The sequence below is a fragment of the Oryctolagus cuniculus genome, chromosome 7, assembly GCF_964237555.1.
Source record: "Oryctolagus cuniculus chromosome 7, mOryCun1.1, whole genome shotgun sequence".
Taxonomy (NCBI): domain Eukaryota; kingdom Metazoa; phylum Chordata; class Mammalia; order Lagomorpha; family Leporidae; genus Oryctolagus; species Oryctolagus cuniculus.
Genome location: NC_091438.1, coordinates 39,873,805 through 39,981,304, shown reverse-complemented (window position 1 = coordinate 39,981,304; position 107,500 = coordinate 39,873,805). Strand labels below are relative to the sequence as shown.

The 107,500-nt window shown below is 41.9% G+C and overlaps 2 long non-coding RNA genes and 1 other non-coding gene across 6 annotated transcripts; all 3 read right to left on the bottom strand.

The window, feature by feature from the left end:
- Nucleotides 1-39,304: 39,304 nt before the first annotated feature.
- Nucleotides 39,305-51,634, bottom strand: LOC138850392 (uncharacterized). The gene is made up of 3 exons (XR_011390107.1): nucleotides 50,666-51,634; nucleotides 49,928-50,161; nucleotides 39,305-47,764 (listed from the first exon to the last, which is right to left on the bottom strand). It is a non-coding gene; the product is annotated as an uncharacterized lncRNA (long non-coding RNA).
- A 9,113-nt stretch (nucleotides 51,635-60,747) lies between these two features.
- Nucleotides 60,748-100,722, bottom strand: LOC138850391 (uncharacterized). Of its 4 annotated transcripts, none has more exons than XR_011390104.1 (5): nucleotides 100,128-100,722; nucleotides 75,952-76,081; nucleotides 74,748-74,883; nucleotides 63,604-70,253; nucleotides 60,748-62,230 (listed from the first exon to the last, which is right to left on the bottom strand). It is a non-coding gene; the product is annotated as an uncharacterized lncRNA (long non-coding RNA). The 4 variants fall into 4 exon arrangements; XR_011390105.1 differs by having other exon boundaries at nucleotides 60,748-63,744; nucleotides 69,560-70,253; nucleotides 100,128-100,460; XR_011390106.1 differs by having other exon boundaries at nucleotides 60,748-60,873; nucleotides 69,560-70,253; nucleotides 100,128-100,460.
- TRNAR-UCU (transfer RNA arginine (anticodon UCU)) lies at nucleotides 94,995-95,068 on the bottom strand. The gene has a single exon. It is a non-coding gene; the product is annotated as a tRNA-Arg (tRNA).
- Nucleotides 100,723-107,500: the final 6,778 nt, after the last annotated feature.

Here is a 107,500-nt window from a genome sequence, read left to right as displayed (position 1 = left end):
GCACTTACTCCTCATGTAGGAAGTCTGTCCTTAATGTGTTGTACTATACGAATTAATGGTAAAACTAGTCTTCAAATAGTACTTTAAACTTTGTGTGTCTGTAAATTTTTGAAATCTTTACTTAGTATAGAGTTGGTCTTCCATAATAAAGATAAGTAAAAATGAATCTCAATGAAGAAAGGGATGGAAGAGGAAGTAGGAGGTGGGATGAGAGTGGGAGTGGGAGTGTGGGTATAGAGGGAAGAATTGCTATATTCCTAAAGCTGTACAAATGAAATTTGTATACATTAAATAAAAGCTTTCTAAAAAAAAAAAGAATGTATGGAGTTGGCATCATGGCACAGCAGGTAAGTGCTGGTTGGGACACTTGCACTGCATATATTAACCAGTTTAAGTGCTGGCTAATCTGTTTCTGACCCAGGTAATGCATCCTGAGAGGTAACATATGAAGGCTCAAGTACTTGGGTCCCTGCCACCCTGTGGGAGACCCACAGGGAATTCTGGACTCCTGGCCTCTTCCTGCCCCAACCCTGGCTATTGCAGCCATCTGGGGGATGATCCATTGGCTGGAAAATATCTGTCTTCTCACTTTCTTTCTCTGTTGTTCTGCTTTTCAAGTAGAGAAATATTTTTTAACGGAGTATTGTAGAAGGAATACTTCAAGTCCTACATTCTGCCAGAACAGCATAACAAACTCTATGAATCTGAATCTTTGGTTTGCAATCTAAAATGCCAGAAGCCTTCAAAAAACTCATGAAAAATGTGCTTTATAAGAAAACTGTACACAGATTTCAAAATTATTTTGCAACAAGGTAAATTTTAATTACAGTCTTCCATAACGGTTTTTAAGTCCTCTCTTATATGAGGAATGCAAAACTCTGAAACACTTCTGAAGCCCTGGAGTGCCTCTGATCTTGTCTTCTACTGAGTCCACTAGAACATAAGAAATTGCTGTTCCTCCATCCAGTACTGTCCTAAATGTTCAATTTATCCTGGCATAAAAGTGAGGGAGTGGATCGGCACCGCGGCTCAATAGGCTAATCCTCCTCCTGCTGTGCCGGCACACCAGGTTCTAGTCCCGGTCGGGGCGCCAGATTCTGTCCCGGTTGCCCCTCTTCCAGGCCAGCTCTCTGCTGTGGCCTGGGAGTGCAGTGGAGGATGGCCCAAGTGCTTGGGCCCTGCACCCCATGGGAGACCAGGAGAAGCACCTGGCTCCTGCCTTCGGATCTGCGCGGTGCGCCGTCTGCAGCGCCCCAGCTGCAGCGGCTGTTGGAGGGTGAACCAACAGCAAAGGATGACCTTTCTCTCTGTCTCTCTCTCTCACTGTCCACTCTGCCTGTCAAAAAAAAAAAAAAAGTGAAGGAGTTCAGCTACTTGTCCAAGCTTCCTCAAATTCCTAGAAATGGTTCTGTTGATAATGAAAGCACAGATTGAGTTCACTTAAACCAGAGGTGAGGCTTCAGAGATCTGAGATAAGAATTAAATGGGGAATTAAATAGGAGAATCGATTCTACTTTTATGAATGTACCCTTAGAAATGATGAGTTACGCACCAGTGTTTACAAAAGAGAACTATAATCATTGTAATCATAAAAAATTAAAATAATTTAAGTATTCAAACAAGGGATTTGATGAAATAAAATATGGTACAGTCACATATTATAATTACATTGTATATATTGTATATATTATTACAATATAAATTGTAAATATTAAAAATACTTCAGAGGAGGCAGGCTCTGTGGCTCACTAGGTTAATTTTCTGCCTGCAGCGCCAGTACTGCGAGTTCTAGTCCCGGTTGGGGTGCCAATTCTGTCCCGGTTGCTCCTCTTCCAGTCCACCTCTCTGCTGTGGCCCAGGAAGGCAGTGGAGGATGGCCCAAGTGCTTGGGTCCGGCACCCTCATGGGAGACCAGGAGGAAGCTCCTGGCTTCAGATCAATGCAGCGCACCGGCCGTAGCGGCCATTTGGTGGATGAACCAATGGAAGGAAGACCTTTCTCTCTGTCTCTGTCTCTCTCTCACTGTCTAACTCTACCTGTCAAAAAAAAAAATAAATAAATAAAAATAAAAAAATACTTCAGGGGAATAATATACTAAACATTCACAATTGCTTCAATAAAAAGTAAGTTCCTAAGCAGAATGTCTGATATGTTTTTATTGAATAAAGGAACAATGAAATCACGCACAAGACAGATTAGGGAGTTTATGCCAAAGTTGAGTACAGTTTTCCCTAGGTCATAGGATTATAAGTATTTTTATCTATTACTTTGTGTTTTATATTTTTTCCAAATTAACAGAGATAAGAGATATTTTCATCTGTTTCACAAGCAAATGCCACTTTTAAAATGCAACTTTATGTCCAGAGAGAAATAAAAATACTTAAAAGGTAAAACAGAGGCCTACAAGGTCAGGTGTAGGAGTTTGAGTCAGACTGCTGACAGCACCTTGAGTGCAGCTTCATGAGGGGCCCTAGTGGAGATTACAACAAACCTAATTTCAAGAAAATGCCGGTTTCAATGAGATCTACCACAAAAAGTTTTCTCCTTGGTTCTGTGCATGTCCAGTTGGATCTTCCAGACTAAGCAACACATATTTTATTACTGATGACTGAAATCCACCACCTATACCTGTATCTTGTTTCCCAAATGACTCCAAGAAATTCTGAGCCATGCTCAGAAAAAGTGGATGCCTTCTAAAAGAGTTAACGAGTTAGCATCACTCACCCATTGATAAGGTAATTTCATACCTGCTTCAAAGAAAATCAAATTGCATGTTTTTTGGATTCTGTGGCAGGGCTCTCAGAAGTTGTCTACTGGTCCTCAGAGCTGAGTCATCTGCCACGGAGGCTGAGACTCACTCCAAGCATCCCTCTCCTAGTTAGAGACACCTCACCTTGATCAATGCAGGTGTATGCAATGTTTCCCGCCTTCATCCACTCATGACAACCCTGAAAAGTGAGATGGGCTCAACTGCATTGAACTTGAAAGTTTCCCTCTTTGGCCGGCACTGCGGCTCACTAAGCTAATCTTCCGCCTGCGGCACTGGTACCCTGGGTTCTAGTCCCGGTTGGGGCTCCAGTTCTGTCCCGGTTGCTCCTCTTCCAGTCCAGCTCTCTGCTGTGGCCCAGGAAAGCAGTGGAGGATGGCCCAAGTGCTTGGGTCCTGCACCCTCATGGGAGACCAGGAGGAAGCACCTGGCTCCTGGCTTCAGATCAGCGCAGCGTGCCACCTGCAGTGCGCCGGCTGTAGTGGCCATTTTGGGGGTGAACCAACAGAAAAGGAAGACCTTTCCCTCTGTCTCTCTCTCTCTCTGCCTGTCAAAAAAAAAAAAGTTTCCCTCTTAAATTCTTTCATTTTTCCACAATTATTAATACCAAAAGCACACTAAAAGATACTTCCTGAAAACATCTATCTCAGAAGTTTCTTCTTAGGCAACCCAATCTGTACCAATGTGTTAATGTGTCCAGGGGCCAGTGCCGTGGCTCACTTGGTTAATTTCCACTTGTGGTGCCAGCATCCCATATGGGCGCCAGTTCTGGTACCGGTTGCTCCTCTTCCAGTCCAGCTCTCTGCTGTGGCCCAGGAGGACAGTGGAGGATGGCCCAGGTGCTTGGGCCCTGCATCCCATGGGAGACCAGGAAGAAATACCTGGCTCCTGGCTTCGGATTGGCATAGCTCCAGGCATAGCGGCCAATTAGGGGGTGAACCAACGGAAGGAAGACCTCTCTATCTCTCTCCCTCAATGTCTAACTCTATCTGTCAAATAAATAAATAAAAAAAAACAAATATCAAACAGAAAATCTTTAAAAAAAATGTGTCCAGGGCCTGAATGGATGAAAAGCTCAACTGGTATTTAACCTGATGAATCTGAACCAATTGTTCTTGTGTAACCCAGACGTATTTTTCATATGATAGCATTGCATTCTTTACTTACATGCTATGAGATAAATAACTAAGAGCCCCTAGGTGGGAAATGGCAGGTGTAGTGGCCCATGGATATTCTTAGAAGGTCCACTGACATCTGTCTCTCCCAGCCTACCTTAACTGGAAGAGAGACTTCTTGTGCAGCTGCAGAGGCAAAAGGACTCATTTCAGCTTGACTTCAAATTTTTTTACTCACTTTGTTTCTTTTTTCTTTCTAGTTCCCTTGTATTCCTTATCAATTGATGTTTTAAGAGATTCTGTTTATTTATTGAAAGGGGAGAGTGTGAAAGAGAGGGAGAGAAAGAGAGACAGAAATAGAGACAGAGACAGAAAAATCTTCCATTGCTGGCTTATTTCCAAAATGCTCACAATGGCTGGTGCTACTCCAGGCCTATGCCAGAAGCCCAAAACTCCATCTGTGTCTCCCACATGCGGGAAGGGGTCCAAGTACTTGGACTATTATCTACCACTTTTCAGGTGCATTAGCAGGGAGCTGGATCAGAAGCGGAGCAGTCAGGACTGGAACCAACACTCCAATATGGAATGCCAGCATTGCAGGCAGCCACAATGCTGCCCCTCAACTGAATTAAAAAAAAAGACAAATTAACCCAAAAGAAATGGTCAAGGGTGAGTGGAAAGTGTAAATATTATTACCTCTAAAGAAGAAAATATAAGGAGTGAAGTCTAGACCCAGTGCCTCTCACAGAAATCCAACTAGCAGCTATCCACAGACAATAATAAATTTGTGAGTATCACAAAACTCAAGAGTGAGGTTGAGACATTTTTGGGAACACAAGCCTGAGAACAGCCAGATTAAATGCATAAAGGGAACAGTTTTACTTTCACAGTGCTAACCCTCTCCCAAGCTGGCACAGCACCACGCAGAGGGGATTCTCCTGGGGCCACAGTTTCTAGAGTGAGGAAAGAGAGCTGGATGCAGACATTCAGCTGCCCTAGCTTTCTGTGATGTGTTGCAAGAGGCCTACTTCTGCCTTGCCCCATAGTGGGCAGTGGAAGTACCAGTAGGGCTACACAACTCGGGGTCAGTTAGAAGCAAGCAAGGAGGTGGATCTGACAGTGACCAGTGCAAGGACCTTGGCAATGCCTCTGCATTCTGGACAATGGAGGAACCCAACCAGGGAGGTCAGCCAACAGCATTGCTTTGGAAGCATGATCCACAGGTGAGCTAGGCCTCCGCCCCTTGCCAGCTTCCCTGTCTCCTCCTGGTGCTCTGTTTAATGCTTCCCCAAACTGGGAGGCAAGTTCAAGTCTATACATATCTGCAGAGGAAGTATCCATCCTCATCTAGTCCCCATGGCTGAGTGGGGCCTCCCCCCTAAGTTGCAGCTCTGCACAAGGCTTCCCCAGACAAGAGGCAAACCTACTTCCACACATATGTAAGAGAACTTATTACAACCAGAAACCTACTGCAGGAAATAGTAGAGAAAACTTTTCAAGTCGAAAGAAAATAATACCGTATATAGGGCTGGTGTTGTGGTGCAGCATGTTAAGCCACCACCTACAATGCCAGCATCCCATAGGGGCACCAGTTCAAGTCTTGGCTGCTCCATTTCTGATCCAGTTCCCAGCTAATTGCCTGGGAAAGCAATGGAAGACAGTGCAAGTGCTTGGGCCCCTGATATTCATGGGAGACACAGATGGAGTTCCATGCAACTGGTTTTGGCTTGATCCAGACCTGGCTATTGTGACCATTTAAGTAGTTGAACCAGCTGTTGGAAGATATCTCTCTTTCCTTCTATCTCTTTCAAGTCTTTTTGTCTCTCTGCCTGTCTCTCTTTTTATTTCTTTCTTTCTTTCTTTTCTTTTTTTTTTTTTTTTTTTGACAGGCAGAGTTAGAGAGAGAGAGAGAGAGAGAGAGACAAAGAGAAAGGTCTTCCTTTTTCCATTGGTTCACCCCCCAAGTGGCCGCTATGCCACCTATCCAAAGCCAGGAGCCAGGTGCTTCCTCCTGGTCTCCCATGCAGGTGCAGGGCCCAACAACCTGTGCCATCCTCCACTGCCCTCCCGGGCCACAGCAGAGAGCTGGACTGGAAGAGGAGCAACTGGGACAGAATCCGGCGCCCAACCAGGACTAGAACTCGGAGTGCTGGCACTGCAAGCTGAGGATTAGCCAAGTGAGCCACGGCGCCTGCCTCTCTTTTTATTTCTTAATCTCTCTCTCTCTCTCTCTCTCTCTGCAACTCTCCCTTTCAAATAAATATATTTTAAAAAATAATAATGCCATATAGAACCAAGAGCTTCCAAAAAGGATAAAGAATATTTTAAAAGGCAAATATATGGGTTAATACAAAAGAATATTGATACTTTAATACCACAAGGATGACGATCATGATGATATAATCTTATGAATTTTATAATAAATGGAAGTAAAATATATAAAGATGACAGCACAAAAGGCTGGAGTGTACCAGTTAACTCTCGGTTGCATAATAAATTTCCCAAAATCTTACCAACAGAAATCATCTAATATTTATCTGTTGTAATTCTGTGGATCCTGCAGTTCTGGTCACAGCTGGCTCAGGTGAAGATGGGTGATAAGATGGCCTCACACACACAGCTGGGGCTTCAGTATGGACTGCTGGGGTGGTTGTGATGACTGTAAGCTCGCTGTTTGTGACCTCACGTCCTCCAGGAGCCTGGGCCAGGTTTGTTCACATGAAAGCAGAAGGGTGCTCAGAGATAGAAGGCAAGCTCCAGTTCAGGCATTTTTTTCAAGCAGCCCTTAAGATCACATTTATTAGTGTGGATTGGCCAAAGTGACTCATACACCTAAGCCCACATTCACCACATTAACAGAAACTCTGCCTCTTGATGAGCGTCTACACCACTGTTATGCAAGGGAGTGACAGCTGGGACCCCACAACATCTACTCAGCAAAAACCACCACTGGCGTGTGTGAAAGCAAGCCACACAATGACAGAAAATTACATAGATTTCCACTTATTGACTGTGATGGTGGTATACCTTGAGTACATTTTTGGTAGTCTACATTTCTGTGTAAAACAAAGTCCTAATACATAAACTATATATGGGAGAATAATTATCATCTCCTTAGCCAAACTGGACCCTTCAGATTTTTCCCACCTTGAATCCAAAGGGATTGCTTTATATTGCTAAATTGGTATCACTGCTTAAAACATTTGGTCATTTCTGATTTCTCTTCAAACAAAAAATTTTTCCATTTTGAATGTCTTTTATTTCTTTTTCTTTTTTTTTTTGATTTTATTTAAGGTATACAAATTACAAGTATTTCTTATATACAGATTTAGGAACATAGTGATAGTTCCCACCGCTTCTCCTCCTTTTCCCTCTCTTAATTTTAACAATTATCTAACAAACAATTCTAAACACATTCTAGAAGTCTTGCTTGTCTGTCTCTCAGAGGAATCTCATACTGCCCTCTGGTGATTCGCTGTGTGCTGCACCCAGCTTGGCTTTCTTTATGAAGCTCTCAAGTCTAAGCCTGTTGCTACAGGGCCCTTTCACAGTGTTCCTCTCAAAACCATGCATAACTTAGCCCAACGATCACTTTCCTGGGGAAGTCTCTCTGACCAATATCAGCTCCAACTTCTCCTCAATGTCAAAGTCCCTTGACACCTGCTACTTAAGAACCATCTTTCTGCTATGGCCTTGTCTAAACACTGATGAAGTGTGTGGTCACAAAAGGCTTCCACAGCCTTGGAAGCTCATGGCAAGAGCCTTCAGTGATCACTGATGTCATAAATAAAAGTGTCAATTGTTAAATTAACAACAGAAATCATTGTGCATTTACTTTCCATGTAGGACCTCTGTCCTTAATGTGTTGTACTATGAAAATTAACTGCAAAACTTGTTCTCAAACAGTACTTTATATGTTGTGGGTGTGTGTGGGTGCAAACTGTTGAAATCTTTACTTAGTATAGAGTTGGTTTTCTATATATAAAGTTAAACCAGAAACGAACGTTAATGAAGAATGGGATGGGAGAGGGAGTAGGAGGTGGGATAGGAGTAGGGGTAGGAGGGCGGGTATTAGGGAAAGAACCACTATATTCCTAAAGTTGTACCTATGAAATTTGCGTTCATTAAATAAAAGCTTTAAAAAAGCAAACAAAAAAAAACCACTTTCCTTGTCTCAGAGCACTTTTTTCAATACATTACCTGTTATAACTTTTGAGAAAAAATGTCTACTCCCAATATTGGAAAATAAAACAAAGATTTTGGATTGGGATCAACATTGTGATGCAGCAGATTAAGCCACCATCTGTAGTGCTGGCATCCTAAATGGGCACTGGTTTGAGTCTTGGCTGCCCCACTTTTGACCGTGCTCCCTGTTAATACACCTGGGAAAACAGCAAAAGATGGCACAAGAGCTTGGGCCCCTGCACCCATGTTGGAACACCTGGAAGAAGCTCCTGGTTCCTGGCTTTGGCTTGACTATTACGGTCATTTGGGGAGTGAATCAGTGAATGGAAAATATTTCTCTGACTCTTCCTCTTTCTCTGTAACTCTGACTTTCAAATAAATAAATAAATCTTCCTTTAAAAGATTTTGGATTTATTTGTAACTCTGTCTTACCAGTAGAACCCAAAAGAGGCCTTAGTACCTTCTAAAGACCTAGTAGATATCTACTGAATGGGTGAATGGACACATGGGTGATGACTTACTATCTCTCACTAGTGTCTCGATAATGCAGCTGTACAAATAGCCTTGGATCTTCAATATCTATAGTCAATTTATATTTTAATCTGAAAAAACAAATTCTAGTCTATATCTTAAAAAGACCATGTTAACAAGATGGTTGTATACTATTATTTAGGGTACCCTCAAGCAGAAGAGGACATAAGAAACTATTAGATGTTGTTTCCAGTAGAACTTGAGCAGTTCTACACTGAACTTCGTCTTGATTTTATCAGAAAGAAGAATGACGTAATGATTAGAACAAAGAGTAGCTTGTTAGTGAAATGGTGCTGTTTTCTCTGAGGCACCATCTCAAGCCCCAGATGCCATCTTAGGATCTGGCCCTGTAGCCATCTTGTACAATAAACGTCTGTCCTAAGCCCAGCCTGGCTTACTAGAAGTCAGGTGACCAAATGGCCCAACCACAAGCATCAGCTGCACCCTCACCCTAACAGGATTTACTGCTCCCACTTCCCTATCCCTGTAAGGCTATAACAGGACCTGCTTTCCCACACAAGTTCTCTTTTTGTTCTTCTCTCTCTCTCTCTCTCTCTCTTTTTTTTTTTTTTTTTACAGGCAGAGTGGACAGTGAGAGAGAGAGAGACAGAGAGAAAGGTCTTCCTTTGCCGTTGGTTCACCCTCCAATGGCCGCCGCGGCCGGCGCGCTGCAGCCTGTGCACCGCGTTGATCCAAAGGCAGGAGCCAGGTGCTTCTCCTGGTCTCCCATGGGGTGCAGGGCCCAAGTACTTGGGCCATCCTCCACTGCACTCCTGGGCCATAGCAGAGAGCTGGCCTGGAAGAGGGGCATCCGGGACAGAATCCGGCGCCCCGACCGGGACTAGAACCTGGTGTGCCGGCACCGCAAGGCAGAGGATTAGCCTATTGAGCCATAGCGCTGGCCCTCTTCTCTCTTTTTTATTTATTTATTTATTTTTTATTTTTGACAGGCAGAGTGGACAGTGAGAGAGAGAGACAGAGAGAAAGGTCTTCCTTTGCCGTTGGTTCACCCTCAAATGGCCACCGCGGCCAGCGTACCGCGCAGATCCGATGGCAGGAGCCAGGTACTTATCCTGGTCTCCCATGGGGTGCAGGGCCCAAGCACTTGGGCCATCCTCCACTGCACTCCCTGGCCACAGCAGAGAGCTGGCTTGGAAGAGGGGCAACCGGGACAGAATCCGGTGCCCCGACCGGGACTAGAACCCGGTGTGCCGGCGCCGCTAGGCGGAGGATTAGCCTAGTGAGCCGCGGCGCCGGCCTGAAGAGTTTTTTTTTTTAAAGATTGATTTATTTATTTGAGAGTCAGAGTCACACAGAGAGAGAAGGAGAGGCACAGAGAAGAGGTCTTCCATCCGCTGGTTCACTCCCCAGTTGGCCACAATGGCTAGAGCTGCGCCGATCTGAAGCCAGGAGCCAGGAGCTTCCTCTGGGCCTTCCCACATAGGTGCAGGCACCCAAGGACTTGGGCCATCCTCCACTGTACTCCCTGGCCACAGCAGAGAGCTGGCCTGGAAGAGGAGCAACAGGGACAGAATCTGGCACCCCGACCAGGACTAGAACCCGGTGTGCCAGTGCCGCAAGGCTGAGGATTAGCCTAGTGAGCCGCGGCGCCAGCTCTCTCTCTTTTTTTTATTTTTTTATTTTTTATTTTTGCCCTCTTTCTTCAGCCTATTAGGTCCCACACCCCTCCCAGCCCCAACAATAAACTTCGCCTTTAACTCCAGTGTTTGGTATATTTTGTGGTGGCCTTTCATAGTTGACTCTATGTCAGAGATATTACGGGGGAATCTCTGCTCCACGGAGAAGTTAAACTAGCTTTGAAAGTTCCAGGCCGGTGCCGCGGCTCACTAGGCTAATCCTCCGCCCTGCGGCGCCGGCACACCGGGTTCTAGTCCTGGTCGGGGCGCCAGATTCTGTCCCGGTTGCTCCTCTTCCAGGCCAGCTCTCTGCTGTGGCCAGGGAGTGCAGTGGAGGATGGCCCAAGTACTTGGGCCCTGCACCCCAGGGGAGACCAGGAGAAGCACCTGGCTCCTGGCTTCGGATCAGCATGGTTCGCAGGCCACAACGGCCATTTGAGGGTGAACCAACGGCAAAGGAAGACCTTTCTCTCTGTCTCTCTCTCTCTCTCACTGTCCACTCTGCCTGTCCAAAAAATAAATAAATAAATAAATTAAAAAAAAAAAGAAAGAAAGTTAGTTCCATAAAACTGGTGATTTCGGGAGGTTTTACAGAGTAAGTTTCCCTTCTGCATTGACAGCACAGGAGTCAACTTAACATACACCGTCACATAAGCCATTTTTCATCTCATGCATAGTGGGATCAAAGAAATATTTGTGGAAGAGCATATACATCACCATATATCTCTCATTGTCCTTAAAATCAAACGTACATTTTCACTCATCATTTCATTTATCACTTTCAAACTTCCACTTTAATTTTACAGAACTTCTACAGACTGGGATCACAATCTACCTCAGCTGCTTCTTTCCAAGATTACATGTCTTCATATCTTTTCATTCTCTTTCTATCTACTGACCTCTGCCATCTATGGATGATGGGTGCCGACTTCATTGAAAATGGCTCCAGGTCTCCTCCACCTTCCATAACATGAGGTCATGAGTAGAACTGCATGTAGGGGAGCCGGCACCATGGCTAACTTGGTAAATCCTCCACCTGTGGCACTGGCATGCCACATGGGTGCCGGGTTCTAGTCCTCTTTCAGTCTAGCTCTCTGCTGTGGCCCGGGAGTACAGTGGAGGATGGCCCAGGTCCTTGGGCACTGCACCCACATGGGAGACCAGGAGGAAGCACCTGGCTCCTGGCTTCGGATCGGCACAGCACACTGGCCGTAGTGGCCATTTTGGGGGGTAAACCAACGGCAGGAAGACCTTTCTCTCTCTCTCTCTCTCTCTTTCTCTCTCTCTCACTGTCTAACTCTGCCTGTCAAATAAAAAAAAAAAAAAAAGAACTGCATGTAGCACTCTGCCTGAAGACATAAGATAGCTATGGAGAAGGAAAATTCAATGAGTGATAAAGGATGAAACAGAGAAAACAAAGCAAAAACTGTTTCCCACCCTAATAGCTATAGGTAGCACAGGACACAATGAACTTTATTAAAAGCAGGCCTACATCAAAGAAGGAGGTCTGAAGAGAGGAGAGAACTTCCACTTTGACTATTGCCTTGTCTAAATAAGGTCGGAGCTGGTGAACTAAAGAGGCATCCAAAGCCTTGGCAGCTCATGACAAGAGCCCTGGGTGATTACTGATGCATAAATAAGAGCACCAATTGTTAAATCAACAACGCGAGTCACTGTGCACCTATTCCCCATGTAGGATTTCTGTCCTTAATGTGTTGCACTATGCGAATTAATGGTAAAACTACTACTCAAACAGTACTCTATAGTTTGTGTGTCTGTGTGGTGCAGTCTGTTGAAATCTTTACTTAGTATATACTAAGATGATATTCTGTACATAAAGATAATTGAAAATGAATTTTGATGAAGAATGGGATGGGAGAGGGAGTGGGAGATGGTGTGGTTGTGGGTGGGAGGGTGGTTATGGGGGGAAAAGCCACTATAATCCAATAGTTGTGCTTTTGAAATTCATATTTATTAAATAAAAGTTGAAAGAAAAAAAAGTAGGACTAAAGATGATCATGGGTAGAATTTGAGAGCTGTAAAGGAGCTTAACTGACTTCTTTACAGTCATTTCTTGTACTCACGCTTGAGTCTCTAATCTTGTCTCAAACTTGATCACTTTTAGCTAATTTTTGATTTGGGGAAATAAAAGATATTCAAAAATTGCTCCAGGCCGGCGCCGCAGCTCACTAGGCTAATCCTCCGCCTTGCAGCGCCGGCACACCAGGTTCTAGTCCCGGTCGGGGCGCTGGATTCTGTCCTGGTTGCTCCTCTTCCAGGCCAGCTCTCTGCTGTGGCCCGGGAGTGCAGTGGAGGATGGCCCAAGTACTTGGGCCCTGCACCCCATGGGAGACCAGGATAAGCACCTGGCTCCTGCCTTCAGATCAGCGTGATGTGCCCGTCGCAGCGCGCCGGCCACGGCAGCCATTTGAGGGTGAACCAACGGCAAAAGGAAGACCTTTCTCTCTGTTTCTCTCTCTCACTGTCCACTCTGCCTGTCCAAAAAAAAAAAAAAAAAAAAAAAAAAAAAAATTGCTCCAGCGTGTGTGTGCCAACACTCCTAGATACTGTTTCTTGTGCCAGATCAGAAAAATGTAAAACAATTGGTTACTAGGAGCAGTTGTGTGTAGCTACTGTCACCTTGTGGCCATTTCTATGAACTACACTTTTTAACATAATTTGGAAAATGTAAGGCATTACTTGCTAAATAACAGTTTCTATTAAGACATAATATGGAACTATGTCTTAATAATCACTTAGATGGCTGAATTTAGCCTCCATATAAATAAAGTATGGGAATCCATGCCATCCATGCTGTATACATACATATACACACAAATATTGTATAAATACTATTGTATTTTGCTATTAAATGGAGATTGTTTAGAATTTTAAAATTATTGCATTCGGGGTCTCTCATTTGGTAGAGTCCTTCTGTTCAATGCTCTTTCATAATTTCTAATATTTATTTATTATTTGAAACGCAGAGAGATAATGAGACAGAAAGACATACAGGAAGAGAAATCCCAACTGCTGGTTTACTCCTCAAATGTCCACAACATCGGAGGATAAGCTAGACTAAATCCAGAAGCCAAGAAGTCAACTCTGGTCTCCCACGTGGTTGGAAGGTTCTATCTACTGAAGCCATCACTTGCTGTCTTCCAAGAAGCACATAAGCAGAGAGCTGAGGCAAAGCTGTGATCCCAGACTCAGGCATTAAGAGACAGGATGCAGGCATCAAAGGTCTTCATGACTGCACCAAACACTCACCCCAGACATGGTAATTTCACCCAAGATTTTATCTTATTTTATTCAAGAACTATTTACTTACCTGAAGGTCAGAGTTAGAGAGAGGGAAAAACAGAGAGAGAAAGAGAGCTCTTCCACCTGCTGGTTCACTCCCCAAGTTTATGCAATGGCCAGTGCTGGATCAGAGTAAAGCCAAGAGCTTCATCTGGGTCTCCCACAGGGATGCAGGGGCCCAAGCACTTGGACCATTCTCAGATGGCTTCCCAAACCGTTAGTAGAGAACTGGATCATTGGACATGAACTGGTATCCATACAGGATGCCAATGTAGCAGGTGGTAGCTTTATCCACTGTGCCACAATACTGGCCCCCATCCAAGATTTCAGACAGCAGAGGTAGGTGAAAATGTGGGCCACACTTCAAGCCATCTGCTCTTTCATAGACCCATTTTATTGAGCAGAAGGTATGTGAAAATCCAGGCTATCAAGTTAGGATCTCAGAATCAAAGACTTTGCCAAGCAAGTTAAGGATTAACAAATTGGATTCTCAGGAGGATAAAATGCATACCATAGAAATGAACACAAGCATTCAGTTGTACAAACCAAGTAAAATTCATAATGGAGGCCGGCGCCACAGCTCAGTAGGTTAATCCTCCGCCTGCAGCGCAGGCACCCCAGGTTCTAGTCCCAGTCCAGGTGCCGGATTCTGTTCCGGTTGCTCCTCTTCCAGGCCAGCTCTCTGCTGTGGCCCGGGAGTGCAGTGGAGGATGGCCCAGGTCCTTGGGCCTTGCACCCGCATGGGAGACCAGGAGAAGTACCTGGCTCCTAGCTTCGGATCAGCGTGGTGTGCCAGCCACAACGACCATTGGAGGGTGAACCAATGGCAAAGGAAGACCTTTCTCTCTGTCTCTCTCTCTCTCACTGTCCACTCTGCCTGTCCAAAAAAAAAAGTTCATCATGAAGTAGTTTGAAGGGAGAAGAAAATGTCAGTACCAATAGCATGAATACTGCTGGATCTATGGTAGCAAAACAAATGACCTATCAGCTAGCTCATGGTCACTCAGTGCAAGGGCTGCAGCTGGCTTAAAACCTGGTGGGATTCAGCACAAGAAGAAATTATACAGCCCAGGGGAGCCACATTGGCAGGTTCACCAAATTCTTTGTCTTCAGCAATTCAGCTGAAGAATCATTTCTCTGATCTTTGAGACTGGCTTTCCAAACTCTCATTTTTAACTATCTTGGAAGAAAAGAAGTACTTAACAGGTAGTCAGTTTGTAGCAAACACTCTGAGTACTACAGATAAATGAGAAAAAGAGACTCCACAAAAAAAGAGAGAGTATCTGTTGTCATGGAATTTCTTTGCTAGTAAGAAAAACCAACGAACAAATATACAAAGACATATTAAGTAGTGGTCTACGCTATGGATGAACATAAAGCAGGAAGGATCAGAGGAGTTCCAGGAGTGGGCAGTGGACCTCTCAACTTAACTAGACCAGTCAGAAGGGATGCGGACCAGGAAGTACAAGAGCAACATTTAGGCAGATGCCTGAGCAGATGAGGAAGCAAGTAGAGGACCTATCTGGGAAAGTGGGCTTTGAGGAAGAAAGGACAGAAAGTGCAATGAGCCTGCAATATTCAAGGAAGCCAGAATATCAGTGTGATTGGAGAGAGGGACAAGAGGGAAGGGTAGATGGTGACAGAGTCGGGAGGAAGGATTAGACTCTTTCACAAAGGGCCTGGGAAGCAGCTTGACGTAATTTTGGCTGAAATAAGAGGGTTTTGAGCAGGGAAGCATAAGCAATGACTTATATTTTTAATATATAAGTCGGCATGCCCACATGGCCACAGGGAGGAAGCAGAGGGGCAGTTGGCAGCTATCATAATAATGCAGGTGAGAGGAAGGTGCCCTGATCTAGGAGAGGTACAGTGGAGATACAAGGAGTGCCTGATCTCAACATATATCATGAGCACCACATAACTTTCTACTAAGTTGTAGAAAAGGAATTCACCAGTAGACCAAAGGTAGAATGCCAAAGCAGAATAAAGTAATCATCTTAGCCCTTTTTAAAAGATTTATTTATGTATTTATTTATTTATTTGAAAGAGTTACACAGAGAGAGGAGAGGCAGAGAGAGAGAGAGAGAGAGAGAGAGAGAGGTCTTCCATTTGATGGTTCACTCCCCAGTTGGCCGCAATGGCCAGAGCTGTGCCTATCCAAAGCCAGGAGCCAGGAGCTTCCTCCAGGTCTCCCACATGGATGCAGGGCCCCAAGGATTTTGGGCCATCTTCTTCTGCCTTCCCAGCCCATAGAAGAGACCTGGATTGGAGATAGAACAGCTGGATCTCAAACCGGTGCCCATATGGATGCCAGCACTTCAGGCCAGGGTGTTAACCCACTGCACCACAGAGCTGGCCCCCTTAGTCCTTTTTTAATGATTGATTTATTTATTTAAAAGGCAGAATTACACAGTGGGTAGAGACAGAGAGAGGTCTTCCATCTGCTAGTTCACTCCCCAAATGGCCACAATGGTAGGAACTGGGCTGATCTGAGATCAGGAGCCAAGAGCTTTTTCCAAGTCTCTCACATAGATGCAGGGGTACAAGCACTTGGTCCATCCTCCACTGTTTTTCCTGGTGCATTAGCAGGGAGCTGGATCAGAAGTGGAGCAGCCAAGACTTGAACTGGTGCCCATATGGGATGCTGGAGCCACAGACAGTGGCGTTACTGGTGATGCCACAGTGCCGGCCCTACCTTAGACTTTCGTACTAAGCACCTGGAAAAATCAAGTTTTTATTGCTAGTCAGAAGGGGAAGGATGCCACAGGAGCAGATATGGAGTGCCCTCAGGGGAGGTAAGGAATCCGGGGATCAGACAGACAAGGTAAGCTGGAGAGGCTCATTAGAGCTCCAAGTACATATTTCACACTCAGGTGGAGTTCAGAAGAGAATGCTAGACTAAGAAGCGAAGTTTATACAAACACAGTATCAGTAAAAGCCACAAGGATGATGACCTCACCAAAGGAGAAAATGCAGAGAGAAAAACGAAGTCCAAATTAAAGCCAGTATCCACTCCAATGTCTACAGTGTGAGGGGTGAAGTTTGACCAGCCATGGACATCATGAGGAGTGGTTAGTGGTGTCAGGAGGAAACTGAGATAAAGTGGCAATCCAGAAGCTAAGAGAAGATAATTCTTAAGGCAATAAAGGGATCCACTGTATAACATGTTTGTGGTACATGACATAAGATGAGGAATGCAGAAATGACAGATATACCACTGCGGGATCACTTGTGACATTGACAATAGCAGTTTTGATGGAGAATGGTGGTGTTATGGAAAAAAGACCAAAGAAACAAACCAAACAGCACTCAGCACTCAAGGCTTCAGCTTCGGGAGGAAAGGCACAATTTATGTATGAATGCAGGCTTGACCAGACTCGTGTTTCAAGAGTCAAGTCCTGATCCTTTGTCTTTCTCTACTTTTATACCCAAAATTAGCAAGGCAGTAACAAGACAGGTTGGGGGAGGGGACACACTGTCATCCTGGGATTAAAAAATCATAACTGCAAGGTAAGTCAGTTTTACGATACAGGAACTGGTGAAGCATAACTTGAAGGCAATTTCAGGAGGCGAACAATTATCTTAGGTGCATGATTGGCTTCTATGGTGGTGAGGGGAAGGATTACTAAAGTCAGCATTGGCTTGTTTAGACCCATCTGGCCCTTTGATAACAAGCGGGAGTCTGTAGCAGTGGGGGAAAGAGTTTAGTTCAAAGGTATAGAACGACCCAACATGGGAAGCAGGATACACAGCAGAGCATTTCAGGAATGGAAAGCCAAGACACTGTGACAAAAAAATGACCTCAATAAAAGATCTCTGTGAGTGAGTTCCCAGTGGAAAGATGGGCCATCAAAGAAGGAGGTACCTTTCTCTGAAGGGAGGAGAGAACTTCCACTTTGATTATGGCCTTGTCTAAATAAGATCAGAGTTGGCGAATTCAAGAGGCTTCCATAGCCTTGGCAGCTCATGACAAGAGCCTCTGGTTCTTACTGACGTCATAAATAAGAGTGTCAGTTGTTAAATCAACAATGAGAGTCACTGTGCACTTACTCCCCATGTAGGACCTCTGTCTTTAATGAGTTGTACTATGCGAATTAACGGTAAAACTAGTATTCAAACAGTACTCTATACTTTATGTGTCTGTGTGGGTGAAAACTGTTGAAATCTTTACTTAGTACATACTAAGTTGCTCTTCTGTATATAAAGATAATTAAAAATGAATCTTAATGAAAAATGGGATGAGAGAGAGAGAGAGTAGGAGATGGGATGGTTTGCGAGTGGGAGGGTGATTATGGTGGGAAAAATCGCTATAATCCAAAATTGTACTTTTGAAATTTATATTTATTAAATGAAAATTTTCTTAAAAAAAAAAGAAGACATAGGAAGATTAAAAAAAAAAAGGTACAGTGCAAGCAAAACCATTCTTTTGCTGTCAAGGCACCTGAGGGAACTAACAGAAGCTGGAGGGAGGCATGAGAGTGAGAGAAGTTACTATTGTTGCTTTGTTTGCTTTTTTACAGACTGTTTCATAGGAGGAGAGTGATCAAAAAAAGAGGGTAGAGCAGAGTTGTAGAAGAACCAAATAGGGGCCGGCCCTGTGGCACAGTGGGTTAGAGCCCTGGCCTAAGGCGCCGGCATCCCATATGTGCACCGGTTCTAGTCCTGGCTGCTCTACTCCCAATCCAGCTCTCTGCTACGGCCTGGGAAAGCAGTGGAAGAAGGCCCAAGTCCTTGGGCTCCTGCACCCATGTGGGAGACCCAGAAGAAGCTCCTGGCTCCTGACTTCGGTTCGGTGCAGCTCCGGCCGTTGCAGCCAGTTGGGGAGTGAACCAGCGGATGGAAGACCTCTCTCTCTATCTGTCTCTACCTCTCTCTGTAACTCTGTCTTTCAAATAAAAAAGAAAGAACCAAATGAAAATTGCCTACAAAAGCAAAAATCTTAGAATTATTCCTCTTGTGACACAACTTATGAAACACAGAAAGCTCATCCAGCATTTCTTCCTCGGCTGTGAAGGAAGCGCACCTACCTTCCTTGTGTCAGGATCTCCAACTGCGCTAACCAGCTGCCCACAGCTGACAGCTCTATAGCCAGACACGGGCTCACGTCATGACTCTGCTGTCTACAAGCTGTGTGGCATCCAGTAAATCACAGCTTCCAAGGTAAAGAAGGAAAACCTTACCATCTCCCTTAAAGGATTACTGTAGGGATTCTGTGAATCCCTGCAAGTCCATCAAGAATTTGCAACAGAGCCTTTGCCAAGACCACCGTTCAAAGTTAATTGCCCATATACAAGTTGGACATCTTGTGATAAATAACACTTTCACCTAGGAAAGGAGGCTGTGATCTGGATCTGAGACTGAGCTGGTGCTTGGATGTCTTTTTGTAAAAATGCTTCATCAAAGACTGATGAAGAAGAGTACAAAGTGGAGGTGAAAGGGATGGAGAGGCTTTCCTGGTGGAGGGAGGAGCACCAGGGCAATGGATGATGCGAAATGCAACCAGCAGACCCCAGCATCCCTCCAGGCTGAAACAGAGGATGCATGGCAGGCCATGGAGTGAGACAATGAGGCATTGCCTCATGGGACAGAAGCACTCTGTGTTGGTTGATTGCCCAGTGCTATGCAAGAGGCACAAGTCAGACTGACAGGTAATCTGTGGAATCCCACCAGGGGGACTGAGGCATGAAGGTGAGTCTTATAAACTTGCTGGCAGGGAAACCCTCAGGGAGGCTGCAGCTTAAGAGCAGCAACATCAGCTCAGAGTCTGCAGGGGACAGGGCTACAGTGAAGCAAAAGGGCGGTGAGCCCTCCTTTCAGAGCCGGTGACCATTTGCTCAGGTTCAAGCCCTCAGAGCAGTGAACAGCCAGGCTGGGTTTCTCCTTGGCCTCCCTTTCCTATGAGGAAGCCGTCCAGTCTCTTCCATCAAACCCAGCTCTTCCTTGGGACTGAGCTCTGGACAACTGCAGTGATCCACACACGTGTGCTTGATGCCTTCTCTTCAGAGGGATTAAAGAGAAGGAAGCGTGGAGGGGGCAAAGTCAAGTAATTCGGTGACTGGTAAACCTCCAGAGATGCTGGCACATTAAGCCATTCACAGGTACTGCCGATGAGTGAGTCCCTTCACCAGCAAATGCAGCTGGGACTCCCAGGACAGCAGCTGGTCAACCCCAGCTGGAATTGGCTGAGATGGCTTCCTTTCATTTTTAAAGACACACAAGAAAATTACTGTAGCAACTTGCAGATGATTCAAGCCACATAGTTTCACTGATTCAGAGAAGGAAGTGTCAGAGCAGCTGTGAAAAATGACAGCAGGTGACCTATTGATATTAACAGAGAGACTCAGGAGTTTGCCTTTACCTGATATTCAGAGGACAGTTGAAAGCACAAACACAGTCCTCCTTCCTAAACCAGACTCCTAATCCCACACTCAGAGCTGGGGGCCTTGGTTCCAGCCTGCACTTTACTTAAGCATCTCATAACTTATTCACTGAATCAATGCTTTGAATGCCTAATACCATGTGTTTTTTTGTTTGTTTGTTGTGCTTTGTTTTGTTTTTTCTTTTTTTTTTCCCAGAAACCTTTTATTTAAGGAATGCAAACTTCATTTTTTTCATAAATACAACTTTAGGAATATAGTGATTCTTCCCACCCACACTCCCACCCCCTCTTTCTCTTCCCTCTCCTATTCCAATTCTTATTTTTTACTAAGATCTATTTTCAATTAGCTTTATTCACAAACAATTAACTTTATTCTAAGAGTTCAACAAATCCTATGGAAAAAAAAAACTGTTCCTCAACAGTCAATACAAGGGCTGTTCAAAGTCATTGCATTTTGAAGTGTTAATTTCACTTCTATAGATTGCCTTTTAGGTGCTCTATTAAATATCACAGATCAGGGAGAACATATGGTATTTGTCCTTTGGGGACTGGCTTATTTCATACTTAGTGAAATATTTTTTTTTTCAGTTTCACCCATATTGTTGCAAGTGTCAGGACTTCATTTTTTTTTACCACTGTGTAGTATTCCATGGTGTATATAGTCCATACTTCTTTATCCAGTCTTCAGTAGACAGTCATTTGTGTTGATTCCATATCTTAGCTATTATGAATTGAGCTGCAATAAACATGGGGATACAGATAACCCTTTCATATGCTGATTTCTCTTATAACACCACACTTTAGACTCTGGGAATACCGAAGTTAATAAGGCCGGCGCCGTGGCTCAACAGGCTAATCCTCCACTTAGCGGCGCCGGCACACCAGATTCTAGTCCCAGTCGGGGCACCGGATTCTGTCCCAGTTGCCCCTCTACCAGGCCAACTCTCTGCTATGGCCCGGGAGTGCAGTGGAGGATGGCCCAAGTGCTTGGGCCCTGCACCCCATGGCAGACCAGGAGAAGCACCTGGCTCCTGCCTTTGGATCAGCGCGGTGCACAGGCTGCAGCGCACCGGCCGCGGCGGCCATTGGAGGGTGAACCAACGGCAAAGGAAGACCTTTCTCTCTGTCTCTCTCTCTCTCACTGTCCACCTGTCTGTCAAAAAAAAATTTTTTTTAAAAAGTTAATAAGATAAAGTTCCAGATGCTGAATGGCTCTGCCAGATCATGGAAATAGACATGTAATTTAATAACCATAATACTGCATTGTAAGTGTTCAAACCATGTTCAAGATGCCATGGGGGCGGAGAATGAGCACCTCACCATGCTCAGGTAAGCAACCAAGATCCAAGGGGTCTTCTTTGAATCCTGCAAGACTCCTTCTCACACTTGTACCAATTGTCATCTTAGAGAACACCTTCTCTGTGAGGCCTCTCTGACCAACCATTCCCTACCGCTTTCCTACATTTCATGGTCTCACGTGACACTGACTACCATCTGACATACTGTAAATATTACGGACTTCTTTTTCCTAACTCCTACTCCTAAAACATAAGCCAGTTGAAGGTAGAACACTGTCTGCTCACTGGATCCACCTCCCCTGACAGAGTGCCAGGCACAAACAAGGTGCTAAAAAAAAATCTTTTTTTTAAGATTTATTTATTTATTCTCAAGTCAGAGTTACACAGAGAGAGTAGAGACGCAGAAAGAGAGGTCGTCATCCGATGGTTCACTCCCCAGATGGCTGCAATGGCCAGAGCTGTGCAGATCCAAAGCCAGGAGCCAGGAGCTTCCTCCAGGTCTCCCATGCAGGTGCAGAGACCCAAGGACTTGGGCCATCCTCCACTGCTATCCCAGGCCATAGCAGAGAGCTGGATCTGAAGAGGAACAGCTGGGACTCAAACCAGCACCCATATGGGATGCCGGCGCTTCAGGTCAGGGCATTAACCCTCTGCGCCACAGCGCTGGCCCCCAAAATTCTTTTTTTAAGAAGATTTATTTATTTGTTTGAAAGTCGGAATCAGAGGGAGAAAGAGAGAGAGAGAGGCAGAAAAAGAGAGAGATCTTCCATCCTCTGGTTCACTCCTCAAATGGCTGCAACAGCCAGTGCTGGGCCAGACTGAAACTAGGAACCAGGAGTTTCATTTGGGTCTCCCATGTGGGTGCAGGGGCACAAGCACTTGGGCCATCTTCCGCTGCTTTCCCGGGTACATTAGAAGGGAGCTGGATTAGAAGTGGAACAGCAAAGACTCAAACTGGCACTCATATGGGATGCCAGTTCTGCAGATGGCAGCTTAACCCACTACACCACAGTGCCGGCTCCTCAAAAAATATTTTCTGAATAAATGAGTGAGACACACAACACTGAAGAATCCCTCTAGGGGGCTGGAGCTGTGTAGTGGGTAAAGTCACCGCCTGCAGTGCCAGTATCCTTTATGGGTGCTGGTTCAAGTCCTGGCTGCTACACTTCTGATCCAGCTCTCTGCTATGGCCTGGAAAGCCAGTAGAAGATGGCCCAAGCTCTCGGGATCCTTGCACCACCATGGGAAACCCAGAGGAAGCTCTTGGCTCCTGGCTTCTGATCGGCACAGCTCCAGACATTGTGGCTAATTGGGGAGTAAACCATCAGATGGAAGACCTCTCTCTCTCTCTCTGCCTCTCTTCTCTTTCTGTGTAATTCTGACTTTCAAATAAAAAAAAATCTTTAAAAATATTAACAAAAAATTAAAAAAAAGAATCCCGCAGGAACAACAACATACCAGAATCAACAACAATACATTTTTGGAAGATGGAATAAGGATGGATGTGGGATAACTGTCATAGTAAGTGAGAGAAAGCTCCCTGTTGAAGGAGACCTAATAAGAATCACTTATGCCCATCTCACTCAACCCAGAGAGGCTTAGTGAATTGCAGGTTCAGGTTTTAGAAAACATGTGTCAAGGGAAGCCAGGAAGAAACACATTTATTGAAGGCTTCTATGAAGAGCTGGTAAAGCTGAGGATTTACCCTCCCAGCATTAGCTTTTCAGAACCTCAATATGAAAGATACGTAGCTGGGGACACAAGGTACAGATGGGTAGAGTGGAGGCAAAATGGTGGGAAACTGGTTAAGTTAAAGTTTGCACATGAAAAAGTGGATCTGCAAGTTCTCTCATTGATTCCTGAGGTTCTGACAGCTAGGTTTATGGCATAAGCAGAAAACTGGCACAACCCAATATATTGACTTTCCCAAGAAGGGAAAAATACCCACAGTAACTGACATTTTGTGTTTTCCAATACAAATTCTCAGGTCTTTTCATGTTAATTATATAATGAAATAACCCTATAAATAAATCTGGTCCATGCACCAATAGTTCCAGTTTGTGTGTGTGTATTTGTGGTGTTTGTGCATGTGTGCATATTAATTTTAAATATGCGTAAACAGATATAAATCACACTTAAAGAAGTTCCTAATTCTAAATACAGAAAAAAATAGGGAAAGAACATTAAAAACAAGGACAAAGCAGAGGATAGAAGAAAATATATATGTAGTCATCAGAGAGATAAGAAAAGGCATTGCACCAATGAAACAAAAAGATAGTGCTAATAAATGTGAAGAATGAGTGAATTAGCAGAAAAGATATTAGAGACATATTTTCTAAATGTGATAGCAGAAAAATTTTAAAGTTAATAGAGTGGTAAAGGATAAAGCTGCAGAACTCTTTGTAAAAGTATACCTAGAAGACAATGAGATGTAAAAAAATGGGGGGAAAAGATACGCAATAAAGAGGTGTGTGCCAAGATGAATAATGACCAGCTAATAAGTGCTCAAGCAAGAGTGAGCAGAGAAATGGAGGAAAGGAATTATCAAAGAAATAATATGCAGTTTGATGAACGAGGAAAGGCATACACAAAGCACATCATTTGGGGTTTCTATCAGTTTCCTTCAATAAAGACCTTACTTTTTAAAGCAGCTTTAGGTTCCTAGCAAAACTAAGCTGAAGGCACAGAGCTGTCCATAAACTCCCTTCTCCAAATGGATGGAGCTTCTCCATAATCAATATCCCCACTGGAGTGGAGCGTTTGCTGTAACCGATGAGCCACCCATAAAGTGCATTCTTACTGAAGTCCACAGTTTACAGCAGGGTCCCCTCTTGTGCTGTATTTCTACAAGTGTAGACAAAAGTACAGTGGCATGTTTCCACCATAATAGTAGCTTCATTGACTGCCCTTAAGGGCCTCTGTCTCTGCCTAACAAGCCCTCCCTCTTCCCAAGTCCCCACAACCACTGATCCATCTACTTACTGTCTCCATTGTTTCGTCTCTTCTGAAATGTCATAGATTGGAGTCACACCATATGTGTCTTTTCAGGTTGCCTTTGTTCACGTAGTGATAGGCTTTAACTTCCTCCACGTCATTCATGGCTTGACAGCTTATTTCTTTTTAGCACTGAATAAAAACCTCTGTTTGGATAGACCACTCTGTATTTATGTATTCACCTCCTAAAGGACATTTTTGTTGCTTTCAAGTTTTGGCAATTATGAATAAAGCTGCCACAAACATCCATGTGCAGATATTTTTGTGAATGTGAGTCTTCATGAATACCAAGCAGCACAACTGCTGTACTGCATAGTAAATGTATGTTTGGTTTGTGAGAAAACACCAATCTGTCCTCCAAAGTAACTCTAGCTTTTGCATTTCCACTGTAAATGAATGAGAGCTCCCACTGGTACATGTCCTTGCCAGCATTTGGTGGCGTCAATGTTCTGGATTTTGATTCACATATAATAAGTGATGTGGTATTTTTTAATTTGCATTTCTCTGGCATCTTTTCATATGTTTATCTGACATCTTTGGTGAGGTACCTGCTTTTAATAGGATTCATGGTTTTCTTATTGTTGAATTTTAATTTTGTATATTTTGTTTTTTTTTTTAAGATTTATTTTTACTTGAAAGTCAGAGTTACACAGAGAGAGAAGGAGATGCAGAGAGAGAGAGAGAGAGGGCTTCCATCTGCTAGTTCACTCCCCAGTTGGCCACAAAGGCCAGAGCTGAGCTGATCGGAAGCCAGAAGCCGCAGGCACAGGGGCCCAAGGACTTGGGTCATCTTCTACTGCTTTCCTAGGGCATAGCAGAGAGCTGGATCAGAAGTGAGCAGCTGGTTCATGAACCGGCATCCATATGGGAGCTGGCACTGCAGATGGAAGCTTTACCCACTATGCCACAACACCAGCCCCTGTATATTTTGAATACTAGTACTTTATCTGTTATGTCTTTTCAAATATCTTCTCCCAATCCATGGCTTGTCTATTCATTTTTTTGACAGTGTCTTTGACTCAGCAGAAATTTTTCATTTTAATCAAGTCCAGTTTATCTATTTTTCTGTGGATCATGTCTTTGGTTTGTATCTAAGAAGTCATTGCCACATCCAAGGTCATCTAGGTTTTCTCTTAGATTCTAGGAGTTTTAGACTTTTGCATTCTACTTTTAATGCTGTAACCCACTCTGAGTTAATTTCTGTGAATGATGGAACTTCTATACCTAATTTTTTTTTTCTTTTTGTGGATCTCCAGATTTCCAGCATCATTTGTTGAACAGAGTATCTCTCCTCCATTGTATCATTTTTACTCATTTATCAAAGATCTGTTGACTAAATTTATGTGGGTCTACTTCTGGGTCATTGATCGGTTTGACTATTCTTTTGCCAATATTGCACCTACTTGATTATTTTAGATTTGTAGTCAGTCTTGAATTGGGTAGTGTCAGTCCACCAACATTAACTGATTTCCTAAAGTGTTACCTATTTAAATTCTTTGCTTCTCCATATAGAATTTAGAATTCATTTGTGACTATCCATAAAATGACTTGCCAGCATTTTGATTGCACTGAATGTGCAGATGAAGTTAGAAAGAGATATCTTAACAATATTAAGTCTTTCAATCCGTGAACGCAGAATATTTATTTACTTAGTTCATTCTTGATTTCTTTCACAGGAGTTTTGTGGTTTTACTCATATAGACATTGTACACATTTATTAGATTTATACCTAAGTACTTCATTTTACAGTGCTGCTATAAATGATACTGTATTTTTAATTTCAATTTCATCTCTAGTATACAGAAAAATGAATGAATGTATATATTAATTGTCTATCCTACAAGCTTGCTACAATCACTTATTTGTTCAAGGAGTTATTGTCAATTCTTTCAAATTATCTACATAGATTATCATATTGTCTGTGAACCAACAGTTTTATTTCTTCCTTTCCAATATTTATACTTGTTACTTTCCTTTTATTATTTTGCTTCATAGCTAGAACTTCTAGTAAAATGTTAAAAAGAGTGGAGAGATAGGACACCTTTGTCCTGTTATGATTTTTATGAAAAAACTTTGTTTCGGATCATTAAATGTGGTATCAGCTATAGATTTTTTGTAGATATTCTTTATGAAGTTGAAGAAGTTCCCTTTTAAGTTTACTGATGATTATCATCTGTACTGGATTTTGGCAAATGCCTTTTCTGCAACTGTTGATATGATCATAAGTTCTTTCCTCATCAGTCTATTTGGGTAATGGGTTACATTAACTGATTTTCCAATGTTAAATCATCCTTATATACCTAAAATAAATTCCACTTGATCTTGGTATATAATTCTTTTATATATTATTACATCTAATTTGCTAATATTTTTGAGCATTTTTTACCTATATTCATGAGTAATGTCGGCGTGTAGTTTCCTTTTCTTGTAATACATATGTCTACTTTGGGTTCTAGGGTAATGTTGACCTCATAGAATGAGTTAGGGAACTATTCTCTCTACTTTTATCTTCTGAAAGAAATCATAGAAGACTGGTATAATGTCTTTCTTAAATATTTGGTATAATTCAACAGTGGACCTGTATAAGCTTGATGCACTTTTGGAAGGATATTAATTATTCATTCAATTTACTTAACCTATAAGGGGTTATTCTGATTATTGATTTCCTTTCATGTTAATTTTGTATATTTAAGTGAACTGGCCCATTTCATTTAGGTTATCAAACCTGTGAGCACAAACTTGCTCACAATATTCCTTTATTATCCTTTAAATACTATTGGATCTGTAGTTATGTCCTGCCCTTCATTTCTGATGTTAGGAATTCGTGCCCTCTCTCTTTTTTGCTTAGCTATCATCATTAGAGGAATATTGCATTTACTGATGTTTTTAAAGAACCAGTTTTTGATTTAACTGATTTTGTCTATTAATTTCTTGTCTACTATTTCATTTATTTTTTGTACAATTTTAGTTATTCTTCTGCTTACTTTGGATTTAATTTGCTCTTCTCTTTATAGTTTCCTGATATGGAAGCTTAGCTAGCTGATTTTAGGTCCTTCTTCTTTTACAGCCGCATCTTTCTTAAATTACAAAAACACCAGGAAGAGGGAAGATGGAGTAATTTATTTAACCCTTGAAATAAAGCAATTTTCAACCTAATGCTCTATACCTAGCTCATAATTAGTTTCAGTAAATGTTAGGAAGAACCAAAATTATACAGAAATCTCCATGTCTTTTTTTTTGGCTTCTATAACAAAACAAAACAAAACAAAACAACAACAAAAAAAAAACAGACTGAGTGACTTACAAGCAACATAAATTTATTTCCCACAGTTCTAGATGCTGGGAAGTCCATGATGAAGGTGCAAGCAAGTTCAGCCTCTGGGGAGGACCCGTCTCCTGGGAGACAGCTATTTTCTAGCGTTCCCTCACATGGCAGAAGGGAGGCAAGGGTTCTCTGGGCTTGCTATATAAGGACAGCAAACCCAGTCATGAGACATCCACCCTCATGCTCCACTCACAGTCCATCATCACTTTAGGGATTAGGAGTTCAGCATGTGAATTTGACAGGGACAAACTTGTGGTCCGTTGTTCTCCAGGATGACAGTGAAGAGAACCTTACCTCGTGCCAGGCTGGGACGTAATCTGTCAAATTAAAGCAGGAGGACAGAAGACTCATAAAAATAATATTTGCAAAGGAAAAAGTGTGTGGTGTACATGTATGTGTGTTTCAGATCAGGGATAGTTTATTACAATAGTAAATGAATTTATGTTAAGAGAAGTTTTACTATTTGGGTCAGTTTAGAAAGACTTAAGGCCGGCGCCGCGGCTCAATAGGCTAATCCTCCACCTAGCGGCGCCGGCACACCGGGATCTAGTCCCGGTCGGGGCGCCGGATTCTGTCCCAGTTGCCCGTCTTCCAGTCCAGCTCTCTGCTGTGGCCCGGGAAGGCAGTGGAGGATGGCCCAAGTGTTTGGGCCCTGCACCCCATGGGAGACCAGGAAAAGCACCTGGCTCCTGGCTTCAGATCAGCGCAATGTGCCGGCCGCGGTGGACATTGGAGGGTGAACCAACGGCAAAAAGGAAGACCTTTCTCTCTGTCTCTCTCTCTCACTGTCCACTCTGCCTGTCAAAAAGGAAAAAGAAAAAGAAAGAAAGACTTAAAATGCTAAACACCTAAAAACTAAGCAAATATCAGTGACTTTGGAAACAAATATTGAAGACCCATAAGGAAGGAAATGTAAACACATTAAATGGCTTAACTACCATTTTTATTTAAGTAGTCATAATATATAGCAAACATTGACTTAACCAGAAATGGTAAAATGACTATATTGTGGAAATAGGAAGAGGGAATCACAAGTATTTGTGAAATGTGGGACTCTTGTAATTCAATAAAAACCAGGTATAAGAAAACTAAATCTTCGTTTTCTCTTTCACAAAATCAATACGTAATGGATAAAACTGGAAATCTAGGAATATAGCATATTATTAGAAAAAGCTAAAAGAAAAATATTTAAGGATAAATTTAACCAAAAGGTAAAGAATATCTACAATGAAAACTGTAAAACATTGATGAAAGAAGACACAAAGAAATGAAAATACATCCATATTTATGGATTACAAGAATTAATATTGTTTAAATGTCCATACTACCCAAAATAGTCTAAAGATTCAAAGCTGCCAACTTCGGTGTGAACCAGTGGATGGAAGACCTCTCTCTCTCTCTCTCTCTCTCTCTCTCTCTTTCTGCCTCTCCTTCTCTCTGTGTGTAACTCTGATGTTCAAATAAATAAATAAATCTTTAAAACAAATAAATAAATCTCAGAATTAGGGGCCGGTGCTGTGGCATAGGTGGTAAAACCACAGCCTGCAGTACAGACATCCCATATGGGCACAGGTTAGAGTCCCAGCTGCTCCACTTCCAACTCAGATCCCTGGTAATGCGCCTCAGAAAGCAACAGAAAATGGCCTAAGTGCGTGGGTTCCTGCACCCATGTGAGAGACCTGAAAGAAGCTCTAGGCTCCTGGCTTCAGCCTGGCCCAGTCCCAGCTGTGTGAGGCCATTTGGGGAGTGAACCAGTGGATGAAAGATCTCTCTCTCTCTCTCTCTCTCTCTCTCTCTCTCTGTAACTCTACCTTTCAAATAAATAAAATAGATCTTTAAAAAAAGGCATAATAAGGGTGAAATACTGTCATTTGCAAAAACATGGATGGAACCGGAGATCATTATGTTAAATGAAATAAATGAGGCACAGAAAGACAAACACTGTATGATCTTACTAATGTGAAATATAATGAAGTTGATATAATGGAAGTTAAAAGTAGAATGGCCCTTTCTTCCACCGGGATCTCACTCACAGAGATCTTTCATTTAGTTGTGTTGTTTTGTTTTGTTTTGTTTTGTTTGCCACAGTGTCTTGGCTTTCGATGCCTGAGAAACTCTCATGGGCTTTTTAGCCAGATCCAAATGCCTTACGGGCTGATTCTGCTGTTTAGGGCATTTGCCATTCTATGAGTCTGCTGTGTATCCTGCTTCCCATGTTGGATCATTCTCTCCTTTCTAGTCAATACCTGATCCATTCTCTGGAGTCCCTGATGTGTCTTGCACAGCGAGACCTTTGCCACTCAGCTGCTGAGAGTTAGATTCCCTTCCACATTAAATATATTAACTAATGCCTTATAAATGAAAAAAAAAAAACTGAAATTTAAATGTTAAGTCACTGGCTTAAGGATACCTGCTAGTAAGTGGTAAAGTCAGAATTTAAAATTATTTTTTCTGTGAAAATTCCCAATCTCTTTATATCACTGTGCCCTGCCTTTTTGAAATATGTGTTCATCATTTATATGCTTGTTAATACAGAAACCCTTTTATAGGAGTACAATCAGATCAACTAACCCTGGACTGACAGTCCCTGCACTCAGATCAACTAACCCTGGACTGACAGTCCCTGCACTCTCCAACTCTACCCAACTCCAGTTCTTATTCATCACATCCTGCTCTCTCTGCAATTGTCACACAGCTAAAAACAACAAAACACATATACATGCAGTTAAACTTTTTTCCACAGAGGAAGCAATAATCTTTAATTTCTCAGTATTATTACTGAAAACAACAGAATCTACTCTATTTTAAGAAAATAATCACTCCAGGCCAGTGCTGTGGCATAGCAGGTAAAGCTGCTGACTGCAGTGCTGGCATCCCATATGGGTGCTGGTTCAAGTTTCGGCTGCTCCACTTCCAATCCAGCTCTCTGCTATGGCCTGGGAAAGCAGTAGAAGATGGCCCAAGTCCTCAGGTCCCTGCACCTGTGTGGAAGACCTGTAAGAAGTTCCTGGCTCCTGGCTTCAGATTGGCACAGCTCCAGCTGTTGTGGCCAACTAGGGAGTGAACCAGTGGATGGAAGACTTCTCTCTCACCCTGCCTCTCTTCTCTCTCTGTGTAACTGACTTTCAAATAAATAAATACATCTTTAAAAAAAGAAAGTAGTCACTTTATTGAAAACTTTAATCCTTCAGAGATTTTTGCAAGGGTTGAGGAAGAGTCAAGTCTAAGTGAAAAGAAAAACCGTGAACATATTTCCCATGTCTCCTCACTCAAACCATGCACCAAAACTAGTCTGAAAGAGTAATCTCACTGCCTCTGCCACCAAACACGGGTCGTGAAGATCTGGCCACACTGCAGTCGTTAAGTCTGCAGCACAAATGCCACATTTCTGTAAAGAATTTTGCTTAGAAATCTCTGCTTTGCCCAAAACCCACACGCCGCTGAAGCAGGCTGTACAGCAAGATGAAAGCTTCAATCAAGCCTCACTCAGAAGCATCTGACAAAACAAGGCCTGGGCCATCTGGGCTGCAAGAGGAGCTGAGGAGCTGGGAATTCCACTTCTGACTGCCGAGTTGTAAGGTTGGGATTGTTCCATGTGAATTATTTAAGAGGTGCTAGGAAGCCACAGATATGACATATGTCCACTAAAAGCCCATTCCAAGAGATAAGGCTTCAACAATTACCCCAGATTTCTGCATCAGGAAAGTAGGTGAACGGGGACACCAGAGCAGAAGTAGGTCAGGGTAAGTGAGGACAGTGTGGGCTCAGTGCTCCAAGTGTGAGCCCTGCTGCCAAGGAGATATGTAAATGGAGATGTTTAATTGAATGCATGAGCTTGAGCTTAGAAAAAAGGTCAGAACTCCAGATAATAACCTGGGAGGCCTCAGAATCCAGATGACAACTGCTGCTGTAGAAACAAGATGAAACTGTTGAGAGAGGGCAGATCTCAGATCATAGGCGGTTGGGCAGAAGAGGAAGAGGATACCAGGGAGACTTACAAAGAAAGGTCAAAGCAGTAGAGAAGTACATCAAAAGCTGGTGGCGTCCTGGAAGGCAAGGCAGGGAATATTTAAGGAGGTTGGGGCTCAATGATGCAGTGCACACTTGAAAATTGCTAAAAGATCTTAATGCTCTCAACACACACACAGGGATAACTAGGTGGTGATGGGTATGTTAATTAGCTTGATTTGGTTGATCATTTCACAATGCACACATCCATCAATCACTGTATACTGTACCTATATACAACTCTAGTTTGGCAAGTATGTACTAACAAACTTGGAGCAGGAGGATAACGTGTAGCCTTGGATAATCCCATTTCAGAGCTAGGAAGCTTCCAACAGATAATTAAGTTTCCTCCAGATTTTACTTCTCATTCCATAATTTTATTCTGGTTTTCCCTGCTAATATTGGGTCACAGTGTGCCGAAAGAGTAAGTAAAAAGGAAACAAGAGTGAGGTGAAAATAAGAGTCAGAGTACGGCCTAAAATATTTCCAGCTTCTAAATCATACACCCTTGCCTACGACAGCAGTGTCCTTCCCTCTTCCACCTCACAAACACTGGTGCTTCATCTGTGGCGTGAAGTTTTTCCTCTGCTCTCTTGCCAGCTCTGCTATGTACAGTGCTCTGGGGTCAGCCCTTTCTCACACACTAAGCTCCTGGCTGCCCTGAACACACCTTGCCTCATGCATCACCCTCTCCCTTCATTTGGTTAATTCTTATTCACCTCCAGTTATCTTATTTTCTCCAAAATTATATTCAAAGTCTCCCAGCCCAATGCAAAGGTAATTCTCTCTACCGTTTACTCCTCTCGTGTCCACGACTTCCCATAACGTCAACTTAGCCACTAAGTGCATGGGTTCAGAGGCCAGACTGAGGAGTTAAAATCACTCCTTCTGTTTGTGTGACCATGGGCAAATCCCTTCACTTCTTAAGGCTGATGAAAATTAGAAGAGATTAGTTATTACAATAAGTAACTGGAAGACAGAGAGCACTCAACAAATACTGTCTATTAACTATTAAAATGTATGTACGTCTGTATGTATTTGAGAGGCAGAGAAAAGGAGGCTGGGTCATGCCAAATCTAGGAACTATAAACTCATTTCAGGTCTCCCATGTGGGTGTTAAGGACCCAACTACTTGAACCATCACCTACTGCCTCCCAGGGTGCACATTAGCAAGAACTGTAATCAAGAGTGCCTGGGACTTGAATATGGAATACAGGAGTCCCAACCAGCAGCTTACCTGCTAAGTCAAATATCACCCCTCAATGCATGTTTTTAAATATATGATTGTCATGTACAGAATGCATAAAATAATTTCATATCTAAATCAAGGCATGCATTCAGGAAGTATCATTATGGTCTCAAAATTGTATCCATGAAATACATGAACTCTGTTCTCTTTATATTAACAAAAACATTTAAAAAGCTTCAGGCTAAGAATTTCTATCTAGATATAGAAAAATTCAAACTCAACATAAGTTAAATAAATTGGGGATTTTAAATTCTTTTACCCTGACTTCTTCCCTTTCACTGTTAATAGAAGCACAGCTCTCCCAATGACACAGGCACCAAGCTTCCTATTCTTCAGTTCTCCCCTGCTATGATGTCACTCACACTGGCAAGCCTTGTGCCAAGACTACTCCATGGGTCACAGTAGGAATGAGAGCATTAGGTGAGGTTGTGCTAAAAAAAATAAATAAAAACAAATGGTCCTTGTGCTGAATTGCAGAAGTGTACCTAAAACAAGAATGAGGGATCAGAATGATGATTGTGATATTTATATCCCAACATTTATATTAATCATTTATTAATGAATTTTTAATGATAATAATCTATCATGCCATCTGTGTGTTACAAAAAGCAACCCCAGGCATTTCCTTCATCTGGCAAGTCTATTTTTTTAATTTAATGGTGATAAGTTTAATAATTTAGTGGTGATATGTTGCACAGTTGGGGAGATTTCTGCAGTGCCAATGTTGTCCTTTCACCCCTAAGGTGTTTACGCATAATTAGAAAATTTCCAGTGTTCTCTTGCTTCATTCCTGTTTCTCATTTACCAAAGTAGATGAGGGAAAATTACAAAATGATGGATAGAATTAATGCCGCTGGTGATAAACCAGAAAAGGGGCCCTATGTCGGATATCAGGTGGACAGAAAGAGGGGGAAGAGGCATAAAAGAGGCATAGGGTTATTTTGATGTTCTCAGGTTTATCTGAGGTCCAAGGGTGCTGCATTGGCTGTGACCAGTGGATTAACATGTATGGATGTGAACACAACAGTTGTGTCTCTGAACCTGATCCTACATCTTCCTGAACATGTGGCCAAGATGCTTTGTCAATAAAGAAACCTGCCTATATTCAAGAGGAAGGTGTGTTGGGCAATCACAAGTCCATTAGGCCTGATGTTTATTGGTTCATAACGTCAAGGGCATGAGCTACAATTCCAGCCTCCCTTTCCCAATTAAATATCAAAACTTAAGCCTCTGTAGAAGTGAGTGAATGATGCTCCTCCATCAAGCTCAAACTTCAACGAGATGGTGGTGTCCAAATATCACCTTCTGCTTCTTACTATGTATGGGCAGCCAGAAGGAACTGGTTGTATTTTTTTCTCCATTCTCACACTTTATTATTTATTTACTTATTTGCAGAGGGCGTGAGAGAGAAGTTCATTCCCCCAAATGCCCACAAAAGCCAGGTCTTAGGCCAAAATCAGGAGCCTGGAACTTAGTCCAGATATCCCACATGAGTGTCAAGACCCAACTGCTTGACCCATCACCAACTGCCTCTCAGAGTGCACATTGACAAAAAGTGGGAATCAGGAGTGGAGCTGAGACTCAAACTCAGGCACTCCAACATGGACCTCACAAGTGATGTCTTAGCTGTTGCAAATGCCTCCCCCATCCTTTGTCTTCTATTAAAAGAAATTGTGAAATCCTTCTTAGGAAAACCTGGTAAAGTACTAGTATAGGTAGGAGATGGACAAGGTTTTTATAGCCTGAGAGAACAGACCTCTGAGCCATTGACCTGGGTGCCTACAAGCATTGTTTTAATATCCCTAACGACCTTTCTTTTTCTGTTGTTAATGTATCTGTTTATTTAGAGCTTTCAATGTGTAAAATTTGAAATAAAATTATGTATCCAATTGCTATAGCTTTGATATTTAAATCATTTTTCCATTTTCTTCAAGGAAAACCTGTAGCATAAATTAAATATCACTACTCTCTCCACTTTACAGATGAGGGAATAGGGGTTTACAGATGTTAATGTGAATGGCCCAGGATCATACAGTTAATGAATGGTAAAAATAGGGTTTGACTCCATCAGTGAAACCACAACTTGCCCTCTCAAACCTTACACAGCAGCGTCCCCTGGTGGCAAAATGAAGTTCAACTCCAGCCAACAGAATAACCAGCATGGGCCTGCAAAGAGAGGCACTGGGGGTAGATACAGAGCATATGCTGTTCTTAAAGTCCTTTAATTGGAATTTTTTGTCATACTGCACTATATTCAGGATGCTTCCCTGTCTTGCTATATGGCTCATCCTTAAAAAGTGATTCTCCTAATACCATTATTTCACTCAGTATTAGCTGAACACAAAATGAAACAAAACACAGGACCACTTTGCTTGATTCTTTAAATTACGAACCAACCAAACAAAAATGGCCATTCAATGGCATCATCCCTAAGCCCCAGAAAAGATTATAGGAATACACATACATATTATTATGGTTTCCCATTATCAGTTTATTCTTTGAGGCTCCCCATAAAACATTGCTCTCTCCTCTCTGCCCTAACTTTTCTATTGCTTTTGGTTCAGTAACTGTTTACTTACACTAACTAGACTGGAAGCTATCAACACCCAGATCTCCCGATCCCACAACCAAAACTCTCACTCCCCTCATTGCTTAGGAGTATTGGCTGCCAGCAGCTGAGTGTGTCTCCCAGGATTTTTCTCTGCTGAAGGTAGCTGACTTGCCCATGGTTACACAATTCCCTCAAGGCAATCTGAAGTTGGTCTATGAGGAGGTTCAAGGTCACAGCCTTCTCAGAAACAACTGGGGGCATCCAGCTCTGTAATATCCAGGAGGATTGGCTGCAGCCCCCATTAAATCGCCCTGTAAGCCAACTTCGCCTTTGGACCAGCTCAGCTTTCCTCTCCTTCACAGAGGGTCAACATTGTAGTGCAGTGGGTTAAGTTGCAGCTTGTGATGCCAGCATCACATAGTAGAGCATTGGGTTTGAATCCAGCTGCTCCACTTTCTTATTCAGCTTTCTTCCTGTTAATGTGCCTGGGAAAGCAATAGGAGAGAGCCCAAATACTTGGACCCCTGGTCACCCATATAGGAAACCCAGATGAAGTTCTGGGATCCTGACTGAAGCCTGGAGCAGCCCCAGTTATTGCAGCCATTTGAGGAGTGAACTAGTTGATAGAAGAGTGCTCTCTCTGTCTCTCTGTCTGTGTCTCTCTCCTCCCTCCTATCAAATGAATTAAAAACAAATTTTTTTTAAGAAAAAGTTTCCAAGACCATTCTCTAATAAAGCTCCTGCAGGAACTCTGAGTCGGTCTTAGAAACTCAACCGAAGATAATGCTAAACTCTTACCTTCAGTCATACTGAGGGATACTACCACTTAAACTGCAATGCAGGGATACAGAGCGAAGATATATACCACAGATTATTTTTATATAAAGTTCTGAAATAAGCCAGGATATAATAATGACATAGAAACTAAAAGTCTCTAAGGGGCCCACGCTCTGGCATAATGGGTAAAGCTTCCACCTGCGACGCCATCATCCCATATGGGTGCCAGTTCAATTCCTCACTGCTCCAGTTCCTATCCAGCTCCCTGCTAATATGCAAAGGAAAACAGCAGAAGATGGCCCAAGTAGTTGGGCTCCTGCACACACATGGGAGACCCAAAAGAAGCTCCTGGCTACTGGCTCCGAACAAGCCCAGCTCCAGGCTTTGCAGCCATTTGAGAAGTGAACCAGCAGATGGAAGACCTCTCTGTCTCTCTCCCTTTCTCTCTCTCTCTGTAACTCTGCCTTTCAAATAAATAAATAAATATTTAAAAAAAAAAAGGAAAGAAAAATAAAAGTCTCTGAGTAGCTCATTTCTTGTGCCATAGCTATAAGGGTATGGGCCCTTCAGCTTTCAAAACCTCATCATCACAACCATCATCATACCACTTAAATTCCCTGCCCTCCAGTTAGGTGGGGATTTTTATTTCATTATTGCTAAATAAAGAAGTTTAATCAGATGCTTCCAACTGCCACATCAAATTCAGTCCAGAACTTTACCTTAAATCTTTACAGTGGAAACTCTTACTATCTTTCCTACAAGGTTGTGTTTGAAGGTTGTTTGTTTTGTTTTTACCTTGAGCTGTTCATCCAGTCTTCTGATATGGTGAACAGAGACCCAGATCTTTCCGTTGGCGTCAGCTTCAAACGTTCATAAGAATGATTGACTCTGGGAAGCCATAGGGACAGTAACTTTCCTCTTGGGGTACAGCTCTCTTTTAAGTGGTCAAAACTTTCATGAGGAAAAATTCCCTCTAATTAACCATATTAGCATGAAATGTCTCCGTCTCAAAGACTCAAACACAAATCACTCTTGCTTTCAGGACCAACATTTCCTCCTTGGATTCTCCCTCCTGAGTAACTAAAAAGTCTCTTCTAAAAATGGGAACATCAGAATAAAAAGAAAGCCTGTAAGTCAGAGAGATGAATCACTGCTAAATGAGAAGCTCAATCTCAACGTTAAACGTAAAGAACTTGGCCTATGTAGAGGTATATCAAAAAGCTTGTGAGAAAAGTAGAATTCAAAGATAAGTTTATTTCATTGTGAAAGTATTTTGAAATCCATGCATAGCTTTTTCATACTGTGTATTTTCTATTATTTTTTCAAAGATCCTTTAACATGGCTTCACAATTTTTTGATAATAAAATAAAATTAGGTTTTATTTCCATTTTCCATTTTTTGAAGTACTCTCTTAAATATGGTCCTGAAAGATAAAATATAATTAACTAAAATAACTTTAAAAGTTACTGAAGGGGTGGGCATTAGGCCAATAGCTAAGATGTCAGTTAAGGTATCCACATCCCACAGCCCATATCAGAACACTTGGGTTGGATACCTAGGTCTGACTCCTGACTTCAGCTTTTTGCTAATGTATAACCTGTGAAGCAGCAGTGATGGCTCAAGAAATGAGTTCTTGCCATCCAGTGAGAGAACTGAACTGAGTTCAGGGATCCTGGCTTCCTCCTCAGCCAATGCAGGCATTTGGGAAATGACCAGATGAACCAGCACATGAGAGTGCTCGCTCGCTTGCTCTCTCTCTCTCTCTCTCTCTACCTCCCCCCCCCCCAATAATTAGTTTAAACAAATTAAAATTAAATAAGGTAACAATATAGCTAGGAAAGAGAATGATGGAATAAAGGTTAAATTTTCTATATTCAACCATTCTTAGTCTCACAAGTGTGGAAGATGAAAATGTTTTCCTTTAATCAGGTTAATACCTTAACCTCACACATGTCTTCATGACCACTGAGTACTACAGGGTGGAGACAGTCCATAATGACACACTGGTCATGTCTTTTCTTTGTTTATCATTGGTTGGGTCCCTTTCAAGATGAGTCAAGGCAACCATTTTGAGGTCTGCCCTTCTGGATGCACTTTGTTTTGAAGAGCCACTGAAAATGCCGAAATGTAAAGAAAGTGCTAACAAAGGATATGAGTGCGTGTACACACATGTTCATCAAATGCCAATAATCACTAAAGTGAAAGAAGTGCCTTTGTCTCTTCCTGTTGAAAAGGCCCTCTTTAGTAGGTGGACATTTAAATTCATATTATCTATAAAAATATTCTTGCATGAAGGGTGCCTCAAAGACCCACAGGACACAGAATGGAAAGTAAATGGCATCTCCTGGAGTTACACAATGCAGCAGCTCCAGCAGAAGCAAAGGAGGCATTGTCCAAGGATGCACATACCCTAAAAATAGAATTGTTTCTGATGCTCAAGTTAAGAAATGACTAAAATGAAATCCTTAGGTCAGTAATCTTATGGTGAATGAAAGGGCTTGAAAAAAATAGAATAATTATAACCTAGGAATTCTATTTCCTGAAATAAAAATATGAACCTAGATTTAAATAAAGTTATTTATCCTGGCACAATTTTATACTAAAATATAAAATTATCATCTGAACATGCAAAACTAAGAGACTAACCATCAAAATTACACACAAAAAATGGTTCACCATATTGCATTATCTGAAAATAGTTGTTACTACATAATACATCCAAGAATGGGCAAAGTAACCTAAATTTCATGACTATCTATGCAGTAGGAATCTGTGGTGGCAAATAATAATTTTAGTCCTACCTAGGCATGTTAAACCCCCAAAGCACACTCCATAATTATGTATTAGAGATTGGCACTCATTCTCCACCTGGCCTCACATTTTCAGACTGCATCAGGCTATTGTTCTTCACCTCTTGGGAAGGGGAGAACATGATAAACATGAGAAGAGGTGATGAGACATAGCCCTGTGTCCTCACCTGAGGGGAGAGGGGTATTGGTATTCTCAAAGTACTACCACAGCTGTAAGGATAGGAACCATTGTTGTACCCATGTTTAGATGCAGAAACCAAGGTGTAAAGAAGATAGGTGACTTGTCAGTGGATACAAAGATATAAATAGAGGAGTCAGTACTTGATCCCAAGAAACTTGTTTCCAGAGCTGGAAATCTTTTTTTTTTTTTTTTTTTTTTGACAGGCAGAGTGGACAGTGAGAGAGAGAGACAGGTCTTCCTTTGCCGTTGGTTCACCCTCCAATGGCCGCCGCAGCCGGCGCGCTGCAGCCGGCGCACTGCGCTGATCCGATGGCAGGAGCCAGGTACTTATCCTGGTCTCCCACGGGGTGCAGGGCCCAAGCACTTGGGCCATCCTCCACTGCACTCCCTGGCCACAGCAGAGAGCTGGCCTGGAAGAGGGGCAACCGGGACAGAATCCGGCACCCCGACCGGGACTAGAACCCGGAGTGCCGGCGCCACAAGGCAGAGGATTAGCCTAGTGAGCAGCAGCGCCGGCCCAGAGCTGGAAATCTTAACCACATACCATTCTACTTTTGGTTAGCAAAAAAAATACTTCCCCTTTGCAGCCATACAGTATCAGAAGGAATGAGAATTTCCTGAAAGCCAAGGAGCCAACATGGAAAAAAAGTTTTAGGTACTTGGGGAAAAACTGGATGCAATATTTGCTATAGATTAGCAAAGAAAAACCACATTCATCTCTGGTAGTATAAGGGGATACAACTTATTTGATACACAATGTGTATCAATCACCTATTGTTTTGAAGATACACACATCTTATCACACAGTACTCTCCCAGTCACAGAGAAATTTTTAGCCTCTTAACTTTGCTGAGCGTTTCTTTTGTAGTGCAGAAGCTGCTCAGCTTGATGTATCCCATTTGTCAATTTTGACTTTGATTTCCAGAGCTTCTGGGGTCTTTTCCAACAATTCTTTGCCTATCCCAATGTCTCACAGGGTTTTCCAAAAAATCTCTAATAATTTGATGATTTAGGTCTTTAATCCATTTTGAGTGGATTCTTAAGTGTAAGGTAGGGTCCTGATTCATATTTCTGCATGTGGAGATCTTGTTTCCCTAGCACCATTTTTAAAGACACTGTCCTTATAAAAAAAAATAAAAATAAATAAAAAATAAAAAAATAAAGACACTGTCCTTGCTCCAGGATTGATTATAGATCCTTTGTCAAAGATAAATTGGTTGTAGATGCATGGAGAGATTGCTGGAGTTTCTATCCTGTTCCGCTGCTCTACAAGTCTGTTTTTGTGCTAGTACCAAGCTGTTTTGATTATAACTGCCCTGTAGTATGTTTTGAAATCAGGTATCGTGATGCCTCCAGCTTTGTTTTTGTTGTTTAAGATTGCTTTAGCTTTGGGGGTCTCTTGTGTTTCCATTTGAATGTTAGTGTCATTTTTTCTAGATCCATAAAGAATGTCATTGGTATTTTAATTGAGATTGCATTGAATCTGTAAATTGCTTTTGGTAGTATGGACATTTTGATGATGTTGATTCTTCCAATCCTTGAACATGGAAGATTTTTCCATTTTTTTAAAAGGCTTTATTTATTTACTTGAGAGGTAGAGTTACAGACAGTGAGAGGGAGAGACAGAGCGAAAGGTTTTCCAACCGCTAGTTCACTTCCCAAATGGCTGCATCAGCCAGGGCTGGGCTGCTCTGAGGCCAGGAGCCAGGAGTTTTTTCCAGGTCTCCCACATTGGTGCAGGGGCCCAAGTGCTTGGGCCATCATCTACTGCTTTCCCAGGCCATAGTAGAGAGCTAGATTGAAAGTGGAGCAGCCAGGATTATATTGGTGTCCATACAGGATGCTGGCACTGCAGGCAGAGAATTAACATACTGCGCTCAGCACCAGCCCCTATTTTTCCATTTTTTTAATGTCTTCTTCTATTTCTTTACTTAGTGTTTTGTAATTTTCATTGTAAAGAACTCTGATATCCTCAGTTATATTTATTTCAAGGTATGAAATCTTTTTGGAGCTATTGTGAATGGGACTAATCTTAGAAGTTTTTCTCAGTCATGACATTTTCTGTATATACAAAGGCTATTGATTTTTCTGTGTTGATTTTATATCCTGTCACTTTACAAAACTCTTTCATGAGTTTCAATTGTCTCTCAATGAAGTCTTTTGGACTCCTTATATAAAGAAGCATGTCATCTGCAAACAGGAATTGTTTGATTTCCTCCTTTCTAATTTGTTTCCCTTTGATTTCTTTTTCTTGCATAACGGCTCTGGATAAAACTTCCAGGACTATATTAAATAACAATGGTGAGAGTGGGCACACTTACCTGCTTCTGGATCTTAGGGGGAATGCTTCCAGCTTTTCCCCATTCAATAGGATATTGACCATGGTTTTATTGTATATTGCCTTGATTGTGTTGATGTTCTTTCTATACACAATTTCCTCAAGGTTTTCAACATGAAAGGATGTTGTATTTTATCAAATGCTTTCTCTGCATCTATTGAGATAACCATATGGCTTTTCTTCTGCAGTCTTTTAATGTGGTGTATCACATTGATTGATTTGCAAACATTGAACCATCCCTGCATATCAGGGATAAATCCCACTTGGTCTGGGTGGATGATTTTTCTGATGTGTTGTTGGATTTGATTAGTTAATATTTTATTGAGGATTTTTGCATGTATGTTCATCAGGGATATTGGTCTGTAGTTCTCTTTCTCTGTTGTATCTGTTTCTGGCTTAGGAATTAAGGTAATGCAGGCTTCAAATAAGGAAGAGTCCCTCCATTTAAATTGTTTTGAATAGTTTGAGAAGAATTGGAGTTAATTCTTTAAATGTCTGGCAGAATTCAGCAGTGAAGCCATTCAGTCCTGGTCTTTTCTTTGTTGGGATGGTCTTTATTATTTAATCAATTTCCATCTTGGTTATTGGTATGTCTAGTTTTTCTATGTGTTAGTGATTCAATTTGGGTAAATTGTATGTGTCTAGGAATCTGTCCGTTTCTTCTAGGTTTCCCAATTTGTTTCCATACAGCTCTTTGTAGTAATTTTTAATGATTTTTTATTTCTGTGGTGTCAGTTCTTACATTTCTTTTTTCATTTCTGATTTTATTGATTTGGATCTTTGCCCTCTTTTTTATGGTTAGTTGTGCAAATGGTGTATCAATTTTGTTTATTTTTTCAAAAAATGAGCTCTTTGTTCATCTTTTCTAATTTTTGTTTCAATTTTAATTCTTCTCTGATTTTAATTATTTCTTTCATCCTACTAATTTGGGGTTTGGTTTGTTGCTGTTTTTCTAGGACTTTGAGATGCATTGATAGCCATTTAATTGATGCCTTTCCAATTTCTTCATGCAGTCACCAATTGCTATACACTTCCGTCCTAACACTGCTCTTGTTATATCCCATATGTTTTGCTATGTTGTATTATCATCTTCATTTGTTTCCAGAATTTTTTGTATTTCTCTTTTGATTTCTTCTATGACCAGTGTTCATTCAAGAACATGTTGTTCAGTCTCCATGTATTCGCCTATGATCTAGAGAGTCTTGAGTTGTTGATTTCCCGCTTCATTCCATTGTGGTAAGAGAAGATACATGTTATGATTTCAAATTTTTTGAATTCTCTGAAATTTGAATTATGACATAGCATTTGATCTATGCTAGAGAACATTCCATGCACTGATGAGAAGAATGTTTACTCTGCAACTGTGAGGTGAAAAGTTCTGTAGATATCAGTAAGGTCCAATGGATGCATAATGTCAATTAACTCTGCTGTTTGTGATATTCTGTCTAGCTGATCTGTCCATTGATGAAAGCAAGGTGTTGAAATCCTCCATTATTATTGTATTGGAGTCTATGTCTCCTTTAAGATCCATTAACATTTATTTTAGATAGCCAAGTACCCTGTAATTGAATGTAAATACATTTATTATAGTCACATCTTCCTGTTGATGGATCTTTTAATCTTTACATAGTGCCCTTCTTCATCTCTTTTAACAGTTTTTGAGTTAGTCTATTTTATCTGATATTAGGATGGCAACACCTGCCCGTTTTGGTTTCTGTTAGCATGGAATATCTTTTTCCATCCTTTCACTATTGGTCTGCATGTATCTTTGTTGGCAAGATGTGTTTCTTGTAGGTAACAAATAGATGTGTCTATAATACATTCAGCCAGTCTGTATCTTTTAACTGGAGAATTGAAGCCATTTACACCCCAAGGTTACTATTGGTAAGTAATGACTTGGCCCTGCCATTTTTCCATAAATATTCCTATTGTTCACTTTGTATTTCTTTTGTACTTCTCTTGGGGGATTTTCTGCCTTCACATTGTTTCATAGTGATGACCATGTTTCTGTGTTTCTAAGTGTAGCACATCCTTAAGCATCTTTCATAAGGCTGGACAAGTTGAGACAAATTCTTTAAATTTCTTTTTGTTTTGGAAGTTCTTTATTTCACCTTCATTCATAAATGAGAGCTTTGCAGGGTACAGTATTCTGGCTTGACAGTTTTTATTTTAAGAGTTGAACTATATCTCGGCATTCCCTTCTGCAGGATTTCTGATAAGTCAGCTGTGAATCTAATTGGAGAACCTCTGAAAGTAATCTGGCATTTCTCTCATGCACATTTTAAAATCTTTTCTTTATGCTTTACTGTGGAAAGTTTGGCTACAGCATGTCATGAATATCTTTTCCAGTCATTTCTGTTAGGAGTTCTATGTGCTCCGTCTACTTGAACATCCCTTTCTTTCTCCAAATTTTCTGCAATTATTTCACTAAATAGGCCTTGTAGTGCATTCTCTCTTTCCATGCCTTCAAGAACTCATAAGACCTGTGGACCTGCATGTTGAGTTGTTTGATAGTATCCCATAAATCTCCTACACTTTTAAAGTTTTCTATTTTCTATATTTTTTTTGGTCTAACTGTAAGATTTCTAAAATTTTGTCCTCTAGTTTAGATATTCTTTCTTCTGATTTGCCAAGTCTGCAGTTAAGGCTTTCCTCCTTGCTTGCTGAAATAGCTCAGTTGGGAGAGTGTTAGACTGAAGGCTTTCCTCCACAGTTTTTACTTTATCTATTGAATTCTTCATTTCTAATATTTCATTTTTATTTTTTAAAATTTCAATTTTATGGGAAAAAATTTATTCATATCATGCATGGTTTTCTTTTTTTTAGGATTTATTTTTAGAGTTATGGAGAGGCAGAGGTAGAGAGTAAGAGAAAGAGAGAGAGAGAGAGAGAGAGAGAGAGAGAGAGAGGTCTTCCATCCTCTAGTTCACTCCCAAAATGGCCACAATGTCTGGAGCTGGGCTGATCTGAGCCAGGAGCCAGGAGCTTCCTCCAGGTCTCACACATGGGTGCAGGGGCCCAAGGACTTGGGCCATCTTCTACTGCTTTCTCAGTCCATAACTAAGAGCTGGATCAGAAGTGGAGTAACAGAGATTTGAACCAGTGCCCATATGGGATGCCAGCACTGCAGGTGGCAGCTTTGCCTGCTATGCCACAGCACCAGCCCCATGTATGGTTTTCTATAGTTTGTGGATTTGCTTTTGATTGCTTTTGAATAATTCTATGATTAATTTTTTTAATTTTTTTTCTGGAATTTCCTCAATCTCTTTTCTTTGCATTCTAATATTGAAATGTTGCTGTGTTTGTTTGAGGGGGTCATCATGTCTTCTTTATTCTTGTTTCTTGAATTCCTGCGTTTATTTTAAGCATTTGTGGAGTTGATTTTTTTTCCTCTGACATCTTTTATCTTTGAACTATGCATCTATGACTTAGCGGAATATCTGCACTTTCAGTGAATACCAAGAGGGGTGGGGTGGGTGTGGACAGGGAACTCTGGTCAGTGCTCCAAGGTAGGGTAAATATGAAGGTAACACCCAAGTTAGGCATGGTAGATCTCAATGCCTAGGTGTTAGCCCCCAGTGTTCCACGCCACCATATGAACCGCACAAAAGACATGAGCAGTCCTCACTGTTAGTAGAATTCCTTCTGCAATGATCTGCTCTAGGTCACCAAGGAGCTCTGAGTATCTGGAGCCCTTCCCAGTGATTTCCCAGAGACCCAACTACACCCCGCACCTTCTCATGTGACAACCAAGTCCCCACGGTCTCAGCACACAAGGCTTCCACAGTCACTTGGTGCAAATGTTTCTCTCTGCCTTACCATCCTGTCCAGTCAGCAGAGTTGCAGATGTCCCTAAGACAGCTCCATGTAGGCATCTTGATCCTGGGAAGCTGCAGGCACCTCACCATCCTATATGGTTGTCCAGCCACCTCCCAGCCAGGCTCTAAGTCAGTAGGAACTGCACATTGTTCCCTCCACTAGAATCTCTGGATCACACGTCTGCACAAGAGCCATTGCCAAATGTTGCTCTCTCCCCACCACTGCCACCAGTACTGCCAAGAAGACGGTGTCCTATTTCAGCCAGTTGCTATACATGTGCACAAAATCTTCCACCCAAACCCAAAATGGTGGGCACTGTTGTAGGAAAGTTGGGGTGAGATAAACGTACCCCCTCTACATTCACTGGGTCTACAGGCAACTGCTAACGATGGCTAACCCCCAGGGCTCCAGTCCAGACTCAGGCCACTCTCTCCCACTGGCTGTATCACCACGGATTGCTGCAGTCCAGTCTCACCTCCGTTTCCAAGTGGCCACCCACTCTGGCTCTTGACTGCTGCAATAGTGCTTCCCTTTGTGTTCTGGATGTGTAGTCGTATTCTCTGCACAGGTCCACAGTGCTCCTCTTCCTTTTATAGGATTTCCAGCGCGGTTTTCTCTCCAATTATCCCCTGAGCGTCCATTGCCTACACCTTTTTTTGTTTGTTTGTTTGCCTTAAGATTTACTTATTTACTATTTGAAAGGCAGAGTTATAGAGAGCCAGAGGCAGAGAGAGTAAGAGAGGTGTTCCATCTGCTGGTTCACTCCCCAGATGGCCCAATAGCCAGAGCTGCACTGATCCAAAGCCAGGATCCAGGAGCTTCTTCCAGATCTCCCACATGGTTGCAGGGGCCCTAGGGCTTCGGTCCTCTTCCACCAACTACCCAGGTCGTACCAGAGAGCTAGATCAAAGTGGAGTAGCTGGGACTCCAACCTGCGTTCATATGGGATGCCAGCACTGCAGGCAGCGGCCTTACCCACTATGCAACAACATCGGTCCCCACATTTTTTTTTTTACTGTTTATCCCTGGCTTAGTGCAGTATATGCTATTCCCTAATCCACCATCTTGGACTCTCTTCTGATTTTCAAACAAATAACTAATTAAATAAACCGTTAGGGGCTGGCACTGTGGTGCAGCAGGCTAATGCCCTGGCCTGAAGCACTGACATCCCATACGGGTACCAGTTCTAGTCCAGGCTGCTCCTCTTCCAATCCAGCTCTCTGCTATGGCCTGGGAAAGCAGCAGAAGATGGCCCAAGTCCTTGAGCCCCTGCACCCATTTGGGAGACCTGGAAGAAGCTCCTGGCTTCTGGCTTCAGATCTGGGTAGCTCCGGCCATTGCGGCCATCTGGGGAGTGAACCATCAGATGGAAGACCTCTCTCTCTCTGCCTCTCCTCTCTCTATGTAACTCTGACTTTCAAATAAATAAATAAATATTAAAAAAATTAAGAAAAACTTACACAGCTGTGAAAATGAGCTCATTTCATCAGTAACATGAATCTCAGCAATTGCAAAATATGTATAATATGATGAAGTTTATTTAAAATAGAAAAATGTATAAAATTAGATAATGTGTTGTTTGTTGACACAAAACTTTAAAGTAAAGCAAAGGGTTGCCAATAGATAAAATCCAGTAGTAACATCAGAAAAACAAGAAGAGAATGGGACTGGAAGGCACACAAGACCTGCAGAAGTCACAATAACATTCTGGGTGGCTTGCACATGGCTGTTTGTTTTGGTGTTAAACCTTTGCACCTTACATATGTGCTTATAAATATTATTTGTATATTTATGCAGTATTAACAGTTTTAAGAAATCAGATGTTCTCTCTCTCTCTTTTTTTTTAAGGTATTGGTAACCTGGCACACCTTGAAACTCTCTTGCAACTATGTATGATGGTTTACAGTTTTAAAATTGGTTTTCCAAAATTGAGGCTATTATCTTACCCTTTCATTTTGTATGTCTAGCTGATTTTCAGCCACAATTTTTATGCTAGCAAAAACAACTAAATATTAAAGGTATCATAATTCATTTCATTAAGCTTCCTTTGTTTTTGTTTTTGTAAAATATTTAAACCATTACAGAGAAAAAAAATCAGAAAATGTAGCCAAACTAAAGCAGGGATAATTAAAAAAAAAAAAAAAAAAAAAAAAAAAGCAGTCTCCTCATCCAGAGAGACAAGCAGATAATTTTCTTCTCTATGAGCTAATATAATTATATAATTATGGAAAGAGTAGTTATTTTCATTATACATGTTCTATCATATACCACAATTCATTTAGCTAATCTAAATCAAAAGGAAGAACATGGGAAACTCTTGAATCTGCCCCCCTCTCCTAAAGGATTTGTAAAGCAATTCAATAATTTCCCCAGGGCAGAAAAAAAAATCAGCATAGAGAATAGCTTTTGCTGAAGTGTCTGCTCCAATCAGCTGGATTGGTTGCTTGTTTGAGCCACTACGTGGAAATGCATCCGAGCTGTGAATTCTTAGCCTGTCCTGAAAAAAAGAGAGGCAGGGTTAGATGACTCAGGCTCTGCCTATGCCATGCGGGGCTGCAGCACCCCTGGTTACTTGACACCTCTCCTGCCCCCACTAAGTGCTCTAGAATATGCTGTACTATGTTCTGTAAAATTTTTGGTTTTGTTTTTTGTCTTTTGCCTTTGTGGCCTAAGTTGAAAGGCACCTGGTTTATTCCGCCTAATATAGAAAGTTTATGTAATTTGATATCTTAAAGGTACCACATTCACCTTGAAGTGGAAAAAAAGTATCCTTAAAATATAATGGATGCCAGGAAACCTGTAATGGCTGGAACCTTTAAAACTTTAATCACATAATTGGCAATACTGTACACTGTATACTATCAAAAATGCCCCGAGAAGGAGGTAAGAACACTGAAAACAAAAGCATCTAAGTCTCCGTTCGATGCATTATACCAACGGATATAGATGCCCATTTTCAGGTCAGGCCTATTATGGTAAGAGGAGGAGACCAAACTGAAAAGAAACCATAGAGTATGGAACTGGATCTCATATATTAAAACTCAATAAAATTTGAAGCATCCATCACACATGTCTACTTTAATAAAATCATCTGTGTTATTGTAAGTTGTTTTAGTAGATTAGGACTGCGCTCTAGGAGGCCCCTGTTACCAGCTACTTGTTCTAGATACAACCTAAGTTTCCCTTAGAACGTATAGTGCTGAATGCTGTCAACCCACAACACTCTACAAGCTGAAAAGATCCTCCTTAAATTAGTTGATCCAGCCTTCTCATTTATACCTCAAGAGAGGCAAGTTGGCATATTTGAAAGAGTAATAGAGATCTTAGATATGAGTTCTTCCATTTACTTTCCATTTGGCGTTGGGCATATCACTTAGCCTTTCTCTAATTGTCTGTAAAACAAAGATGTGATGATTACCTTGCAGGAATGTTGTGAAGAGAAACAAGATGACCTGTGAACACTGCCTGGGACAATGGCTAGCCCGTTGTCTGAGGTTAATGAATGGCGGTTGCCTCATAGACACCAGAGGAATAATAACTTGGAAACTTGGAATTTAATAATCGAATCTCTACTTGTTTCCACTTCTACATTTTTATGGATTTTGATGCTGTTTTCCACCTTAAGCTTTTCTAGCTTCAAGATGCATAGTAAAGTTATTCCTTCCTAAGGCTGCCCCTGAACATGGCCCTACCAGGTTTTCCTTGGTGTCTGGTCACAGCCAGAACAGCAGAACGTGTTCTCAGGCCAACATGCCGTGTTTACTCAATACAGAGTCAGAGTTGAGCCAGCCAAGAAGAATGAGGGCTAACTGTCCAGTGATCATGAGAGCAGACACATAATCTGGGCTGCTTCAAGGGTTGGGGCTAACATTCATTTCTGTGAGGCAGAAGGCTGGAAGCTTTGCAAAGGCTGAATTATCCTTTGCTTAAAAAACAGAAACATAAAACTCCCTTCATCTTTAAGTCTGACCTGCTAGTAATCTGGGTGATTTCCTAGGCATTTGGGTTGCTCTGGGATTTAAAAAACTCCAGAGTACAAAAAATTTGGGATTGTATGGAAGACAATTCAGTCAAAGGAAACAGGAAGCGCCCACGCTTCTCTTTCTCCTTGAAAGAGGTTAACCTTGAACTGTAAGAGATGGACAACCAGAATTCTCCCCCACTCAGGCACGTCCCCCAGGTGCTGTGCCTGTGTGGTGTCTGACACCTCACATCCCTTAGTGGTCACTGAGCCAATACACTCAATTCCCAGGCAGCCACCCCTGTTCAGGAGGAAGCCCTTTGTATCTCATAAATCTTTCACATGCACATCGTATGTAATTTTAATGACCAAATGAGGTAAGAAATATTTCCTCTTACTTAACAGAAGCTTCCATCCCCTAGGTATGTCCTCTCACTTTCCAGCCTGCACCCCAAAACCTCTGCCTCCAGGAAACACTTCACACAGAAGCAATTTCACAGCCACTGCAAAGCCCCTTAGAGTTACAGAGAAACCGCACCAGGGAAGTGCAACAGACAAGTCGGTGAGAATGCACTGTGGAGGCAGTGTGCCTGGGTTCAAAGACGTGTTTCTCTATGAACTGCGTAACCCGAGGCCTGTCTTTATCCTTTTGTATTTCAGTGTCCTAATCTGTCAAACGGAGATAATGACAGTACCTACCCTGTAAACTTGTGGGAGGATCGCTCAAGTTCATATCTACAAGGCACATGGTTAGTGCTTGTCACGTAGCGCAGGGAATAAGCGTTAGCTCACAGCACTTGACTGGCAAATCAACTCTAACTCCAGAATCACAGGCCCGCAGCCACTCAGCCGCAAAGGCGGAGACACCGCTCCATTCTGCGGAAGGATTTCATTCCCAGGACGGAGCTCCTTCATTTTCTTCACTTTGTAGATCTGCAGACAATTTATGAAAATACACTTGAAATGTCTCCCTGGTACAGTTCAGAGTCGAAGTAGAATAAGCAATTTCTATCAAGAATTCAGTTATCCTAAGCCCATCAGTTCTTGCTAGCTCACCCTGAAGGCGTTTCATACACCCAGTAATAGTCATTTAAATCTCTTAAACTCATCAGCATTGTAACCAAATCCTTTTGAAAACAGAATTTTCACACATTCAACATTCATTGCACCACAGAAAAGATCAACCTCTGAGGGACAATCTATACAAGCTTGACTTTTTAAAAATTTCATTTTTTTAGTAACACCTAATATTAGTAAGATATCCTTGTCACAACTACTGAATCACATTCAGGTTTCCTTTTTTTTTTTTTAATCCAAACTCCCTCCATCCCTCCCACTCCTCCCAGATTCTAGCAATCACCATTCTGTGTTCAGATTGAGTTTTTTGTTTTGTTTTTTATCTCCGACATATGTTTTATATCTCCAACATCCACATACATGTAACATGTGTCTCTGTGTCTGGCTTATTTCACTTAACACGATGTCCTCCAGTTCCACCCATTTTTCTTTCTTTCTTTCCCTTCTCTTCTTTCTTTGTTCTTTCTTGCTTTTCTTTCCTGATTGAGAAGCAGAGAACAGAGACAGATATCAGAAAGGGGCCTCTAATCCACTGGTTTACTCCCCAAATGACTGTAATGGCCCCTGGCTGGTGACTAAACTGGGAACTGAGAACTCAATCTAGGTTTCCCATTTGGGTGACAGGAATGCAATTACTTGAGCCATCACCTGGTGCCCCCCAGGGTGGGCATTAGCAGGATGCTGTAGTCAGGAGCCAGAGCCAAATATCAAACTTCAGTACTCCAATATAGGGTGAAAGCATTTTAACTGGCATTTTAACTACTAGACCAAATGCACACCCCCCGGCTCTCTTTGTATCAGATACCTCTCATATGCCATGCACAGTGCTTGTCCTGAGAAACGGCAGGAAAGTTACCACCCTTACCAGTGTGTGCCCTCCCAAACTCACAATTGCCACTAGCCATATGTGGCTGTTTAAACTTGAAATTTATTATAAAAGTAATAAATTGTTTCCTCAGCCACATTAGCCACACTTAAAATGTTCAATAGCTGGGGGCCGGCATTATGGCATAGTGGGTAAAGCTGCTGCCTGCAACTCTGACATCCCACACGGGCACCCGCTCAAGCCCCAGCTGCTTTATTTCCAATCCAGCTCCCTGCTAATGGCCTGGGAAAGGCAGTGGAAAATGGCCCAAGTCCTTGGGACCCTGCCACCTACATGGGAGACTTAGATGAAGCTCCTGGCTCCTGGTTTCAGCTTGGCCCAGCCCTGGTCATTGTGGCCATCTGGGAGTGAACCAACAGATGGACGATCTCTCTCTCTCTCTGTCTCTGTCTCTCCCTCTCTCAACTTGTATTTAATAAATATAAATTTCCAAAGTACAACTTTTGAATTGTAGCAGCTTTTCCCCCCATAACCTCCTCCCACCCGCAACCATCCCATCTCCCACTCCCTCTCCCACCCCATTCTTCATCATGATTCATTTTCAATTATTTTTATATACAGAAGATCAACTTAGTATATACTAAGTAAATATTTCAACAGACTGCACCCACACAGACACACAAAGTATAGAGCACTGTTTGAGTAGTAGATTTACCATTAATTCTCATAGTACAACACACCAAATAAATCTTTAAAAAAAAAAAAAAAGGAAGAGACATTGGGGTGACAGAACTGAAAGGATAGAGATTCATAGAATACAGAGCAAAATACTCACATTTTATTATTCAGAGAAAAATGATTCCTGGGGCTGGCCATAGGATATAGTCCAGAGTGGACAAGGTGAAGTCCCAGGGAAGGCAAGGTAGGTGAAAGCAGCGGGGCAGTGAGACCCTGACAGGCTCCACTGGTCGTCACAAGCCTGCTTTGTATTCCTCTCTGTGCCTGATGCTGGGAGCCACGCTTCTGTTCTCAAGCCACCTGCTTGACTCAAGAGAAGTAGCATAGCCACACCCACCTGATGGGCTAGTGCCTGCTCAGTCTACTAAGTATGCGGATTTGCTGACTGCATTATGCCACACTGAGTCCTCTGGTTTGGTGGCTTCCTCCAGCTCTGTGATCCTCCCATGTTCCCAAGAAGGCTGAGGACCCCTTAATCTCAGCCTCAGGCTGCCCTTGCCCCTAGTATCAAGACCAGGCTGGTGCAAAGGAGGCTGAGTTTAGGAATCATCAAGGAAATCCCCTGGCCCTGAATAATATCCTCCCCAGTGTTCCCATCACTGGGCTAATAATTGCCTTCTTCGGACATAAAAACATGAGAGCACAACACAGCTCTTACTCCCAGGTTTACCCGCTCATTTCAGCTTCCACCACAGGAATCCCCTGTGTTTCAGCCAGGGCGTCACGGTCTGCACACCTCAACAACAGGTTAAAAAGTCAACTGACAGGGCCAGCGCTGTGGCGCAGTGGGTTAACGGCCTGGCCTGAAGCTCCAGCATCCCATATGGGCGCCGGTTCGAGACCCAGCTGCTCTCAGCCCAGGAAAGCATAAATAGAAGTAGAAAATGGCCCAAGTCCTTGCATCCCTGCACCTGCGTGGGAAACCCAGAAGAAGCTCCTGGTTCCTGGCTTCGGATCAGCATAGCTCTGGCTGGGGCAGCCATCTGGGGAGTGAACCATCAGATGGAAGACCTCTCCCTCTCTCTCTTTCTCTGCCTCTCCTCTCTCTGTGTAACTCTGACTTTCAAATAAATAAATAAATCTTTAAAAAAAAAAAAGTCAACTGACAGAACTGGCAAAAGTCACGATGCTTTACAGAAGCAAATACTGCCCTTCCTCTCCCTTGCACAGTCGGGGCTCCTCCCACTGCCCTGCAGATCCTCCCACGTGACTGCGCCTGTTAATGAAGCTCAGCCAGTCTCTGTGACACTGCTGCTTCTCTCTAGTGGAATCTATTTTAATGGCTCCCCTGTAAAACCATTTGTTCTTTTCTTAAAGAGCAATGTTTTGTTTATCCTTGTTTTCCTGATATTCATTGTCATGCTTAGCACATAATGCTTAAGGTTCTTTGTCATACATTTTACCATAGAAGAAAGCATGAATTAGTGGAGAGGGGCCTGAAATCAAAGACCTGGTTCTTGACACTGTGGCTGCCAGGCTCCAGGACCCTAAATGTGCCCGTAACCCCTGTGAATTTCAATGTCTTCATCTATAACACTACTCAGTGTATCACAGTTCCTCCTGGAAAAGTGCACGTGAGAAAACCGAAGCAAAAACCCATATAGACTCTGAAGGGCCCTGCACGTGGATGGGATCACTGCCATGAGACCCATCTCCAGCTGGCTTCCAGACATGCTCTCCCCAAGACCAAATTGTGTTCAGCTGTCCTGGGCTGTCTCATCTGCACTCAGAAAGAACAAGCCATGTGTCTGGTTTCCATCTCAGAAAAGCCAGACGACACTGAAATCAGAGATGACCCCCTAAAATCTATCCAAAAAATGTGGACCTTTAAAGTTCCCCAGAAGTGCCATCTGGAGTGCCACATATGCTACCAGAATTTGGGGTGCCATACAATATCACCATATGCTTATTAATAAATTCCAAATATTAATAAGCCCAAGAGGGTTCTTGCCTAATATTTAGAGAAGAATTCTAAATACTGGCATAGATAAATGAGGCAGCATGGTACATTTTAAGCTTTTATTCAGTGAGAGAAATCATAGGAGAGCGAGAGCTTTATATAAGAGAGAGGTAAATCTGGGTTCATACCGAGCACCAGGAACCAGCCACATGGAGGAACATCTAGGCCAGGAAGCCTAGGGCAGATAGCCCGAAGGCCACTTACCCTGGAGGTGCAGGGCTACAGCAAGCCCCCTCCTAGCAAGAGGCCAGGGAAGACTAGAAGGGCGGACACACCGTGTCCCAGGTTTTCAACCTACTTCCAAAGGGGAATGGTTAATTAACATGATTGGCTGGTGGGCACCCAGGTGTGGCCAGGTAGGGACATGAGGTCACACAGGAGCATGACAAAGGTTTCAGGTAGGGCGTGAGGTCACACAGGGGAGTGGCGAAGGTGTGGTCTTCCAGCTCACAAACCTAGTCGATTTTAACTTATATGCCTGCCTAATTCAACATCACCATATTCATAGTTTTCATAATTTCCATGTTTATTCCTCAGTCTGCTGTGTTGGCAAGGATTCCCAACAATAAAAAGTTCAGGGCTCATCTCAAGAAGATGGTTAATCATGGCAAACCTACTCTCTGTCAATCTGGAGATGGTCATCGCCTCTCTCACACTTACCAAGGAAGGCCTTAGAGAAAGAGAACATGGAGTAAGATTTCCATAGTCCTCAACTCATTACTTTTGGTTCTGGACCTAGTATATGTAAAAAAGGTACCTAAAGTAATAATTTTCTCTATTTTAAAACAATAATTAGGGGCCAGCGATGTGGTGCAGTGGGTTTAATCCCCAGCCTGCAGCACAGGCATCCCACATGGGTGCCGGTTCTAGTCCCAGCTGCTCCTCTTCCAATCCAGCTCTCTGCTAATGGCCTGGGAAAGCAGTAGGAGATGGCCCAAGTCCTTGGGCCCCTGCACCCATGTGGGAGACCTGGAGGAAACTCCTGGCTCCTGGTTTCAGATAGGCTCAGCTCTGGCCATTATGGTCATTTGGGGAGTGAGCCAGAAGAATGGAAGATCTACCTCTCTCTATAACTCTGCTTTTCAAATAAATAAATAAATAAATAAAAAACAATAATTAATTCATTGAAAAGCAGAGACAGAAAAAGATCTTCCATACAGGTATCCCATGTGAGTGACATGAATCAGGTATTTGAGCCATCATCTGCTGCCTTGGACCCAGACCCTCCAACATAGAATGTGGGCATCTCAAGCAGCATCTTAAGTTTGGGATGGGACGAATATGTGGGACAAATGCTCACCACCACACCATTTTTTGTATTTTTCCTTAAATTCTTACCACTGCAAAGAATTCAAGAAGAGATCAACTCTGTCCTGGGTCTTTCCCTTATTGGCAGCCTTACAGAATTCACTCCTTGCTCCTTTTTCACTTCAATAGTCTCCACAAGAACAAATCTGAAGCAGGAAATTCTAGATGTATTTTTCTCCTTTTGATTTCTTACAAATCATATCCCTCTCCCAAATTCTCCCATCCCAGAAAAGACGAATGTGAGGGAATTGAAAAATAGACACCAACTACTTTGGAATATCAATAAGCAGAAGGGTCTGCCAGTAAGTCTGTTCCACCTTCTCCAAAGCTCCCCACCTCAGGAATCTTTCTACATAGCCCCACTTCATCCCAAATGTATCTACTAAGCAGAGCTACAGGAAAAACATGCATGTTTGTTTTTCTTTTTTTAAGATTGTTATTTATTTGAAAGGCAGAGTTACAGAGAGGCAGAGGAAGAGAAGAGAGAGAGGAGGAGAAAGAAAGAGAGAGGAAGAGAGAGAGGGGGAGAGAGAGAGGGGGAGAGAGAGAGAGAGAGAGAGAGAGAGAGAGAGAGAGAGATCTTCCATCCTCTGGTTCACTCCAAATGGCCACAGCTGGGTCAGTCTGAAGCCTGGAGCCCAGAGCTTCTTCTGGGTCTCCCATGTGGGTTCAAGGGCCCAAGGACTTGGGCCACCTTCTACTGCTTTTCCAGGCCATAGCAGAGAGCTGGATCAGAAGTGGAGCAGCTGGGACTCAAACTCATACCTATATGGGTTGCCAACACAGCAGGCAGTGGCCCCACCCGCTTTGCCACAGGGTAAGGCCCGCTTTTTGTTTTATAATGTTTCCCCTCTCTTCAATGTAAGGGATAGGATCTATGTAAATTGGGGTATCTTAAAGTTCAGACTGAATGTCAGAAGATCTGCATGTCCATTAAGAAAAGATGGAAGGAGAAATGGGCACAGAGCCAGTGACAAGAGGGCTTCTCCCTGCCCTCTGAAGTAATATGGAGTCAGAGTTACAAGCCTGGAATCGAAGCCACACTACCCACAACAGCAGCCTGAGTCACACACGGTTGCTCTCAAGCATTCTAAATGTGCTGCTGAGTGACTGAATTTTATGTGCATTTAATTTTAAAATTTAAAACCCATACTCAGTTCACTTATTGGAAAATAAGTGATTGATACAACTTAAATATGCAAAATTAGTTTTTCAATTGTAAATGTTGTGAAATCTAAACATAAATATTTATGATTAAAATTTATCAGAAATTAGATGTAAAATATACACCTGATTTCAAAGACTTAGTATGGAAAATATAAAATATTTTATTAATATATTTTGGGTGATTACATGTTGAAATGATATTTGGGAAATATTGAATTTCATTAAACACATTATTAAAATGACTCAATTTCTTTTAACATTTTTAGATGTAGCAACTAGAAATTTTAAGATTACCCATGTGGGGCCCACACTGTGGCGTAGCAGGTAAAGCCGCTGGTTGCCATGCCAGCATCCCATATGGACGCTGGTTCGAGGCCCAGCTGCTTCACTTCTGATCCAGCTCTCTGCTATAGCCTGGGAAAGCAGTAGAAGTGGCCCAAGTCCTTGGGCCCCTGCATGCATGTGGGAGACCTGGAAGAAACTCCTGGCTCCTGGCTTCGGATTAGCATAGCTCTGGCCATTGCGGTCAACTGGGGAGTGAACCAGTGGATGGAAGACACCTCTCTCTTTCTCTCTCTCTCTACCTCTCCTCTCTGTAACTCTACCAAATAAATAAATAAACCTTAAAAAAAAAAAAAGGATTACCCATGTGCTCACAGTATGTGTCTATTGACAGTGCTTTTCTGGAGCATGGACCACATGAGTCCAAATTCCATTTCCATCATTTTCCAGTTATGCGGTGTGCTCAGGTGTATGTTTTCTGGGCCTTTTATGAATAATAGGCTAAAATAACTAAAAATATATAAAATATATAAGATAATAAATAGTAATGTATTCCATAATGACAATGTATAATATATAAATATAGTAAGTTACTGAAATTAAATTGATCTGAAAAATAAGTGAATTTCATGACACATGGTATGCACAGTATATGTTAACTATTACTACTATTATTATACTTATAGTTGTCATGGGAACAGTGAGAAAATGGAAGGGGATGGTGAAATGTCAAAAAAAGAATTTTTTTCTTTCTTCTGAAAGCCTTGCATCGAATGTTCATTGGGGCTCGACATAAAATGCTTCACAGTTGTGCTCCCGTAGTGTCCTGCTGTGCATAGGAACCTGTGATATCCCCTCACATGCTGTGGGTCAGAACATTCTCTGTCTCCTCTATAATTCTCCACAAGACCCCAAGGACACAACTAATGAATGGGTGTCCTGATGTAATTTAGAAAGGGGCATGAGTAAAAATGTGGCACTGAGCCAGAGTGTGAAGACATTCTGCCACTTTAATAGCTTTCTACCTTTCAGAAAGTCACTCATTTCTCTGGGTTCTGTTTCCACATCAATTAAATAAGGGTAATGGAAAATGCCGTTGTGAAGAATAAAAAGATAGCAGAACTAAGTGAGCTCTGTAAACTAAAATTATCAACACTTTTTACATTTAGAACTTTTACTGCAAAAATAACTTTCCTCTTAGACAAAATGTACTTTCTTGTGCGGTACCGTATTTCTAAGAATTCCAAATTTACCTAAACTGATCTATGATAACATAATCAAACCCATACTATGCAAAGAACCAATTCTTCTCTGGGAAATGAAACATAAAAGATACTCAGTTTAAGATAAACTAGTAAATTGCCATCATGGCTCCTTATTACTAACCTGGCAAGTCTTTGAGGAAACAAGCCACAGACAAGGCAAGCACATTTCCATTCATTCTTTTATCATTTGGTTAACAAGTATATAAATATAGCAAGTTACTGAAATAGGAAACACTAGGGCAGGATAACAGGGTTCAGGTGTACACAAGAGAGTGGGTGATAGAACCTATTTTTTAAAAAGATTTTTATTATTTGAAAGACAGGAATACAGGGAGAAGTAGAGACACAGAGAGAGAGAGATCTTCCATCTGGTGGTTCACTCCCCATATGGCCAACATGGCCGGAGCTAGCTGATTCAAAACCAGGAGCCAGAAGCTTCTTCTGGGTTTCCACACAGGTGCAGGGGCCCAAGGATTTTGGCCATCTTCTACTGTTTTCCCAGGCTATGGCAGAGAGCCGGATCAGAAGTGGAACAGCCGGGACTTGAACCGGTGCCCATATGGGATGCCAGCACTGCAAATCCAGGCCTTAACCTACTGCGCCACAGAGCCAGACCCGATAGAATGTAAATTAGGTAGTCAGACTATGTCATTTAAGCTAATATCTAAGCAAACATTTGCAGAAGTTGAAGTGCAGATGTTTGGGATAGGATGATTCAGGAGACAATAACTCCTGTGAAAATCTGGGGAAGGAACTCACGCATGAATTTAAGGAACCATGGGAGCCCAGTGTGATTGTAGCAGAGCATGGAATTGAGGAATGTTAGAAGATAATGCCACCAGCACCGTGGCTCACTAGGCTAATCCTCCACCTTGCGGCTCCGGCACACCGGGTTCTAGTCCCGGTCGGGGTGCCGGATTCTGTCCCGGTTGCCCCTCTTCCAGGCCAGCTCTCTGCTGTGGCCAGGGAGTACAGTGGAGGATGACCCAAGTGCTTGGGCCCTGCACCCAATGGGAGACCAGGAGAAGCACCTGGCTCCTGCCATCGGATCAGTGCAGTGCGCCAGCCACAGTGCGCCGGCCGCAGCGGCCATTGAAGGGTGAACCAATGGCAAAGGATGTCTCTCTCTCACTGTCCACTCTGCCTGTCAAAAAAAAAAAAAAAAAAAAAAAAAAGAAGAAGAAGATAATGCCATAGAAGTACATTGACTTGGGGGCAGATACACATTTGGGGATATAGAGGAAGAAAGGTCATCTATTATCAAAATTGGACATACTGTGGAGTAAAGTGAGTATTAGTAATAATTACAGAGCAAATCATTCTAGTGTGAATCTAGTCATAAGCCAGATGAATCAGGGTGTTGGGTGGATCTATTGATAAGACATTGTCTGACCTCTGGATTTTACTCTGAAACAAATGGGAAGTTTCGATCTGTATTCAGAAATTGTGCCAAGTGGTCAGACATAAAAGTCTGGAAAAAAGGGGAATATATAAGAAAGCAGTGTGCCCTCAGGTTGACAGTGAGTAGTTAAGATTTTTTCCTAAAAGTCATTGAAAACTTGATGCTTCAGACACTCTGGACTCCAAAAACTTTTACTTTCCCTGTCAATACAGATTGTGTACCCAGTTTCCTTGATGTCGGGGGAATAGACGGTGGTTGACATGTCTGGTGACCTGGAGAGACATCAACACCAGAGGTGAAAGTCTACATCCTACAGTCAGCATCTAAGGAGAAAATATTCTTCTAAGGAGAGATGACTATGGATTAACACAGAGAATCTTTTTTAATTATCATGAAATATGCATAATCATATTTTTTAGCCATTTTAAGCATACATTTTAATACCGTTAAAATACTCACAGTGCTCTATATCTGTCACCACTGTTTATACCCAAAACATTTTTCATCACCTCCAGCTCCTGCTGCATCTTAATCTCTATTCTAATCTCTGCTTACATCTCACTCAATGCTCCATGGTGATGAGGGCCTTACGGCTGACAGACACTTACAAAAACTCTGGTCTGGGTTCTGTGGAAGGGCAATGTCACTGAACACCACTTGATATTAAATCTTCTTTGTTCCTCACTAAGACATCCCATATGGCCACAATATGTCCAGTTTACAAGCAAGCAAAGAGAAAGATAAAACAAAGCAGCCCCTACGTTCTCCAGTCTCCTTAGGAAAAGAACTCCTGAGACTCACTGCTATCCAAACAGCTGTCATGGGTGGGCCTGCAGCAAGGCTTGGGAAGGGCTGAGGGGGAAGCCCAGGCAAGTCTTGTCCTTTGCTCATGCACTTCTACTGCCTTGACAAAAACTCTGAGATGGAATTGAGGATCATTGAGGGTCATGAGGTGCCAAGCACACCCTGAGTTTCCCCAAGAAGAAAGAAGAATCCTGGGTCCCACAGGGCTCTGCAATGTTGCTGCACCTGCCCTGCCTGGTTTGCAATCAGATATAAGCAAAAAAGAACACCTGATGCAATGTCTGCTTTTGATGCCTTTGTTGTTGCTGTTATTGTTTTGTTGTTTATCAAAGTCTCTGTTATTCTCATTTGACTACAAGTCTTCATGGCAAGGGGCTTCCTCCAGCCTTGCTTCTTGCAAGTATCCATCCTCTTCCTCCCCATGCACACATGCACCAACAGGCGTTACTGCCTTACTTTAAATCTCTGGCACTCCGTTAAGGACCTCCATTTCCTCTAGAAAGCTACCCAGCCATTTTCTCTCTGGAAAATGTTAAATCCTCTAGAACTGCTTAGGAACCTGCAGAGAGGCAGGAAAAGAAAAACCAACTCTAAATTCTCAAGATTCGGATCTGAGTGGTAATCTCACTCAAGCTTCAGCATAAAGAAGAGACAGCACAGAAAAATGACACAATGACACAGGCAAGGAAGTTCTCAGATGTCCATGAACAGCTTTTATTGAATAATCAAACATCTTTAAAACACGTAAGGACTCATAATAACCAGCGTTTCCCAAGAATTAAGGATGTGGAAACGGAAGCAGTGCTGTTCCTCCTCCTGTTGGGTTAAGTGTACATTAAAGGAAGGAGAGAAATGCTATCAGAAAATATTGGCAAAGACATTGAAGCCAACTAAAACATTGTTATCATTATATGCCTATTAAATTAACAAGTTAGAAATATGAAATACATTGCTACCCTATTAACTTGCAGTACATCCTGAAAACAATTTCTAATACATATTAATAGTCATGAAAAATACTTGCAACTTTGACTTAATTGCACCCAAGGGATGTAGTTAGTGAAACAATTCAAGAAAAGATTTTCACATCAGAGTTATGCATAATAAAAACCTGAAGATGTTCACTTTAGAGTTACTTATGACAGCAACAGAGAAAATTAAAAGGAAGCAATTCTGATTAAATAAACTGCAATAGCAATGTGCCAGGCTCCATACTAGAGACACAGTCAAAAAAAAAAAAAAAAAACTCATGCTTGATTAAGACATATTCTAGTGAGAAAAACAAATAATATGTGTCAGGTTGTGATAAGGTCAATAGGAAAATAAATCAGATAAAGTAAAATAATTGAGTTTTTAAGTGATGGAACCAAAAATTAATTTAGATCATGAGTTGATGCTTTCCTCAACACTTCACCAACTTGCCTTGAATTCACTTCCCAAGGCTCAGGAAATTCACTGATATTTGTTTCTCCAAATTCCTCATGGAGAACAATGAAAGCCATGATTTTACAGAAGCTGTGAAGAGAGCACTTTAGGACTCAAGCACTTGTCCTCCTAAGAGGAGACATCCTTTTCCGTGACCAGATGGCATGACATAAGCTAACATAGGGTGAGGCCTCTTCCTTTCAGCCTCTTCTCTGATCTCTGAGCCAATGGCTGAGACCAAGACATGGCCCTACTTTTACACAAAACCTGTCTCAGTGCCAGCTTATTCTGAAAACAAGAATCTGAGCTCTCATCACACTTTTGGATGGGCAGGTATCTAGCCATAGTAAGACTTTCGTTTTACAAGCACCATTTATGTCAAAGGCCCAAATTCTAGGTTCCTTTAGACCATTCACTATGTCCTTGGCACACCAGGGTCTATAAAAGTGCCATTAAAATTTTACAGATTTCTAGGTTAAAATGTAGCCCAGCTACTCATTCCTGGGGCAGCTGACTCCAACTTTGCAGTGGCTCACTGATGACAACAAAGATAAACATAAAAATTTGCAAACAAAACAAACAGGCAAAGGGAGTAAATTGGGTACTTGCAATGTCACATTCCATTTACCATCCAGGGACTGCACATTCTCACACTAATGTACTGAAGGTGGGGACAGCAGAAGGCACCATTCTACCAACAACACAGAGAGGAGATGTTCCTCTTGTAGTCCAGTGTTTAACACCCATGCTAAACAGTAGAAAAAGATTTACGTCAGTTAGACAAACCCACACAGGTTAACACTAGCCCACAAAAATCACAGTGAGATAGGTGGGAATGGGTGTAATAATCTGTTAGTTAACCTCATATTTGATTTTTATTAATATCAAAGTAGACAGGGGGTGTGACCAAGGACAGTCTACATGTCCTTTGGAAGACACTGGGCATATATACAGTTCTCCATTTCCAAGAAGTTAAAACTACCTGGTATAGGACATAATATAATGAATCAAAGACAAAGCCAAGGAGTTCTTGTTATGTTTAGAACTAGGTAGAGGTGGTGGTTGTGCAAAATTGTAGATGTAGTAAATGCCACAAAAATGTTCCCTTTAAAATGACTAATTTTATATTATATGAGCTTGAATGAGTTCATTAGTTTTAATTTTTTTTGTAAAGTCTTCAGTTTTCTGCATGTAAGACCATGATATATGAAAACAGGCAATTTTACTGTCTCCTTGCTAATTTAGATTCATCTCTCTCTCTCTCTATCTATCTCTCTCTCTTTTTCTCTCTCTGACATAATCATTCTGCCTGGGACTTCCAGGACTGTACTGAGAATATGTGGTGAGAGTGGACATCCTTGTCTTGTTCCTGATCTTGGAGGGAAGGCTTTCCGTTTTTCAGCATTGAGTATGATGCAAACTGTGTGCTTGTTATATGTGGCCCATGTTGTGCCAAGGGACATTGCTTCTATACCTGATCTGTTGATGGTTTCTATCGTAAAAATATTCTGAATTTTTTTCAAATGCTTTTCTGAATCTACTTAAATAACAGGAATTTTTTTGTCATTCACTTTATGAATGTAGTATATCATGTTTATTGATTTATGTATGTTGACCCCTTCCCAGAGATTAATTCCTTCCATCACAGAAATAAATACCACTTGATCACAATTAAAAAGCAAAATGAAAGGACTTGCTTCTAGATATTTATTTATTTATTTATTTATTTATTTATTTTTTTGACAGGCAGAGTGGACAGTGAGAGAGAGAGACAGAGAGAGAAAGGTCTTCCTTTGCCGTTGGTTCACCCTCCAATGGCCGCCGCTGCAGCAGGCGCACCGCACTGATCCAATGGCAGGAGCCAGGAGCCAGGAGCCAGGTGCTTTTCCTGGTCTCCCATGGGGTGCAGGGCCCAAGCACCTGGGCCATCCTCCACTGCACTCCCTGGCCATAGCAGAGAGCTGGCCTGGAAAAGGGGCAACCGGGATAGAATCCGGCGCCCCGACCGGGACTAGAACCCGGTGTGCCGGCGCCGCAAGGTGGAGGATTAGCCTATTGAGCCACGGCGCCGGCCTGCTTCTAGATATTTAAACAACAAAACTACATTTGGGAACAATTTACCTGGCTTTTGAGAAGTGACTTGTCTGGGGCCAGTGCTGAGGTACAGTGGGTAAAGTCACTGTTTGCAGTGTGAGTATCCCATATGGGCACCAGTTTGAGTCCCACCTGCTCCACTTCTGATCCAGGTCCCTGCGAATGTACCTGGGAAAGCAGTGAGAGATGGCCCAAGTGCTTGGGCCTTTATACCTATGTGGGAGACCTGGAAGAAACTCCTGGCTCCTGGCTTTGGACTGGCTCAGCTCTGGCCATTGAGGCCATCTAGGGAATGAACCAATGTATGAAAGATATCTCTCTCTCTCTCTCTCCTCTCTCTCTCTATCTCTCTCCCTGCCTCTGCTTCTGCCTCTTTGTAACTCTTTCATATAAATAAATCTTTAAAATAAACAGAGAGAGAAGTGACTTGTTCCCACATAATTCAAAAAAAAAGGAAATACACATAATATTGAAAAGATATTTGTAAAGGAGAAAGCAAACAAAAAGAGAAATAAGGGAGTACGTCAACAACTTCATGGAGATCATTTTGGTGCAAACATTTTTGAAACCCCTGCACATGAGGGGTCATGAAAAAGCTCATGGAAAACATATAATATGAAAAACCAGCATACGGATTTCAAAAAACTTTGCACAAAATCAACTTATCTCTGAATTCAATTTTCCATAAATTTTTGAAGCACCCTCATAAAATTGGCAAATAAATTATATGATAACACTAAATCTAAACATAACACTTATCCCAATGCATACAAAGTAAACTTTCCTTTTTTTTTTTTTTTTTTTTTTTTGACCGGCAGAGTAGACAGTGAGAGAGAGAGAGACAGAGAGAAAAGTCTTCCTTTTTCTGTTGGTTCACCCCCCAGTGGCCACTGCAGCCAGCGCTGCGGCCAGTGCACTGCGCTGATCCGAAGCCAGGAGCCAGGTGCTTCTCCTGGTCTCCCATGCGGGTGCAGGGCCCAAGCACTTGGGCCATCCTCCACTACCTTCCCGGCCCACAGCAGAAAGCTGGACTGGAAGAGGAGCAACTGGGACAGAATCAGCACCTCAAAGGGGACTAGAACCCGGTGTGCCGGCGCCACAGGCAGAGGATTAGCCTATTGAGCCGTGGCACCAGCCAAACTTTCCATTTAAAACTGGATGTCATATTGAATGAAAATACAACCCAGTTATTATGCAATTTAACAAAACACACCTAAAACATGAAAACACTGAACAATTAAAAAGGAAACACTTATCAGAAGACAGTGAGAAAATATATTACTATTAACCAAAGAAGACTTTAACACAGATAGTACTTTAAGGACAGACTTTTTATATAGTGATTAATTGGTAAAATCACCAAGTCAATCTTCCAATTCTGAATACAGATGCAGAGACTGGACAGATACAAACAAAAATGTGTAGACCTCCATGAATTGATAATTCTTCTTTCAATGAATTCTATTAAAGAAGCAAAAATTCTTAACAAAAGCACAGACAAGTTTAACAAAATTAATAACTTTAATAAATAATTGGAAATATTTATTATTATACGTTCAATAGGTCTAAACAAAAACATCAGCAAATTTAAAATAACTTATTATATGAATATTATTTCTGGCTGGCGCCGTAGCTCAATAGGCTAATCCTCTGCCTTGCAGCGCCGGCACACAGGATTCTAGTCCCAGTCAGGGCACCGGATTCTGTCCCGGTTGCCCCTCTTCCAGGCCAGCTCTCTGCTGTGGCCAGGGAGTGCAGTGGAGGATGGCCCAGGTGCTTGGGCCCTGCACCCCATGGGAGACCAGGAGAAGCATCTGGCTCCTGGCTTCAGATCAGTGCGGTGCGCCGGCCGCAGTGCGCAGGTTGTGGCGGCCATTGGAGGGTGAACCAACGGCAAAGGAAGACCTTTCTCTCTGTCTCTCTCTCACTGTCCACTCTGCCTGTCAAAAAAAAAAAAAAAAAGAATATTATTTGTACCTTAAACTTTAAGAATTTTGCCATGGACAAGGGAAAAGTGGGGTCCATTCTTAAATGAACTGAAACTAGTTTTTTGACACCTACTCAATTATAGAAAATAGAAATTAAAAGATAGTACAAAAAATGTAAAAGCCATTTCTCTTGAATTTCTGAGTTTGTGGAGTGAGAATTTATATGCCAGACATTTTTTATCTTCAAGAATACTGTTTGATACAGTTTTACACTATGATATTTTCAGCCCAATATTACATCATAGGCTTTTTTGTCATGCCATTGTTATTTTTTGTCTCTGAACTGCTCCCCAGTGCTGAAGTTTCTCTCTCCTGCATCCAGAAATCAAAAGCTGTCTTCTAAATATAAATTCATGTCAATAAGACACCTGCAGGGCAACACCCCTAGAAAATCTGAATTCCTTTTAGAGTCAGTCTGGGTCAACACACTGAACAGTATATTCTAATTCCTGCCACAGACAAATGCATTTCCTTTTGTTAAGATCACAGCTGTGGCAAAATAAAAGATGACTTCTATTCCCTCAATTAACTGAAGGCTTAGAATCAGATTACCTACAGCTTTTTCTTTTCTGGAATATCATCAATATCTAGCCATTCGTTCCATCACAAAAAGTCATAACTATGAACTGGTTCCCAGAGCTTTTTCTAGGGGACTTCCCAAGGCCTTACTCCAGTGCAATCTTTTTCCACAGCAACCTAGACCTTAAGTCAGAGCTTCAGGAATGACTATTTGTCTGCATAGTGTAGGAACACGTATCAGCTAGAGCTCTTCATTGATTAAAGGTAGGCATGACAAAAAGAGAGTCTGAGGGGCCAGTGCTGTGGCGCAGCAGGTTAAAGCTCTGGCCTGAAGCACCGGCATCCCATATGGGCACTGGTTCTAGTCCCGGCTGCTCCTCTTCCAATCCAGCTCACTGCTAAGGCCTGGGAGGGCAGTGGAGGATGGCCCAAGTCCTTAGGTCCCTGAACCCATGTGGGAGACCCAGGGGAAGCTCCTGGCTTTGGATCGGCGCAGCTCCGGCCTTTGGGACCACGTGGTGAGTGAACTAGCGGAGGACCACTCTCTCTGTCTCTACCTCTCTCTGTGTCTTTCAAATAAGTAAAAGAAATCTTTTTTTTTTTTTTAAAAAGGAGGTTCTGAAAGATAAGGAGTAGGGACAGGCATTTGATGCAGCAGTTGAGCTGCCACCTGGAGCACCCACATCATACATCAGACTGTCTGGGTTTCAGTCTCAGCTTCACTCTCCATACCAGTTCCCTTCTGATGTGCACCCTGGAATGCAGAAGATGATCTCAAGTACTTGAGGTCCTAGCTGCCCATGTAGGAGATCCAGATTTTGTTCAGTCTCCTGAATTTAGTCTACCCAGCCCTGCCCCTGCCTGTTGCAGGCATTTGGGGATTGAAGCAACAGATGGAAAATAATCTCTCTCTCTCTCTCTCTCTCTCTCTCTCCCATTCAAATGAAGAGTAAGAAATTTTTAAAAAGTCATAAGGCAAAAAAGTGTCAGTGGCTAGTTTCAGTTGCAAACTTGACTAGTCCATCATATAACTGGGTGGTAAGCCCTGGGAAAGAGAGGACACAATTATCACAAGACTTTAAGGCTTGGCACATCAAAGTTCTTGTCCCTCCATTTCCTTTTCCAGACAAGCCTGAGCAGTTTTTCTTCTATTAATTTGAGAACTTAGCCAAAGATATTTTAAGGCAGAGAGACATGAAAGAATTCTTCCTTTATTTAATTTTCCATATTTTAAAGGAGTTCACAACTTAGAGTAGTGGGCAAAAGACAGTTTAACAGGAGGAACTCAAGTCAGAGCTAAGAAAACATCTTCAACAGATGGTCAGTAAGAGGACTTTATAGAGAAGAAGCCCAAATGTAAGCCAACAGAATGGAAAGAAGGGGAGAATATATGAGCACAAAGGTTTAAAGTGGAAGGGAGGCAGTAGAGTTCGAGTCAATAGGGTCACTGGGACCTTGAGTTTGGCAGGAAAGGGTCCAAAAAAGATGACCAGTCCTGCTTGGAAAAGGGGTGTGCCTGTCAAGTGTTCCATGGTTACAAGACATGAGGCATTGTTCTGAAATTGTAGTATGGTCTCTGGGTGCTATAGGGAAACTCTAAGAAGGAAGAAGTATTGAATTTCTTCAAGTTGCAGAAAAGGAAAAAAGCTAGATGAGGACAGAAAATAGAAAATTGGATTTGACTATCAGGCTGCTTTTTTTGTGACTCTAGTGAGAGTTGTTATAGAAATGTATGAGAATAATGAGTGAGTGGCCAGAAAATGGCAGTGGCTCACACAAGCTGTAGTTAACAGAAATTTAGCTGTCAAGGGAAGAACAGAGATAGGTCAATACATATTGGGAGGCTGGGTAGGTGGCAGAAAAAGAAGTTATTTTTAAAATGGAGGTGACAGATATATGTGTGTGTGCATGCACACTCAAAAAAGAGAGAGAGAAAGAGAGAGACAGAGACAGAGGATGCCAATCAATAGAAAAAACACAAAGAGTGAAGCTAAGAGGAGATCAGGCCAGCATCCTGGGAGCAAAGGCAAGGTTGTGCTCTAGAATAAATGTGACACTAACCTTAAAGAAGAGAAAGGCCTCCTCCTAGGAGGACTATAGGAAAAATAATACATCAACTTCAAAAAAATATATTTTGTATATCTAATTTTTTCTAAAAACTAGAAAGCATCAGGCTACCTAGTAAGATATGATTTCTCCAGGGCTCTAAGTCAAGTAAAGTGTGATTATTGATTTCCTTCCCTAAATCAATGGATGGTTCTCATTACAAGGGAAAAAATATGAAGGAGGCAGAAGGTCAAGAGCAACCATTAAGGCTCAGAACTTCTGAAATAAAATTGCTCAAAAGAAGGAAAGGAAAACAAATTGAAGCCACATTCATCTTTCTAGACTTCTGGATATGGATAACATATTGAGCACAGGTTTGAATTTCACTTGCACCACTCCCTCCTTCTCCATGCAGTGTATGGCTTTTTTTGTTTCCAGTATTTTTATTATGATAAAAATCAAATTTGAAGTCAAAAAGAATAAGATAATAAACACTTATATATCCATCAGCATAATATGCCCAGATTTAAGACGTTAATATTTTATCTTAATTGCACATATTATATTGTGGGTCTCTGTGTAAATTAATTGTTCAGATTCAGGGGGTGGCACTGTGGCGTAGCGGGTAAAGCCACCGCCTACAGTGCCAGCCTCCCATATGGGCACAGGTTCAGTCCCAGCTGTCCCACTTCCGATCCAGCTCTCTGCCTGGAAAAGCAGTGGAAGATGGTCCAAGTGTTTGGGCCCCTGCACCTATGTGGGAAGACTCAAGAGGAAACTCCTGGCTCCTGGCTCCTGGCTCCTGGCTCCTGGCTCCTGGCTTTGGATCGGCGCAGCTCTTGCTGTTGCAGCAAACTGGGGAGTGAACCAGCAGATGGAAAACCTCTCTCTTTCTGCCTCTCCATCTCTCTCTGTATAACTGCCTTTCAAATAAATAAATAAACCTTTAAAAAATTGTTTAGATTCAAGATGTCAACATTTTGCCTTAATTGCAAATATGCTTTGTGCTACTATGTAAATTTATTGCCAAACCACTTGAAACTGAGTTAGATATAATGATATTTACCCACTAAATACATCAGCAAACATTTCCTAAATTATGAAGTCTCTTACATAGCCTGGATGACTTTTATCCTGTTCAGAAATATTAGCAAAAGTGCTCTGATAGCATAAAAATCCAGGCCATACTGAGGTTTCTCAAACTGAGAAAAAATGCTTTTGTGATGAGTCTTTCCAAACTAGAATCCTACAAAGACTTATGTACTGAAGCTATCTGCTTTTTATCATTGCTCAATTCCGAAGCCAAAATAAAATAAAACATAAATTGCTTTTTTATCCCCATGATATGGGCATTATAGACTCTTGAACAGCAGTCATGAAATCACCATATTCCTGGCTTGCTCTTTCTCATAGCATTGTTTAACACATACCTAAATCTCCTGTATTCCCTTTTTACTGGGAATCCGAATGAAAGTCTTAGTTAAACACAGATGAAACCTTGCAGGTAAGGGCATTTTGAAGGCAGTGCTGTCACATCACATCATGTTACTCAGGAGGCACACAATGTCAAGCTGCCCAGTATCAGCGAGGCAGAGCTCGATAATGACAGGTGTCTATCTCAAATGATACCTCATCCTTTGCAAAGAGCAAATAATCTGTAGGGTGATACTTCTGTCTTGTCCAAATATTCTATTTCTTAACAATCTCTCACATAATGGTTCCAAAATTCATCCATTGATCATTCTTCCCTGAATTGATGATTTAAAGACAGCAAATGGTGGTTTCTACTGGCACCATTCCTTCTACATTTATTAGCTGGCAGTTTACTGCAGTATTTACAACAGTTCTTCCATTAAAAGGCAAAGTGGTAGTCATTTCAAGTATTACTAATATTCTGCTTTGTGTTGTGTTGCCTTGTTTTGTTTTCTTCCTGATGAGAGTATTAATCAATTTTTGCTTCAGTAACAAACAATCCAGATATTTCTTGCTTGCAGGTGTGTGATTTGGCTGGCTCAGTGTGACTCTGCTGGGCTTTGTTTCAGGTAGAGTGTATGCTTTTCAAGCCTCAACTCTGAGCAGAGAAGAAACAGCTCCCAGGGACCTCCTCTTCTTTTACTGGATGCTCTGAGTGCCAAAGAGAGTGAAAAACATGAGACCCCCTCAAATCCTCTGCTTAGGGCCAGCATGCTGTTCTTTCTACCCACTCTGTATCTGCCAAACCAAGTCACAAAATCAGTACAGGGTGGCAGTGTACTTTGACCTTGACAAAGAGCAGAGGAGAAAATTATTATCTAAAGTTAGACGTGGCCCTATAACTCCTGTGGCAGACATGGCATACTTAGCACCTTCCTTCCCACTGCCAGTGCCCAGCACCAATCTAAATTGTTGAGTCTCCATAGAATGGCGGATGTCCTAAACAGCACTCTGGCCTCAGAATCAGCCCTAAAGGCATTCGGATCCAGCTGAAAAGCCCATGAGAGTATTTCAGGCATGGAAAGCCAAGACATTCTGTCAAAAAAAAAAAAAAAAAAAAGACCTAAATTAAAGATCTCCGTGAGTGAGATCCCAGTGTAAAGAACAGGTCATCAAAGAAGGAGGTACCTTTCTCTGAAGGGAGGAGAGAGCTTCCACTTTGACTATGACCTTGTCTAAATAGGATAAGAGTCAGTAACCCAAAAGGCTTCCATAGCCTTGGCAACTCATGACTGGAGCATAGGGAGATTACTGATGCCATAAACAAGAGTGTCAATTTGTAAAGTCAACAACAGGAGTCACTGTGTACTTACTCCTCATGTAGGATCTCTGTCCTTAATGTGCTGTACATTGTGATTTAATGCTATAACTAGTACTCAAACAGTATTTTTCACTTTGTGTTTCTATGTGGGTATAAACTGTTGAAATCTTTACTTAATATATGCTAAACTGATCTTCTGTATATAGAGAATTGAAAATGAATCTTGATGTGAAGGGAAGGGGAGAGGGAGCAGGAAAGGGGAGGGTTGCAGGTGGGAGGGAAGTTATGGGGGGGGGAGCCATTGTAATCCATAAGCTGTACTTTGGAAATTTATATTTATTAAATAAAAGTTAAAAATAAATAAATAAATTGTTGTGTCTCTGTCACTTTGCATCTCTAATGAAAACAAAGTGGATGAGAAATACCTCCCAACTCAGGAGAAACACACAGTGAAAGTAAGAAATGAATGTTCTAGTTTCAAGCTACTAAGACTTTGAGGTTGTTACTACAGCAAAATCTGCAGACCGACATATATTGTCAGGTAAGGATCAATGACTTCCTTTTCGTTACTCATTTTCAAAGAGTTGTTTTGCTAATAGGCTCCATTGTAGCAAATAAGCCTGCATTTCCTCTTTCACTTTTTATTCTTTCCCATTTTTAGTGTCTTTATGAACTCAATTTTACTGTTATCATCAGTAACATTGTTCTTTTCAATGCTCATATTGTCCCAAATTTAGCCAATGGAAGCACCTTGAGGCTGGACTCTTTAGACAAGACTCCAATGTTTCTAGTATTTCTCTGATGCAATTTTCTGATACAATAAGTAATCTTAAGCTCAGCTTAAACTTTCCCTGCCTCAAGCCTAGAAGTAGCCATATCTGCAAGGATACCTGGTTCCGTCTAGTGAGAGTGGTCTTTTAGAAAACAATACTTGAAGGGCTGGCATTGTAACATAGGGGGTGAAGCCACCACCTGCAGCGCCAGCATCCTCTACTGGCAGTGGAGGAAGCTCCTGGCTTTGGTCTGACCCACCCCTGGCTGTTGCAGCCATTTAGAGAGTGAACCAGTGGATGGAAAATCTCTCTCTCTCTCCCTTCCTCTCTCTCTATAACTCTACCTTTCAGGTAAATAAAATAAATCTTAAAAAAAAAAAACACTTGAGTATCAGGTATAATCAATATTACTGGAGCACAATGGTTTCTAAATTCTTTCATTCCCTCTCTGTGTCTGTCTGCTTCTCTCACCACACAAAGGCTTACAGATCACATATACATAGATAAATTAGTACAAATATATAGTTCTATAAGATGTATTTTATGTAGATTATGTGATTATATACCACATATTATCATTTTTCTTTATTTTAGATTATTGTGTAATAATTCTATATATCTCTGTGGATATTTTGGCACTTGTATACAGCATACACTGATCAAATCAAGGCAGTCAGTACTTCTATCTCTTATCATTACTCTACATTTAGAATCCTCAAGATCCTTTCTTGTAGTTTTTCATAAAAAATAAAATGTGTTATATTTATATTGGTATTACCAACTCAGATTTAACTTTACACAATTTCTCTCCTCTTGTTTCTTATGTCTTTTTTCTCATAAACTGAAATCCTTGAATCCTAATATTATGAATTTCTTTATGTATTTATGTTTTTCTACAATGTGCATAAAATAATTGCAAAATTACAAAATCAGCAAAAAAAGCTACTGAAATTTGAAATGTCCTTGTGTTTTTCTTCTTCATGGAAACATGCCAGCCAAAGTTATAAAGTCAGAATCTGTGTGCAAATACACCCGGAACAACTCCTTTTAGTGTACAGTTATATGTTGTCTAACAGTTATGTGATTCAGTGGTTGTTTGACAGCATTTATTGGGAAGGTAAGAGATGCGCAATTTGTCTTGTACAAGGGCACCAAGACAGTGTGCTCTGCTGCTCTTTTGTGAGTCTCTGTGTCACCATCACAGCCATTGTCCTGCCATTTGCTCCTAAACGCTCTCTTCTTATGCCACAGAATTGACTGTGAAAAACACTGGGCATCTACATCCCTCCACCAATTTTACAAAGCCTTTTATCTTCACAGTCCTTGATCTAGAAGACTGGGTTAGCGTATATAAAATCGCCACGGTGGGGAGAGGGGGACACCATTGTAGAGAAGGTAGAAAGATTCAACAGAGAGAAGATAAAGGGAAAGAGCTACAGCCCCTAGGAAAAGTTGGGCCTGGCTGGGACTGTTGGAAGAGACAGTTGGTTAAGGATATCCATGCGAGGTTTTTAAAAGTTCATGGAAATGTACATTATGAAAAAACTGTGCATGGATTTCAAGATGTTTTTAGCACTAAAATAAGCCTACATTTAAATATCATTTCTCCTAAGTAATGTTTGAAGTTCCTTCATGTATGCTCCAATGATGGCTGCAGGAACCTGAATCAGCCTTTAAAAACCCGAGAGCATGACCAGCTTGTGTTCCAGCTTGTGTTTCTGCCCAGTGGAAGCTCAAACAGGAGGGAATTTACTCCACTACTAAATAAATAAATATATATATATATATATATATATAAACAGCTAAGCCTTATCTAGCAGTTACTGTTCTAATGATCGACTTCCATGAAGTCATTTAAGCCCTCTGGAACTCTACAAGGTAGGTCCAATGATTTTCTCATTTTACCGATGAAGAAACTGAAGGGAAGAAACATTTTATGATTTACCCAAAGCCATACAGGCAGTAAGTAGCAAAGTCAGGATTCAAACACAGAGATTCCCAGCCAGAATCCGGCACAACACAGGGTTTCCCTAAGAGTCAGATAATTGGCTGGGGAAAATTAAAGGATTATTCAACAAGTGAGAGTCTCTGTTGCCTATATAAACCAGTTATAGAAACTATTGAGAGAGTCTGCAATTCCAGTTAAACCACTTAATCCCTAAGTGTTTGAGCTGCAATTTCCTTGTTTAAAAACCACTGTCTTACCCAAGACTGCTATTCAAATAACTTATCAAAGCAGCTATTCATTTTTAACTACAAGCTCTATTTGATCATATTGTCAGTGTCCTTGTGAACACAATTTATACAAATGAGAAAATTATGAAACCTCAGAAACCAGTTTGTACTGTTGTAAGCACCTATCTTTAAATTTTGTTTTCTAGGTTTTTATTTGTTTACTTATTTGATGTTACTTTATCCTCCTCCAACACCTGGGCTCTCAGCTTACTCCTACCCAAACATCTAAATCTGGGCTCTAGGCAAACAGCTTGGTTTTAGGTAGAAACAATTTTCTGAGCTTCCTGAACCAATTTAAAAAAACAAAAAGGAGTGACTAAAGGGTCCTCCACACAAATCCTACACTTCAAGGGCACTTGCCAATTGGAAAGTAAGAAATGGAAAAGAAACAAATTTCACCGATGTAAAGTGGTGAGAGAGCACTCTTCTTAGTTCTTGATTTAAAAGCATGTCATTGAAACTTAGGGACTTTAGTGTTTATAACTTTTTCATATCCAGCACAGGAATTTAAGCCAAGTACCTACAAACATCTGTCCTTGACTTCCACCCACCTCCTGGGCTACAACCATGCAGCCAAATCAAAAATAAAAAAGAAAGAAAAAATTATTGCTTCTCTGTTCTCTTTTCTCTTTGTTAATTTCTTCACTCATCTGAATACATGATTGTAGGAAAACTAAGGAGAATCTGGAAAAAAAGTTTCAGGATAAGGGCTAGAGCTCAAGAGAAAAAAAAGCAGCTCACAATTTCCGGAGAACAAAGCATCTCAGGAGAAAATTTATTACTATCTGTAGCAGCATTAATTCACTTCAGCTGCTTTACCAGAAAAACTAAAATTTCCAATTGGCTTAGCACTAGCAAAATGAACATTTTGTTCACTTTGGGAGGAGGCAAGTGTTCCTGGTCTGCAGTCTAGTGGCTCTGCTCCATGTTGTGATTCAGACTCGCAGTTTCCTTCCATTTGTGTGGCCATTCTGCCTCCAAGACTTGGCTGCCAGCATCAATATCCAGTAACCTGACAAGAAAGAAGAAAGTGGAAAGAGTGCATTGCCTTTTAAACCACTTTGGCCATAAAAGACGTGTTACATCTGCTCCCAAGTCACTGGCATCCAGTCCTCGCTAGATATGAGGGAGCCTGGAACAAGTGGGAGCACGGCTTATTGTTGTAAATTTAGCTGTCTGTGCCTCAATAGTTCTAAGAGGATTAGTCAGGTACTGTCCTGAGAGCTTCTTATTTGGAAAACAAATGACACTGGGAAGGAATTCAAACAAAAAAAGATCACAGGATGCCATTTCTCTAAACCTTGGATCTGGGCAGAACAAACCATCAGATCAAACTAGTGAAGTCATTTACAGAAAGTCTTCCCTCTCCTCTTCATACCTGTTCCCTCCAGATGTCCTCACGGGTATTTAGTGCTTTCATGGTAAGCCCATGCTCCCTGTGCCCCTCTACTTAGTGGCAATTCCATTTCATTGTTTCAAGGCATTGCTACAAGACCACCTAGTCAGGAGCTAATATGTCTACAGTTGAGTTGAGTACATCTCAGGTCACATATGCCTCTTAATGTCCCTTATTTAATTAACCTGAGGACTGTAGAAATTTTGGACTCTCCCAAAAAGGTTTAATCATTTCTTGGAAGTCCAATTGCAACGAAAAATTTGACAGACAACTAATCCTTGGGGAAACTGTTCAAATCACAATACATAGACATCTGCCTGCTATGTATGAGTAAAGTCAACCCAGCTAAGGAAATAAAGAAACTAATGAAATCTTTGTCATTACTCAAGTTACGATATAGCTCCCGAAGTCCTGTTTAATATCCACTCACAAATAAAAACACCATGATGAAATAGGATAAACATACTATCTGCATTTTCCTGATGAACCTTGGGGAAGCTCAATTACTCTTCTGAAGTCACAGCCCAGTAAGGAATAGGCTAATGAGGGAAGCCAACATATCTTGACTATTAATGCAATGCTAATTCACAGTTTGGGAGGAAACTGGCCTTTCTTTTGATATCTAACATTTTTAAAGTTTTGAGAAGTCCTTGTCTTTCAAAATATCTTCAAGGGAAAAACAACCTGCTTTCCTGTTTTGAAGTCTGATCTTGAGGTCCACTCCCTGCTCTTCTCTCTGAGTTCTGTTCCTTCTCTGTCCATATTCAGGTTTTTCTCTTTTTCCACCTAGAGTATTTTCTGATGATTCAATTACCTGGAAAAAAAGTCATATCAGTCATATTTTGGTTAACGTTGCATGACTGATACTGCTGCATTTGCTTCTCAGTCTCTAGGAAGGTTCCCGCAGTTATTGCACTCTGCTCTTCCAAGGCAGGGTTTCACTCTTCTCTTTCTCTGAAAAATAATCATGAAAGCTGACTGAACAATTACTAAAACCAGAGCTCTGGAAGGTAGCATCAAAGTAAGTGGAATTCCTAGACCTGCCACCTACCATTAAATACGGACAGTAGTTATAAGCAAAAAAAAGTGTGTAAACTCCCTTTCAAACTCCATGCAAAGCCACTGTGTCACCCAGCAAAGCTGGTGTATATTTATCACTGACTACACTAAGGAGAAAGTCAACCTCATTTACTTTCCTAGGTTCTTGACTTGTTCAAGATACTCTACTTGGTACTCGTCCCATAGCCCTGCCTCTTCATCACTTTTCTAATTCTTTCCAATTATTTTCTCCCAATCTATGTCCTTCTTTTCCTGTCCTTTGCTCATTTTGTCTTCCAGAAATTCTTTCCTAAATATTCTTGCTTTATACAGATATTTCTGTTCATTGCTACCTCTCAAAACTGACCATATTAAGCATCTTGAAGTTTCTTTTCTATGACATTTTGTTGCTTTGAAATTGAGTATGAGATTATGGAATTGGAGCTGGCAAGTTACATGCCAAATGCAGTTTCCAGCCCAGTTCTATAGGGATACAAGCTGAGAGTGATTTTACACTTTTTTTTTTTTTTTTTTTTTTTTTTTTTTTTTGCTTTTTGGGACAGGCAGAGTTAGACAATGAGAGAGAGAGAGAGACAGAGAGAAAGGTCTTCCTTCTGTTGGTTCACCCCACAAATGGCCACTATGGCCGGCGCACTGCAGCGATCTGAAGCCCGGAGCCAGGTGCTTCCTCCTGGTCTCCCATGCGAGTGTAGGGGCCCAAGCATTTGGGCCATCCTCCATTGCCTCCCCAGGCCACAGCAGAGAGCTGGACAGGGAGAGGAGCAACCAGGACAGAATCCGGTGCCCCAACCGGGACTAGAACATGGGGTGCCAGCGCCGCAGGCGGAAGATTAGCCAAGTGAGCAGCGCCAGCCGACTTTTACACTTCTAAAGAATCATAAATCAAGACAAATATTATTAGAAACAGAAGTGCCCAGAAAAGCCTTTATGTCCTTAATGAGAGAAGATTGCTAGTCTCTATTCTAGACTGTTCTAGACTGATCTGTTTTCTACTGTCATCTTCAGTAATCTTTATTATTCTTTAAAATACTCTCCCCAGTTGCCAAAAGCAGAGGATTTCAAAAAGGAGCAAGAACCTAAAGTCTCTAATGTTTTTCTTCATGTAGCATAACCAGTATCAGAAGATTAGAATTGGGGCCGGCACTGTGGTGTAGAGGGTAAAGCCTCTGCCTGTGGTGATAGCATCCCATGCGGGCTGCTCTTCTTCCAGTCCAGCTTCCTGCTAATACATCTGGGAAAGCAGCAAAAGAAGGCCCAAGTACTTGGGCCCCTGCAGGCATGTAGGAGACCTGGAAAAAGCTCCTGGCTTCCGGCTCCTAATCAGCCCAGCTCTGGCCACCCCCCCACCACCACCACCTCTCTTTCTCTCTCTCTCTCCTCTGTAATTCTGACTTTCAAATAAATAAATCTTTAAAATAAAAAAGGAAGAATATTAGAATCACATATTTAGTTTGCTCTTTGGGTGATAAAGCATTTAAAATTTATTTATTTGAAAGACACATTCAGAGAGAAGGAAAGACAGAGAAAGATCTTCCATCTGCTAGTTCACTCCCAAAATGACTGAAACAGCCATGTCTGGGTCAAGCTGAAGCCAGAAGCAAGGAACTCCACCAAAGGCTCCCACAAGGGTGGCAGGGGCACAAGTACTTGTGCCATCATCTTTCACAACCTTCCCAGGTACATTAACTGCAAGCTGGATGGAAGAAAAGCAGTCAAGACTCAAACTGTTATTTCAATAATGTGTGCCTGCATTGCAAGCAGCAGCTTAACCCATTGTGCCACAACACCAGTCCCATTAACAATTGTAATATATTTATTGATTTATTCAAAAGGCAGTGAGACAGAGATAGATCTCTCTTCCGCTGATTCACTCCCCTAAATGCCTATTACAACAGCTGGGGTTGGGCCAGGATGGAAGCAGGAGCTATGAAATGAATTCCAGTCCCCCATGTGGTTGGTTGGAACCCAAATGCTTGAGTAAACACTGCTGGCTCCCACGGCATGCATCAGCAGGAACCTGAAAATGAAGCAGAGCTGGGCTTGAACCCAGGCACTCTGGCATGGGAATGTGGACATCCTAACTGGTGTCTCAATCATTAGACCCAAGGTCTGCCGAGGTGATAAGAGTATTTGTGGGGGGGGTGGAGGGACATTCATTCCCAAGATGTTAGAGCCAACACACCTCCCTTCTCAGACCCAGAGAGCTGGAGGGAAACAGGTGAAGCAGCGTCAGCTGCAGGACAGCAAGAAAGCCCTGAAGGAGGAAGGTCTGAGTAGTGCATCCTGCAGGTGTATCCTAGGCGGTGGCAGCTGGATCTTTCCAAGCCACACCAAGCTGGAGACTGATTTTATTATTTTTCCCATATTTGAACGATGCTTCCTTTCTGCTTCTGACTCCCCTGTTAGCAGGCTGAGGTGTGACTGGAGAGGTAAAGAGCCTGGGAGGCAGTGATAGCAGAGTCCCCAGGGAACGGGATATTGACATGCTGGTTGTGCCGCCAAGCCTGACTGCTTCCCAGAGACAAATATCAGAGCCAGAGTATGTTGTGACTCGGTAACAGCATATCCCGCGAAAGGTTCCACTAGGAAATCCTGACCACTGTGAGAGGCAATATGCTGTCTGCCAGGAAAACAGGATAAAAGAAAAATAATAGATCAGCAACAATGCTCTGGAACAAGATTTGTAGCCAAGACCTACCTTGCTGTAGGCATGGACCAGCCACAGAACAAGCTTAACCAGAGGCTGTGACAGCAGATTTAGGAGACAAATATAAAAACAACAATAGGGTCGGGGGAAAGACCCTTGCAGGCCCACAAAATTGTTCTTACTAAAATGAAAGAACTGTGTATAGTGATTTTCATTGTTCAATAAATGTTTATTAAAACCATGCAAACTCTTATATTATAATCTAAAGATCAGGCAGAAAAAAGCACTTGTTCAGGGTCACATGGTTGTAAATAACAACAAAGAATAGAGTCAGGGTGAGCACAGGTGATTCTCAAGTCTGCCGTGCAGAAGCTATGTAACGTTTAGCAAGTTACTCAGCTCTCTGAAGCTCAGTTTTTTCTTCTGTGCTGTTGGAATTATATATACTTGGGTGGTCTTGTGAGGATCAGAAGTTCCTTTTCCAACGTGGACAGCTCACGGCTGACCCTCTACAGAGAAAGAGACAGGGAAGGGTATGGGTGCCAGGTAGTCTTACTCCAGCCAACACAGGGACAAGACTGGCCTGAGTATCAAGACACCAGAATTCAGGCAGAGTTATATCACTTCCCACATTCTTGTGGACAAAAAGAGTAGAAAACATGCAGTTCTGGCCGGTGCTGTGGCTCACTTGGCTAATTGTCTGCCATGTTCTAGTCCCGCTTGGGGCACCGGATTCTGTCCTGGTTGCTCCTCTTCTAGTCCAGCTCTCTGCTGTGACCCAGGAAGGCAGTGGAGGATGGCCCAAGTGCTTGGGCCCTGTACCCTCATGGGAGACCAGGAGGAAGCACCTGGCTCCTGGCTTCAGATCGGCACAGCGCCCTGGCCGTAGCGGCCATTTGCAGGGTGAACCAATGGATGGAAGACCTTTCTCTCTGTCTCTCTCGCTCATTGTCTAACTCTGCCTGTCAAAAAAAAAAAAAAAAAAAAAAAAAAAAAAAAAAAAAAAAAAAGCAGTTCTAATAACCAGTCCTTCTGTCATTCTGGATATTCCTGGCCACAAAAAGCATTTCAACTCTGGAGCTAAATAATTTTGAGTAAAATTTCCCACTGACAGATGGGTATTCCAGACCCTCTAAATCTGTGTGCCAGAGAAAACCCCTTCTTTGCTGCCTCTAATGTTGAATCTCCTGTATCCTAAAATTCTCAGCTTCCTGCTAGCCTTCTGGACACATTCATGTGACAAGAGACATTGTGAGTGTGAGAACGGGGTTAGGGAAGGAGTGAAACAAAGAGGAAAACACATGACCAAAATTCCACTGGCTGGGGAGTCTCAACCCACGTCCTTTCTGTGGCTGTCTGTACATCAGGTACAAAGGTAGCATCTCTACCCTCAGGTTTGCGAAGACTCAGGGATGACCAATAATGAGAAAGTAACCTCAAGTTGATAGAATCACTTTGGTAATCAATAAATATACCCAGGTAAAGCTGAATAGGACTATGATCTGTGACTCAGCAATCCCATTCCCATGTGTGGTTACACTACCTGAAATCTCTTGCTCTGGGAGATACACATTATTCCAGAAGCATCATTCATAATAGGAATAAAAACTCTTGGTAGCAAAACACATGCCCATTAAAGGCAAAATGAGTTGATAAACTGTGGTACATTCATACAATAGAGCACTATACATCAGTGTACCCAACTGTAGTGTACCCAAGAACAGAATCCTCAGAGAAACATAATGGTGAAGGGAACAAAAACAACTCAAAGGATATGCTTTCCTTTATACTCAGTTTAAAAATAAGCAAATGGAAGTAACCATTATTTAGGGACGGCTGTATGTGAGACACAAATATAAAGAAAGCCAAGGGGATGATTGGTCACTCCCAGGGGACTGAGAGAAATGCAGCTGAGGTTCACCCAAAAGGAACTAGCAAACTTCTCAACTTAACTGGCTGGTAGGAGCTTCAGTGCTTATTTTATGGCTGCAATTATACGTTTTTAAATTGTGCATGTACATTATATATACCCTTGGGTAAGCATAATTTGTTTCACAATTTAAAAAATTAATGTAACCCAAATGTGCATGTGGCCCCACGGGTAGCCTGTGCTCTCATTTCACACTACCTTGAGTCGTTGACGGCACTAGTGTCCACCTGGACTAGCCCTGTGGTCTGATTATTTGTGTCCCCTCAAAATTCATGTGTTCAGACCTTAACCCCCAAGGTCCTGAGGTGGGGCCTTTTGGGAGAGGATGAGAACAGGAGAGTTGAAGTCTCATGAACAGAATTAGTGCACTGTAAAGAGGCACAAAGGAGCCGGTTCCCCACTTCTACCAAGTGAGGACACAGCCAGAAGCTGCCATGGATGACCCAGAAGTCAGAGCCTCACCAGACACTGCACCTGCCTTGATCTTGGACTTCACAGGCTCCTGAAAGGTGAGACACAGACTTCCGTGGTTTATAAATTACTCATCTTATGGTACTATATTATAGCAGCCTAAATAGACTAACACAACTATAACATCAATGTTACTGAAAGTTCTGTGGAAGATGGAAATGAGTATTACATATGAAAAAGTGAAGCGGAACTTAAACTTTCTCATGAGAAATCTCCATTCTTCCTTTCTTTCTACACCACCTCTGCAAATTCTTGCCCTTCCTAAGGCATCTGTCTTCTCCAAAGCCTCTTAGAAGCCCATCTATGAACTACAATAATCAATTTTTTCCATCTCACATAGTCAATTGCTCTGGCCAGTTCTTTCCCTAAAAGCATGATTTGGAGTCATTTGCAGCCATAAAACAGATGCAGTATTTTGAATCTCATCAAAAAAGCTATTGACTACTGCAACAGACCACATTCAGAAAAGAAAAAGCACAGATGAATAGAAATGCATCCATGCCAAATAGAGTAAAAATCTAAAAAGTACTCACAAATAAGATAGATATTAGCTACATTAATAACAGGCAAAATTAATTTTCTTGTCATTGGAGAGGAATAGATCCCCTAACTTGTTCACTTGTTCTAAGTTAATGATTTCACTGAATTTTCCAGTGGGAAAATGAAAGATATTGGGTGTGAAGTCCCCCACACTTTCTTACCTATAAACCAATCCACTCATAGGCATTCAGTATATTCTTCCTCACCTACTACAGCAGGACAAGGAGGGTTCATCTCACAATGAAAATTCTCTCCCTTGGCCTTTGAATCCTATTTTTCCTTAAATTCTGGAGCACTTCAAGAATTCCATCACCCTTTCCTCTCCTCAGCCCCCAAATTCTCCTTATTTCCTGGATTTCTTCATTGACATAAAAACATATCCTGCTACCCCCATTAGGAATATAATAACAGCAGCACTGATTTTTCATGGATACACATCTCTGTACAACTACTGGTCCCTTTTTCTGCTGTCTTTTTTACTAAACTTCTCAAAAGGGCCTCTTACACGTGCTGTCTCTATTTCCCGAACTCACTCTTCATCTACTGCACACACACACACACACACACACACACGAGAGAGAGAGAGAGAGGATTCTAAGCCCCTGTTGCCTTTGTCTTCCCTTCACTGCCACGTCCCCTTCCTCTCAGATTCCAAGCCCTCAAACTCTCAGTTTTCTCTGTGTTTTTACTCAAGCTGCTAGTTGCTGCTGGAGAAAAATCACATAGCTGTCCATTCATGATCACAGACTTCATCTGGGTTCTCCCCACTGCTCCACAAACTATTTCCCTCAATCATGATGACTTCAATATTTCTTCACTCTCTTCATACATTTGATCCCTCCACATCTGGGTTCACTCTCACCAAATTACCCACATTCTTACTTCATAGACAACATGGACTCCATTAGGCAGGAACATCCTCAATCTCCTAACTGCAGTGGGTTAATGATGGTCTTCAAAAAGATATGTCCAGGTCCTAACCCTTGAAACCTTATTTGGAAAGATGGTTTCTGTAGATGTCACTAACTTGAAAAATCACAAGACGAGATCATCACAGAAACCGATAGACTGTTGTCTTTGTAAGAGGGGGGGGGGGGATCCGGAGAAGGCAGCCGTACAAGCACAGAGGCAGACACTGGAAGAATGCAGCTCCAATTCAAGGAACCTGTTCAGAGAGACTGAGGCCTTGTTTACAGCTTGATCTTGATTTTGGACTTCTGTCCTCCAAAACCCTGAGAGAATAAATTTGTTGTATTTGAGCTACCTGTTTGATGTAATTTGTTATGTTATTCCTAGGGGAATAACAATGATAGCCAAAATAACACTTACCTACATCCATACCCAATCCACCCACCTTCTCTTTAGTGACAGTAGCAAGGTGCACACCTCCTGTTAAAGTCTCCAGCCAGGTGCTGACTCCCACAGCAAGGCACTAACAATGAAAGTTTCACACTGAATTGCTTGGCTGTGAGTCCTGGCTCCACCACATACTGTCTGGTGTTAGTTACCCAGGGCATCTATTTGTGCTTCAGCTTCCTCATCACAAGCAAGGTATAGCGGTACACTCGCTCTGGTACTCTGCTCTGAGAACAGTCCCTGCAGAAAGAACACTGTACGTTTTTATCTTTACGAATTATTTTCCTTGATTGCTTTCTTAGGGACTAAACTACCTATTGGCTACCCTGTCTCTTGTTCCTTCAACCTTTACTTCTTTGTGTGATAACCTGCATGAGAGCTTAAACATTCTCCACTTCCCTCTATCCAAAAACAAACATCATTCCCTGAACCACACTCCTCCTGCCAGTCTTCTCCCCAGCCCTAGACTCCATTTCATAACAGATATGTGAATTTTAGGCATTTGCTGCCTCCACTGCCTCACCTCCCACTCACTTATGAACTCACTGAAATCGACTTCTGTCACTCCATGGGAGCCACCCCTGACAAACCACAGAGTACTAAATTCAGAAGAAAATGTCAGCCCTATCAGGAACGCTTGCACCTGGTTTGAAAGGCTTCTTCAGCACTCCTAATTTCCCTCCTGAATCTCTGCCTGGTTCCATTTGGTGGCTTCTGCCTCCTCTAACGATGCCTCAAATGATGGGTTTCTCAGGACTCTTTTTTAGCCATTCTTCTGTTGTCACACTATGTGATATGAGACATCAACCACTCCCAAGCATCCATTTACCCTAAAAAGTCTGATCATGCCTAACTTGAATCTCTAACCTAGATTCCTCTTCACATATCCAGCTCATATTCCGAGCTGTTGACAACACAAAATCCACTTGTACATCTGACACATCTCAATGTCAGCATGTCCAAAGTGGAGACACTCATCTTCCTTGGCCACTTTAAGAACTCACTTCTGAAGCTCCTGGGTTCACTGATGTCATCTCCATCCACCACATGCTCAAGCCAGAAATCCAGGACTCATTCTGCACTCTTGTCTTTCCTTGACCTCTACAGTGAGTTTTCACCACATCTTATCCATTCAGTGCCTCTCAGATCCATTCCATTTCCACTCTCTGCATACAAGCCACTGCCACATCAAATATACTGAAAAACTCATCTCCAACCTGCTTCCCTCCAGCTCTTCTCCAAGTTCCATATGGAATAATGTTTCCAAATTATAAATTTGAGCATGAAACTCTTTCCCTGCTAGAATTTGCTCTTCAAATAAAATCCAAATTCCTTCATCAGCTACACACACACACACACACACACACTCTGACTCTCAGCAGTGTCTTCAAAGAGTCTCCACGTGACTTCATGCCATTCCCTCCAGGAGGACCTCCATGACTCTCTGGGTTCTAGATGCTGCATGGCAGTGCTGGTGCTTCCCCTGACAGTGAACCCACCACCAGGAGTGGGGATGACTCAGCTTCTGCCTCCCCCACTGTGTGACAAGCTCCACCCAGACTGGATTGCACCTCTCCTCTCCCCTGGCAGCCCCAGCTCCTCTCGACACTCCTGACACTCAGCAGGCACTTCACAGAGATGAGTGAAGCAGAGGAACAAATGCTGTTCTGTTCTTGTAGAATGATTCAAAAGACTCTATGATATTTCTCTAAATTCTGCAAGAATCATGGTTGAATTATATATATATATTATATATATATATAATATATAATGGCCATAATTAAGAGTTACTGACTGAAGTACAGGGGAAGAAGCAGTGAGAGTGATTTAGCACTGAATTCTTTTATAGAGTGGGTAAACTTGAAGTAAAGTTATTGTTTAATGAAAATCTGGAAGTTGGGAGTAGTTTAGTCATTTGACCTGAAGACCCTGGACAAAAGGTTTTAGTGGACACTGTACTGGATCAAAACAGACTAAAAAATAAAAATTTATAGCAGACTAGTTTCCTGATGGATCAGCCTGGAAACTATGAAGAAATACACATTTTATTTAAATAACCTACAGGAGAAAATTTAAGGTGGGAAGCAGGTAGGAAAAAAAAAAAAACCTCCTAATTTGATGGATTGCTAAAAAAAAAACATGCCTCAATCTACTAACTTGTTCTCTGAATTACCTATACTTTATATATCTTTAACCACTACTGTACTTCTTAATCATGCAATTTCTGATCAAAAGCCTGACATTTTGTTCCTCTTCTTTCATGCATGGATTGGTGGATGAGGTTTGTCTATAGTGGATAGTGGTTGTCTAACCATTGTGCTTTAAAAGAATAGATGTGGTGTTTGATCAAAAATCCAAGATCAAATAAGAAAAGAACACATTTTAATGGTCCCTCTTTGACCCATATAGAAAGTAAGATAATATCTCAATAATGAAACTAACAATTCATCAAAGGGATGGGGTGGGGAGGATACTATTTCCAGAACTCTGAGTTCCAAGAATAAAGCTAACAGAAGCCTGGCAGGTGACTGCGAGCAAACTTTCCAGCAGGTGGCGCCTTAAAACCGTTAATGCCGAGCGCAGGTGGCAATGGACGCATTTTAAGGATAAAACCTTGAGATTTACAGACTCTGACCCCACACCCAGGAGACTTCGGAATCCACACCCTCTGTAAAACACACGTAGAGAAATGTACACATGTACACTCTTTGAGACTAGAGTTAACACTACTATGAAGGCAAACATTAACAGACTGGGCATGCAAACACACAGGTATGTACGTATGTGAAAGGAATCTCTTGGAGCCTTCAGATGGCTCTCTGCCACTGCCTGGGAAATAGTACACACTTCTCCATTTTATTGTCGTTCTTCCATTCTCCAAAACTTATCCAAAACTCTTTGCTTCCATCAAACATCCAAAACCCTCTTTTACCCACTTATTCTTACTGGCTTTAAAAGAATTGGGAGGAAGAGGAGCTGCTATTACCACATCCAAGAGATGAGGTTCTCTCATCTTCCATAGATTAAACACACAAAGGCACATCAGATTCCACTTCCTTCCTCCAACAGCAATAGAGGAGCTTCCCTTCCCACCTCACCTAGCATTAATCTCTTCAACAGTACTCTATGCTCGTTCTCTCTCTCTCTCTCTCTCTCTCACACACACACACACACACACACACACATACACACTCATCAATGATTTCGTTCTCAATATTTTTCAAATTCATAATGGGCCAGCATTGTGGTACAGCAAGTTAAGCTATCATTTGCCATGTCAGGCAGGGCTACTCTGCTTCCAACCCAGCTTTCTGCTAATGCACCTGGAAAAGTAGCAGAGGATAGCCCAAGTACTTGGGCCCCTAACACCCACGTGGAAGACCTCAACAGAGCCTAGCTCCTGGCTTCAGCTTGGTCAAAATTTGGATATTGCAGGTATTTGGGGAGTAAAACAGTGGATGGGAGATCTCTTTTTCTATCTCTCCCTGTCACTCTGCTTTTCAATTAAATCAGTCTTCCAAAAAGTAGCACATAGAATACAGTGCAGTTATAGATACAAGTCATTCCATGAGTGGATATATCATTGTAAAGATGAGTAGTGAGTCCATTAGTGTTCATAAAACTAAAAAATAAACAACATTTTGGCTCTCATACCTTCCAGTCACTCCCTCTCCCTATCCTTTCTCTGCCAAACTTCTAAGAGTTGCCAGTGTAAATTCCTTCAATTTCCTTACCTCCCACTACCTCCCCCTCCACAAATCTGGCTCTACTCCCTGATCCTTCAGAGCACTTCTGATTGCTAACTTCCATGTGACTTCTCCCAATGATATCTTTCATTTATCCATGTCCTTGACACCTTAGACTCAAGTGATGATCAGTGAAGTCTGTTTCTGAACACTTCCGGCCCTGGCTGTTGCAGTCATCTGGGTAGTGAATGGACGATCTTGCTCTCTCTCAACTGCCTTCCAAATAAATTCTTTTAAAAGTTGGAATTCTTCTTATTTCTTCCTTAGACTCTTCCTCTTCTCACTCCACACTTCCTCTTAGGTGATCTCATTCAAATTTCACCAACATACAGATGAGTCTCCAAATCAACTAATTCAGACCTTGGCGCAGCTCTCATCTTCATACTTATATGACATCTCCTCTTACATATCTCAAAAGCACCTCAAAATTGGAAGCTCAAATCTTCTACAAACCTGGTTTTCTGTTGGTGTTTCTTATCTTAGAGAATGGTATTTAAATCAGAAATCTTGGAGCAATCCTTGTGAACTCCTTCTCTTTTGCGTCATTTCCAATCTACCAACAAATCCTACCCATTTAGCTCATGGATAGCTCTAAAATCCATCTGCGTCCCTCTGTCTCTACCACCGCCACCATTATCACCCCATCAATCCAAGCTGGCATCACTTTTCACAACAACTATTGGTTCACTCCTAATACAGCTCCAGCATGTATCCTGGCAGGCCTCTGTTCTCCAAGCAGCAGCTGAAGCAATCTTTCCAAGATGCAAATCTGATCACATTATTCTTTAACTGAAAACCCTTCAGTGGTTTCCCATCGTATTCAGAATGAGGACAAAAACCTTTATAGGAACCAAAAGGCCCTGTGGGGTCTGCTGCCTGCCTCTCTCTCCAATTTCATTTCACGCTACCTTCTCCCTTACTCTCTGAGGTCAAACCAAATGCACTTGTAGGTCCTTCACCCATGGCTTTGTCGCTTTCACCATAAGACCTCTGTGTGTGCTTCTCCTTTGACTAGAAAGCTCTTTTCTAGGCTCCCTGTCTAGCTATTTCATGCTTACCTTTATGATTCAAGCCAAGAGACACTTCCTGGAGAAGCTTTCCATCACCTACACAAAAAGGTCAACTTCTCCAGAAAAAAACTGTTCTCTGCCTCACACATCTCTCCCTCATTACAGTTACAATTTTACATGTATTCTTGTGATGATCTCTTTCACTTCACTGTTGTGGCTGTTCCAGTGCTTTGCACATAGTAGGCACTAAATTAATATTGTTTAATGAGTAAATGAGCTAATGTTTACTCATTCAGTCCTATAGGCTTCTATTTACTTAACCTGTATCTAGACTACTTCTGCTTCATCTCTGAATGAATATTTAGGGACAACAAATTCATTTTTCATGTCACAATAGTTCTTTATAACTATCAACTATATAGCTCTGTGTAACTATATAACTGTAGTGCCTTTATAACTAAGATATGCCAAGAACTCATATATGGGGCATGCCACTTAAGATTGTAGGATAGATCATTATTTTTGTGCTTAAAAAGGGCAGATATAATGAAGTAGAACACAATATTTTTATCAAAATGTAGCATAAATTATACAACTTCAAAGTAATGTACTTGGCACAAGACATTTTAGGTTCTGCTTCCTGACACCTGGGAGTAAACAGCCACTCTCCTCCACCATGAGGGACATATTTAAGCACAAAAAATTTAAAAGTACTCTTAGAAGTTCATGCATAATTAAAAGGAAAAAAGTTTCATGTTCCCTCAAAAATAAATACAACTGGTTCCAAATTCTCTGCTATTTTAGATGACACCATTTCTCTCTTCAAAAGTGGTGTAGTGATGTAACAAAAGGAAGACAAGATTATTAGGAGTTGTTAGGGATTCCCACAGGATGCTCTCCTGAGATTCAGTACTGGGCTGAGTCCATGGCAGACAATTCTCCAAGAAAGGACCCTGCCCAGGAATGCAGCACCAAGCCCATGTCTCCTGTCTCCTCCAAGCTCCCCAGGTATTTTTCAGAAGTCTAATTCCATCTCTTGAGACATTTACCTGCCTTCTGAAGATAAACACACCTGCCCTCACACCTGGCTTAAAACCCTCCCTGCATTGCTCCACACAGAGAAGATCCCATATGACGCCTCTCTCCAGGGGGCTTAGAAAATAAGGTACCCAGTGCTCTATGAAGCTGTTGTAGGTCTTCCCTCCTCACAGTTCCAGAGAGAGACCAGGGCTCCTAGAGTGATCACACAGGGTAGGAAGTGCCCCGGGAGGGTAACGTCTATCTAAAATGCATTAAACATTTCTTTACTTCCACTAAGAATCCACTATGCCCAAGCATTGTGAAGGACAGACGACACATGTAGTTCCCTGCCTAACTACCTCAAATCCTCACACAGTCTCCAAAAAGCTAACTCAATTCAGACAGTCTGAAGAAGACTGGCTGGAAGAACTACCTATAAACAAAGACACCTGCATTTGTGTCTATACTTCCCTAGTATCTATATAAACATTTTCACATTTTATCTGATTTAATTTCAAGCCCTATTTGGACTATTTTCTGCATGAGGAAGTCAAGGCTCTAAGAGACCTACTACCTACCCAAAATCAGGCAAGGAAATAACAAGTTCTCAGACTCAGGTCTGAGTCAGTGCCATGAAATTGCTGCTTCTGCTATTCGCATGGTTGCCGGCTTCCCTCATCTTAATGCTCCATGTCTCATCATTCATTCTCTAGAAAGTCACTACACAACAGTATCTCCATCACAGAAGCAAAAGACCCAATCAACATCAGAGAAAGACACAGAGAAGTTCAAAGACATCCTGCTCAATGACAATTTATGGGAACTCTTCAAAACATAAACTGCAACACTGTTTTAGGAAAGTAGGTTCTATTTGCTAAAGCTTTTAAATACAATCAAAATGAACATTTTCACTAGTAGGTGATAACTACTGTAATGACAATAAATAAAAAATAACTACTTTACAGACAAAATGCAAGTGATCTGTTCCATGTGAGTTCTTCAGAGATGACGAATCACCTTTGTAGGTTGACATTGCTGTAAAACCCTCCACCTCTGTATTAGCACCACCCCTTTGGGAACCACAGTGCCATACCCTGCTGCTTCTACAAGGTCAGGGGCACAGCAGACCTGCAAACTGCATCTCCAGTCCATTCTATTCTCTAACAACAGCCAAAATCAACCTTTTAACATAAACCAGATCCTATCTTTCCTCTTCTCAAACTCACCCATGACTCTCACTAATACTTAAGAAAGCCCAAACTGTAAGCCTATGTTAGTGATTACCCCATGGGACTGCAATTGCACCTCAGAAGTAGTTTGAAAATTTGATGGAGTCATTTTAGTTGTCATAAACATTGGGGGCCACTAATAGCTGTAGAGAGGAAGGGTACCTGGAATTTATATGTCCTGCATTATTGCAAGGGCATCTCACACAAATAATTGCCCCATGTTGCTCATTTCTTTTGAGTGACCTATTAAAAGCCAATTTATTAGTATCTGAGCCTAAGATATAACTCACTTTTATATATAAACGTGAATTTTCTGCATGGTTTAAAAACTTCCTACATTTTTAGGAACGCTAGGTATTATGTACTTTGAAAGTAGATTTACTTGATTTTTATAAAAAAATTTATCAGAAAGTGTTCAGTAATTCAGAAAATCACCTTACCACTGGTGAATGATATTCCTCAGAACTTTGAAGTCAGCAATGCACCATATGGTAGCACTGGTCTGTCTGCACAGCTATTGTATTTAAGGTGATTCTTCATATATGTATGAGACCACTAGTGTGGCATTCATATAGTAAAACACATAAGGATCACAACAAATTAATTTTTTCACATTACAATTAGGATATATATGCTGATTTATTTAATTATGTGAGTAGGAATGTGATAATACCCATACATTTCATTGCAGGATAGTACAAGAGAAGTGAAAAAACACAAACAATAGAGTTAGAAGTGCTACAGTTGAGAATATTGTCCTCAATGACAGCCCTATATTAAACTCTGTATCTAAATCCCCAACGCTCCTCCAGTGAACTATAATGGCTTTTGGCTTCCTCATCAAGACAGTAATCCCATGGGGCTGGTGTGGTAGCCTAGCAAGTAAAGCTGTCACCTGTGACACCGCCATCCCAAATGGGCAACAAAGTGTGTCCTAGCTGCTCCACTTTCAATCCAGCTCCTTGCTAATGGCCTGGGGAAAGCAGTGGAAGATGACCCAAATGTTTGGAAGGCTTTCATTCATGTGGGAAACTCAGATGAAGTTCCTGGCTCCTGGCTTTGGCCAGGCCCAGCACTGGCTGTTGTGCCATCTGGGGAGTGAACTGGTAGATGGAGGATATCTCCCTTTCTCTCTCTCTTTCTCTCTCTCTCTCTCTGGATGTGTGTTTGTGTGTATGTGTGTCCCCCTCTCTCTGTAACTCTTTAAAAATAAATAAATAAATTTTAAAAAAGTTTTTAATAAGGTGGCTGGCACTGTGGCATAGTGGGTTAAGCTGCCATCTGCAGTGCCGGCATCTCATATGGGCACCAGTTCAAGTCCTGGTTTCTCTACTTCCAATGCAGCTTCCAGGTAATGTGGCTGGGAAAGCAGCAGAAGATGCTTGGGCCCCTGCATCCACAGAGGGGGATCCGAATGAAGCCCCTGGCTTCAGTCTGGCCCAGCCATGGGCATTGTGGCCATTTGGGGAGTGAACCAGTGAATCAAAGCTCTCTCTCTCTCTCCCTGCCTCTGTCTCTGTCTGCCTCTCTCTCTCTGTGTTACTCTGCCTTTCAAATAAATACCATTAAAAATTTTATAAAAATCATGCTTCCCTCAAAAATTCTGCTATTTCTCTGAATTATCTGCCCTCTAGGTCTCATCCTCCCTCACTTCTTTCAGGTCTTCATTCAAATTTCACCTCCTGCGAAAGATCTTCCATAACCTCCATCCTTTAAATTGGCTCCATAAAATGTATCTCTACCTACAGTGCTATTATAACATTTATTTACTAGTCTATCATTTGTCTCCATCATGGAAATATGCACTCCATGAGGGAAGTGGGGACTGACTTTGTATCCTAGTGCCTGGAATAACAGAAAGTGGCACAAAGTGGATGCTTGATGAATATTCGTTAAAAAATGAATTAATGCATGAAGATACTGCCTGTGTTTCTGCTCCCAAGGAGCTAGGAGACAAATCTCTTTCTCTCCTATCTACATAATTTATAGTCAATCCAAGTCAGCATGAATTCTTTCAAATATATCCATCAAATGCCTACCATATTTCAGGTACTGAAAATACAATAATAAATAAGACATCTCCTGCCCACATACTTCACAACTAATGACCAGCTCCTGCACCTCTGAAGCATGGAAGTCCTACAGTAAAGTGACTTTATAAAGAGCCACTCATTTCTATTTTGTATTCTGATTACCTATAAAATATAGTAATTATGATAGTCACATATTAGGAGTTATCTCTCATGTATTAAGAAGAATTTTACCAGTGCAGAAAATCTTTTCCACAGTTCGAGTGATAACTTCCTTCGAGTCCCTGAAATACAACCCCTCAGAGATGGAGGGAGCTGAAGGCTAGGTGAGGTTTAACTAAGTGGAAACCTCCAGTTCCCTTAAGTGGATAGCCAGCAGACCTGTCCACCTACTTGCCTGAGATGAAGTCCCCCACCAAAGACACAGGTGGACCATCTGCCCTCTGAACGAGTCCACCAGCTAGAAATGCCCAATCTGTCAGCTTTCCTAGGGTGGCCCATGTCAGCACTGGCCCCAGCGGGACACTCCAGGCAGGAGACAACCATTCAGACCCTCTCCTTTCCCCACTTGGTTGTCAGGCACAGTTTCCACACACTGAAGAGAGATGAGAGCAACCTGAACACCAGCAGAGCCAGTATTTGCTCAGAGCTGCACAATGGATTTTCACATTTGTAGGAAAGATCATATAACCTTGTTTCTATAAATAAGCAAATTAGAGTTCAGAGGTTTGGTAACTTTGTAAAGCTGCAATTTATGCAAGGTCCTCTGATTGATTCCAAGTTGGGAAATGGAAATGAGAGACTAAGGTCAGGCTTGAGGGACTATCTGTGACTTTTAATTCTTACTAGAACTTCACGAAAGGAAGTGACTACACACCCCAACCAAACACATGAAAAAAACCAATTCAGCACCTACTTGAGCACACATCCTCTATCCATTCCCACCTCACCCTGAGTTCTTACAAAGCCATGAATCCTGACCAGTATTCCTAGAAACCTTCTAGAAATGAACAGACCTTGGAATGAGCCAAAATTCACCTACACCCTTTTCCCCCTCTCAGAAAGCTACTGAGCAGACCCATTGCAACAGCAGGGTATGGGAGGCAATACAACAGCAGGGTATGGGAGGCATGTAGTTTTCTGAATTATGGTTAAAACATGTGACTTTCCCCTTCCCTAAACTCCTTCTTTCTTCTACCTCCAACATACACACTAATTTTCCTTTCCTGTTAGGCTTGAACTTAAAGCAAAAAAGAACTAGAAAAGACTTAGTTAACAACAAACAAAAAAACTTCAGGAAGGTATTCTCAGAAATCTCTGGTCCACACCAGTATCTTGCAAAAGAGTATACTGAGGGAGCTGTTGAGAGACACTTAATATCTGAACTGGGATTTCACTAAAGTAATCAGGAAGGTGAAGCTATGCGAGCTCTCAATGTAAGAACTGTTAAGTCTCTTTAAAGTGCTGTTATTTTAAAAGATTTTCACAAGTTTCAGTTTGCTACAAATACATGCATAGTGAAGGAAAAAATCATAAATCTCCCTCCAGAGTCCTCCTGCCTGCCCCATCAGTGGCCCACTCTTTGGCAAGGTCTGCTCCACCTCATAAGTGCATCCCCCTGCCCCCATCCTACCCCAGCTTCCCTAGTGTGCAAATGTACAACTATGTCCTCTGGTCACCTGTCCTGAATCTCACATGGGAGAGATGCTGACTTTCCCCAGCAGTCAGGGAAAAGGTGTGTTCTCAGATTTCCCTGAGGTTCACCTGAGGTGGAGGTCAATTCTTGGCAGAGGCAGCAAGATGCAAGGGAGAGAGCCAGACTAGCCCAAAATAGAAACCCAAGCTACATCCCAATCTAACCAAGCTCCCAATCTGGTTGCCTGTAGCCCATTAGATGAGACAGGGAAGTGAATGTGGGGTGAGAGAGGTGAAAAAGTGGCTTGTTGCAAGTCAGAAACTATGAAAATAACATTCAGAAACAACCCTCAGAACTTGCCCTGCAGACAAGACAAACTTCACAGCGAAGGGTATTTAAACAGACGACCTCTGACTTTCTGGGGATAAGTTCATCCACTTGCTGCTGGTAATTAGTGTGTTGCTGTGTGGTTTATCCCCCTGAGACAAATAGCAAGGATTAGATTTCACATTACAGATGAGGAAGTGAGTGGTGAGCTTTAGCACAAAAAGCCTTAGGAATGCAAAAGTATCCTTGACCAAAATAGTGCAATAAAATTACCCTCTGAATGATCCTATCCCTCTCCTCACCAAAAAAAGAACATCTTGGTCATGTAGGGTAGTACCCCAGAGGACAGCTGGACCCTTCTCCATTGCTGTAGGGAAAAAGCTGCCTTTTTGTGTTCTCAGGGACCACGGTGGTCCCCAAGCCTGCGACCTAGCATCTTGGTCACTAATGTGCCAATTACCTCTCCATGAAGCAAAGGAACCAAAGTCTGTGTCAGTCCGGCTGAGCACACAGATGAAGCAGATATCTGAGCCTCCATCTGACAATGAAAATCAGGAAGAGGAACGGAGAAAGAAGAAAGAGAGAGCGATAGAAATGGAGAAGGGATTCAGGATTCCCAAGGAAAGGGATTTCCTTTCTCTCCCCTAGAGCCTCCAGGGAGAAATAAATATAATTGTCAACCTACTACGACAACATTCAAAATAAAAGAGGCACCTGCCAGGTGACCATCTCTGCCGGGACTCGAACCCGGAACCTCTGGATTAGAAGTCCAGCGCGCTCGTCCATTGCGCCACAGAGACCTCACCACACACACAGCATCAGCACCAGAACTGAAAAAGCACATACCTTCTGCATCACCGAGCCATCTCAGCATCCTGCTCTCTGAGCGGTGGGGGAACAGGGACAGCTGGAAAATCTGGAGTGGAGATCCACTCAGGCTCCCTCCAGGCTTTTCTCAGTACCGTGCATCCTAGGGGCCTCAGAGGATTGGAGGAATGTGACAGTGGTAATTTTTCCAGTCCTAGAATCCCTGAGAGGAGAGCCTTTGCCCTCCTTCCCTCTCCATCCCAAAGGGAGGACAGCACAGGGGAAAGTCTCCCTATTCTCATGCTAACGAAGCAGAGTGCACCCCGCCCTGCTGAGAATGCAGAAGCCATCTCTACCTCCACCCCCACTCCCTCACGGTGGTTTCATCCCAGTTCAGCTAATTCTCAGATAGGGGCTGGGCAAAGCTGGGAGAATCAGGAAAACCCTCGATCCCGGAGACAAAGGGACTGCTTCCGAACAGAAACGCTGTGAGTGGCAGCAGAGAATGACAGGAAAGCTGGCCTCCCAGAGACTGATCCATTCTCAGCTTCTAGAACGGTGATCTGTCAAGCCACGGGGGAGAGGTACCAGGAGTCTGCTTTGCCGTTCCTTCAGCATCTTCCCTAGAATAAGGATGGGATTTAAGACAGAACCGTGGTGTGTGTGTGTGTGTGTGTGTGTGCACGAGGAGAGAAGGAGAATGTGTTCGTGCACACCAGTTGTGGGGGAGGGGGAACGGGGGAGGTAAGAGTGGCGGCTCTCTGATGAATTAGAGATGGTTTCACACAGCCCTCCACGAATACCTGTGTTCCCTCTCCCCATTTCCACAGCTCCAAGTCTCTGGGCTGCCTGAATTAAAGAAGGAGGATTGCTCAGCTGCCTGGGTTTGCTAGAGGCATTTTAATTTGATTAAACTGACCGTTCTTCCATAAATAAACATATAAACATAAAGGTTTCCATATCCAGCTCAGATCCAAGAAAAGGGTTCCTGTTTTTGAAAGCCTCCTGGGAAAAAGAATTTTATAATCATTGTTGCATTGTTGCACTGTGTCAGTTCTTCTTAATGTCTAATTTAAGTCTTTCTTGCCTCACCTTCAGCTCTTTTCTCCTATTCAGCTCTCAGACACATAGGGATAATTAACCTCTGTGCTCTGATGACAATGCATTGATTTAAAGGCTGATTCAGTGTTCACCAACTCACTCCCACTCAAAAGGTTACGATAAAAGCAAAAAGCCAGCTCAGACTCCCTTCCTACTGCCTCACTGTGTATTTCCATAGCCCACAGCTCAGACACTGCCAAGAGATTCCAATGAGAGCTTGAGACAGTTCTTTTTTAAACTGAGTGCCCAGGTAATATTCAAGTCAGACTACCTGAAATGCTGAGACCAGCAGATCTGTAAGGACTCCAGTTTCAGTGTCTCAAGCTTCCCTAGCCATTTATATAGCTTCAAGAATGAGACCCGGTAAAGAAAGGCAGCAAGGTGATTCAGTCATGTCAGGGATGTACCCAGAAGACTCTAACACCTAGGGAAAGCAGTTTCTCCAACCAAGCTTGCCTTGCACCCCAGACATAGGAACTCAGAAAAGTAAAACTGACTGTGCATCGGAAATTTCAAAAAAAGGAAGAACACAGTAAGTCTTCCTAGAATGTATCTTAGATGACTTCAAGAACCTGACACTCAAAACGGAATGTCAGCCAGAGGTGGTACTCTGAGTGGCCTTTAACAAGGTGCAAACAAGAGTTGATCAAGAGGTCTGTGTGTCTGTCAAAGGAGGCTCAACCCTACAGGCCAGCAGGAAACTACTCTAATGCAAAGGAAAGGCAAGGCATGACACTCCAAGTACTTCCTGCCAGGCTCAGTCTTAGACACAAACACACACATCCCTTTGCTTTTCATAAAGATGCTGTTCTATACCCAAGAAATGTCACCAGTAGGGGCTGGTATTAAGATGCTACCTACAATGCTGGCATCTCACATGGGTGCCAGTTGAAGTCCTGGCTGCTCCACTTCCTATCCAGCTCCCTGCAAATGCACCTCCCAAAGCATTGGAGGATGGCCCAAGTCTTTAGGCCCCTACACCCGCATGGGACATACAGATGAATCTCCTGGCTCCTAGCTTCAGCCTGGCCCAGCCTGGACCTTGTAGCCAACTGGGGAGTGAACCAGAGGATGGAAAATATTTCTCTCTGTCTCTGTCTCTGTCTCTGTCTCTCTCTCTCTCTGCCTTTCAAATAAGTAAAATAAATCTTTAAAAAACAAATAAAAAAGGAATGTGACAGGCTCCCAGTTTTCACTGTCCCATGAGACAGCACTTGCTCTGCACAGGCTTCGGCTCTCCAAATCCCTCCAGGAGCTTCCCTCACCGCTTCAGTGGTGTCACTTGCTGCTGGGGACACACCAATGAACAATAAATACCACGGCCCCACCCTCAAGATCCTGTATAAAAATACCAATGTACGAATAACTCTGACCGACCTATGGGAGAGTCTCACGCCACACAAACACCCTAACTCTAGAAAGCAGAAAGGTCCAGCTTCATTAGCAAGCTATTCAGCTTACATGCTTTGAGACTGAGAAAATCAGACTTCTCTGATCGTCCTTGTCCTCATTATCAACTGGGGCACTAACATATGCGACTGACAAAGATTAGCTTAGACTTCATGGCACAGAGTGACCCCTGTCCTTCTCTCCTTCTAATATTCCAACAGTTATAAGTCTCAACTTTATTTCCTAGGTTACTTACTTCCTTCAACTTTCCCTCTCCATCCCACAGAAATCTTTCTACTCCAGCAAAAAACAACTCTTACCAATAAGAGTCCTACCAGGACCACTTATACTCTATATCAACAAAATTATAGTCTGGACTTTGGCTTTTTTCAAATAAGAGATGTATTTCTGATATCTCTTGTTTTGTTTTATTATCCATAAATCAAAGTCTCCAAATACTGTGACTAATGCCTCTAAAGTAGGCATTCACTTTAAAAATAAAAAAAGAAACATCAACAAAAACTATAGTTTTAAAGGGGCAAGACAGATGAGGTTAAGCCACTTAAAATGATTGAAGACATTACATCTTTTTTCTTCTTTTAAGCTAACTATATGTAATTTGTATTTATGTAAACTCTTAAGACGACCAGCATATTTCTCTTCACCTCCAGAAACATGTGTACTGATTTGATTCTCCAAAGATCTGTGACTCAAGCATTACTCACACCTCTAATTGAACACCACTCTGTGACCCTAGAGACAAACTGGTGATGCTCATACATTATTTCATTCATAAAATGTTGCTGGGATACATATGATAAATGCCAAAAAATTTTCCTTTAGGTCCAGAAACAAACACAAGTAAATCTCACATCTTACAGTGGTTTTACTCACAGCTTCCCTACCCACTAGCCCATGGTTTAAACTCTAAAGGGTATTAGATGGATGAGACAGTGAAATAGTCGTTTAGATAGCACAGTCCCAAGGTTACACTTTCATCTCCCAATCTTTACAATTTCACAAACCTTATTAAAATTCAAAGCTACTGTGGGCACGCCATCTAGAAGCTGTTCCCTTTTACCACCTTCTCATGTCCTTGCCTACTATAGGCTCCCACTTACTGACTCATCCCCTAAGAGTCTGACCACCTAACTCCCCCAGTGGGTGCCTCCCAGAAGGGATGGAAAAGGTAGTTTACAGTGCAAAGTTTACGTTCCACAGAACTCATGGATCTTCTGTTCACAGCACTCCTTAGAGAGGGGTGGACTGAGCATACCCACCATATAAGGGCCTTTCAGTTCTTTTTAAGACATTTCATCCTCATGAGGTCTTTCCCCTGCTTCATTTGTCTATTCCTCTCATGCATTTTTCTTCATAACCATAATGAAGCAATTGTGTTTCTGGAGCCTCCTGTTTTCCTTCTTTCTTTATCATCAGCCTGATTGCAGATTGTTTGTTCCCTCCCAATCCCCTTTCCTGTCCTCTAGGAGGAAAGAAGTGAGATAATCCAGATAATAATTGACCCTGAGAATCAAGCAATAGGAAGACAAATAGAGAAAATTTTCCTTTAATTATCCCATCCCAATTGCAGAAATCACCCTAGTTCTAGATAGTCTAATCAAGTCACCTAGGTGTCTCAACCCTTCCAAGGTAGACCCATAATCAATCTATCTTGTCAGTGGGCTGGACCTCCAAGTGTAGTCAATGAAGTCTACCTAGAAGTCAACTTCCTAAGGGACTCTGAAGAATAGTGAAAAATCTAGATACAATCTTCCGTTCTGGGTCACCTTTCTCCTACCTTTGGCAGTCCTCTCTGGGAAATGGTCCAGAGAATTTTAGAGAGTGTGGCTCCAAGGATAGAAGTTTCTCTTTGATCAAGATGAATGCACTAACAGTGTTTAACAGATCAAAGAGCAGTGGGATGTTGTGTCTCACCATATCTGTCTAGGAAAACAGGGGAAAACGTTCTTTTTGCTTCACCCAGCTCTCCAATTCCTAGCTAATTATCCAGTTCAATTCTCTTTAGAGAATGATCATGTTTCTCTATACTTCTGATTCTAAGATCTCCAGCCACCACCACCTTGTGTGGTCAATTCTAGCTCTCCAGTCTTGTCTTCGTATGTTCTCTTCTTACCACCCACATCAATTTCTCTTTCTTCCTCAGAATCTATAACCCTTTGTAAGTCTTCCTTTAAAATGTCCTTTTCCCCTCTGTCCATACCTCTCCTCATTGATGTCCATCTTGCTTCTTCCTACATGCTGCAGTTGACATTTCCTAACACTAACCATTCAGTTGCTATCTGTGGTATTCATTTTTCTGACCATGTCTTCATCTTTTATCTTGCCCTGGGATCCATCTGCTCCAAGCACTATTGTGGAAACTCAGTGTTCCTAATCTCCCCTAAATTCAGCCCACAGCTCTCTTCTCTTCCCTCTTTAGCCTCATCTGTAAGGCTCTTAGATTCCCAGACCTCAAAACTGCTCTGTCATTATACTTTGTTTCTTGGATCTAAAGTCTTAGTTATATCAGCACATCACCATTCAATCCTCTTATTTACTTACTCTAGTATTTAATTCTCCAGACCTCTTTATTCGTCCAACATCCATTTAGCCTTGTCCCCTCTCCTTCTTAAATCTTCCATCTTCCATATCTGTCCTTCTGTGTCTCCTTCTACCCAGTCCATCAGGTGGCAGACTCCTGAGGCTTGTCCAGAGTTCCTGGCTGGTTCCTTCCTTCTTCCTCATATTTACTTCATGACACACTTGTATCTGTTTTACTTATTTACCTGGCACTGTGTCACTAGCTTTAAAACCAAGAGGCCCTGAATAAGGCACTGTTAATCCCCATGGCATTGAGTTACCATGGGGATGGACTGGCAACCAGGCTCTTTAATCTTCTTGGTCACAATGGTGCCCTAGTCCTTAAAGGGCCAGATACTATAGGCCAGAGGTCAAAGAATCAGAAGATGGTTCATTAAAAGGTTAATTATTCTAGGATTATAGGTCAAGGGATTCCAGAACATTGATTTTGTCTAATATTATGAGCACTCTTGGCTTTTTCTGTCTTTGGCCCACATCAATCCCACTTCCCATGTGTCCTGGAAGAAGTCTTGACGTGAATGTAGAAACAAAGCAGATTCTACAATAGCAAGAGAAGAAACTGTTTATCCTTTACAGTGCACCAGTGTAATTAAACAAAACAGTATGATCAAGGAAGTTTCAATCCTGGAGACTAAGCTTGCCTTACACAGAAACCTAATGTTTGACAAACTAGAGCCAGGTCTATCCACAGTTCATCCTTATGCAACAAGCAACAGTGACCCTTCTGAACTCTATTCCTAAAGAACACTTAATTTCCACACCAAGAACAGAGTCCAAGGAAAAATTTTCCTTTGAAGAAGCCAATTACTCTCCTTCAGGCTCATGTTCTACCCTTTTAGAAGGTGGAAGCTGAATTTCCAAGGCCCTTCTTCATGCAACTTGTCCATGCCTCTAAGAAACAGTACTAACATTAGCAATAATGATGACAAAAGTATTTTGAATTCCTTATCTCATTTTATCATCAGAACTATCCTAGACTGTGAAAAGAGTGATTATCATTATCCTCTTTTTACAAAAGAACAAAGATGTGAAGGGTCTTGCCCAAAGTCACCTAGCTCATTAAGTGGTGGGGCAGAGGCAAGCTACTCTGAGGTGTCTTGACTTCTGTCCGTGCCACACAGCTTCCAGAGGCGCTTGCTGACCAGCGCAGGCTGTTTCCATTATGATTTGTTTCAGAAAGCAAGATTCTGAGACATTTCCCCAAAATATTTTCCCCATCTTTGAAACTGTAGGTTGTGCTCTAAGGATAGGACAGGGGGGTTTGACAAGGGCTGCAGTGCAGGGTAAAAGCTGTGGGGCTTAGCAGGTAATACAGAGGTCAGACTCTCTGGTCTCTTCTTCAGTCACTTTCTGTTAAAACACAGCAAACTGACATGCAGACTGAGTTCAGCCAGTGAGTTGTTTACAAAGCTGGACCTTGGTCCCAGCTGTTGGAGAGAAGTGCTCTTTTTACTTCACCAGAGTGTGTAGAATCTGTGAAATTCCCAGTACAGTCTCCATACAGAGTGTGGAGAAGGGCAAGGAGGAGGAGGGTGACATGCTTCGCATTCACTCTTAACTGATAAACTAGAAACCTGAAGCTAGACTGACCTTTTCCCAGAATCACAAAACACTCAAAGTAGAAAAAGATTTCAAAATAAATCAGTCTCTTGTCACCTTATGCATTAGTTGAATTTTTGTCATATGTTCTTGTTAGTTTTATTGCAGCGCCGGCACCCCGGGTTCTAGTTTCAGTTGGGGCACGGTTCTGTCCTGGCTGCTCCTCTTCCAGTCCAGCTCTCTGCTGTGGCCGGGGAGTGCAGTGGAGGATGGCCCAAGTCCTTGGACCCTGCACCTACATGGGAGACCAGGAGGAGGCACCTGGCTCCAGGCTTCGGATCGGCGCAGCGCAATGGCCGTAGCAGCCACTTGGGGGGTGAACCAACGGAAAAAGGAAGACCTTTCTTTCTCTCTCTCTCTCTCTCTCTCTCTCTCTCACTGTCTAACTATGCCTGTCAAAAAAAGAGAAAAAACAGTTTGAAGATTAAACTGATAATGCTAAATGAGTGAATGTTTGCTCATTATTTTCTATCTTTCTGTGGTCTATAATTTCTGTCAACTGTATCCATCTGTAATTACATGGATTAGTAAGCCCAAGCCCATAGAAATCAAATTACTTAACCAATAGTACAAAAATATGCTAACAATTATGTTCCAATTGGAAAACTATAGAGTTTAAAATTGGAATGACCAGGGTTTGAATCCCAGCTCTGCAATTTATTGTGTGATGATGGGGACCTTCTGCACCTGAATGAATCTAGGGTTCACATTACTCATTTTGTTTTTAGAACCCACACAATTGACAAAGCCTACCTTTTAAGGTCTTTAAAGGAACAAATGAGACAAAGAAAGGAAGATTCCATAGGGGAACAATGCCAGAAGACTGGCTTTAGAGAGTGGGCACCATAGGCTCTTTGTCCCCACCCCAACTCCACCACCCACCTTCCTCGATTGACTTCAATCTAGCTTCTGCTAATATGTCTTCAACAAAATCATAATGGTTTCCTAAATGTCAAATTCAATAGTCTCATTTACTTCTCTGCTGCATTTCACAGTACTGATCACATCTTCATTCTTAAAAATATTCATTCCTCTGGCTTCTTTGACACAAGTTACTCTCTTATTGGCTTCCTATTTCTCAGACCCTGATTTTCAGGCTCCTTCATCAGCCTCTCCTCTTTCTTCTAATTCTCAGCTTTCCAAAGAGAAGTATTTACCAGCTTATAAGTCAAAATATTAGCAGTATTTTTATAATATTAACTAGAAGAGGAAAGGGATTATGGATAGGATAACAAAGGACATAATAGGATAGGAAAGAAAATATCAGAGGGTTTTACTCTCTAATAAGACCATGCATTATTGCTTGAAAGTCTTATTTCAATTGCCTGTGCATACATGTGTATGGGCAAATTTGTTCTGGATCACAATAAAACAAATAAGTTCTTCTATGGGTTGTGGTAAGAAACACTTCCCTAAAGTAAACACTGCCTTGACTCTCTTCTTTTATATTTTCTCCTCAGAGGCTCTTAAATGGCTCCCATTGCACACATAGAGACCTAAAAACCTCCAGAAGATAGCATTGTGGTATAATTGGTTAAGCCACCTGTGATGCCAGCATTTCATGTAGGTAACAGAATAGTTTATGTCCCAGCTGCTCCATTGCTGAAATAGCTCCCCACTTAGGCAACTGGGAGAACAGTGGAGGACCGCCCAAGTGCTAGGGCCCTGCATTGAGAGACCCAGAAGAAGCTCCTGGCTTCAGCCCTAACTGTTATGGCCATTTGGGGAGTGAACCAGCAGATGGAATATCTCTCTCCTACTCTCTCTGTAACTCTGCTTTTCAAATAAATTAATTATTTAAAAAAATTACTATACCCTTATCTTAAAGCCAAGCATCTCAGATTGGTACACTCAAGTGCTCTAAATTATCATTCTTCTATGACTCACAGGCATCTCAATTGCAAGATATATAAATCTGAACATATATCTCCCCATATATCTTTTGCTCTTCAAAATTCACAAATTTAGCCAGCGCCGCAGCTCACCAGGCTAATCCTCCCCCTGCGGCGCCGGCACCCCAGGTTCTAGTCCCAGGTGGGACACCGGATTCTGTCCTGGTTGCTCCTCTTCCAGTCCAGCTCTCTGCTGTGGCCCGGGAGTGCAGTGGAGGATGGCCCAGGTCCTTGGGCCCTGCACCCCATGGGAGACCAGGAGGAGGCACCTGGCTCCAGGCTTCAGATCAGCTCAGTGTGCCGGCTGAAACGCGGCCACATGGTGGGGTGAACCAACAGAAAAAGGAAGACCTTTCTCTCTGTCTCTCTCTCTCTCACTGTCTAACTCTGCCTGTGTAAAAAAATAAATAAATAAAATAAAAAATAAAAAAAAAACAAAATTCACAAATTTAGTTTATGGTACCATCTACCTACTTATTTATTAATTTATTCTACAAACTCATAAAAACATTATATATCAAGAAACGTGACAAATACTGTAAATATGATGATGATAACACCATATATGTACTCAGTAAAGTCAGTCAGAAAAAAAATAAATAAATGATTTGAATCATTAAACAGTGATCCAATCGCACAGATATGTCCAGTATGTTACAAAAGAAAAAAAAAAAAAGGATTGAGCAAGCTCGTTAGCTAATTCAGTCTAAGAATTCTAAAAATGTTTTCTAGAATTACATACCTAAGAAGAGTTTTAAGTAAGAACAGCTGTTAGAGTAAGGGGTTGAGATGAAGAGTCGTATGTGTGTGCGCACACGCGCACGCGTTCTCAGGTACTCTCAAAAGAGAGGACAGACAGTGTGAGTTAGAAATATAGCCAAAACCCATCTTCTTGATGTGAGAAACTACAAGAAATGAGATGTTGCTGAAGTCCAAAGACCTAGGCAAGAACTGACAAAGTATGTGACAGCAAGATCAGATTATGGAGAACCTCATATGTCATGTTAAAGACCTTCTACTTTAATCCTGAGGGAGATGCAGAGGTAGTGAAGGGCTTTAAGTAAGGAAGAACTATGGCTTGATTTGCATTTTAGATATATCCCTCCGGCTGCTATGCAGTGGTTAATTTCAAGAGGGCACAAAGAGGAAGCTTTTGCAGTAGTCAACCTAAGCTATAATGGAGATTTGGGCTACTACAACAAGTGGCTACATGATAGTAAGTCAAAGGAGAGTTTGATTTGATAAAAGTAGTTCCAGGGAAACAAAACTGGCCATCCAGTGGCTAAACCAGAAACCTCGCTTGACACACTCCTGCACCCATCCTTATCCAAATTTAATCATCCACAAGGGTCTATTCATTCTGCCTCTTCAATAACTCTCAAATCTGTCTCTCCTTTCCCCTTCCCACTACTTCTGGCTTATTTTTCAGATACCATAATATCAGATACCTCTACAACCAGGACTATTTTATTGTTTTAATAACCCCTCACCTGCAATACTCTCTGTTTCCCTCCAGCTTTCTGCTATACCACCAAAAGAGCAATTGTGATTTTTCACAAAGGCAAAACTGCTCAATGTTTCTCATTTCTCTGGGACTACAGAAAAGCCTAAAATCCATCTATGATGTGATTCATGTTCATGTTTTCAACTTGCTTGACTATTATCCCTATCCTCACCCTTGCATTATACTGTGCGGTGCCAAAGTACTTAAAGTCTCCTAAATGGTAGGAAAGACTTCTATCCCACAGTAACACACCTTGCCATGCTATGTCTTTCTGGAATGCCCTTCTCTTCTACCCACCCTCACATCTGCTTGGAAGACTGCTCCTCCTCCTTGAAGATTCAGCTCAATCAGCTCATTTTCTATAATATCTTTCCTGACATCCACCACAACCCCTAAGCAGATTGGATCACACCCATCTTCACACCATTATGGCACCCTGTGCATATGGCTATTGGAGCACTAAGCACACTGTACTGCAATCAATTTGTGCACGTCTGTCTCCTACCATACGGTGAGCAGCTTAAGTTCTTTCTACCCTTGATAGTTTAAGCTGTGCCTGGCACATGGTAGTTGCTCAATATATGTTATTGGGAAAAATAAAGAAAAAAATTAAACAGAATCACTAGAACAGATATTTGTCCTCCAACCACACAGATTGCTGTACAATACCATAATTATTAATTTTATCATGGAAATATTAAATAGGAACTCTTAAAATGAAAAAAAAGAACTTTAGGCTTCTGCTGTTCTACATCTAACTGGTAGAACATTTAACTTTCTATTAGATAGGTTCTAATCAGCTTAAACTCAACATAATTTAAACAGAATTAATTAGGATAGATTGAATGTTTGTATCTCCCTTTTTTTTACATGTTGAAGCACGGATCCCCAGAGTGATGGTGTTTGAACAGTGGGCCCTTTGGGAGGTAATTAGGTCATGAAAGAAGAGTGTTCATAAACGGGATTAGTGTCCTTATAAGAAGAGACATAAAGAGAAATGATCGCTTTTTCTACCATGTGAAGACACACAAGAAGGTGACCATCTGAAAAACAGAGTCCACAGCGGGAACCAAATCAACCCACATCCAGATCTTAGACTTCAACCCTTCAGAACTATGGGAAGGAAATATCTGTGTTTAAGCCATCCCTTCCATCCCTCTATGGTATTCTGTCACAACAGCCAGGACTAAGTAAGACTAATCTTCCTCCATCCCAAAATACTACACCCCAGAAAAAGCTTCTCCTGACTCCACTACTTCTTTCCATGGTTCGGCATTTTCCAAGTCCTTCAAATCACCAAAACTGAGAGCTACCCATGCCTTCTCCCTCTCTTGCTTCCCATACCCAGCACCAAACAGCACTTCCTTTCCATTCCCAGGGCCATGCCCTGTCTCAAGACTATTTACTTTGTTCCTGGATTTCTATAATATCATTTAGTTTATCTTCTTAGATGAAACTTTTAACTCTTTTAATCACTCAATATGTGAGTACATAATCATTATAAAATATTAATTATATAATTATAGTTACCATTACTTCTTAAATCCCACTTCCACTCTAGAAATTATTTCCCAAATAAACATTTATCTGAAAAAAGGAACTCTCATCAAGTGCCTACTGAGCGCCAGACACTATTCAAAATGCTTTAAAAATTTTTAGTTTAATTAAGAGGGAAAGAGCTGGGATCGGCACTGTGGCACAATAGATCAAGCCATTGTCTGCAGTGCTGGCATCCCACAAGGGCATTGGTTAGAGTCCTGGTTACTCCACTTCCAATCCAGCTCCCTGCTAATGTTTCTGGGAAGGCAGTGGAAGATAGCTCAAGTTTTTGAGCCCCTGCGCCCACAGGGGAGACCTTGATAAAGCTCCTGGCTCTTGACTTTGATCTGGCCCAGACCTGATCATTATAGCTATATAGGGAGTGAACAAGTGGATGGAAGATCTCTCTCTGTGTGTGTGTGTGTGTGTGTGTGTGTCTGCCTCTCTCATTGTTAACTCTGACTTTCAAATAAATAAATAAATAAATCTTTTTTAAAAAGAGAGCAAGATAAAGAGCTCACATCTGCTGGTTCACCCTTCAAATGTCTGCCCCTCAAGACACTATAAATAGATCAATTTATGTAATCTTCACAGCATACAATCCTAAAGAATAAAGTCACATGCAATTACCATGGAGGAGGGTAGGGTGGGAAGAATCATTATGTTCCTAAATTTGTATACATGAAATGCATTGTTTGTGTACCTTAAATAAAAGGTTTCTAGGTTAAAAAAAAAAAGAGCTAATGAACAAAGTCACACAGCTAGTGAGTGATAAAATAATATCTGAATTCGAAGCCCTT